This window comes from Lonchura striata, chromosome Z (assembly GCF_046129695.1).
Source record: "Lonchura striata isolate bLonStr1 chromosome Z, bLonStr1.mat, whole genome shotgun sequence".
Lineage (NCBI taxonomy): Eukaryota > Metazoa > Chordata > Aves > Passeriformes > Estrildidae > Lonchura > Lonchura striata.
This window is the reverse complement of record NC_134642.1, coordinates 32,309,580-32,440,784: the sequence shown is the minus strand read 5'-3', so window position 1 is coordinate 32,440,784 and position 131,205 is coordinate 32,309,580. Positions and strand designations below refer to the sequence as shown.

General features: G+C 39.4%; 2 protein-coding genes and 1 long non-coding RNA gene across 4 annotated transcripts; 2 read left to right on the top strand and 1 right to left on the bottom strand.

Annotated features, from left to right (window-relative positions):
* Nucleotides 1-17,477: 17,477 nt before the first annotated feature.
* HSPB3 (heat shock protein family B (small) member 3) lies at nucleotides 17,478-17,992 on the top strand. The gene has a single exon (XM_021553896.3). The coding sequence runs from the start codon at nucleotides 17,543-17,545 to the stop codon at nucleotides 17,990-17,992; it is 450 nt and encodes a 149-aa protein (XP_021409571.2). The 5' UTR covers nucleotides 17,478-17,542.
* A 4,830-nt stretch (nucleotides 17,993-22,822) lies between these two features.
* On the bottom strand, nucleotides 22,823-28,118 carry LOC144248178 (uncharacterized). The gene is made up of 3 exons (XR_013341557.1): nucleotides 28,050-28,118; nucleotides 26,714-26,890; nucleotides 22,823-23,154 (listed from the first exon to the last, which is right to left on the bottom strand). It is a non-coding gene; the product is annotated as an uncharacterized LOC144248178 (long non-coding RNA).
* Nucleotides 28,119-30,389: 2,271 nt separating this feature from the next.
* On the top strand, nucleotides 30,390-96,269 carry SNX18 (sorting nexin 18). 2 transcript variants are annotated; one of them, XM_021553908.2, is made up of 2 exons: nucleotides 30,390-31,932; nucleotides 93,821-96,269. In XM_021553908.2, exons 1-2 carry the CDS (start codon nucleotides 30,390-30,392, stop codon nucleotides 93,874-93,876), a joined length of 1,599 nt encoding a protein of 532 aa, XP_021409583.1. In that variant the 3' UTR covers nucleotides 93,877-96,269. The 2 variants fall into 2 exon arrangements, with proteins under 2 accessions (XP_021409583.1, XP_021409582.1); XM_021553907.3 differs by lacking the exon at nucleotides 93,821-96,269 and adding an exon at nucleotides 48,886-51,865.
* The last annotated feature ends 34,936 nt before the right edge of the window (nucleotides 96,270-131,205 follow it).

The window sequence follows — 131,205 nt, the reverse complement described above, 5'->3', positions numbered from 1 at the left end:
TATTTGGGCCCAGAAAATTCTTCTTATATTCATAAGTTTTCACATCATAGTCTTCCTAAGGTATGGAAAAAAAGGCCATTGCTTTACTAAAAGAAAATGTATCTTATGAGCTACATAATGCATCTGTTGTGTTTGAAGACTTACAGTGCCCATCCCACAGGTCTGCCTGTTCAAAGGAGAGGAAGGACATTACACAGATAAAGCTCTGCAGGAAGCTGGAACATGTGTGACTGTGTCTGCATCAGTCTTTCTCTTCACTCCAAAGGAGGAAGATTCAATAATGGCACATTATTCATTGGTGAGAGGAATTATAAACTCTAAATGCAAGCAAAGGTATAGATAATTCTGAAACAAAAGAAAGTGCATTTTCCATACGAGCTTGTGTTTCATATTTATACTGAATGTGTTGTCCCATTTTATATAGTTACACAGTATCTTCTTAACAGTAACTTCTTCCCAAGAAGTCAGTGTGACTACAAACTCATAAAACTAAACTTTGCTTGTAGTGTAATTATAGGATATATTAGGAATATGCTTAGCAAAGCATTGCAGCAATATATGTAGATGACCGTTTAATCTCTTGCTGGATATAATGAACATTATGGAGTAAGGGTTATTGCCATTTAACAAAGGACTAAGTGCTTCTGTGCCCTGGAGAACAGAAGATGGTCAGGGACAGGGAAGGATTCTGTCCAGAAACAGGTTATGCGCTCAGCTATAATGAACATTATATCCATCAAGAGATACAAAGGATACAAAGTGTCTGTGGTTCAAGGATTTTCTACACTTTAACTTACTTTGTTTCTGAGTACCAAATGAAAATAAATATGCTCTCCAGCAAAAATAATAAGATAAATGCTAAAAATTAATAAAAAATAATGTCTTGGTATGGACATACCTTTGCGTCAGGTTTTAGTCTCATCTAGGTAATACATTAAGAAGAGAAAAAGCAAAGTAGTAACACATGCCTTAGAGTCTGAATGCCACTTACCAGTTCACACAAATGTAATTCTTTTATTCATATTAGGCAATTTAAACTATGCAGGCATGTGAAAACAAATTATAATTAAACCTGCATTTTACTATGCAACATATCCTTAGGAGCTCTTTTTTTCTTTAAAGCACATCCTAAAGGCCTATTGATAATGTTTATAGAAGCAGATATTAAATAGATCTTTCTAATTTTTTTCTTATCTCAGCTTTGCCTTAGAAATCCACAGATCAAGTTTTCACTATTTGTTTTGTATCACAGATTTTTAAGAAACTGTTCTATTAGTATGAGTGGAAATAAGAAAGGAACCCTCTGCAAAATGGATGATCTTCATAATGAGAATGGTTGCTTATTCTGAAGTCACATGCAGAAATCTACTTTTAAAAACATAAATAATATTTGCATCTTCAGCATAACATTTAGGATTATAGCAATAGTGAGAACATTATCTCTCTGGAAGATGGGACCCTTTGTCTCAGAAGAAGTAGAAAACCCTATACTCATCTTTACAAAGATGCTATACTTGATTTGAAGACCTAATTCATGCTTCTACTAAAATCACTCTTTTCAACAGAAGCAAGACACCAGCTGCCTGACTTTCATGTAATCACTATTTTGTTCAGAAATTTTCTTGGTAATTGAACTGGATTTTCATAGGTCTTACACACTTACTTCTACAGCTAGGCAGACTTGAAAGGAAAATATAGTTCATGAATTCTGGTTACCCAGCATACCTCATCCATGCCCAAGAGGGAAATGTAAAGCAAACAAGTAAAGTAGCTTAGATGTGTTTATCCAATCAAAACTAAACTCTAAAAGGAAATTTTGTTATATAATTACTTGTCTCATAACTAGCACATTGATCAAAATATGTATTTTGCACTTTGACTATGTAGCCTATGTGTTTTTTGAGTACATATTTTGTCTTTGAACTTAGGATAAATCAGCATGACAAGATCTGACACTGTTACTTTCTGCATGGAAGATTTTTTTAATGAGAGATAACAAGATGCCATCTGTTTGGACATGGGCAGCTGACCCTGAAACGCCATTGCTCTCATAGCTCTCTCCACTGTATCTTGCTCCCAGCCCAGAAGATACTTCTAGTAATACTGTTCTTGAATGACTGGAAGCTACCATCCAATATTATAACAGCACACTGTGTGACTTTTGAATCCTTTAAGCACAGGGAAGTGGCAACAAGAATTAAGATAAAGTGATATAATAGTGGGATTCTGTTTGTTTAAATCCTTTGCTTTACAAAGTTCCATAGGAGGCATAGAAATAAAATCTGGCCCCTGAGAGTCATAATAGAGACCTGGAAGGAGTCAGAGAGAGGATTTTATGACATCTCAGAAGTCAAGATTTATTTGCAATAAATGGGAAAAAATCAGTATTGATTTCTGCTGTGGTGGAGAAGTGGCAATGCTCAACAAGTTTATTTGAGAGTTTCACTCCTTAGAACTGATCGAAAGCAGAGAAAGAAGAACTGGAACTGGATTTAGGATGTTTCAGTGGGAAGGATGACTGGAAAAAGTCAAGTTTGTGGAAAGGGGTGGAATTATAGAAAAATGAACCCCCAGCACATCTTGCAAAAAAGGTCCCAAACTATTGTTCACTTTGGTGGTGCCTGAAAGTTGAACTTGCCCATTGCTGTTGGTATTGATGAGAAAAGCCTCCACAGATTTCAGCTGATTTCCATGAAAAAAACGTGAATGATTTTTTAGCAAGCCCTGTTTTCTCTTGGGTATTTGGAGGACAGTCTCTAATACCCATTGCTACCTTTTATAGAGCTTTTTGGATGCTGGTAGTAGTTGTACAGTTGTACCTTTAAGATGACTCAGTTGCTAGAACTCTACAACAATACATAAATTGTTTATGTTTTTGTTTCTTCCTCCTTGCAGAAGAAAACTTCTGAGAAATGTTTCTTTCCCTCCCAAGCAAACATATGAAAAATAATAAAGTAAAATGCATAGAATCCTTTTGAGAAAAATACAGGTTGGCAAGAATAAAAGACATCTACTGAACTAGCTGGACAGAAATAAGCTATTTGAACAATTTAATTCTGCTCACTGGGCTGTATAAAATTAGGTGTAGAAAAGAGCTAAAGGCAAAGTCTGTTGTAACTTCCAAGTATATTAACTAAGAAATTTAATCTTTTTAAGGGCGTGAAAATTATCTAACCATTTGTCCACAAAAAGCATGGAGTAAGGGTTATTGCCATTTAACAAAGGACTAAGTGCTTCTGTGCCCTGGAGAACAGAAGATGGTCAGGGACAGGGAAGGATTCTGTCCAGAAAGAGATTATGTGCTCATCTGTCTTGCTTTTTTTCATGGGAAGAGGTACCAAATGAATAGAAATGTTAATGACAATTACAGTATATGTGAACTTGCTCTTACTACAGGCAAGATTACCTGATCTGCCTGCATTAACTGCTTTTTTCTGAGATAACCACGATTAGTTACCATATTTAAAACCACAGAACTAGTGCATTATAAAACTCACTTAGTATTTTCTAAATAATGGAATTAAATGGAGATGCCAAATATTTTATTTTAAATATTAATAAGGAACTCTGAAAGAGCTATCCTGTTCACAAGCAGAAGCAAGTTGCTGTGAATCAGGGTATCTCTCAGTATTCCTTATCAATGCCACTCACTTTTCAGGCTCTACTAACCTGCTTTGGGATTCAGGATACAGAAATGTGTGACTAGATTTCTGTCAGAATAAGGCTCCCTGCTGACAGACTTTGTGCAAAGGTCTGTATCATTAAATATGCATTAAGTTTTGGAGAGACTCAGCAATGAAACTAATTCCATATACCTTATAGTAAAATGTAATTGCAGACTAAGAATAGGCAGAATGCTCATTTTATAGTCTCCTAATTTTATACAAATTCTAAGTGACTTACTAAAATTCCATGTTATTATTTACAGGAAATTGAAAGTATATATTTGTAGGGTTCTAGCAACTATGCTAATGGCAATTTATTCTTTGTTGCACATTTTACACATATGCAGTTTTACACTTTAGCATATACAGTCACTTCTCTCTCTTATCTTTCTCTTCAACACTTTTTCCTAATAATGTCCAGCTAGTGTCTGAGGTTTATTTTTTTTACTCTTTCTACACTATAGGCATTATAAAAATAAATATTTGATTCTTGTGTCCCTTTGCTCCTTTTCAGTCCAAAGGAATGCAAAATTCAATTTCAATATGAACTTTGCCCAAGAGAGGGCTGAAAGTTGAGTGTACAGTTGTTAATTTTAAATTGAATTGAAAGAATTTTATCCTAAAAAAGCTTTCCTTGTAGACAAAATCCATTAATAATACTATAGTATTATAAGTCTATGAATATGCACTTTTTGTGTTTCCTTTGCAACCTAATGTTCTATGGGTGAGTAAAACAAAGACATTAGCCTTGCAGAGGACAATACAGTTATATTTACTTTACCAACAGAAGCAAATGGTAAATCTGCTGAAAAGTCTTAATTTCTATTCAAATTGAACCCTTTGACAAACTTTAATTACAATGTGTTTTCTTATTTTCTGAATACCCACTCTCCACTTGGAATCCTGTAAGATTCCACTTACAGGATATTCCTGTAATATCAGATGCACTATAATATCTGATATTCCTGTAATATCAGATGCACTATAATGATGCCCAAGCACACACCCACTAGCAAGTGACATACTTGATGCCATAGTAGGGCAGCTGGGAAGAATTTCCCCTTCTACTGCCTCTGATACCTGAGTCAGCAAGCTGTTTTTGGTTTCATCAAGAATGTTAAAGGTATGTTCATATTGAACTAAATTTCTTCTTTGTCACTAGTGGCACATCTTCATACTTAAAATTTTCATGATCCTCCTTGTTTGCTCTTTTTCTTCTAAAAGTTTCATATGATATTTTGTGTAAGTTCTTGCATATGTGTATTAGAAGATACTGTTTCTCCTAAAAATAATAATAATCTAAACAGGGCTATGATGCTGATACTCTCTGAAAGTGGAATAAAGAGACTGATTTTCCAGAATCCAAAGAGAAAAAACAGCAGTCAGGCAAAGTCCAACCATCCTTTCTTGCTAAAATCTTGGCAGCTGGATTATAAACCTATCTTGTCAGTAACAAAACCAGTTAGTGATAATCATCTAAGCAGCACAAACAATGCTGCAGACATTTTTTCCTTAGACTGCTAAGGAACAGTTTGTGTATCCAAGAATCTTAGCTGCATTAAAAAACAAGAGTATAGGAAAAAATAAAACAAGAGCATATGCTCTTGGAAGTGCTTTTCCACTCAGGCAATTTACTGTGTGAGTGGGAACTTTACAGTAATACTGCCCATTTTTCTCACTGTTCTTATGTGTTTTCAGAATGAGGGTCAAAATATAGCATGTGAATTCAGCCACTTCAGTGCAATTCTTTTGTCTATCCTTTATGCAATTACAACTCCAAAGGAGAGGGAAAATAAGACAAGGATATGAATAGTCTGAGTCTATCTTTAAGAATTCTTCCTTAGGAATAAACTTGGTTTGTCTTTTGAACATCCACCACAAAATCTTGAGGATGGAAAAAAACTGCCCAGAAGCTGTACCATGAAGTACAAGTAACAGCCCTGAGATTGGGTTAGTTGTCTAGAGCATGGTGCTATTTACAACAGGGTTGTAGGTTCAATCCCTGTTACAGACTGCTTAATTAAGAGTTGGACTTGGTTCTTTTTGGTCATTTCCCATGCAGAAAAGTTCTATGAATCACAGTGTCAAAGATGCTGATGTTGCTCTCAGCCAAACTGTATCTCAAATCAGGAAAACAGACGGAAATATGGTAAGGTTGTGTAAAAGTTCTTTAAAGGCCAACTATTTTATGTGATAACTATAGATTTCATATCTTAAAGCAAGTCCAAAGCATGCTTTACAGGGCTGGTTTATTCTCATTAATCCATTTTAGATTTTTCCATTGAGGGAGAGGCCAGCAGCCAAACTATATGTTCCTTGCCTTTAACCCGTCTGAAGAATATGTGAGAAGGAATATCTGTTGTGTTTTATTTCTGGTTTACTTCAGCATGAAGAGTATGGATAGATCTGGATAATATACTATTTTTACAGTCCTGGTAAAACAACAAATTACTTTTCTGTGTAACTAAAGTGAACTTTGATCTCTTGCTTCTATGTGGAGGCTTTAACAATAAAATGGAGATGAATTTGTTAATTCATTAACATGTAATTCTGTTAATACTTATTTAGAGAATTAAAGCTAAATATTGTTGTTATTCTGAACATAAAAACACATAAAAATGGTACTAAATTGTCCAGATACTAGGAGATTCTTGCAAATACAGTTGTTTATGTTGTGAGCAAAAAGCACTGTACATTTATGCTTAGAGCAAATTATTCTTGTTAGTGTTGATCACTAATCCTTCATTTTCACCCTGCTCAGCAGTTCAGCATGCATATTAATGCATTGTCTTAAAACTGAGCCATAGGTGAAAGTCATGTTTTTCACACACTCACTGTTTGAATGGCTACCTTTCAGAAGACTAAGACATAGTACTCCATACAAACAGGTATTGGTAAAAGTCACAAAAAATTCTGTGGTATATAGACTTCTAATCTAAACATTTTAACCTGGGTCCTACCAAATTCTGCCTACATTTCCTAATATCATTCTGCTGCAGGTGGGGAAGTACTGGTGTATCTCTGCTGGAACAGTGTGTAGAAAACACCTAAAAAATTCAGTCTCTAGACAGTGAAGTGCCAAGAGTTTTCATTTTACCACATCAGCTGACTTGTAATTCTCAAGAGAGAGGAGCAGACAGAAGTCACAGTGTACTCAGATCTAACTTCACTTTTGAAAACTGTACATTACTATCTGAATTAATTCCCAAATGTGATTCTGCCTTTCTGCATATCTCACAGCCTTATAGCAAATTGTGTTTTGTGAGAAACAAATAAGAGGAACAGAAACCTAACAATTGTGGCTGTAGTGCAGTAAATTTTAAAAACACTTAGGAAGTGTTAAATTTCAGATTTCCTGTGCACATTTATTTCAGCCTGCATGTGCCTGTATATTATAATGTGCTGTCCAATTATATAACTCTACTGTGTATTTTCCACTTGACTATTATATCAGCCAGAATTAAATTTTCCTTCTTCTTTACTTTTTAGTAAAGAATTATTGATGTTTGTGGCCTCATGTTTTTCTTATGTTTTTTACTCACCACTTGACAAATTCTGTCTGAGGTTAGAAATCCTTTTTTTTTTGGTCTCATAATCTGACACTAACTCCTTCACAGATACTATGTTTCTAAGATTCTATGATTCTATGATACTAGTCAGTTCATTTGCACTACAATCCACTAAGAGGAGAGATTATTATTATTAACTTTCTTTCAGAAGCAGGAATGAGGCATGGAAAGTTAAAGGTCAAAGTATTTATTGATTTTGGGCACCTAATATAAGCCAGGAAGGATTCTGTAATATTTAATACCAAGTAGCTATTTGCCAGACCACTTTTAATATTTCCTGGAAGTACAGCTCTCAGTGCCTAGCACTGCTGTAGGTCTTGACATTCCAGCTCAGACCTGCTGTAGTGGAACAAACCATGGGCTTACAGCTTTTTCTCTAGCCTTTCTCCCCACATCTGGAGGTAATAACTGCAGGGGTTTGTATCACGTAACAGAAGGTATAAGTCCAGTTGTTTCAAACATGCAGCCAATAAACTCCATATTAGTTGGTACAAAAGGCAGAGCTGGCATGTGTCAACCTCGTATGCCATCCAGCTTGGAGCTGCAATGATAACTCCTAATGAACTCACCCACACAGGAGATGGGAACATGAAGGGTAACAAGATGTTGGAGGCAAGTGCAGCAACTACATTTTGGAAGGCCCTAATGGCTTTTTGTCTTCTCAAATGGGACTGAATTTTGCAAGTAGTTGTGCACTTGACATGTAATTGGTATGTAGCAAGCATGTCCTGTAACCAGTTGTCAAAATGCTTGCTTTACACTTGGACATGGATTAAAAAAAATACATACATGAAATCAATGTGTGACATTTGAAACCAGGAAATAAAAATTATTATCAGAGTATGTAAAGTGGCTTTAAAGACTAAAGAAATTGAACTACTGAGAAAAAATCATGATGTTAACATCATGATTCTACATAATCAGAGTGTAGAACTGCAACAGTAGAATAACTAAAACACACTTTTCCAGATTGCAGAATGGTATCTTTTTATGGTATCAACAGGATGCATTTTTTACTCTGGGAACAATAAGAACGGGAAACTGTATTTGATTTCTCAAAATAGAAGAGGCCTCTTGCACTATTTAAGTACCTAAACTTAGGATGCTGGTTTCCCATGGTTCTAGACTAGACCTTAGATTACAGAATTACTAGTTGTTTGTATATTGGTCCCAAATCTCTATTGTGCTGCAGTCTGTGCATGTTAGCCCTCCCACAATTATAGTTAGTAGAAGAACTCATTACTATTGTTTGCTCACTGATGGCTGCTTTCTATGGCCTGCTATAGTAAAGGAAGAATGGAGCATGATTTGGCATCTTATTTGGCCCTGACTCTTGTTCCTGAGCAGAAAAGGGGCCTGTCTCCAAACTACACAGATAGAGGTTGGAGAACTAAATGAAAAACAACATAAAACTATATCAAGGTAGGGGGGAACTAGAAAGCATCCCTTCTTCCTCTAGGTCATGTTCTTAACTCTAAAATGTTGTGCATTAAAAAAATAGAAAATCCATCCCCAAAAGAAATCTAACATTGTACCAGTGGAAAAAAATGCCATAGGCTGTGAACCACTGGTATGTGATTTAATAGTCTGTCATTGTTCTTAATCCTGTTATTGTTTTCTTTGCTGTTTGTTTCCACAGCAAAATTCCAGCAGTGGTAGAAAATGAATAGTGGTGAGACAGTTTGGAGTCTATCTGAAACTGTCTGGTGGTTCTTTCTGTCCTGTATTTTTGCTAGAATAAGATTTAATCCTGTAGCCTTTACTTTGCTGATATCCTCAGTGAATGTTCTGGGAATAGCAATGAGAGTAGGGAGTTGACAAATCAGACAGATAACCACGAATTATTCAACATCTAGCTACCTTTAGCCACTATCACTCTGTACAGTTTGCTGAATAACAGCTTGCTTTTATGGTAATAACCAAATTTCCTTGTGTTTAGAACATTTTGTCTTTCATTCTGCTTCAATCTTCTTTATCCACCCATCAGTCATTCTCTTTGTAAAACTGAGTATGTTCTGAATTGATAACAAAATATCAACAATGCTAAGTCCTTTGACTGCATGTCAAAATCCCCTCTGTGGTTTTGCTCATGATTAACTCTTCTGAATTATTTTCCTGTGACTTTGTTCATCCCTTCACAAAGAAGCCCCTCTTCACTTTATCAACAAAGGAGTCCATAGTTTTCTATCTGTAAATAGCTTTAACTGGCCCCAAAGAAAGCTACAAGCTGTATGGAATAGGTAAGTAAACACTTATGCCCAGTAAAGATATGAATTATTTTTAAAAACTTCCCTCTAAGAATAAGTAATCACATTCAAGTTCAGTTGTACTAATTACTAATCTTTGACTATAGAACTACCCCATTAGCCTGCACAGACTCCTTGGTAGAGTAAAGATTAATATGGAAGAAAGAGCAGCGTCTACTGTGAAAATAAAATTGTTTCTATATCATGTGAGTTAAATCTGCCTTTATAAATATTATTTTTCTCCCATGATCTCACTACAAACACTTTACTTCTTACAGAGCATTCTATGTAAACATAAGCCTTAGCAAAGTAAAGTTTAATTAAAGAGCTTTTGACCTTCAGTAGAACAACATACAAGCAACAGATTTTCACAGCAGTTCTGATCTGTGTTATAAAAACAGCTGTATTGACAAATATGTGTTGGGTGGAAAGTATTGTAGTAATGAAAATAAAGTGCTACCTTACCTACTAACTAGGTTTCTGGTCATGTTAATAAATGTTTACATGTACAGAGATCTTTGTTTAAAGGGTATGGCAAAGATTGAGTTAGATTCTGCCAGTATTTTATATGATACAAAGGCTTTTTAATAAAGAAAAACAAATCTCAATTTTTTCCAACATATGTGGCATGAGGTCTTTGCAAATAAGCAAGTGTACAAAGCAGGCCAGAAAACATTTTTAGATTTTTCAGATTCTAACATGTATAAACAGAAGGTTGAATAAGAGAGAGGAGAAAAAAATTTCAAAATTTCAGACCTAACACTCTTAAAGTATTCACGACTCATGTATGTGGAATAACCTACTTACCACATCCCGTAAATTAAGGTTCACAGTAAATTAATTGGTAATCATAAAAAAAAGTCTGGTCAAGTTCTGTCTTCTGAGCTGAACACATACCATGAAAGAAAATGTCATTTTAGAAGTTGTAAGGATCATAGTGTTAACATTAAGGACATAAATTCTGCACTGATACACACTTAAGTGCAAGTCCAGTAAAGATAAAGGATTATGTAGTTTATATATCAGAATTTGTTCCTCATACTTAACTGAAAACTTTCAAGGATTTCTAGTAGCAGATTTTACCACCTCTACAGCCTTTCTGGCACTGCCAAAGTCAGGAATTTAGGGCAATAGAGACTATTGTTTAATTCCAACAATAAAGGAAATAACAGGTCTGACACAGGAGCCAGATTTTGATTGGCTTTCACCATGTGGAGGGGCAAGGTGAGACAGTATTTTTGCCAATGAATTTCCTTCGAATACTGGAATTTCATATTATCCACTAAGGCACCATATGAAGACAATAGCATTGAGATACCATCAATTTCCTAACAATCACTCTAAATTTGAGATTTTGGGGTAAGCCTTCCACTCTCATTACTTAGCCAGTCAGTCTCCAGCTGCTCGTCAGCTAAAGATGTTTGACCCAGTAGTTAATTCCCAAGGTACATTGATATTAAACAGCATATTTATGTCATTCCAGAGAGGAATTGTTCAGTAACCACAACAAACTCTTCCTGTAAATCCTTCACAAATCCCAGCAGTTTCTTTTTAAAGACTTTCTGGGTGAAGTACTTCTACCCTAGGATTAGTGGCTGATCACCTTCCAAACCAACACATTGACACGCAGCCCCAATGAGTTCTCGGTTGAGTTTTCAGGGATTCTTTGAACACAGAACTTCTTAAATCTCAAACTTCATTTAGTAAGTTCAATTATTTTTTGGTATGCACTTACTTTGACAAATATATCCAGGGGATCAGTACACCACATATCTTCACTTTGTTACTAGGAAAAATAAAGAAACAAACATCAAAAACCAAAAGGAGATACTGGGTGTTTTGTCCTAATTACATACTGTGTAACATAGGACCTACACAGTACATAATTTTAAAGAGCATAAATTTTGCTACTTCCAGAACTTCATAGGTGAGATTTTCAGAACTTGTATTATTTTTACTAAAATGGTCCACATGAAAACATGCACAGCTGAAGATGTCCCCATGGATAGGGGTTTCATGTCTTAAATGTACATGCCAGCACTAGCTATGAAATTTTAACAGGCCCAAAATAAATACACAAGTCTTACTGCACTTCATTGCCTTGAGCTATTCCTACGAAGTCTCAAGTGAAACCTTCAGTGAGGCAGAGGAGGAGGAAACCTGAAAATTGACATTCTTTTTGGAACACTAGTTGATTTTTAACTGGTGAAAAGTAAGACTGTTTCCACAGCAAGACTGCTTTGGATCCTGATTTTCAATAGCAAAACAGAGCTTTTGACCCCCTAAGGCACATTATTCTCTTTTAATTGTTCGTTTCCTCTCTACTGTTTTGTCTGCAAGAATTGAAAAGATTATCATCACTCTTTAGAGTTTGCTTTCTATAGGAATCCCTCAAGAATTTGTGAGGCACAGATGCATTTTCCTCTAGCATACATACCAATATTTAAAAACAAGCTATGTGAATAACAAAGTAGATTTGTGTAAAGAGTTGCATGACATCACTTTAACTTTTATAGTAATGTGAAATTTAAAATTGTTATATATGTTGTATTTCATTCCTTCACTGTTCTGTAAAGTTGTTGTTCCAACAGCAGCTGCTATGGTTCTGTCAACCTTTATCTGCTCTTCTATTATCTCAACATGTCAAGAAAAATCAGTCTTGTAATAGTGGTTGCAATGTGTCAAAATGATAGTCCATTCCATGATCACTTATATTTCTTACAATACTTCCTAACAAATGAGCAAACACTTGATTCTAAGTGCAAAAGCTAGGATTAATTTTCCACTTCTTAAGAGGCCCATAAGTTACAAGAGAGAATCAGTGCCCTGGAGAGATTTTCCAAGAGTTTGAGCACATCCAGCCTTTTCCAGGTTTTGAAGGACATGACCCACAAAAAGAAGTCTCCCTTCAGTAAAGCTGCCTATGTAACAACACAGTCTTTACTACTTGTAAGAGTTTTTATAACACAGCGTGAAGTCTTGCTGCAGAAAGAGTTTTGTTGTGATTCACTGACCAATATAAACACCATGTGATTGGAATGAGACATTACTTAAAAAAATCCCTCAATATTTATTGAAAACAGAACACTTAGTATCTGCTGATTAGGCACTTGCAGGACTTGGGGTTACGTTGCTTATTTCTTCACAGCTTACACAGATCCAGATCTAAAAATCCAGCTAAAAAGACAGGTCATAGCTTTAAGGGCCAATGGATTCAAAGTGGTGGAAGTGAGATGGTAATTTTCTCACTCTAAACAAATACATTAAATGCCACGTGAAAAATAACTCTTTAGCATGGAGTCTTCATATGTATCATCCCATTAACATTATCACATACATCTTATTTTACTATCTAGCTCTTTGGTACCAACCACAAACTTTATATCGCCCAGTTGAGCATAACAGAGCACAAGCACGAGTAAAACAAAAGGAACTAACTACTTTTTCTTTCATTTCATATGTATTGCAAAGTCTTAAGTGACAATATCTCTTTTGAATGACATGTGAAGTAGATACTGAGTGGCATCCCTGGGTGCTTTCATAAAAGTAACTGCAGTTTCATCTAGATTCATTTGGATAATTACATGGCCCAGATGTGAATTTAGCCTGTTAGCTTCTTCTGTAAGAGTTCTTGTTCAATTCTGCCTGCCAACCTTTTCACATTTTCCCCCTTTCAGCAGTTACTGAATTTCAATGGTAGTTGAAATACAAATTTATCTTTGGGGAATCAAGCACACAGAAGATTGTGACAGGGTAAGCTACTATTTGAAAGTTGTATCTAGCAAGATGAACCTGTATTTATTTAAGAAATGCATTAAAAATGTGCTTCTCTCATGACTTTTTGCACTTAAGATTTTTGCAGTTTAAAATCCAGCTTTACTAGAATGCTTACTTTATATATTTAATAACATCACAGAAACATAGAAAGGTTTGGGTTGAAAGAAACATTAATAATCATAAAGTTCTAAGCTCCCTGCCATGGGCAGGGATGTCACCCACTAGATCAGATTGCTCAAAGCCCCATTCCATCTGCCTTGAACACTTCAAGGGATCCACAACTTCTGCAGACAACCTGTTCCGGTGTTGCATGTTTTCCTTCCGAATATCTAATAATTAATTCCTTTCAAATATCAAATCTAAGCCTACTCTTCTTCAGCTTAAAGCCACTCTCTGTTGTCCTACCACTGCATGCCCTCAAAAATCCCTCACCAGCTCTCTTGTATGCACTCTTTACATACTGGAAGGCCACAATAAGGTGTCTGTTGAGGCTTCTCTTCCTCAGGACGAAAAACCTCAACTCCCCAACTCTTTCACCCCGTCTCTTCAGGAGAGGTTCTCCAGCCCTGTGATGATCTTGCTGACCCTCATCTGGACCCACTCCAACAGCTCTATACCCTTTTCGTGCTGAGGACCTCAGAGCCAGATGCAGCCCTGCAGGCAGAGGGGCAGAATCCCCTCCCTCGACCCGTAGGCCACGTTGCTTTGGATGTGGCCCAGGACATGAATGTAATATTTTTTCCGCCACCCGCCTCCAAAATACTGAGGAAGTAGTTTATATCCGCGTGAAAGAGTGCAGAGCTTTTATCCGGCCTGGCCGAGCGGGCAGGGGGGGCCGGGTCCCCGCTGCCCAGCCTCGCCAGGAGGTGGCGCTATGCCCCGCGGAGCCGGCGCCGACCCGGGGCGCGCGGGGCAGGAGAACAGCGGGGGACAGCGGGGACAGGGGGGACAGAGGGGACAGCGGGGACAGCGGGGGACAGCGGGGGACAGCGGGGACAGCGGGGAACAGCGGGGACAGCGGGGACAGCGGGGACAGCGGGGACAGCGGGGGACAGCGGGGACAGCGGGGGACAGCGGGGGACAGCGGGGGACAGCGGGGAACAGCGGGGACAGGGGGGACAGAGGGGACAGCGGGGACAGCGGGGACAGCGGGGACAGCGGGGGACAGGGGGGACAGCGGGGACAGCGGGGACAGGGGGGACATGGGGGGACAGCGGGGACAGCGGGGACAGCGGGGGACAGGGGGGACAGCGGGGAGAGCGGGGGACAGGGGGGACAGCGGGGGACAGCGGGGGACAGCGGGGACAGCGGGGACAGCGGGGACAGGGGGGACAGGGGGGACAGGGGGGACAGGGGGGGACAGCGGGGAGGGACGGGGGGGACAGCGGGGGACAGCGGGGAGGGACCGGGTGGGACAGCGGGGACAGGGGGGACAGCGGAGAGGGACGGGGGGGACAGGGGGGGACAGCGGGGAGGGACGGGTGGGACAGCGCGGGGACGGCGGGGACGGCGCGGGTGGCCGAGCCGCCCGCTGCTGCTTCGGAAGAGCAGCTCTGCTGCGCTTTCCCCGGGCGGTCTCCTACCCGCTGGGCAGCACGGAGAGAGGCCTTCGCAGGCACGGTAAAATCGGGAAACAAAACGTGAGGCACCGAACTGGTGATTTAGGTCATCGATCCTGCTCCTGTTGGATCTGCTCTGAAGGTTTAAAAAGACCACAGTAATCAACTGTTATTAAAACGTCTTGCTGGACCGAATCCTGGTGTAGGTATTGGAAGAGTACGGCGCCATAAGGCATCAGAAGTGCCTCAGAAGTTTAAATTTGAACGCCGAAAATCAAGGGTGCTCGCGTGTTCCACTTGGCGTTAGTAACAAAGAGATAAAAAGCATTGCGCTAATTCATAAGCCCACAGGTGACAAACTGAGAGAAGGGACTGAACAGAGGAGAGGGCAGGATGGGAAAGCAGAAACAGGTTCCACAGGATATTCAAAGCATCTTGCTGGCTAATTAGACCAGATAGCTTCAAGTATGCTTAGCACAGACATTTGAAAGACTAACACAGCTGTTTCTGGGAATAGATACAGCTGTCCCACAGTGACTTGCAGTGAGATGGTGACTTTGTTTTAATTTGAAGTGTAGCTATGGGCAAGTGTATCTTTTTCCAGAGATAATGGAAATAAATAAAATAAAATTTAGAAGTGATATTCCTGTACAGTACATTTATTAATGAAATGCAAAATTGAAGTAAAATAAGTCAGGCTATCATCACAGAATTAATTAGGGACACCAATAGCTTTCAGGAATCTGTAGAAGCATAATATCACAACCAGCCAGGCATACTGCTTCACTTCAGGGTTAAAGTTTCCTCGTCAAGTGAATCATTTGCTAGCAAAAGAGAAAACAGCTGAACAGGTAACAGGCAATGCTCCAGCCTGGTTTTATAACTATTTTAGTCAGCCATACATTCAGAATTGCATTTTTAAATTATTTCTGGAGGACTCTTTAACAGGAAAAGAGCCAACAGTTAAATAAAGTAGCCTAACTCTCCTTACTCACAATACTCTCTCTCACAATACTCAATTAAACAGTTTGTCATTAATGTAAATCATCTTGAACTTTTGAAAATTTCCTTACCTTCCAATGCAGCCTTTTTAAGTTTAAAATAAAATGGCAGTTTTAAAGCTTTAATTACACATACATCTGGTAATCCTGCCCTGCTATTAATGCAATAAAGAAGTTAATATCTGATAAAATATCAAAGTTTAGTTGTCTCTTTCTTCATTACTCCATTAGCAACCAAAGATCCTATAATAACTACGGTAACAGAACGTGTAAGGACAAAGGAGAGACAGAACTCTGAACAATGATAGCCAAACAAGAAGGAATAAAAGTATCTTATTTTATTATTTCTAGCTCTAGGGCAACTCTTACTACATCTAACAAATCAAATTTAAAAATCTTCACCGTCAATTGCCATAACACATTCCTCTTCACATTACCAAGCTCAGCTAGAGTGATATCTAGCAAACATACTAAAATTTAGAAATTACTTTCCTTCTTTATTGTACTTTTCTCTTAGCTTTTGTTAAACAAACTATTGACCTTTGTAGGCATTATCTGCCCTACAATCACAGAATAACAAGAACATTACAAGCCAGAGGTTGTAGAAGCTCCTTCTCAGGAGATACTCGAATCCCACCTGGATGTGATCCTGTGCAACCTGTTCTAGGTGAATCTGATTTAGCTGGGGGATTGGTATAAATGATCTCCAGAGGTCACTTGCATTCCCAAACATTTTGTGATTCCATAATTACACCTCAGAGGGCTCTGGAGGTCATCAGTCCTGCTTTGCAGACACCTGCAGTAGGTGAGATCACAGGTTCAAGTTGTTAAGCAACAGAAGATGATGGTTACTGGGACAATGTGATAGCATTAAGGATTTAGAATAGTCTTGACTATGCTCTTGAGGGAAAATATCTCTACCCTCTTCTGGGAGCTCTGAAGCATGAGCTTTAATTGTAGTTTGTCTGCACTCTTGTGTCTAAATTCCTGACATGCTGGAGACGTCTCTGCTGTGTTTGTAAGTCCCTAAAATTTCAGATTCAGCCCTTCAGGCTCCCCCTTTTTGGGCTGAGATGGTTTCCTCCTCCCACCAGTAACATGATGTCCTGGGGTGACCATGCCCAAATTTCACCTATGCACAGCTTCTGCAAAAATGACCAATGCACTTGCTAATTTTAAGTTTAGCTAACCAGAAATCTGCTGCATTCCTGCTGACAAGGTAATTAAACCTCTTCCCTCACTAGCTACACGTTTCAATTAGAATATGCAATTCAATTAGAAATCAATTAAAAATTAGATTTTGTACTTATTGCCATGTATCCCTTGGAAAAACAAAAGTATTCAACTTCAATTTAAATTAAAAAATCTTTCACATTATTTGTGTAATCATTATTCATAATTATAAACAGCACAAAATTGCAATAAGAAGACATGCCTTAAAATTTTTCTTTTACTAGTCCTGCGTGAAAGACATGCATGTGTTTAAGCCACTCAAGACTGCATCACTATAAATAGTGCTCTATTGTTAGTGGATACAAGATGAAACAAGTCTCATAGCACTGGAGCACAGGACACTGTACTAAATGTTGAGCTCTGCCTGTTCTAAAAGTGAAAGGCAACATCAACTGATAGACGGGTCTGCGGGTACGACACACGTCTGGGAAAAGCTCAGTCTGACTCTGCAGTTTCCGACACAGGAGTAGCAGCTGATTTTCTGCCTCAGCAATGGCAGAAGCTGTCATAAGACATTGGGTGGAAACTCCTGTACGCTACCAGGAGCAGTTTGTTGACCAAGAGCTGGAAGCACACAAACTGAACCACCTTTTATATGCTTTGCCAGGCCCTGCCACCACTGCACTGAGCGACCGAAGGTGCACCACAGAAAGCACGGCTGGGGCCAGGAAGAGCAGCCAGGAGGAGGAAAACACACATTTTCGGGTCTTGCTGGATGTTGTGCAGTTCCGCCCCGAAGATATCATTATCCAGACTTTCGAAGGCTGGCTCCTGATTAAAGCTCAGCATGGGCCCAGGATGGATGAACATGGTTTCATATCCAGAAGCTTCACCAGACAATACAAATTACCTGACGGAGTGGAGAACAAAGACTTGTCTGCACTTTTCTGCCATGATGGCATTTTGGTTGTTGAAATGAAGAACTCAGTGGAAACGAATTAGAACCATGTCTATAGTTATCGGTGAGATAAAATAATTCTTAATTTAACAAAATTATAATCATGCAATTCTGTAGGGTGTAGTAAGCATGTAGCATGTATTTATTGAAGGAAATTATTTGTATATATTTTTCTGTATGCTGAGTTTACTGTTTGATGTGAACTGTTATACTGCTTGCCTCCAGCTACACATAGGTTGAAAACACAGGCTGTTCAAACAATAGCAAACTCAGGTTAGTCTCAGCAGCAGAAAAGAAAAAAATCTATTTGGTAACATATTGAAAATGGAGTTTTGAGTGAAGTAGCAGGAATTATATTTCTAAGGAATAAGTATTTGTCATACATAGTCATAAATATTAAAGAAGGAATGGACAAGTTGTCAATCTTATGGAAACTTATGTACCAAAAAAATTGTTTTCTAATTTTTGAGATTAAATTCTTCTCTCTGGAAAAGCATATGAACTGAAAGAGACCATCAAGAAAAAAATCCCTATTTCTACAGTTCAAGCTTCTATACAAAAAAACTCTCAAGAGTTTACTTTTTAGAAGTGTGTTGCATGTTTCAAACTATAAGAAAAAAGAATTTGTTTGCTTGATGTTATTTGCTTGAAAATACAATAAACAGAAATTATACTTTCTGTCAAATTAATTTCAAAGGAAACCTTTAAAGACATTTTAGAAAATTGGTTTTGTTTAACATAACAAATGAAGAAAAAAAGTATTTGCTTACAAAAGCACCAAATTCTTCTTTGTAAAACGTCAGTAATAAAAAGACATTGCTCTTGAACAAATGCCTTTTTTCTTACACATTTTAGGTAATCTTGTTATTTAATCAGATGAGTATTTAATTGTCCATGTTCCTTGACAATTTAGGCTGAAATCCCACAACTTTGTCTTCAAGAGCAAATTTCTCTGCCAATGATAATCCCCCTCTGCCCATAGGAACACAGACTACATGAATCTAATTTTAAATACAGGGGTTCTTTGCTGCAGACACAGCTTTAGTTTCTGTTCCAGTGTCTCACATTTCATGAAAGTGGCAGAGATGCAAAAATATCCACTTCTATATCTAGTATGTGGTCCTCTCAATATTAAAAAGAAATAATGCTATGGGTTTGTAAATACTCACATATTTGAGGGTAACTGCATCTGCAAGTTGAACTGCCTTCTTTTATGTGTACTGGAGACTACTATGACTGGTGTGCTATGAATAGTAGAGGAATGTGGAATGGAAAGTTCTAAGTTAAAAACAGACTCTTTATCACAGCCATCTGCTGTTTGGACAAATCAAAAACATATTCAAATGAAACTGAATACAAATACAATTTTAGGAATACAAGAAAACTATGATGAACAAAACCCGGGCTCTCTCTGGCTGAAGCTAAAGTGTTGCTTTTGTTTCAAGTTAAAATCCTAAGTTGTGTCCACACATGTCCATTTATGAAAAAGATTTACATTTTTGTTGTTTAGACTTAAAGATATTTGAAGCCACTGGTTTTAGAAAAGTGGGTAGTACAATTTTTGTATTTTACCTATTAATTGTGCTAAAACTCACAAGAAATTAGTACAAAAAAGGCAGAACAAAGTCTGAATTGTGAATTTCCATCACATGCAATTATATTTTTAATGTACCAGAAGTCAAGAGTGTAATGTGCTCTACCAAACTAAATCAAATATAAAACATATGTCCCTGCATTTCTACTCAACCCCACACTTTTCCCTCATATTGCCTGTGTTCAATCTGCATATTGGTTTAAGATCAAACAGCAAATCAGATCTAGATTTCTCTGTCTAGGAGCTTAATCAAACAGCAATCTGGTAGAAGATGTAACATGGACTTAAGAAACTGAATTCTAGATACAGGTCTGGATTTAACTTTTACAGGCCAGCTTTATAAAAGCTGTACAAGCTTAAAACCATGGTTTCTACACCACCTATGACAACTATCACAATAGTGTTCAGGATCACAAGTTAGCAATCTGCTTTAGTGATTTTTGTTTGCAGAGAGTTTTGTAAATTTTATGACTTGAACTTATAATATTCTAGCTATGATTGCAGTGATGATATTCATAGCCCTATAGATGAGAAAGACGTTCTAAAAAAAAATAACTGATTTAATTATTTCAAATTAGATCATGGTTAAGCTACTGGAAACTTGGCAAGGAATTAGACCATACAGCCAAAATCATATCATCTGCTCTCTATATGTTAATACCACAGTTACACACACGCCTGCCTCACAAATCTGGGTGGAGAATGTAACACTGATTTTTCTGTATTGCAGGTCTCTCTGCATCACACTGTGCCCAAGTCTGTACTTGCGCACAATGTCATCAGTCAGAAATCACTGGCACACCTTGACCCAGACATAGCACTGCTAAACTTTACCTTCTCTTGTAGACAGATCTTTACAAAAGCCTATATCCATGCTCCTTGGTAAATGGAAACTTCCCCTGACCTGCCACCTGAGTGTTGACGTAACAGGGACCACACTGGAGTATGGACCTGCCACTGAATTCCTGCATTTTAGCACCAAGAAGAGCATAGGAAAATGTTTCCCTCCTTTTTTTAAGTGGTGATTTATCAAAAAGATCTTGGATGGATGATTTTAGGTGTTTACCAGAACAATCTCAAAGTACTTGGCAGACAGTTTCGGAATAATCTGGAAAGATCTGTTCTCACATATTTTACATGATATTTTACTTTTATAATCTGATTAGAACTGAATGTGAATGTCACATAGAAAGCTGCTAATATTGTTCACGGGCAGGAGGCCAAGATATTAATCAACAGCAAAGGATTTCAGAACAGCTACAGCTTAGGACAGGTTTAAGACATGCTGATGTGGTTAAATTAGGAACTGTGAAATTGGATGTCTATAAAATTCTGGCCCAGAATAAGTGATAAGCCTGTGCAAGCTTTTGCAGGCCAAGTATTACTGAGCTTCCTCAGTTCCCAACAGTGAGGGATCAATTACCTTTGTAATTGATCAAACTGCTCCTCCAAATGGATAAAGATTATTTAATGCATGAATGTAAGTACTGTAAAAAATGCCTTCATACAGAAGAAAATTTATCAATATAGCACTAGTCTCCAAATAGAAGGTAAAAAAAATAAAATTCTGTAAGATTCTTGTGGGCCGAAAGCCCAAAAAATGCCTTACTGTCTTTTTACAGTTTCTGCTACAGCCAGGGCATTTGAGATCTCTCTACAGAGTCCAATACTGGTAATACAGTTAACCAAGGCTGACATGATACCTACCAGTCACTCAATAACAACTTAGCTGCAGCACTGGAAAACAGAAAAGGAAATCTCTCGTATATCATAGTGGTGACTCTCCCACTCAGAGGGGAACGTTTCACTTTGTATCAGGAAAGGTCTCACTTCTTAGTTCATATCCAGGAATCAAAACATCCCTTTTAAATCTCAGTAACAGTACAAGACTGGTTTTTAAAGCAAGTACAAATATTTCTGAAAATATTAGGTACGCCTCCTGTTGTTTGAAAGAGACGCAGACCTCTGTCTTGCCAACTATCAGAGACAGTAGCTGGCCCCTCTCACCCAGAGGACAGCAGCTCAATAGCCCTACATTGTGAACACAGAAATTAAGTCTAAAGAATTACATCTGTACACGACATTGCAGTAGTGAGCTGGCCCAATTGTGTTAACTCTGTGCCAGCTCAGGTCCAGAAACATCAGACTCTACTGCTGTGCTCAGACTGAAAAGTCATCCCTTATTAAATAAAACCACTTGGACATTAAGAGAGATATGAGAAACATGGCACTCCAGCTCAGGACTCCCCATTCAGGTTAGTGCTAGAGTGGAGATTTCTGCTGTCTGTGCCATGGTGGGCTGCATTTTCACCAGAAATCCCATCAGTTTACTTTAAAAGTAGCCCACTTTAGTCACATGGTAATATTGCTGATGCCAGCCTTTTCAATGGGAAGCATGTCTAGCAGTAGCTTGCACAAATAGAACTGGTGCAAACAGAGAATAACTTACAGTTCCTCTCATGCTCCTTGGTGTGTTTACTGTGCTTTGGGTTGACCCTGACCCCAGTAAGCACTGGTGATGAAGCTCTGCTACATGGCACAGAAGCTGCAGCAGGCAGGTCTGTGCATGAAGAAACAGAAAACTGTAGAACCAGGGTAGTTAAGTCTTGGCACACAGCTCTCTCAGGGAGACCTAAAACATCCCTGTGTTACCAACACTGTTTCCAACAAATCCAAACCACAGCCCCATAGCAGCTACTGTCAGGAAAATACACTCAATCCGAAGGCAAAACCAGTAGATATATATACATATATACATATATATATATATATATATATATATAAAGAGATTTGAAGACACAATATTTAAACCTTCTACAAGAAATACTTGACTTTTTTGTAAAATGAGCATTTTTAGGGGCTGTGAAATACATTTTAAAATTACTTCCAAAATTTTTGATTTTTAATAGAAAAGGAACAACGTACATGGACTGAACCCTTGGTATCCTAGGCTGAAAGAGTATCTTCAGCTACTATTTTCAGATATGTTTCTTTCCAAGGGCACATCTCTTCAATTATCTTATCTATCAATTATACATTTCATCATGTTAGCAGACATCGCATGTCAGAATTTCCAAAAGTTTCATTTGTTCTTAGTAGATTTGGATGACATGGGGATAAAAGTAGAAGTGCCCTACCTAAACTAGACACCCCAGAATTCTTAGTTAAGCCTTCATCAGCTCAAACTGGTTTACTGAATCAGTATAAAGTAGTTAACTTGTGCAGCTGTCCCTCTCACTGGCTCTGCATGGAGCTAGTCTGATCCAGCAAGACCTCCTCACTCAGGTGCCAACATGCAGCATCCAGGGCTGGCTGGAACATTTCCCTCTACCACCACTGTACCAAGAGTAGAAGCTGGCTGGTCCTGCAGCTGATTCAGACATCCAGAGGGACCACATGAGTAGTTATTTTTAGTTCCTCATTTTCCAGGATATGCCATTCTCTTCTCAGACTGGGCATAGGAGTCATCTGTTCCACAGACATCACAGTAGCACACTGGAGTAAGCATGAAGGGCAGGCATGGCTTCTGTCTGTGAATAAGTTGCTTTGGAATTTGGATGGTGGGTTTAAATAAGTCCAGCTCTTAACTAAAAATTGTTCCATTGATCATAGCTGTAATGAAAAATTAATGAAGGGGAATTATTTTCAGAGCAGAGTGTGACTAATAAAAACATAATTCTTGTACTCTGTTTTACGAGGCAGACAAGCTCATAAGCTACCTGCTCTGGTGACAGCAGACATTTTAATAGCAGTTCAATTATTGCAACTTTACCACAATTACCCAAGCACTGGTGGCATGATTAGTATGTACTGTACAAGACACATCATAAATATAGTCTCTGCATTAATGTATATATGGAGCCTCAGGACTTCATCCTGGTATGAAACTGAGAGACTCAATACAGATTAGGAGACTATGTGACAACTAAGTGAAAAAATATGAACTCTAGACCCAAAATAATAACTATAGCAATATTTAACTTAAACCTTCTAGAAACCTCAGTCTGAAATTACTACAGTGTCAAGACAGATAAGGTTTCCATATTTTTTTATTCCAGATTTAAAGGTCAGAAGGATCAGTGATGATCCCTAGCATGACACCTGAGCAGAATGCACATTATCTCACTTGATAATTTACTCATTAAGCCAACCCATAATATGTTTGAAAAAGAACACGTATTTAAGTAAGAGATCAAATCTTTATGTCAAGACTTCAGTTGATGGGAAACTCATCACACCTTTCCATCAGTTATTCAAGTGTTAATAATCATCATGGCCTACAAGAGCAGGTTTTCCCTAGTGCCCTGAGATTTGTTGAGTGATAATTTTATCCTAAAATTAAAAATAATACTATGGACAGCTCTTGGCACAGTCTTTCTACTATCCTGTTTTTATGAGTTACAAAGATATAAAAGCATAATGCTTTCTATTAAACAGTCTAATAATTAAACAGCTACTAATAGAATACAAAGGAATTTACCAACATGAAAAACTGCAAATATAATTTTTCCACATAGAGCAGAAATACTTATTGAATAACTTCGCATGTATTTAATATATTTGTACCTTATGGATACCTGTATCATCATTGGCAATTTTGCCATCTTCATGTCCTACTCTTTAAACTATTTCTAGGATTCTGTTGCTTGTTGAAGAAGTCCTGACCTCCCACTGATCATATAATTTTTACTATACTCTGAGCTTTCTCCTGTATCAATTGATATTGCTTGCTACCAACTCCTTATTTTTCCATTTCTACTTTCACTTGCCATTATATAACATTTTATTTTAAAATTAGGTAATTCTGCTTAGATGAGCACAGTTCGTATTTATGGGTAACAATAAACACTCTAAATGCATACAGAACAACCAGAGCCAGGTTCTGACACTGTTTCTCTTAGGAAATTATAATCTCTTTAAGATTTTACTAATGGTATGGATGCCCAATACATCTCTGCATTGAACTCTGTCCTAAAACAAATGTTCAAAACAAGGAAGCACCAGGCTATACCACCTGTGATAGGGAATTAATGTAATTCACTTTCTCACAAATACATGGCCCTAAGCAAGCACAGCAAGAACCTTTTTCACCACCTCAATATTTGCAAGCCTCTGTGTTCTCCAAAAGACAAGCAAAACACAGAAGCTAAAATAGAGTAATATAGTGTCATTTCCAGACACTTAGCTTCTCAGAACTCTCCCTGTCTTGAGCTGTCACAGGCAAATGAGTAATTCCTTGGCCATCCTTTGATAGTCCATGTCCACAAGCAACAACTTGAACAAAATTATTCTCCTTGAAGATAAAACAATGTCACCCAAATATTAATTAACCTTAATAAAAATGCCACTGTCTCCTCATACAGAATGCACTGTATTAGCTTAAACACAAGCTCTGAGAAAGTAAAAGATACTTTGATGGTCAAAATTCCACCAAAACTGGTCTGTTGCCTAAGTTAGTGAGCACTTGTCCTGGTTTCCAGGCTGAGACTGAGAAGTCACTCATAAAATGCAACAATGGACAGTAAATACTCATAAAGTAGTGTCCAGGCTCATCCATCTTGATCCAATGACATTATAACTCAGGACCTGCTAGTGACTAGTCCTTCACTCTGCAACCAGCCTCTGACAGGCACCTTTCTGCAATGACCAGAACAACTTCAGCCCAAGTCCTGTGGATTTTTAGAACCTATTTTATTTTATATAACTTATTAATGGTTATTATATTTTATATAATGTTATTAATGTTTATTATAGTTTATATAACTTTACTAATGGTTATTTTAAATAACCATTTATTTTCCCATAGTAAACCTCAGCGATAACACAAGCACAGACCCTTCTAAGGAGGTCTTCTCTGCAATTTCTCTGTCCTGGGTGAAGACAGGGAAATATGTATGAAAGAAATTAATGAATTCTCAATTCTTTATTCTCACTATCCTATGACTTATTCATCCTATACAATGGGTTCATTGCCACAGTTACATGGTACATGGATATAACGCTGGCCTCAACACAGCTACCCACTTAGCTCTCAGTTTTGCTTTTTATCAAGTATTTGTTATTACTAAACGTAATGGACTGATAAACATAAGGTTGAGATTATTACTCAAGGACTTAGGTAGCTCAGGACAAAGTAGTGCAGGCTCATTCATCCTCTTTTGCTGTCTCAGTCTTTATTCAGGTGGCAAATTCTGCCTGTGCATATGCCCAGGGATCAGCAGTTGGCATGGGTCCATTTGTCCATAACCATGAGAAACTCAGCACCGTCAGGATGTCAGCCTAGCACATACCACCCCTGCCACAGCATGGAAGAGCTGCATACATAAAGGATTTATCCTGACAGCATCCTAAGATGGTTTGAAACATTATCCCTTTAGACAGGAAATGGAGACAGACATGCATTCCAAGTAATATTAAATGGAGAGTGGAGAATAACTGAGTAACAGCCACTTATTACACAGACTGGGGCTGAGATAGCCAATACATATTGCAAAGACCAAGCAAAAACTCAGTGTTTCTGATAAATTATCTGTAGCTTAACACAGCCTAGTTTGAAAAAAGCAATGCAACTTTTACTTAATTCATACTTGTTACTGAAAAATATTTTGTTTTCTTCTACATCTCACGGAATTTTTTCCTAAATTTCTGTTTTTAAAATATTATAAGGTGTCTAAATTTCTCTTTGGATTATGTTTTCAAGTAAGATTTTACAAAACATTTCAAATAAAATTACATTCCATCTTTCAGAAACTTAAAAAAATAACACTATAATAACATGTTTATAAAATTTATTGCATTTTCTTTACTGATTTGATAGTTCAAAGTCTTTATTTGCCTTTTGCGTCTTAGTTTTATCAAGTGAAATGTTTAAACAATTTTGTGTTTAAAATCATTTTGTGCCCTCTAGTGGCAGCCCCGCCAGGCACCTGAACTGTGCCTTGCCTGTCAGACATTACATAAAAATGGAAACAAAACAGTTTATTCCCCTACTAAGTGAAATTTATTATTAATCTGTATGCTTTCAAAAAAATTACACTCAGCTCTAGTTATGATGAGTTAGTAATACTAGCTACAGATTTACCACAAATAGCAAAACCCCCCAAAAAATCACATATATTGTGTAAGCATTTCATCAAATTTGCTCTTAGAAATTATATTGATGAAAACCAACCTATTTGTAGCCATTTCCTTGCACAAAGCACTATTCGGTGTATTTCCTATTAGAGCATTGTTCAATGTCCAGACACATGGTTTTCCCGGGGTCCACAGAGGAGCATCATCATAAAGAAAAGATGTAGTGCCACAAAAGTCTCATCTTCTCTCATGAAAATTCATTTTGCTTTTCTTACTAAAACAGCAAAGTAATAGCATAAAGGACCAGTAACAAAATAAAGATGGAAAGATTTGACACTTTCAATGAAAAGGGGAAATATAAGCTTCCATTACATTTGAGTTCAGAGCTTCTCTTCATTCACTTTTTCTTATTCAAGACAGATTAAAACCATACATGAAAAAAAAAAAGTTTAAATGTTTCCAAATTTTTACTCTAATTTTCTGGACCTGATCAGCAAAAAACCATGCTGCTTTCAAACATCTCCTTTAGCACATATTAATGGTGTCTTGAGACAACTAACTCACATACAATGAGATATTTCATATATAGTCTTTTGTTTTAGTCTGGCTTCCAGCTTTACTCCCTCAAATTACAGGTCCTAGGAACACAGTAAATAATAGACATTTTCACTGAATTACATGTTATTGGTCTTTATAATAACATTCACTTTGCCTCTGAAAATTCAATTCCCGACCAAGCAAAGCCTTGAGATACACACTTTGTGCAGCTAACATGCTCCAAGTCACTATGTACCATTCTTACTTTGAAACTATTGTCTCTCCTAGCCCAAACAGCAAGAAACAAAGCTCGATAAATCCAGCTCTTCTGCTTGGCACTGCAGATGGTTATTGAGGACTTTGGAAGCTGGTTTTTTTCCCAAACATTTAAAAAATGTTTGTTAGAATTGCTTCTAATTTTGCAGGTTAGTTTTCTTGAAAATAATTATTTATGGTTTTAAGACATTATTTATAATATCCACAACAGAGTGCCTCAGCATTGTGGAAATCAGAGCTGGCTCACGGGTGTGAAAGGATGGAAAACGTCATTTGCAACCTTTTTATTGTTCCAAATTCTCTTTGCAGTTTGATCAGTAGGAAAATAACATAGCACACATTTTCCTTTCATATTTTTGCCTTATTGAAAGCATTAGTGCTGGAAAAATCATGACTCAATGTCACGTAACTCATTTTTTTGTTAAAGTCTTCAGATAAAACTGAAAGATATTAGAGAATAACTACTTTAAAAATTACACCTATGTAATTAAGAAATACTATTTTCATTAGCTTTGTAGATCTTACACCTTCAAATTCTCCTGGTAGCAGTTTTTGTCCCTGTTGGACTTGACACCTTTGCTTCTGTTCATTTGAGATGCAAAACTCAAGCCAACACTTACCAGAGAAAAATCAGGCCAAAAGCACTGAGGGGAGCAGGAGGAATAGGGCAGCTGCCACCTCCACCAGACCTAAGGAATTAAGAGAGATGCCCACCTTGAAGTTGTCCCTTTGTCCTGCCCTGGCTGTGACAGTCATAGCCAGGCACTGTCAGCATGACCACTTGGAGCAGGAAAATACCATTCCTGAACCAACTTTGCACCCGTGCAAGGCATCTGTTTGTCACTCCAGGCTGTCCAATGAGAGCAAATCTTAAATATCTATTTAAAACAAATCAAGTTGGTCAGCATCATGTCTAGTACCATTCACTTCAAGTGACAAAAAAGAATTTAGTCTACTCAGAGAAAACAACATTAATCATTAAGAACATTGAAAATTAGATTAATAGGAGTGAAAAGCTTAGGAAAGGAGTTAGATCATGGGCAGTCAAATATATATAGTGCAATAAGTAGTATAGAGAAGGCAGATCAAGGACTATTCTTCTGTAGTTTAACCTATGAGGATTTACATGAATGCACAAGATTTCCCAGATCAATGGGAAATCTTTGGAAGGACTTTGGAAGGAATACGAAGTCCCAATCACTTACCTTGATCTGCAGCAGTCAGAATTTGGGATGAAATCTAAAACCAAGATCAAACTGATCCACATCTACCTCATGGTGGGGTTTTAGTCCTTACTCTAGGTTGACCACATGGGTGGACAGCAGCATGGTGGGCTGTGGGCCAGCTGCCAAGGCTATCTCTTGTGTTTTGCAGAAGAGAACCAGACCTGTGTGAAAGGCAGACACTGATGGTGCATCAGCTGAAGGGGCAGAACACTGACTGATGGAAAGAAAGCTTTGGTGGTTTAAGAACACTAACAGGTGCTGATGCAGGGTTTGAGGATCCCCTCGGGGCCTGCAGGTCAGCAGTAAGTGACCACGCCAGGTCAGGGTGTTTCTACCAGCTGCCAGCTCTCTCTCAGGAGACAGCCAATGCTCCTCAGCTTAGCACTGCTGTAGACACTCAGAATTGATCTCTGTAAACCTGCAGCACCACAAATGTGTTCCACAAGGCTTGCCACTGAGGAATTGGTTGTGTGGTGTATGATGTGGTTTTTTGGTCACTTTACTCACTAATTAAAACAGATTTCCAATTTTAAGCATTAAAGGAAACTGGGGGCTAACATGCTGGACTGGGGTGAGCTGACATATTAAAAAAAAATTGAGTAGACAAGCTACTATTGAGCAAAAATAACAGAAAAGTACTGTGATAACATGTGAACGAATTGTGGAGAAAATGAAGGTCCAAAGAAGAAATGTAAAAAGTAAACCCCGGGTATCAAACACTAAAACCAGCAATAAAAGGAAACAGTGGGTCTTGTAGCATTCCAGTGAATTGCTTCCAGGCGAAGACAAATTATTTGACACAAATCTATGAAGAAACATACTCTCTAAACTATGGCAGAGAAATAAGCAAGATATCCAGATGTTTATAAGAACACATGAAGAACTGGGGACCAGAAACTTTGAACATCTCCTCTGAAACACTTCCTTCTAATTGCTCGTGAGCAGGCAGAAATTTTGAGAGAAACTTGTACCTAGGGATGCAAAGAGAGGTAAAAGATGATTAACGGGACGGGATCCATATGACTAGCCAACACAGGACCAGGAGAAACAAGTGGCTAAATAACCAGGCAGGGAAAAAAGCACCTCGATCGGACTGAGGCTGTTCCACAGAAAACCAACACCAGTGCCGCGAAGGCTAAAACGAGATTTATCCCCCAGCAAAACATTTTCTCTGGACGCCGCAGGCAGCGGAGGAGCGCCGGCAGGACCAGCGCGGCCGCCCAGCACCCGCCCGGCGCGGCTCCCGCGGCGGCTGCCCCGGAGCGCGGGGAAAGACCCGAGGGCTCGGGAGCCTTCCCGGCCGGACGGAGGGAAGCCTGACGCGCCCCCGGGCGCTCGGGAGGCGGCGGCGGCGGCGGCGGCAATGGAGCGGCGGCGGCAATGGAGCGGCGGGGCCCGGCGGGCCCGAGGGACAGCGGGCCCGGGAGCGGCCCCCGGCCGGCAGGGGGCGTGGGGGGGCGGGGGCTATCGATGGGGGCGGCCGCTCTGCGCTCGGCTGCTCCGCCCTGCCGCTCGGCTCTGGATTAGCGCAACTGGCGACGTGGGACGGCCCGGCCCGGCCCCGCGCCTGCCGCCGGCACCGGGAGCGGCACCGGGAGCGGCACCGGGAGCGGCACCGGGCAGGCCGCCGACGGGACAAGGAGCCCGAGGGCGGCGGCACTCTGGTGCGGCAGCCCCGCCAGCGCGACGCAGTGAGGGGCGGTGGCGCAGGGAGCGCCCCGGGGGGGGGCGGCGATGGCGCTGCGAGCGCGGGCTCTGTACGACTTCAGGTCGGAGAACCCGGGTGAGATCTCGCTGCGGGAGCACGAGGTGCTGAGCCTGTGCAGCGAGCAGGACATCGAGGGGTGGCTGGAGGGCGTCAACAGCCGCGGGGACCGCGGGCTCTTCCCGGCTTCTTACGTGCAGGTGATCCGCGCCCCCGCCGCCGAGCCGCCGCCCGCCCGCTACGCAAACGTCCCCGTCGGCGGATTCGAGCCGCTGCCGCCCCCCGCCGCCTTCAAGCCGGCGGCGCAGCAGCCCCCGCCCGAGCCCTTCCCGCCGCCCCCCGCCGGGTATCCCTTTCCGCCCTACGGCGGCTCCTACCAGCCCAGCCAGGGCAGCGATGACGACTGGGACGACGACTGGGACGACAGCTCCACGGTGGCTGACGAGCCGGGCGCCCTGGGCAGCTCCTACCCCGACTACGAGGCGGCGGGCGGCGGCGCCTCGGGCCGGTACCGACTGTCCACCCGCTCCGAGCCGTCCCTGGGCCCCCGCGGTGCGGGGCACCCACCGGGGCACCCGCACCCGCCCGGCGGCGGCGGCGCCGCTAAGAGCTCGGCCACGGTGAGCCGCAATCTCAATCGATTCTCCACCTTCGTCAAGTCCGGCGGAGAGGCCTTCGTGCTGGGCGAGGCGTCGGGTTTTGTGAAGGACGGGGACAAGCTGTGCGTGGTGCTGGGCCCCCGGGGCCCTGAGTGGCAGGAGAACCCCTACCCCTTCCAGTGCTCTATCGAGGACCCCACCAAACAGACCAAATTCAAGGGCATGAAGAGCTACATCGCCTACAAGCTGGTGCCCAGCCACACCGGGCAGCAGGTGCACCGCCGCTACAAGCACTTTGACTGGCTCTACGGGCGGCTAGCTGAGAAGTTCCCTGTCATCTCCGTGCCCCACTTGCCAGAGAAGCAGGCCACTGGCCGCTTTGAGGAGGACTTCATCTCTAAACGTCGCAAAGGCTTAGCATGGTGGATGGACCATATGTGCAGCCACCCTGTGCTCGCTCAGTGTGATGCCTTCCAGCACTTCCTCACCTGTCCCAGCACAGATGAGAAGGCCTGGAAGCAAGGCAAGCGCAAGGCTGAAAAAGACGAGATGGTGGGTGCCAACTTTTTTCTGACCATCAGTGTCCCCACAGGCTCTGGGGCCAGCCTAGACTTGCAGGAGGTGGAAAGCCAGGTGGATGGCTTCAAAGCCTTCACCAAGAAGATGGATGAGAGTGCCCTGCAACTTAATCACACAGCCAACGAGTTTGCCCGTAAACAAGTCACTGGTTTCAAGAAGGAATACCAGAAGGTGGGGCACTCCTTCAAGTGCCTCAGTCAGGCATTTGAGCTGGACCAGCAGGCCTTTTCAGCTGGCCTCAACCAGGCCATAGCCTTCACTGCAGAAGCCTATGATGCCATCGGGGACCTCTTTGCAGATCAGCCCCGGCAGGACCTAGATCCTGTGATGGATTTGTTAGCGTTATATCAGGGGCATTTGGCCAACTTTCCAGACATCATCCATGTGCAGAAAGGTAAGACCCGTATGTGTTTTCTGAAAAAATTTAACTTTTATTTGTCAGTGGTATGCAACTGATATAGGAACCAGTGCCTAAATTTGCCTTGTGTCTGGCTTGCTGGCCTTGTTTTCAATCTTCTCGTGTTTACTCAGGAAAACTCTCAATATAAATACAAAAAAACACATCAGTGACAGTTTGTTTTGTGCCAAAGGCTTAAACATAGTTGGGAGTTTTGCTGATCAGAGGTTGCTGTGTTTGGCTGAGTATCTCTGAAAGCAGCCACATCTAACTAAACTGCCTATCCATTAAAGATTATTGGGCTTGTTTACAAACCCTGGAAATCAAGTGGTATGCAAACATCTATTACTCTGAGGTATGTGAGGTATCTTGAATCTTTTGTCTATTAGGTAATAAATATGAAGTAATATGTTGATGCCGTTGCTCCTCTGATTTACCACTCTCTTCAAGGTGCATGTGGAAGTGTGTGTTTTGCAGCATCAGTCTGATGAGATGTTTAAGTCTGCTGGGACATCTTTGTTCAGCCAAGTGTCCTGTGGCATCTGTGAAAGAGTAATGTTCAGCCACAGTGTTCTTACTTGTTCAACCTTCGCCCTTATTGTCGTGAACAGATGCTCACCTGTTATCCTTTCAGCATCTTTCTAGCTGAAATATGCTATCCAGGTTCAGATTGCTAGTTGTAAGGTACTTTGTGACCTGTCAGAAAGAATCTCAGAAATGAAAAAAAAAATCTACTGTATAACTAATGACACTTGTTCAGAAAAACAGAAGTTTGTAGTATTGTATATGAGGAGATGCTGCTGTTAAATTATTGATAGTCATACATTCTTTACCATTGCACATAGGTAAGTCCGTAATTTTTTTATTATCTTCCTTACCTGTAGTTTTCAACTCAAACTGCAGGAGAGTGTGGCATTTGAGCTGTAAAACAGACCAAGAAAACATGACATACATTCTGCAGAAATGGGTATCCATGAGTTATCCAAGAAAATGCATGAGCTTTGTAGAAAGTTATTTTGGAGATTAAATCCCAAGTGAATTGTCACCCAGAGAAAATCAGCCTTTTTGTCCTTATAGGACATTTCCAGGGGTTTTGCATCTGGAACAGTACACTAAATTTGGTAAAAAGAGTTGAAAAAGTTTTTTCAACAGAGCAGAAAGACAGGTGTCCAGAGGTATGCATTGCTGGCAACAGCTGAGGAAAGAGAGTTGCTACAAAGTGCACAATTTGTTGTTATTTAAGAAAATAAGCTTTTCATAAAAATTGTATGCATCAAAGTCAGATTTCCATTCCCCTGTCAAATATCAAAAATTGTGAGTGGAAATTTAAACAATCTAAATTTTATTTTGAAGAAGAAAGGGAGGTGTGAAGATTAGCAATTGAGGAGTTTCTTTGCTAGCTTCTGTGGCCTTGTGTTTTGATAACAGCTTTCAAGTATTTTAGATTTGGGGAGATGAGTGGCCTTGGCAATGCCTCATGTTTGGGAGCAGAGCATGGTAAAGTGAGTTGTCATCCAGTAGGATTATCTGTAAGCTTCTGGGAAAAAATAAAAGGACATACACTTGCATTAGATGGAAAAATCCAGCAGACTGTATATACTATTTAAATAATACGTCCTCAAGCTTTAAAATTATATGGTGGTCTTCATTGAAATATTTTTGGAAACAAGCCTTTGAAGAGAGGATTTGGAAATAATAACATGTATGCTGAAATCATCCTTATTTCTTTTGTGGTTCTATTTGAATTTACACTTACTGGTAAAGTGTACCTTGCTGAATTGCTGAAGGTTTGTTTAAATAACTAGAGCAGCGCATGAGCATCAAGTATGTAGAGTTGATTTTTGGGCTAGAGCACTATCCTTGAGCAGACTGGAGCATGCAGCTATTAATGCAGCTCCAGCACCTCTGAACTAGCAGTGTGTTCTCAGTATCATCTATGGTACACACTAGGAATATGGCAGGGGCTTGGGAGGGTGGTCTCTTGAGTGTACATGGCCATGACAGGAACTGACTTATGTGGGTTGTTTGTTGCTTCTGTTACAAGACAGCAAACTAGATGAAAACTAGAGAGTCGTGTTTTGCATTCTATATTGCTGGCTTGTTACTCTTAAGGGGTACTTTTAAGAAGGTACAGCTTTTTAATGCCAATCTGTAAACTTCACATGAAAATATGAACTGTTTGATGTTCTTGCAACATAAAGGCTTTGTTTTACATTTACTGTCTGGGATAGTTGCCAGTTCTGAGAAATAATATTTCACTATAGACTATACAAATATCCGTATATTCAACAGTTATGAAACTGTGTTTGTGATAAGAAATAATCTGAAAAATAGAGTTGCTATGTCTTTCTTCAAGGGTTTTATTTTCTACTGTACAATCTCATTAAGCAGTAAAATGACACCAAAGTACCCTTTTAAGTGGCAGAAGCAGCAGCCTGACTGATGCATTATTTAAATGGCCATGCCTTTAAAATTATGAACTGTGAAATTAGGAGTAGTGCTCTTTTTTTTTTGCTACATAATGCAAGTATATTGATTACTTCTGATAAAACCCTTTGGACCTGAGAAGGATGGACGAGCACAGGCAGCTGCACCAAAACATGTCTGTGTCTCTGCATACAACTGGAAGACCACGAATGTGAGAATGGTTAAATCCCAGCTCAAGCTGGATCCTTGCAAATCTATGGGGCCTGATAGGATTCATTCAAGAATCCTCAAAGAGTGGGGTGAGATCGTTACAAAGCTCATCTCATTGATTTTTGAGCAGTCTTGGAAATTCTAAGAGGTCCTAGCTGACTGGAAGCTGGGGCAAACATTGTCCCAGTTCTCAAGAAGGGCAAGAAGGAGGGCCCCTTCCACAGGCCTGTCAGTCTCACATCAGTGCCTGGTAAAGTTATGAAGAAGCTTATTCTGGGAGGTGTTGAAAAACACCTTAAAGACAATGCAGTCCTTGGTCACATCTAGCACAGCTTCATGAGAGGAAAGTCCTGCTTATTGAGTCTTCCTTTTGTGACAAGGTAATCCAAGGGAAACCAATTGATGTGATCTCTTTGGATTTCAGTAAAGCTTCCATTTCTCTCTCTCTCTGTATCCTTCTGGACAAAATGTCCACAACTGGAGAAACACATCATGGCATGGGTGAGAACTGGCTCATGGGCTCGGCACAAAGGGTTAAAGTGAAAGGGGTGACATTAGACTGGAGACCTGTCACTATGGGGCATTCCACAGGGCTCCATCATCAGGCCTGTGCTTTCTGATATCTTCATACATGACTTGGACGCAAGACTAGAAGGGACACTAAGCATGTTCCCAGGTGATACAAATCTAAGAGGAACTCTTGACTCCCTCAAAGGGAGGGAGGCCCTGCAGAGAGACCCTGACAGATTAGACAGATGGTCAATTCACCAACCATATGAACTTCAAGAAGGGCTGATGCCAGATTCTGCACCTGGGATGGGGCAGCCCTGGATGTACAGACAGACAGTGCAATGAGAGGCTGGACAGCAGTGCCATGGGGCCCTGGGGTTCAGGTCCATGGCAAGTTAAACATGGTCCAGCAGTGCCCTGGCAGCCAGGAGGGCCAAGGGTGACCTGGGAGCATCAGGGACAGCACTGACAGCTGGGCAAGGGAGGGGATTGATTGTCCTGCTCTGCTCTGCACTGGGGCAGCCTCACGTTGAGTGCTGAGGCACTTTTTGGTGTCACAATAGAAGACATTAAAGTACTGGAGAAGATCCAGAGGAGGGCCATGAGAATGTTGAAGGTTCTGGAGAGGAAGCCTGATGAGGAACAGCTGAGCGCACTTGGTTTGTGAGGAGACCAAGAGGAGACCTCATTGCAGCCTGCAACTTCCTTGTGTGGGGAAGAGGAGGGGCAGGCACTGATCTCTGTGTGACTGGTGACATGACCCAAGGAAATCACCTGAAGTTGTGTCAGGTGAGGTTGAAGATGAATATTAGGAAGAGGTTCTTCACCCAGATGGTTTTTAGGCTCTAGAACAGGCTCCCCAAGGAAATGGTCCAAGCACTAAGTCAGATAGATTTCAAGGAGCTTTTGGACAATACCTTCTGGCACCTGATGTGATTCTTGGTATGGCCCTTGTAGGGCTAAGAGTTGAACTCAGTCATACCTGTGGATCTCTTCCTACTTGGCATATTCCGTGATTCTGTAATTTTAACTGTCTTGTCCTGTTATGCTTTTGCTATACTGCAGCTAGCTGAAGAGCTGCTTTCTAAGTGCAGTTTGTGCTGTGGACTGAGAAGTCTGCATGTCTGAGGTTTTGTTTAAAAACTTTCTGCAACTTATGCAAAAAAAGCCACAGAAATAAAAGTTCCCCTCCATGTGGGCTTTTTCTTTTTCTCTAGAATTATGAACCAAAGCCATGTAAGCCTTCCTGTTGCTTTGTCTGCATCTTACCAGTAAAATGTGTTAACTGTTATCCTTTTAATTGTTTTGGGATTCAGGTCTTTCTGGCTTCTATGCTGAGGAGATCATATGTGATCTGGTTTGTGCAATTTGTGTAGGACACATGTACCAACAGACTGTGGAAATATTTTCAAACTGTTCATTATCTTATTAATATTGTTGATATTTTATTAAGTGGCCGTAGCTTCAATAGGAGATTTTACAAGATGCCTTTTCTTTCATCTTGAGTTCCTAGTGTGTAAGGAGTTTTCCAGAGGAAGAGTTAAAGTTCCTGCTGCAGAAGAGACAAAGTACTTGAACATTTCTGTACCACATTCCAGTCGAGGACCAACAGGTCAACGCTTTGAGATCTTTCTTGGTTTCATATGCACCCTGGTCCAGGTCTGACGATTCATTCAATTGAGCCCTACAGCAAAGAATGTGCCCAGTTGGAAACCCCACATTTCCATGTGGAAATACTTGGTTTGACAGTCCAACTGAGGCTGGCATAGGACATATCAGTACCAAGGCATACATCCCTTACAATGACTTGTTGTTTTATAGGTCTTGTTTGGAAAACTAAGTAATTAGGGAGAACCAGTGCCTGAACAGGGTAGACAATGGCAGAGTGGTGTCTCAAGCTTCTAAACATCCCAATTCTCTCATGCATCTAGTCCTCAACTCCTTGTAGGTAAATGCTTCTGATGTGCATGCGTGAAAGTATTCTTGGGCATATATGTGGATTATTTGAATGGAAGGTATGTATTAGACAGATACAATTGTACACAGTTTTCTTTAGCCTCTGGCAAAACATTTGCAGAAGAGGGATGTTAAGTTACAGAGGCTCAAAACACTAAGCTGCATTTTATCGTTTTCTGTTGCAGAGCTGGTGTATCGTTCAAGAAATACTGGTTCAGATCTTTAATTTTGAGAAGCAAAGCAGCTTCCCATTTGTAATGGATAATGTTTTCTCTTTTATGCATTTAAGTCTACTTGGGGAAATTCCCTAGGCATTCTTGGTGAAATAATTCTTATTTATTAATTGCTAAAGCTTTGCTCAACTTGATGCGATCTTCCTGCTTCTGTAATCTTCAACACAAATGCTCACTGCCAGCCCATGCAAATTGAGAAAATTCATGCGCTTGTGGGAATTGGAGATAGTATATGCTAGTATCCTAGCTCATTCTTGTTTGGCTCTCTTCTCTTCTTATTTGCTTAGAGTAGAAAAGTTGGGGGAGTTTTGGATATTCTTCTTTCAAGTTTTGTTTTAGGAATTACAGTAATTGGCCTCTTGTGATTCATGAAAGTGAAGGAAGTACTGACTAACATGCTATTTCATCTCTGCTTTCCAGATTTCTTCTCTCTTAACATTATGATGGTAATGTCTGAGAAACTTCTGGTTATGGTTTTTACAAAAGAGACCTGGAAAAGGGGTCTAAATATTTCCTGTGATACAGGCAATTACATTTCCTTTGCATGCCAGGATTTAAGAGAATTATTTTTAAAAATGCTTGAATGACTTGAATGACTTTTTAAAAATACTTGAATGTTTTTGGTCACTGTGAAAAGTAAAGTATTATTTACCCGAGGCAAACTTAAATCTAGACATAGGCTTCAAAGAATACACTTGCTGTGTTTTTAGAATATTTACAAATATTACAAATATATTTTTCTATTGTTTACAAAACTGTAGATGAAAAATCTACCCAGATGAAAATGCATCAGAATTTAAAGCACCAGAAAACCCAAACAGCATTGAAACCTAGAACTCTCTAACATTTTCAGTTTCCTTCTCCTTCCTCCCCCCAGGGAGAAGTGATATTTGAATTAATGAATAAATCAGCCTAGTTAACACTATATAAAGGCAGTTAAAACTATATAAAGGCAGTGTTTTTCTCTCTTGCTTACTTCCTTCTTAAATTTGTTGTGTAAATGGGGTTTTTCTCATAATTGTTTTTCCTATTAACCACCTTGTAGGAGTTTTTTTCTCCTCTGTGCCTCAGGTGCATAAACTTTGCATGGGCTTCAATTCAGGTAGCTGCTGGGTAAGAGCTAGGCATGCAATCCTAGCCAGATGACCCTTGCAGCAGTAAAAAGAGATGAGCACTTCATCTGTGTAAAAGCTTTGGTGAGAAAGGATGTACTGCTCCAGGATGTCTTCTATTTTTTGCCATGTCAGCCTCCCCATAGCTGTCACAGGGATGATGTAATGCAGTCTACTTCCTAGCGCATTACCCAATATAGTCTCACAATATTTGAAGGTAACCTTAAGGAAATGGAGCTAAAATGTGAAAGAATCTTCACATTTAGAAACTGTATAAAATTACAGCTGCCTTAGTTTGTGTGAAGTCAGAGGACAGGAGTAAATGACTTAAAAGTGATCAATGGCTTTGCTTGAAGAAAGTTAAACAGTAAGAGAAAAAAAAAAATATTTCTGTGCTCTATGTGAAAAATACATGGGTCTTCTGAATGTATGATTCTTTTTTCTTTTCCATTTCCCCACAATCTCTGTGGCTTTCTAAGGGAACAAGATTCATGCTGTTGTGATGAGTCTTTTTTCCTATTACCTCTTGAAACTAGTCTAGTATCATACACTGGTATCATACAATTTCATGGCTAATACACAGCAGACAAGTGCGTTTTTTTTTTTTTTTTTCAAAAGCTGCTGGTATCAGAGGAAGACTATAGCTGTTTCTTCTGTGGGAGAGACTGCATGCATTACTGCACACCTGAAAGTCTGTCCAATCTACCCTCTTAGTCCTAACAGAAGTTTTGGTTGGAGCTCACACTTCTAGGTTTGACTACAGGCAGTGCATATTTAAATAAATACAAATCTTCATCAGATTTGTAGTCAGATCATAAAAAATGCCCTAATACTATTCACCACAAGCAGTAAGGCCTTACCTAATGGGAAGGCTCTGTGAGCAGCTAGGAAGTAGTAGAACAGTGTAGACATTAAATAAAAATTATAATGTAGAAGGAGGAAGTAATTCTATTTCAAAAACAAGGTAATGCCTTTTGAGAGACATATGAAGAATCTATATAGGGGGATGGTTCTATTGAAGCTCTGGGTACTTTTAGTCTGGCTGGTATGGCTTCTATCCAAACATGGAAGACAATTGGTATACTGAAAGTGGAAAGAAGATCCCAGAGCTCTTCCAGTTCTTTGTTAGCACATTATCAAAAACAAGCTGACTAACTTTTTTAGTTTGTAAGTCACCTTTAGAACAAGGACATGTTTCAGCTTTTCCAGCATCTTTCCATGACTTCATTGTTAGACTTTGTTTGAATAGTTAAAATGCCAAGTCAGTAAGTGTAGACTGTGTAAACTTATCCAGTTGGCACCTTATGTATTTTAAATTTCCTGGTTCAAATAACACAGAATTTGAAAATTTTAATTGAAAAAATAGGAAATTACATTTGGCTGAGTCCCCAGACATGAGCCTTATCGGCAGACTAGAGCAAACAAACAGCACATGCTTTCTTATGCAATCTTGTTTGTATCTTTCATAAAAGCCATGAGGACTTAAATAAAATGGAAAAAAGCCAAACAACCCACCAACATTTAAACAGTCTGTTCAGTTATTGCCAGTGGCTTTGATTTGTTACTGTAGCAGAACAGGAAGAAGTGTGATGTTTTCAGTAAGTACACATCATGGGTGGACAACATCTGTAATCATAAAGAACTGAGCCATGCTTTCTGTGCCTACATGGAGTTCATTCATTAAAAATGTGAAAAGCAGGTTCATCCTGTGATTCGGAGTTTATGATACTTTGTTGTCCCATGGTAAAAGCAACTTACTATTCTGATTTTTTTTAGAATGGTTATGAATTTGAATCTTTATATGTATGAATAGCTATGCTGTCTAGTTAGCAGTATACTAAAGAAGCTTTTCTTTTAAATAATGTAAATACAGCATTATATTATAATTTTCAAACATTCTGCTTTTGTATTATATAGCATGTTTTAATTGGTTGAATTAATGATGCCTTACCTTGAACATTTTTTTCCTGCAACAGTCATTCTAACTATTTTTGTTCTTACAGAGAAATTGAAAAGTTCAGAAATCTAGGAGAGGGCAATTAAAGGGGACTAGGATAACATAAACCAGTATCTGCATTTCATTTGCATTTTGACTCTTTTATATGAATTTATGTTTAACTGCCCATACATGTTTTATATGCTCATCTTAGGACAGTAGTGGAGCTAAACAGGTGATAATGGACAGGCAAACACTCGTTGTATTTGTTGTTCTTTACTTCTCTTTTAGCCTTAACAGAAAACAACATCCAAAAGCAGTTTCATTGCACCCCAATAAATCAGTGATATAAGCATCAGTGGAAATTTTATTTATACTCACTTCTCTCAGTAATAGTTGGATGTTGATACACAGTGTTACCTGTGTTCCCCTGTCCCTCCACATCCCTTGAATCTTATAAAAACTTTGAAAGAAGTCAGCATTTAATGTAATAGTGCTTACATCCATTTTGGAGAGGAGGAGGAATAATTTCTGCTCATTTGTTAACCATTTCTACTGAAAGTTAATTTATTTTAGTCACAGACAGCATAATTTCTGATGCTTCTTGTCTTGAAGTCAGCAGTATGAACAGGACGTTTTCAAAAGCTGTTAAAAGTCTGGAGTATCTTTCTAACATACAGTGCTTGTTCCTAGCATCCTAATTAGGAAAAATTAGTGTTCAAATCCTGTGACAACTGAACTGTAATAAACCAAGTCCAATTCTGGAAAAGCAGAGTTCTGTATTAGGAAGCTTGTTCGATGCCCCAGTTAGATGTAAACTAATGAGAAGTACTAATCATGACAGAAAAGTTTCATCTTGTTACTTCTAATTCCAATTACCTAAATTTTCAAGTGTGGTCATGAAAAACATGACTAACTTTCTGATGGGCAAATGTAATATGTTTCTGGTGACCAGCCTAGTTTATATTTGACTCTTTTGGTCCCCCTAGTCTGCACTGCCAGCTGAAACCACACCAAAAAAAGACTCTTTTAAATGGTACATGTGAGTGCCAAAAAGTTCAGAGTGCCTTAGAACTGGGCAAACCCAGCATTAGTTAGCATTTGCCCCTCAGGCTGTGGTGCAAAATGTTATGTTTGTGGTAACAGACAGCTGTACACATACTTTAATTGGATTTTACAGTCAAATGATTCCTGATGGGCCTCCTTTCAGACATCACTGTAGGTGCTTGTAAAGACAAAACTATTCACAAACACATTAAGCATGCCTAAGTGCCTAAAATAAGGTCATTGGTTTGTTTAGAAGACAGGTAGTGTAAAATGCGTCAAAAGGTAGCAGTTTTAACATTTCTGCATTCAAAATTTGAATGGAAAAATACTAATCTCATTTTTTCTATGCGGCTACCTAGCATTATGTTTTGTTGGGGTTTTAAAAAATTTGTTAATGGCATTATGTGGGGTGGTAGGTGCATTAAAATGATAATTCTGTGATGTTACTTTCATTTACTCGACCATGTTGCTCATGTTTTCTATTATCAACTCCTCCAAAGGCAGCCTCTGGTATCTGCTCACATAAGCAGTGTGGTTGTAGCATGGCCCAGCAAAACATTTTTACTGGAGGTGCTACACACCAAGGCTCATAGATTCCTCTGGGGTACTCTGGACTGAAATGCACATTGACAGTGTGGAGATTTAAATATCTTTTCAGTAGTGTGATAATTTTATACTCTTTGAACATGCACAGGTATGATTATAGTCCTTGTAGATTTGGATAAAGGAATCAGGTCTGTATGCTCTTCCTCTGTGTACACTAACTGACAGATGTATGCTCAATGAGTCTGATCAGATGTTAATAATAATGTTATTTAAAATTTAAAAAATATTAGTTAGACATTAGTTAAACTACCAGTAACCCTGGTAGTTTTGAAAAATTGACTTTTTACGCTGTGCATTCTGGCATCATTATTAATTTGGTTTATGTTAATTAAATAAATTTATAAGTTAATACCATCAGATGAGGTTCTGAAATATCTAGCTAATTAATGTTCTGAAATATCTAGCAAAGACTGTTTGTGTGTGAGCTCTTGAGTTGTGTAGATTAAAAAGTGACTTCATTTTGAACTGAAGAATGTGTTTTTTAGTGTCAGCTTTCAATAAGTTTTGCAATGGGGTAAGTGAAAGAGCAAATAATTATGTCTGATTTTAATAACAGTATAATCAGTGTTGATCTAGTTGTTAGCAGAGTGCTGTAATTTATAAACCTAAATTTACAGAATAGTACTATGTTATTCTGGGGTAACAAAACAACTAAAAACAAAGCTCACTTTAACTATTGTTAGGCTGCAGTTCTAAAAGCATTATAGCCATTGTCATATATCTACAAAAACCATAATAATACTAAAGTAATTGCAGTTTCATGTATTTGAATTTTATATTTCTGACATTTCAGAATATGGAAAAGTGAAGGTTGTTAGAGTGGTTTTGTGCCCTAAAGGAGAAGAATGTCATCTTTTCAATACCAAGACTGAATTTTAAAACTATTGTGTTGGCACTTACCTAAAGCAAGTAGCAGAATTTTGTCTTTGGTTTTGAAAATCACTTGGTTTTTTTTGGTGTAAAACTGTAAAACTAGATTTTTAAAAAGCAACTTATTCCAATATTAATAACTGTAACTGTAACTTTCCCCTGTGACATTTCTTTTAGTTCAGTGTCTACTGAAAAAGTCTTCTTGTTTTAATTTCAGGCAAATTCCTATTATGCTGCTTTCCATTATAAATTTCGGCAAGAAAATGTAAAGAATTTGCAGAATCTGTAGCATGTAGGCTTCTTTTGTTAATCAGTGCTCAGAGCATTCTTAAGAAAATAATCTGTCAGTGTAGCAAAATCTCTGTTCTGTTACAAACTATTTCACTTTCAGTTGAGAAGTTTTGGATTTTTTCAAGAGTCAGCTTACATGCTTTGTGTTATGTCATTGTGATGGTTTGAGCACAGCTGGAAATTAGGCACCATGCAATCACTTCCTCAGCCCTTTCCTCTCTTTCCCCACACCCCAACCCCAGTGGAATGGGGAGGAGACTTGAAGTAAAATTTGTATGTTGAGATAAGAACAGTTTAATAATTTATGCTAAAGTAAAGTGCAATAATAATGGTAAATAGTAATAATGATAATAAACAAGCAGGTGATGCACAATGCAATTGCTCACCACCCACTGACTGATGCCAGACCCCCCCCACTTCCAAACCCAGATCTGCCATGCTTCTGCATAACTCCCCCCAGTTTATATCCTGGGCATGGCTTCTGTGGTGTAAAATGTTCCTATGGTCAGTTCCAATCATCTGTCCAGCTATCTCCAGTTTTCTTTTGTGCACCTCCTCACTGGTGGAACACGTGACTAGGAGTGAGAAAAAGAAGTCCTTGACTTGGAATAAACATGCCATAGCAAAAACCCAAAAACCCCAGTGTGTTATCAACACCATTCTCATTGTGAATCTAAAACACAGCACTGTAACAGTACTGAGAAGAAATTAACTCTACCCTAGCTGAAAACAGGACAGTCATGAAATACTTCTGCAATTTCCCTTGTGTTGGAATGATTGTGTAACCCAGGGCTGATCTGATCACATAGCTAAGCCAATGATAAAGCTAAGACATCATCTGTCTCCCCAGGCCACTTACATTATTTTATTGGATTAGTCATTTAGACATCTTGTAACAACATCTTTGCTAGATCAAGAGTAAGAGAGATAACCGTGTAGACCAACTTGCTCTGGCAGTACTCTGCTGGATTAGAAATAATGTTGTTTCCATGCATGTGAGCTACCTAGGGTTTGCTTTTTCAAATCTTTAAGCAAAGATCTCTGGTTAAATAATCTTATCATTAAGTAAGGAAAAAGAAAATATTTCTAGTTACATTATCTGCTTCTACATCTTTTTATGAAAGCAGCATATTAATATGTTTTTTTCCTTTTCCATTAGAGATGGTTTCTTATATTTCTTGTAAGAAAAGGAAAGCAAAGGAAGTTGTTTGACAAGTTCAAAGTTCTCTCTTCATTAAGGTCCTTTAAAGGACACATCATGCATCCTATTAGAGTATTTAATATGCTGGACAGATGAATGGTGTGGAAATGGGTGTTGTTTTAACTTCTAGTAAGTAGTGCACTAAATGCTATTTTGTGGCTTGCTGGTAATAGAAAGATGAAGTATTTATTGCAGAGATAATTTTATTTGCACAAGCTTTCTGATGTGATTTACACCTGCTGATCAATTGCAAAAAAATGTGTTTGCTCTGTTTTAGTATAATTTATCACTGAAGTGAAAGGCATTACAATCATAGGATATAAAAAAATTAACCTGCTGGCTCTTACAAGCTGGGTGAGTTTTGAAGTTGAATATTTTGATGTGAGATACTGAAGACTTCAATATATTGGTGACTTAATGGATTCTTGAGACTGACTGTGAATTTCAGACCCTAGTGATTTCAGCTGGTGCTTACCAGTGCTTCAGGTGCTGTATTCAGCTGTGTTGAACTGATTTTTCTTTGTGTTTCATCCATATGCATTACTGTACACAGTTAAATTGTTGCTGCTACAGCAATGTACTGTTTGTGTTTTTTAAGAGTGGAGAAAGCCCTGCCATGAAACAGATGTCATTGTAGTAAACACTGTGCAAATGGAGAGCAAAAAAAGGGCCCCTGCCCTGAAGAATTCTTTGTGTGGATTAGTAGCTTTGGACACAGCTGATGTTTCACTCTACCTGTTGCAAGCAGCACTTGAGAGCTGATGTTTGGGTGTATTGAGAAGAGATGGAAAGGGAGAGACGGTACATCCATAGCAGGTATCACTGCTCTGTGGCTTCTGATTGCATGTGCTGGTAGGCACAGAGCAAGCCTCCCTTCCTAGGGAGACTTAAGGAGTTCAGTGAGAAGCAGTCTGGATTGCAGTCTGCAAGAGAGGAACCCCTAAACTTCTGCCTTCTGGCCACACTGCAGGCTGCAGATTGGACTTGGAAACACATATACATCAGCATGGGTTCAAAGGAGTACGCATGTACTTCATGTGGAGGAAGATTGAGTGTATGGATCCAAACACATCCTTATTTGACACTTCACACAATCTCAAAACATTTGTTACTGGAAAAAAATACAGATGGTGTAAAAATATATTGTTTGACCCAAATCAGGACTTGTTTTTTTTTTTTTACTGAATGTATATAACTCTTCCTACCTCATAGCAATCTGATGCTTGCATGAGTAGCTTACTGTCTCAATACACTTATTTTTTTCCTCATAACTCCTCAGCACTCATTTAAGTTGCTGTTAGTGCACTGTTTTATGGCTTGAAATGATGTATTTCTAATGAGAACTCTGCATTGTCCCTGTTTTCTTGGGTTCTAGCATGATACACTAGCACAAATTTTGCTAGCATGAATGTCCCTTGTTGAATGTGTTTTTATCATGTTGTATTGTCTAATTTCATATTTCAAAACAAGAACTGAAATCTGAGTCTCTTTTAAACCCTTAGCTGCAATGAGCGCAGGAGTCTGTTTACTGTAAGGATTTGGGCAATGACAAACAGCGTTCCTATAAGCTTTTCCCTGCCTTTAAGAACAGAAATAGATGTGGCACAGTTTTTTGCATCATTTTTAATCCAAGCCCTCTTCACTTGTTAAAAGCTAGTCTGATCATTGGGAAGTGACTCCTACAGAAAGTCTTTAAATGCATGAGCAAGATTGAACAGAATTTGTACATCTGGATCTAAAAAAATGTCCAAGAATTTATTTTTATGTATTCTATCCTTCTGGGAACTGTGCACTGGTGTATATTTATCCCAGGCATGTACTCTGCAGGAGGATTCCTTGAGCTAGTATGCATTGGGAGGTAGCTCCATCTGTTTCTTTTTCCTAAAACATGTTTTAGCCTTTTTTTGGACTGTTGTGATTCAGCCTTCTTTTCTTTTAAATATATCTTCCTTTTTTTTATTGTCCAAACCAATACTAGGTATTCACCTAATTTAAATCAGAAACCAGAAGAAATTTCTGCAGGTGTACTTCTAGACCGGTGGGCTTTGCTCACACCAGCATCCCATCCAAGGGTGGCAGCAGGAGCTGTGAGGTGGCAGATCAGGCGTTGAGTGTGATGGATCAATTAGTGAGGGTGGTGCTGGCGGAGTTCATGGTGTACAGCCTGGGGTGCAGCAGGTCCAGAGTTGTGAGCTGGAGTCATCAAAGGTTACCATCACCCACTGAGGCATCTCTGTTACCTCTGGTGGTAACAAGACCTTTGTCTTCATGAAGGATATGCACAACAGGCTGCTCTCCAGTCCCCAATTTTCTGTCTTCTCCTGTTCACTGTAGGTTGAATCACTGAACCTTCCATATCAGTAAATCTCTGTTCCAGCTCAGGGTTTTGCTCACATAGATTAAAGTACTAGAAGTGTAGATTATGGAAAGGTGTTTGGAAAAAAGTTGGGAGTTTTTTGTTACTTAAGCTGCTTTCAAAGCCATGAAAGCTAAGTCTTGCAATCTCCAGTAGATGCTGAATAGCTTAAAAATGACATTTTGGTACAAATAATTAATGTCTTCTTAGAGAAAAGCACATGGCTTTGGAGGATTTTTCTCTGTTTAGGGAGAATTCTTTGCTTGTCCTAAAATAAGATAAAATTATCCATCTATGGTGTTATTTTAAGATTAATTATATTACTAATAATTAAAAGCTTTGTTTAAAAGTATTAAAAAAACCAAAAAACCAAAAACTCAAGCAATAAAGAAGTTTTATTTATGTTTAAGCATATGTATGAGTTTTGTCAGTTATTGCTCACATCTGGTTATAGTCTATCCAGGTTTTAAGGGAAATTCCACTAAGGACCAGTATGATCTATGTGCATTAATAGAGCAATGTTAACGGTTGTACCGTACTTTTCCCACTAGACTCCTTCACTAATTATAAATCTTTGGGTTTTTTTGTTTTTTTTTTGTTTTTTTTTTTTTTTTTTTAAAAGCAAAAAATTGCATAATATATCTAATCTGGAGGGCAGTCTTGTTTGGTAATGTGTGTTTTTTATTGATGTAAAATAATCTGAAGATTATACATGCTCCAGAGCTTACTTATGCTTTCAGCTGCTGATGTTGTGAATTTCAGGATTTCTTTTCCAGTTTGGTCATCTTAGAAATAAACAGTCTAAAGCTGTTTCCCACATCACAACTGAAGAGTTGTCATGTTTATTTAACCAGCTACATCTGGCTTCCAGTAAGTCACAAACTTCAGTTTTTTACAACTGTGCATCAGTTCCTGTCATGCCCACAGAAAGCAGAAACATTTTTACTAAGCCTAAATTTGTTGAAAGAATTGTTCTTTTTGTAGGAGAAGGGATTAAGTGTTTTTCAGATCATATCCCACCTCACAGATTCCTTACTCCTTGGAGGGCAACATACAGATCTTCTGGCACAGTGTCACTGCTGGTAGTACTGCATGTGGAAAAGGTTTTTCAGTGATGTTTTTGGAGCCAGGCTGGAGATGATGAGGTTAATCAGCAGAAGCAGACAGTGCCAAGCTCTTAGCCATGCCACTGTCATGCCATGGGAGCCAGGAAGGTCTGGAATGCTGCCTCTGCCTTAAAGTCCCCAGAGACAGACACTGCCCTTGGCCTTCAGGCAGAACACTGTAGTCACATATAAGAAGTCTAATCTGAGAGTTACGACATTACAAATATTTAAAGGAACAAAAATCTAGTGAGATGATAAAAGTTGTACTAGTCTGATTTGGTTTAGTTATATGGATAAAATAAGTTGGGCAAAGAAGTTGCTCTGTGGGAAATTGAGTTCAGTATGAATGTCTTAAGATGGCTCTACTTTGGGTCGTCTGTTGTGGATGATACTTTGCTTTTGTACGATGTGTGTGCTTCAGTTAGCTGCTTTAGGAGAGGGAGGATTGTCAGTTCTGTAACTGCATTTCTGCTATGTTTTACAATAGTCTCTAAGTGTAGGGTCTGCTTGGGCATCTGACTTTGAGATAAACTTTTAGATTCTTTGGTAAGCAATAATTAGTTTTGGAGTATCTATAGTGTAAAAGTAAAAGCATGTATTGACAAGATTTTGTGTATTAAGATAAACTTTTGACATTTCACAAGGATTGGGAAAAGGGGTATTTCACATAGTCCAGTTCTTAAAAAGTTATTTTTTGGGTATTTATGTAGGCTTAAATTGATCTGACTAGTTGTCTTGTGCTTTTACATACTACTCTACTGGTATAATGATAACATTTTTATTCTCTGAAGGACGCCATCTGATTTTTAAGTTTGTAAAATAGGATGTTCTAGTAACTTTAGCATGCTTAAGCCTCAAAAAGTGTTGAGTTTATTTTTTACATAGGATCCACTGGTCCGTGATTTTTCTTACATTAAAAAATTTTGGTTTTGTTGTCTTTTGTTCAGACATTTGTATGTACACACCTATAAATACACTGAGAATAAGTCTTGTACAAATCCTTGTTGTTATTAAATCGTTTGTTAAAGTTCAGTAGTCAAGTCTACATGGTCCTCACAGTTCAACTGTTTCATTTTGTTCTTTACACAGGAGCCCTTACCAAAGTAAAGGAGAGTAAGCGGCACGTGGAAGAGGGGAAGATGGAGCTCCAAAAAGCTGAGGGCATTCAAGAACGTTGTAACATTATTTCCTTTGCAACCCTTGCAGAAATTAATCATTTCCACAAAATTCGTGTGAGGGACTTTAAATCACAGATGCAGCATTTCTTGCAACAGCAAATACTCTTTTTTCAAAAAGTGACACAAAAGCTAGAAGAAGCTCTTCACAAGTATGACAGTGTTTAGTCTCTGATTTGTGGACTTTGCTCAGCATGAATGTGACCCAGGCAGCAGAGCAAATGCTGCTGAAGAGCTGTTGCCAGTGGTAGATGGCGGTACAAGGATGGGTTTGTGCTCACCTGGAAACCAGGTTTAATCTCAGATTATGTAGAAAGGAAACAGTTATAGATAGGGCTGTGTAGTAGAAACAGTACCACACATTGTAACTAAGTTATACTGTGTATGCCTACACCATTGTAACTTTTTTGAAATAATGAGCATACTATTTGCCTTATTGCTTTTTGAAATATGGTATTTAGTGCATACTTCATAGACCTCAAAGCCCTTTGGGTATTTAAGGAAGATGGCTAGATAAATGCCTGCTTCGATGCCTTTTTACTTTCCTAGATTTGGATTTCCTAAATTCAAACAATTCTCTGTTTACAGACTCCTACTAGAGCAGCTATGTGATTCTGTGCCTTTAGACTCTATTTTTCCTTTTCTAGTAAGTCACATTTTTATGATTAAATAAATGAAGGGTTGGTGCCTATGATGGGAACTGATGATGAGACCTCATATTGACTGGAAAAAAAATCAGCTGCCATCCAGTTTGCATGGCAAGTAGTTTCTTATGAAAAATGTTGGCTCAAAAGGGAAAAGTTAAATTTATTCACACTTTACCTGGAAATCAAGACTACTTGTTAAATGTACTAGGATGTTAAGCACATGTACAAAAATACACCACTTAATTCCCTTTCTGAAATAAATAATACAGTGAGGGGTGGGTTTTGGTTTGGTTTTTTTGGTGGTTTTTTTTTTTTTTTTTGTATACAGCATTACTGTAAGTAGAAATTTGAAGAGCTAGCATAATAAAGTTGCATCTATCAAGGGGATATTAATGCAAGCTATGCTGCAACATTTTTTTAAGTTTCAAATTATTTGCTCTTTGTTCAGTTGCTGATTGAGTTTAACTTCAGACTTGCATCTGCACTGCCAGTTGTCTGAGTATAACTCCACTGTGATTCATTAGTTTACTAAGTTAAAAGTTTTTGGGGATTATCAGTAAATAAATGATTTGAAGGCTTGGCTGAACTGACTTGGAAAACAGGTGGCATTTTTATGTTTGTAACACTCAAGAATTAACAATTGTCTTAATTTTTGTATAAATATTTTTGACAAGCAGGGTGCATTTATAGATATGTAAACACTATCTTTTAAAGAGGTTTATGGCTTATTTCTCTTGAATTAGTCTGTATTTCTTACCTATTGATTTCCTTCTCATAGGTCAGTATGAAAGAGGGTTTTTGTTTATCCTACCTTTTTTGTTCTGAACAAAAATAACAAACCTTTGCAAGGAAGCAAAATGTTTATTTTTTTTGTTTAATTGAATTAATTAAAAATAGCTTAAACAAATGAAAGCCTGGAAAAGAAAGTTGATCAACAGTTAGAGTTAAGTACAAATCATTCCTCTCCTATGCAGCAGAAATGTGTAGTTCTTTCACATAATCATGAGTTTTTGTGGGCTAACCCCACACCTCTGCTTCAGAGGAATAACATGTTAAGAATGTAGTTTTGGTTCTAAGATTCATCCCCAAATGTTTGGAGATAGCTGTTTTGCACAAGCTGTGTTTGGCAGTGCTTCTAATACACACATAAAGCAGTAAAATACAGAATAATGAAGAGGGGAAAGCAAGTATTTGTAAAAGAAAGGACAATCAGTAAGGAAAAATTCCATTTCCGGCCTGTTGAAACAGTTCTGCAAACCAGATTGACTATAAAATAAGGACCACAGTTGCCGGATTGGTCTGTGTCTCACAAAATGGGATGAGACCCTGACTGGTTGCAGACTTAGGGTTTATTATCTGTCTGTATAATACAAGCACAAAACAAGAGACACAGAAAATAAGAACATCCATGCAAATCCAGATCAGAGACAAGATGGCAGCTTATGCAAAGCCTTTTTCTACATATTCTTTAAACCAGTAGCATAAAAGGAAAGGTGCAAATTCATTATACTCTAACCAATAAGAAAAGGACCCATGTGGGTTTAACATTAACTAAAGGACTTCTGTGAACCTCAACAACACACAACAATTCATTATATAAGATGGAAACTTTTTCTATCTTTGCAAAGCATATATCTAGGCCTTTTCACATCTCAAACTATCAGTAAGTTCTTGTTCTTTCTTATTCCTTATGACAAATATAAGTGTATTCACTTGGTTCTTAACTTTCTAGCTTCCCAGGATAAGGTTTTGAAATTTCCCAGCCTTTTTCAGCTTTATGTCTACTTTCTGGGGCTCTTTTGCACTTTCTAAAATCTTTTACCTTTTTATATTCCTACATACAGTCATAGGGCTGACTCGTTCTTTATCTTCCTCATGGTGTCTCATTCTACATTCAAAACTTCCCCTAACAGCTCTTCGCAGCAGTATTCCTGCTTTCCCATATGTCATTTAATTATGTGACAGGGTGATGAGCTAGATTTGAGCTGAATTCCATGGCTAATGTTTGCTTAAGCCAGATACTGTTTTAGTAAATGTCTTTACAGTAATTAGATCAGACTATAATCAAGCTGATTCTACATGGAAGTATTAAGACCTGTTCAGAAATTGATCTTGGTTCAGTAGAAGTGTTTTAGGAGGTTAGTATTAATGACATGTTCATGTCCAGGAGGAAATTAAGCTGTGATATGTATTCATACAATGTTACCAGACAGGTACAGTTTTCCTAATAAACTGTCATGACCTTCACCTTACTTTAGCATTCGTGAATTTATTTGGGCGCAGGAAGAGTGAATGTAACAATTGGTTAAATTTGATGTACCAGAAAATCATGGCTGTAATCCTGGTTTAAATTGTTGCAGAGTACAGTAAGGTTCAAGTCTACATCTATATTAGCATTTCCTTCTTTTCCTCAGGCAGTATAGAGTTGAAGTTGAACTGGCTGATGAGTGGAGCACAAGGAGTTACAGTAAAGGGTGTTGCATCAGGCTGGTGACTTGTCACCAGTGGGGTTCCACAGAGCTCGCTCTTATGCCCTCATGCCACTGTCTTCATCAATCACTTGGACACAGAACTTAAAGGGGTACTAAGTTTGATGATGAGGCTAAGTTGGGAGTGACTGTGGATGTCCTTAAAGGCAGAGAGGCCCCACAGAGAGACAGACAAATCAGAGGGCCAGGCAATCACCAACCATATGAACTTCAAGAAGGGCTGATGCCAGATTCTGCACCTGGGATGGGGCAGCCCTGGATGTACAGACAGACAGTGCAATGAGAGGCTGGACAGCAGTGCCATGGAAAGGGCCCTGGGGTTCAGGTCTATGGCAAGTTAAACATGGGCCAGCAGTGCCCTGGCAGCCAGGAGGGCCAAGGGTGACCTGGGGGCATCAGGGACAGCACTGACAGCTGGGCAAGGGCGGGGATTGATTGTCCTGCTCTGCTCTGCACTGGGGCAGCCTCACGTTGAGTGCTGGGGGCACTTATGGGTGTCACAATAGAAGACATTAAAGTACTGGAGAAGATCTAGAGGAGGGCCATGAGAATGTTGAAGGTTCTGGAGAGGAAGCCTGATGAGGAACAGCTGAGCGCACTTGGTCTGTTCAGCCTAGGGGAGACTTTGCTATGCTCTTCAACATCCTCATGAGGGGAAGAGGAGGGGCAGGCACTGGTCTCATCTCTGTGGTGACCAGTGACAGGACTCAAGGAAATCGCCTGAAGTTGTGTCAAGTAAGGTTTGGGTTGGGTACCAGGAAAGAGTTATTCTCCCAGAGGGCGGTTGGGCACAGGAACAGACTCCCCAGGGAGTAGTCCAAGCACCAAGACTGACAGAGTTCAAGAAGTTTTTGGACAATGCTCCAGCATATGGTGTGTCTTGAAGGATTGCTGTCTGGAGTCAGTTTCCTCAGGGTCAGGAGTTGGACTTAATGATCCTGACGAGTGTCTTCCAGCTCAGCATATTCTATGAGTTTATGATGTAGGGTGACTGAACATCACTAATGCTTGCTGCACTATATAAGAACTACAGTATTAATTGGATTTGGACCAAGTATTTGATCACTTATGTCTGACTGAATTCTGAGTGGTGTGATCTGGGATCCAAGTGTACTCTACAGTAATGTGAATGTATATTGTGTGGGACTATGGAAGCACCAAAGGAAATCTAACAATTTAAATAAATAAATGTGAAAGAAAACAAATTTGCTCTGTATCATAAACACTTTTGTTTCATGTGAATTGTACAATTTGTTTTCAGTGCATCACAATTTTTGTGTTGATAAGTAGTAAGAATCTAGTATGCTTGTTGGGGTTTGATATTTGCAAGAAGATCCAATGAAGTACTGATTTTTGTTAAAAGTGCTGAGGCCTATGAACACTGGAATGAGCCCATCAGGGTAATATATCTATGTAAAATCACCAGCAAGTGAAGTGTGAATAATATTTCCGTTCAAATTGTAGGGTTTATAGTTGGAAATTAGCAGCATACTAAAAATATTAGATGTTTGATTCCTATCCCTTTTGTGATATTTGCAGAAGAGAGTTAACCCTATGATTTGTGCATGTTCTCTACATTCTTGTTGCAAATAAAATTAGCTTGGTTTTAGAAAACTTTAATTAGCTGCTGGCACTGGAAATACCTACATTACTGGTGGCACAGTTATCTTTTTGGTGAATTCGAAGATCTGATTGGCAGTACCTGATTATTTTGCCAGACCTTCACCATTCCAGCTAGCATCTTCCATGCTGCTTGTCTGCTGCAGCCAAATTCTTCTGGGAGGCTTAAGCGAGAATTGCTCAGCTATTTCTCAAAACAAGTTTATAAAAAAACTTTAAAGAGTCTTTTCTTTTTAAATTCTGTAAACAATTTGGCTGGAAATCTTTAATTCTTTCATACTTTGGAGAAAGGACTGGATATTTGGCAGACTCATTATCTTTTACAACTTTAGATGTGCTTTCTGCAGAGCCTGTGAAAATTTGTCCATCTATTTCTAAGTTATACTAAAGTTTCTCTTGGCCCTGCTGTGCTCAATTTTGACAGATATATTTTTCTGTAACTCCCCTTTGCTCCAGGCAGTCTTGATTCTAACCTTAATCATCAGCAGCTAAGTGAGGCGTTGACTGTAATTCTTTTTCCTCTCCATTCAGAGGAGGTTGCATTCAGACCTCAGGCTGAGCAAAAAAAGCTATCAATAGGTGCTGCCAGCTTTTTAGGCCTGGCTATGGGAGAAGAGGAGCAGCAGCCTGGAATACAAGTTTGATGTGCCTGGTAGCTACAAGAAGTTGGATGTCAGAAATAGCTGAAGAGGAACACGAAGATAAGAAAATTGTGAGGAGAGAAAGCCCTGTGACTACAAGAGCGTGTTCCTCTACTGCCTAATTAATACCTTGGGCTTCCAAAGCATCCAAGGCCTTTTGCTGTTTCTAAATAGCCATCATGAGCAGTCAGAAAATGGGCACTTTAGTTCTGCTTGTGGTGAGGACAGCAATGTTTGGTTTCCATCATTAGACGTTACTTTCTTTGCTCAGTGGTCTCTTGGGCAGATGAAAACTGTTGAGGAACAGGGCTGTTTTAGGGCTGAATGAGATGCCATAATTCAGGCCCAGTCTCAGGCCCAGTCAGACAGCACAGTGGGTGTTGTTGTGGCCCCGTGTGTTCTGTCATACGCCTTTTTTCTTGGGAAGAGCAGATCAGCTTAGGAAATTGTGCACATAAAAACTCCTGTATTAAGGGATACTAAGATTAATTTTTCAGTTAAAAAAAAAAAAAAGAAAAAAAATATTTCAGAATTAAAGTTTCCTGTGGTAACTAGTATATCATGACACCTTATGAGACATGGTCAAAGAACTTTTTGCACTGTTTCCCTGCCTGATTAAGTGCAAATGATATAAAGCATTGTCCTAATCAGCTTAAGGTCTTTCAGAGAGGTTGTTGTCTGGCTAATCCTTACTTCTTTTGCAGCATCAGTTGTACTCTGTGTAGTGAGAAAGACCGAGGCAGAGTGAAGATCAGGTATGGGTGGCTGTCAGCCTGCAGAATGGTGTTCAGAGAACTCGACTTCCTGTCTCTACCCAGGCTCTATGCAATATAAGCCATGTGAGATAAATCATTGATATGCTCTCCATTTTTTGTAGGCTTGAGTTTAAACCCAGGAGTTACGCTGAATAAGGTGCTGGGAATTGACAATTTTCACTGAAGGTTATGCACATTCTGCTTTGGATAAAGGAAATACTTCAAATGCAAAGTTGTCTGGAAAAAAAAAAAAAAATCAGGTATTCATTTCTTTAGGTAGACCAGCACAAGTTGGAGAGCATTTGTAATCCATTAGCAGCAAAAGAGGTATAGTAAACTCAGATCATATTGTTGGAATATTGCAAATGTAAGTATAAACTCCTTGAAATTAGTTTTTAGATATTGATTTATTTTTAAAAATCCCTCCTGAGAAAATTAATATTTAACCTTCAGAATGAAGTGTGAGTATTATTTAGGAATAAGGGATGAAGCCACATGTTGAGTAGCAAGGATTCTCACTCAGGTACTGTTCATTCCATGAATGGAATGATAAAGGCCTTCTGAGATGAATCATAGAATGATCATATCACTGGAGCACATCTTGGATATATATTCACAGTAAAGCAGAACTAGCCACATGGGCTAACTTACTTCTGGCATTTCCTAAGGCTTGAGATGCTGCTTTGTAATTCAGTAATTTCTCAATGTAACACAGTGCAGTATAGTACATGTTGCACATAGAAAAGTAAATTTTGTAGTATATGTAAGTAATGTAATTTCAATACACTTCAGACTCATACAGTTGGCAGCAAAGCTCAGGCATGCCTGAGTTAATTTAAATACAAATTAGTAATAGATACAGTAAAACTCTTCATTTTTTAAAGTTAAAAGGTATCTCCTGTATTGACTGACTGATAGACTTACCACTTAATTTGGCCTCACTTTGAAATCAATGGGATTTTTTTTTTTGCTTTACTCCACTGGGAAGAGTATCAGGCTTAGTGAATTGAAATTACATTCCTCCATCAAATCAGAAGTGTTCAGCCCAGAGTATTCCCCTCCTGTGCTCATTTACAACTGAATCTAACATACAGAATCATGAAGTTGCCTGTCAAAAAGATCTATCCTGCAATTTTAATCAAAGACATCCTATTTTGGGCAATATGACATTATTATTTGAAATGAAGAATGTTACTGCTTTTGGTTTTAAGAGACATTTCTAAGGAGCACAAAAACCTTCTGTGAGAAGATAAAATAAGGAATTTTGAATTTCATCTTTGCTGTCTTGAATGTTTTAACTGGCATTAACAACTCTTTTTTATGCAGAAAATAATACTGCACAAGAGGAACCTCATATAAATACACAAAAAAACTTTAGAGCTAGGTGAGGCAGTACAAAGTTTTATTTGCAATGAGTTAAAGTGACTGCATTTCTGTTGGTACACTCCATGCTATTTTTTAAGATCTTCTCTTTGGAAAAAAAACTAGTCAGTTCTTTAATTGAAAGTGCAGATGGTGAAATAAGGTTGTAAGAGTATCCTCTCTTCTATTTCTAGTCACTAGCCCTCAGGTAAGAGTTGCAGGAGACATTTAGTTCCTTCGCTGTCCTTGAGGGGCACTTAGCTAGCTCCCTGTCCCTCAGGAGGCTGCCATACCCATCACCTTCACCCCAGTGCTTCCTTCCGAAGGTGACTGGGAAAGAGTTACAAACAGCAGTTCAGTTTCTCAGGCAATATCTGGTTGCAAACACATGAACAATGTTGCAAAACAGCACTTGCAAAATTGTAATTGTCAGAGTCCCCCAGTGCCATCCTGTCAGGGTGCTGCCACATACAGTATTTTTCATTTTGCTTTGCTTAGAGAAATGTTGCAGGCAAGATGACTACCCCAATTTTTATATCAAAGGAATTTAGGACCATGCTGCTGATTTGATTGCTGTGTCAAATCTGTGCCAGTGCTTATCTATCAAGGGTAGATTTCATTTAATATAATTGTAAGAAATACAGAAAGTTTTCCAGAACTTTAGTAAGCATTGGGGAAAACTTACTTGCTTGCATCATTGTTCACGATGTGAAGCAAGCTTATCAGAGGTAAGGTCACTACTGTCAGAGTGTGGTACCAGGTTTGCTTTGTGCCCATGGGTCGTTGCTGTGTAGAAACAGTCTGTCCAAGAGCTTAATGCAAACCTAACTGAATGTGCTAATGAAGAATTGCTAGTTGGTAAGAAAAGTATGCCTTCTAGAGCTCAATTACTTTCTCTGGCAGAGTCTTTAATTTCAAACATGTAGTGTATTGTCTATTTTCTTTTCCTTGCCACTGTCTCTGTGGGAGTCACTTGTGATTGCATGGGCAGTTGCTGTCAGACAGCTCGGACTGTTCCAAGAGCAGCATCCATTCAAGAAGCTGTAGCTGAAAGGCAGCTGCATCTCTGCTTTAGGGTAAATAGAGTGGCAAGGTGCCTTTAAGCTCTGTTTTGAGTGACATGAAAGTCAGATGTAAAAATGAAATTGTGATGATACATGTTAAACCCTCCATAAGGATGTGGCCAATGCATCAGTGGTGCAGTGGTGAGCAGCTCAGTGATGAGGTTGTCCTATAGATGGTGTATTCCCCCAGGTGGCTGTCAGCAGCAACACTTCAGTCTCTCAGTGTCTCAAATAGCTAAGTTTCTGGGCTCTGCTGTCCATACCCCCACAGAACATGCAGTGACAAGGAAGTGTGTCTCAGTTCAAGAACTGGTTGCTCACACTTTGAACCGCAGTCAAGGAGTGTGTTTGGTTGAAGAAGTTCAGCAATATGAATGCCTGTGCCTGGGAGTGAGATGGAAAGAATTTTAACTCTCGTAGTAGTAACCAGATAAAGGGCAAACTCTGCACCTTTCAACATTGTTCAGTGTATCACTGTGGTGAGGAAAGCCTGTCTGGAACTTGTTAGGGCAGGAAGATGAGAAGGAAGGGGGAAGTAGTTGTCTGTTTCCTCATGGCCCAAGTGCAGACTGTGGAGCTGTTTGTTGATAACCAAAGAGAGAAACTGAAAGATGCTGTAGGTTTCCCTTCGGATCATTCTGAATCGTGAATGCCCAATGGGTGAAGTATCCTGCAGAAGGCAGTTGTGGCTATTTTCTCTTTAGAATCATTATTGCTTGGTCTAAAATACAGGAGCAGCCCTGCCAGGAGGAACCTCTGGCAGTAAATGCTCAAATGGCTTCAATGTCGTCTCACAACCTCCCTTGCATTCTTCTGCACTTGGAGACATCAAGGAAACGATAAGCCTTAGCTCACACTTATCACAGAGACTGTTCCTGAGACATATGTTGCTGGATTTCTGAGGCTAAGGGAGCTGGGATTCCCTTACGCATGGGTGAAATTATTTCACTGCTATCCAGGACATTATGCAGGTGGCAGTGACATTCACACTGGTATCAGTCAGGGATCAGCATTACCTTAGGACACAATGTAGATGCCCACTTCCCAAAGAGTAGTCTGGCATGTTAATCCCCATGCTATAAAAGCTTTCATCTAAAGCTGCACAGGAAGGACATAACCTCTCAAGAGGCTGTGTGCTCATGATCCAAGTGCTCATTCCATCTACTGATTACTTCTATATGTTATTTTGCTTCTCCCCCCAGGAAATGTGCATGCAAATTGTTCAGGGAGTCAAGTCACCCAGTGCAGAGATCCTCTCCATAAGCAGGCACCTTAAGCTAGGTTTACAGCATCTGCATTCCTTATGGACTTTAAACAATTACCTGATTGGATAATGAGGAAATTTCATTTGAAATAGACCTAGAGTAGATGAGCTAAACCACATTAAAACCTTATGTCCCTGTTCTCATTCAGGATTCATGCTATTCCCATATAGCCTTATTTGCTCACATATGAAAATAAAGTAAATCAAATTAAGCTTAATACTGAACAAGAATGTCCAGTGTTTGCATAGGGAGTTATGCAGCTCTAATACCTAAATTCCCATATGTAGCTGACACATGCAAATGAGTCTGAAAATTTTTGCACAGAAAAGATGCCAAATAATTTCCTGTATATTCTAGAATTTATATGAAATCTGAGCAACTTTTCTCACTCCTAGCATCTTTTCTAAACTGGGATTAGAGGCTAACACTGCTCTAGTACAGGTCAGATTACCAGCAGGAGCTACAGCTGCCTATCCACAGGCAGAAAAGGCAGGGTGAGAAAAGGCTTTTCGAGCCTACATGGTTCTCAAGCATTGCTGCAATACACCACCACATGTGCAAGGCATGATATGCCTTCTGCCCTTCACACCAGACTATGCCATCCTTCTTTTTTACAACCCTCTGCTGAACTGTATTCCCACAGACCAGTCACTGTTCTCTCTGCCGGAGGGAGGAGCAAGCAAAACAAAGGAAAACAGGCAAAAACAGCTTGATAAAATTAAACTGTCAAGCAGGTCCGTGATCTGTAACAATTGGCAATGTTATCTACATATTTATGAATAGGGGTAACTCGGCATTTTTCTTATTATTGGTACATCAGGCATGTTCTGTCTGAAACAACTCTATTTTTGTATAAACTTATTATACATGTATCCTTTCTACATTGAGTACATTACTTCATTTGGGCTGGCTGCATTCTTAGAACTTATATTAAAAATTCATTAAAACTTTTGTCAAGATTTTACTTGTCAGATACTTCTTTTCTCTTGTGAATAGCTGTCACTGAAATACTGTTTCAGTGGTTAATTTGAACTCTTTCTGGTTCATTTTTAATTCCTGCTCAAATATTTGTAATTTCATAGTCTGACAGTGAGCAGAACCTAATCTTTATCAGCAGGGAGATAATATAAGTGGACTTTTCTTATCTCAGAGTCCTGATGAACAATACTAAGGAGCCCAAAGCAAAAGTGTGTCCCAAAGTGTAGTGAAGCCAACATATGAGCTGCTGCCATGAGCTGCAAAACAAGAATGTTTGAAAACCTGAAACCTTAAGCTGTGTTCAGTTTCTTCTGGTTGATCCTGCAAGCTTTTCTCTGGTAGGAGAATTCATGGTTCCAGAGGGTTGAGTCCCAACACTTACATGCCAAGGGTGAGACCCAACACTTACCAGCTAGGCTGAGAGCCTCTGATGTGGCCTCACAGGCCCAAGTAGAGGGGCAGGATGACCTCCCTTGACCTACTGGCCACACACATCCTGATGCACCCCAGGATCCCACTGGGCCTCCTGACCACCAGGACACACTGCTGGCTCATTGTCAGCTTGTCACCAACCAAGACTCCCAGGTCCTTCTCACCAGAGCTGCTCTTTAGTGGGGTAGCCCCAGCCTGAGCTAATATTTGGGGTTACTCCTCCCCAGATGCATTATCCTGCACTTGCCCTTGTTGAGCCTCATTAGGATTCTCTCCACCCAACTCTCCAGCCTATCCAGATCCCACTGAATAGTCCTGTATGATAAAACAGCCAATATTTCATGTATGAATTGTGGTCCTGCATGGTGCCAGCTCAGGCTGTAAACACTTCTGAAACCAGTGACTAGGTTTCGACTGTCACAGTTACTAGGAAACAAGGCTGAATTAGGGTAAACCACAAACTGCAACACAGTCTTTCTCACTTTCTTCAAGGTATGTATTTTTAACATAATAGAAGGTTAATTATCACCGTGTTTTGAAGTGGACTCTGTACCTGTATCAGGGCTTGCTGATACAGGTGTCACTGAGTAACAGTAGCAGGTATCTACTTTCAGATTGGAAGAATACAAATTATAACAAACACATTTGCTCATTTCTTGCACATTTATTTATCAACATATATAAGGAAACTGGCATCCTTCAATGAAATGAAAATATTAAAATCCTGTCGGCAGCAGTATCTTCCAGCTATGATTTGTTGGATATTTTTTGCCCACACTGATGGTAGGCAGCAGATGCCTGCTTTTTCATTACTAGCACCTCCCTTAAAAAAGAAAAATAAGAAGAAGCCAAACAGACAAAAAACACAAAACACACAAAGAGACAAACAGATCTTTAAATGAGTCTGTAACACACTGATGCATCTTTTCATTCAGGTTGTAAATTCTTCTATAACTAGAATTATAAACATAATGTCAGTATACCCATACCCTCTGTTCAGTGCTGAGTATTTATGTCATTTTGTCATTCTCTTCTGCTAAGTATTTTGTGACTTGCAGACTTCGAAGTAGTGTATTTTCTCTCTTATCATACACGCTGGAAGAGTGCCCAAAGCATATTAGCTCATCAGCCAGCCATTTCTACCTGCTGCTCGCTGTCTGCTATTGCTAAATATATGCTAATGATGCTATCTAGGCCCTGAGATGAATTTATAAATTGTGCTCATGGCAGGGAAATGAATGCTACTTACAAAGGTGACAAAGAAATCAGCGGCTTTTAGATTATATGAATCACCACATTATATATTACTCTAGGGTAATAAATTATATTTTCAGTCTTGAATTCATTTTTTGGAAGTGTGATTATAGGGCAACCGTAGCATGTGAGAAACCTTTTAAAGTCTCCTGAGGTAGAATAAAGAGATTATAATAGATTTTTTAAAAATGATCTGATATTTAAATACATAAAAATCTGTTACAAAGTAAGTTTTTTAGAGAACCTTTCATATATTGTGTTGCAATATAAAAACTTTAAAAACTGCAGCCTTTGAATACTTTATAAGGCTTTTTTTCCTTTCTTCATGGTACTTTTCAACAACACTGTGCAATGTTCAGCATGTCTGAATTACTTATGTATAAGCTATATCAAAAGCAATGAAATAATATGAGAGCAAATCAAGCTAATTTGAAATTCCAATGTGCTGTAAAATAATGCAGCTTCTGTTGAATATGTTTGGTATGAAAGAAAAATTTAAGCCAACTGTAAGTACAGCTGGAGTTGGAATTGTTTAAACATTTTCAAAATATTATTGAGACATTTAAAAGACTGTCTGAAAAGTTGGGTTTTGCATTTCACAGAGATGCAGAGGAATAGAGGTGGGTCTGCAAATGAACCATATTGTTGTGCAGGCCCAGAACTTGCTACTCACTGGGAGCTGGGCTGACCTTAGGTGTAGGACTGTCATCCCATGGGAAGGCCAGCTCTAGTTCTTAAACTCTGTTCATATGTAGTGTCCTAAACATGCTGGATCAGTCAAGCTGATCAGACAATCTGGGAAAAAACAAAGTCTTAATAATTTCTGAATAAGTAATAGAATTTTCTTTCATATGCTAAACTACTGGAAATTGAAACTTCTGAATTTGTCCTTGCTAAGGATGAAACAACATGAGTGAACTTTTGAAAATATTTATATTTAGACACAATAAAATACTTATCAAAAAGTAATGACCAAAAATATGTGCAGGTAGTGTGACTGAGAAATACAAAAAACATCTAAAGAAGTAAACTTAGGACACCAGGTATTTCAGCCACACAAACATCCCAGACTACAAGAGCACCACAGTGGCAGGAATTATCTGGAGCTGTGCTTAGCCTCTTATAGATAATACCAAAATTCACCACATGGGTTTTCACAGAATCACAGAATGTCTTGAATTGGGTGGAACCCGCAAGGATCATCAAGTCCAACTCCTGGCCCTGCACAGCACCATCCCCAAGAATCACACCCTGTGCCTGAGAGCATTGTCCAAGTGAGCTTTGTCAGGCTGGTACTGTGACCACTTCTCTGGGGAGCTGCTCCAGTGCCCAAACACCCTCTAGGGAAAGAACCTTTTCCTAATATCCATCCTCAACCTCCCCTGACACAAGTCCAGGCCATTGCCTTGGGTTCTGTCACTGGGCACTCAGAGAAGAGATCAGTGCCTGCCCTTCCTCCTCCCATCCCAAGAAAATTGTACCTGCAGTGAGGTCTCCCCTCAGTCTCCTCTTCTCCAGCTGAACAAACCAAGTGACTTCAGCTGCTCCTACAATGTAGCAGCTTTAAAAGAAAACCCCAGCTTTCTCAGTTCCTGCACATACATTGTGGAAAATGACTATGAAATGTTTTGAGTTCTTTGTGAATGTGTTGTTATTAGAGAGATATTATGGAAACCTAAATATCTCCAGAAGCAACACCTCTCTGCTGTGTAACCCTGTAGCCCTGCAATGCAGTATTGCCTTCCAGCAAGAACCCATGAGCTCTGCAGGGGCTTTTCAAGGCCTCAGGACTGAGACACCTCAGGTTTGCTCTGTCTGAATACCTCTTGACTTGCCTGCAGCTCTGTTTTGCTTTTTTTAACCTCCAGTTAATCAAGTGCTTATGGTTAATCCCCTCTACTTGTGTTTATCCTTGTGTGGTACAATCATGGTTTTATATAGCTGGTAGTAGCAAGTGGTGGTGCTGTGTTAAATTAGATGTTTAAGACTTTGACCCACAATATTGGGCAAAGAAATAGAGGTGTGGTATATCAGCCGAGGACTTGAGAAATGGAGATACAGAATGTCTCAAAGAGGCTTAAGAGGATGGAACAGTAAGAGATGGGCTACAGGCTTGGCACTTGAAACTCACCAGTTGTCCATTTTAGAAATCTGGATCACAATCTGGACTAATCTAATTTGACAGCTAACAAAGGGAACAAGGAAATAATATCTAACATATATAAATAGTACTATATGTAGTAAATACATTTGTAAAATGAACCCGTGGACCAGGAAAGCAAAAGAAAGGTAAAAAACTGCTTTGGAAAACATAAAAAAAACCAAACCCTTATCCCAAGGAAGGAAGAAGAATACCATGCCATGATCATCACATTCCTCATGGTGTGTGACTCCAGGGGTATGGTCGATGCTGTTGTCCTCTCCAGTTGGTCCAAAGTTCCTGAAGGTCCAGAGGAATGTGGAAGGATGAAGACATGCCCAAGGAGAGGGGTAGAAAATATTAAATATATGCATGACAATTTTATTATTGCTATGATTGAGACTTCTACTGTATAGAAGTGCTGTAACTGCAGTCCTTCACCTGTAATAATATCTACATTCCTGAATTTTAAATTAATTAATGATTCTTTAAGTAGACCATTAAGATTTTTGTTGCAGTAACAATATATTCTTGGCTTTATTTATGTATGTGTCATGCTTTCTCTTAGTTCACAAAGAAGATTTTGAGCATAATGGTGTATTATTTCCCATACAGAAGGCAAAGAAATGTTTATTATCAGCTTGGGGGTTCCTAAAACAAGGTAGGCCAGCACTTTGAGCTCCTTGCCCAGTACTAACACTGACTGCATGGCTGCACTGGAGCTAGCACCCTTTAAAAATTATTTGCCAGGTCATCTTTTCAATTTGTAAATTCTTTTGCAGGCACTGTTTCCTGAAGAAAAAAGATGTTTCCAGTCAAAAGCCTCTCTGGAAAGCAGAGGAAAGCAGCATGGCTGTTGCTAGGTTTGGGTGAGCCTCTCCCTCTTGCCTGTCCCCTTTCTGGCCCAGGTCTGTGTCTCTGGTCTGTCTGGGTCATCCCTAATGCTGACCATCCACCTGGCCTATATCAGAGTAAAAGTCACAGGAGAAAAGGACAAATTTAACTTAAATCTGGGAGGAAAGCAGGCATGATAACCATGTCAGTCCCTGTCTGTGCAGATGAGAAGGCAGAGATTTAACAGCCATGGGAGACACCTGGCCTTGATCTCAGAGGGCAATGTGTTTTGTCATTTCCCTAGCTCTGTCTCAAGAGCTGTGATGCACAACAATATCTCAAGGTACAAATCCTAATTTCTTACCATTAAAGGTGCCATGCTGAAGTCATGTTAGGGTCTCCAAAAGGAAGTTTTGACCATGTCTGAAAGATTTGAACCTCCATTTCTGGAAATGATATGTTTTTATACTAAACTGAGATTAACTGTGAAAAACACTACTGTGCAGCAATAACCATCAGAGGACCAGGGAACAGCTTGAAATGTCAGGGAACAGTATAAAAATCCATACAGTTTTGGCAAAAGGAGATGGATGTGGGAAGAGAGGTTCTTATTACAGATACCATCTGATGGTAGTTTTACCAGGAAGCAACTGTATCTTTATATATTTAGAGGAATGTTTCCAGCCTAATAACACTACTATTGCTGTCTGCTGAAAGTTGCTGTGCCTGTGAGACTCCCATACACTGAGCAACTTGCCATAAAGGAGGAACTGTGCTACTGTGCAGAAGTGAGGGCTTTACTCAAATGGGTAAGCTTGGGTTGCTGAAGGTACATGGAAATGATCACACACAGATCTTAGCAAGCACAGAACAAGACAATGGAATAAGCCTCTATTTTATATTGCTTTTTGTGTTGTCTGAAATATCAGGACCATAATTTCAAGTTATGAATGCCTGTTTTGTTACACATGCATCCATACATTCACATCATTCTCTGTATTTGAAAATAGCTATTCATGCAAAATTGTTGTGCATAATAATTCTCACCAGAGGATGGGCACTATTCAGATTACTGACTGCTCACAATGAAATGTCCTGCAGCATACTCACTGTACGAATTTTCTATTTGTTTCCCTTCAAGTACACAGAGTTTAAATCTTGTACTGATTTACAGTTTCCTAGATTCAAAAGTTAATTACACCAACCTATATGTTGCTATATCTTGTATGCACAGTGCTTGGAGAAAGTACCAGAATTAACAGCAGTATCTTCAGAATTTGCTGTTAGTGTAGTAGGCTTTGATGTATTTCTCAAAAAAAAATCCACGGGATTTGATGCAAAGGGCTAGAATACACACCATCTAGCTTGAAGCTTGTAGTCTCCATCCATATTGACTTTAGAAAGGTTTTCTCTCTGAATTTCAGGTGCCTCTTGAACATTTCCAGAGATGGTGACCCCACCTGGATTGGAGGGCAGCTCTACTTGTTCAGAGACACACAACAACAGACCCCCTTCCGGGTCTCCACTGTCAAGTGTGTTACCTGCTGCCAGCAACTGCTGGAGCCTGTGAAGGACTCCTGCTTACAGTTTACAGAATACATTCCTTGTTAATACAATTGAAAATTGTGACATGTTAAAGTTCAAAGATTGATGGTGATAGTATTTGGCTGCAAAAATATATTCAAAGCAATACACAGACAAGTTCTAATCACCAGTAAAAGTTAGGTCCAGATAATAATTCAGCATGCATGAAGTGCAATTATTATCCAATAGTTATCCCTATGGGAAAGAAAACATGTTCACCCTGTTGACTGATCTCAAAAATTATGATGGAGGTTTCTTTTACTTCTCCCCATTTTTAACTTACTTTTGTACTGGTTTTGCATTTAAGGAGAGCTTGAGTGACTCATCATGCATCATGTTCACTCTGAAGTGGTTGCACTTGGGATGTGGGTAATCCCATCCAGGGAGTATCATCTGCATTTCACCCTATAATTTCTTTACTGCTATTACTTCTACTAGAATGTGATTATGACTTCCATGTTTTCTCTGATTTTACCCCAGTCATTTTCCTGTGATGTAATTTAAAGACACTTACTCTCATCTTTTCAGTTGAGACGTGGGAGAGGAGACTGACCCCCACCTGGTTATAACCTCCTTTAAGGGAGGTGTAGAGAGTTATAAGGTCTCCCCTGAGCCTCCTTTTCTCCACACTAAAGAATCCAAAATACCTCTGCAGCTCCTTAAAAGACTTACTTTCTATACCCTTCCCCAGCTCCATTGCCCTTCTTGTCTCTTCTCCTCACTCCATCACCTCAATATCCTTTCTAAACTGAGGGGCCCCAAACTGGACACAGCACTCGAGGTGTGGCCTCACCAGTGCCCAGCACAGGGGGACAATCCCTGCCCTGGTCCTGCTGCCACACCATTGCTGATCCAGGCCAGGATGCCATTGGCCTTCTTGGCCACCTGGGCACACCCTGGCTCATGTCCAGCTGCTGTCACCAGCACCCCCAGGTCCTTTCCAGCCACTCTGCCCCAGCCTGTGGCACTGCCTGGGGCTGTTGTGACCCAAGGGCAGGACCTGGCACTTGGCCTTGTTGAACCTCACAGCACTGGCCTCAGCCCATCGATGCAGCCTGTCCAGATCCTCTGCAGAGGATGTGCAGCACATCAACACTCTCAGCCAATTGGGTGTCATCTGCAAACTGATTGAGGGTACACTCAATCCCCTTGTCTTGATCATCAATGGCAGTAATCAACAGAACTGGTCCCAGTACTGAACCCCTGGGCAACACCTCTAATGCCTGGCTTCCAACTGGATTTATTTGCATTGGCCACCATAAAATTTCTTTTGTTAAGACTGATGTGAATGTATTTTTTATTCCTTATTGAAACAACAACCCTTCAAACTGACCTTTAGTTAGGGCCTATTAGTGATTTCTTTGTCTGGGCAGGTAAGTAATCACTGAATTTAAATTTGTGCTTTAACCAAGAGACACATAAATGAGATAAAAATGTCTTCTGTTGTTTTTGCAAATCTGATTCAAGGCAGCTGAGACAAATGGCTTCCATGTATTTCCACTAGATTTGAAAGACCCAACTCATGTCCTAAATTTGAGGCCCTAATGCTGTTATTGTCATGGTATCTAAAATGATAAGAGAGTCAGTGCTCATAAATGTAGCAAGTAAGATTTGGAAGAAAGGAAATTGAACAACAACTCATAAGGTTTGGGACATGAAAAATCTTTCTCAGCTGCTTCTTCAGGACATAATGGGGTCAGATGCATACCCAGAAGTGCACGTTTTTCTCCAGTTGCATTACTTTGATGAAAGTTTTCTCCTCTTCCTTCCTTCCAAAGTAGTTTTATAACTTGTTAATTTTTTTGAAAGATTATTACCCAAAAGGTATCTATCAGTAAGAAAATTTTTTGTTTCTATTAGGTGTAAAAGTATATGAATCTCAGCTAGAACAGAACAGAATTTGCACAGAATTTGTTCTGAAGCAAAAGACAGGGAGCTGCCACCACATGATAATACAAAGTAAATCACAGTATCAAAGAATAGCCTGAGCTGGAAGTCCAAGTCTTATGTGGGATAGAGTGCTGGACTGAAAAGTTGATATGCCATTCCATAAAGATACAGCTGAGATGTATGGGAGTATGAAGAATGTTATGTTGAATACAGATTATGCCTTACCATTCCACTTCATTGCATTGCTGAGCTAACCTGTCTTTAAATCCATAAAGGTTTGTACTAGCTGGGTGTCTCAGTGGGTACCAAGGAGATGAAGGTTCAACAGTGACCTGTTACACATATGCACAAGCAGGGTCTCCTTAAAAATTGTGGCTTTCCAGGGCCAAATACACATATGAAGTGTGTTTTCTTGGGCCAAAGGCAGTCCCAAATATTGGGATGCTTCTTCAACAATGCAGAAATCTCAGGGTCTGCTCAAGGAGCCTTCTTTTACTCTCCTGTGAGTCACTATGAGAAGGGGGCAAATCTGTTCCTGCAAAGGGAATTAAGCTTCAGGTCAGGTTTATATGAGTTGACTCCAGTTCCAGCAGAGTAGCTGTGAATGAGCATTATAACTGAATGACAATTTGCAGCTGTAATGGATGATCCCATGTGCCTTGTACTGCCCAGACCCCATTACTCACATAATTGTTAAAACTGTAATAGGCTTCTTGATGTACGAAATGGAGGTTGGTGTCTGGAACAAGAGTGGGAGGTCACTGATGCAGGCTGAACCCCAGTGCTCTCTCCCTCTTTACCAGTGTAAGAAAACTTCCAAACACATTTAATTGCTGATTTACTAAGTGAAATGTGTTATTTTTGATACTTCCACCAAGAATACATACTTGCAATATTTTTCCTCACAATATAAGTGTTTCTAAGAAATATCTGTGGTTGCTGTAAATAGAACAAATGCACCAGATATAGCAGACTAAGGCAGAGTTGAAGTACGTGATGCTTTTACTGTAAACTTTGCTGAAAACTAAAATGTGTAATCTTTTGTGATTAAATAAAAAAAAGGAAAATGTGAGGTCATCATTAGGATTGCAGTCAAAGTACTGGAAATGTTTTAGCGGAAATTGAATCTTACAGGGATTAGAAAATATTCTATACAAGCTGTTCCATACAAATATTCCAGACAAGTTTCCTGCATTGATTGACTGGCTGCTGTCCAAACTGAGGCTCCTCTGTAACACTGTTTTAAGGAGATTATTTAGCAAATTCTTAATTTTTAATAATTCTATTCTAATAATTAAATAAACAGTGTAGTCAAGAAATATCCTCCCAAATCTTCACAATGTTCATGTTACAATAGCAGACAAGAGTGTATGAGGGAAAATGACATTCACAGACACCAGCAATAACTAAACCAGCTTCCTTAATGTATAGTTCTATCAGCATTTATATAATGTATAGTTATATCAGAATTTATGTTTTGTGTGTTGGCTACTGAGAGGGCTCTAACTTTTTCCCTGATAAAGGAAAAATCTGGAAGAGTTGTGTTGTTTATGAAACAGAGATTTGACTTTGTATCCTAGACTGAGAATTTATTGCATGATTTGGAAAGGGACAGCACAGAGGTGGAGGAGGAAAGCAAGAAAAGAAAAAGGACAAAAAGAGATTCAGAGGCAGACATTATTCAAAACCACAGTCAAGGAAACAGCAATAGTAAGTTAGATATTAATAGGCTGCTGGATAACTTCATTGCTCCAAAATGCCTGTTAAGAAATCACATTTTATTCTTTCCAGAAGTTACTTACTTCCCACAAAGAATGTTTTCCTGAAACTTTTTCCTTACTTTATAATCACTGAAATAAGAAGAAATGAAAATAAAGAAGCAGAAGCCTTCTCTTGTTGAGGTATCTGGCAAGCTCTCCAAACCCAAAAAGTTAAATTCTCAGGAACCTGAACTTTTCATATTAAAGTTCCCTAATGTGTTAAAGAATCACTTCAAACTGAATGTGCAGAAAGATCATAGTACTCAGCTATATTGTGAGTTTGAAAAAGTGCTAGAGGGAATAATTTTCTATAAAGATAGATTAATTTCTGTACATCTTATATTAGACAATTGCTTCTTTTCTCCCTCATTAGCAAAGCCCTGTTTTGATATATAGATCAAATTATCGCCTGTCCACCTTTAATTAAATCCTCCTCTTAAAGATAAAAAGTGAACTAATTGCAAACACATTCATGATAGATTTTAAAACCTGGTATTTGTTCTGAAAGCCATATTGCCAGGGCTAAAGTTATTACTAGAAAACTAGATACTTTGGCTTGTATTTGCAAGAGACATTACTAAATCAAAACAGGTCTGGCCAAACTTGGACACTGCATCAAATGACTTCTTGATGTACTCAAGTTGGTATAAGGAAGAATTCTTTTGGCTGGTTCCAGCATTAGCTGAGGGAAATGAAAACTATATACAAAAGGCAAAAATATCTGCCCTTGCAGTCAGAAATGCTCTCTTAACTCTTCTTTCCCTGCTCCTTTCCCCAGGCAAAGCTGCCAAATCTCAGAGGGAGCACTTTGAGTTACAGTGATCTTTCCACAAAGGGAATGAGCTGATAAGTGTTAGGAACTGGATGTGTTGTTGTGGGATAAGGCGTGTTACCATGCGGATTGAAAGGAAGCTGTGAGGTGCCAGGGCATGCAGCAGTGGAAAAAGCAGCCAAGCTGGGCCACAGACAGAAAAGTAGGTCAGTGACAATCTGGTTCCAAAGCAGGCTAGTTGGAGTCAAGCAGATCTGCAGGTCAGAATGGAGTTTGCCCAGTTTATGGGAACTGCTGGTCAAAATGGTGCCAGACAGGCAATTTTTCCCTGCTGACATCAGCATTCTTCTCCCCATGAGGAGCAGCAGCTGGAATGGGACACAGGATGGGACAGCCAGGTTTGGGGGCAGCACAAGTCCTACAGAGGTGGCTGGGGGGTGCCTTTCACACATTTGCTCACATAACCCAGCTGCCAGGAGTGCTTCCAAATCATTCTCAGAGTTGGTCTGAGTTGTTAAAAGAGAAACAGGATGAGACTGGATGTCCTGAATAAACTTTGCTGGCACAGTTGCTTGTTGCTTTAGCATAAAAGTATAAATAGGAAGAAAAAAATAGTTTATTTCCTCAGTTTCTTAGTTTTAGCAATCAATAAGGGAAATGAACCTGCAGTATAAGACAAGCCACAGTTTTCTATCTCCAAAACACACTCCAACAAGCCATAAAAGGGATGGATTTTGATCCCAGGTTATGTCCCAAAGAAATAAAAGCTAAATGCAATTTTTTTGTACATCTCTATCTTAAGCCCAATGCCTTGCACAATAGAAAACTATGAAATGCTAAGTGCCAAACTTGGTCAATCAATGTTTACTCCAAGTGACATCAATATAAATGAGGTACAGACAGGTCTATCGTACCTGTCTGCCAAGAACAACATATCCTTGCCTAAATGGGGCATATGTAGAATTCCTTTTAAAAAATAGAATAACCCAGTGATTCAGAAACATTCAGTTCCTTGAAAATATTGATGTAGAACAGAGAATATACTAGAAGTCAATACTCTTACAAATGTATATTGGAAGAACATAACTGTAAGTCCAGGGACATGGTTTACTGATGCACTTGGCAGTTCTACATTAGTGGTTGGACTCAGTGATCTTAAACATGCTTCCCAAAGTAAATTATTCTATGCTATTCTAATTATTTTCACCACAACTGTTTCAAAACAGCTCTAATGTGCTGAGAACATCTGCAGCCAGAGACATGGAAAAGTCAATGGAATCTTGACACTAACACTTCTGCCAAAGATGAGTGATGGAAGAAGTGAGGAAGCCCAGTAAACTGGAGGGAGTTTATTTATTTCCAGGCTTGGAATAAACTGGAGCTTTTCACCTTTATGAGTAACTGGCTGTTGGCAACAAGTTTAAAGCTGATGGGTCAAGAATGCCCTAGGATCAAATCTCACATTCAAGTGCAATCTCATTAAAGCAGCTCAGCAGACGCAATGTGTATCAGGTTGCTCCTATAGAGCAAGAATAAAGGTATTAATTCCTTGGCTCTTCTTTATTGTCTTCAACCCAATTAAATCTTGACTGTGGTAGACATACCAACTCAGCTGAGCAAAGAGCTATCACAATCCCTCTGAAACTACTAAAATGTTTCTGGCTGGCAAGCCTAACTAGCATAACATCTGGTATGAGAAAGAATACATCACATAAGCAAAGATGAGGCATGTCACTGCTCAGAGACAGATGGAATCCATTTCCCCACAGACTGTGAAAGCCCTTTTTCAACAATATTTTATTGAGATCACTTAACTGACAGTGCATCAGACAAGATAAATGGTGACCTAGCAGAAGTCTCCCACTCCATCCCTGCTGCAAGCTCATCAGGTGAAGTTGCAGCAGGACCACTCTAAGGAGGAAGGGCAGGTCCAGCTTGCAGAGATGTGGAGCAATGTGTCAGGAGACTGCAGTGCTGCTCTCTCCCCCTACATCCAGACACAGAGCAGGATGCTGCTGACTCAGGGATCTACAAGCAGCTTTGCGTGGCTTAGCTGGTATTTGTATTCTAAATCTCTCTGTTTTAGATCTGTTTTGCCCACACAGCAAGGCAGCAGTAAATAACCATAGTAAAAATGATGAGCCATCAATCCATCCTGTTCCTGTGTTCCACAAGGTGGAACAGGAGAAAGAACATGATGGGAGAGCATGGTCACAGACATGCAATTGGCTTGGCAAGGGCACCAGGTGCAATGAGGTTATCCCAGGGATGGGCAGTCAGTGGGTAATGACAGTACTCCTACAGGATACCAAATTAGTCAAAGATCAAACAAAGCTCTGATGTTCCATCTAATTTATACTCATTTAAAGAATGTTTCTGTGTGGTTTTGGAAATTAATGCAATGAGCTGAATTTTGAGGAAAGATATTGTAAAATGACTCTTTTAAAGGACTTTATTGGTCAGGTTTTTATAATAGCACTTAGAAGAGTTATTAAATACAGAACTAAATACAGATTATTCAAAAAGAAGTTTGGCCAGTGATCAATGAAGTCTGTCAGTTAACATTAAACGAAAACTGATTTATGTAATTGTTAGCATGGCTTGTGCAATGCTCCAAACAAATTAATAGAAGTCAGATTACAGCTGCCTTTTAAATCTATGCCCCAGATAGGAGAAAGACACAGGGGATTTAGTGATTTGATCATGCAGAATAATAGTCAGCTTTTGGCAATTGTATGATATGTTGTTGATTATGTGTACTATTTGTTGAATGTTTGAGGTATCCTGGGAGCTAAGAGTTTCTGTATAATTTAGAGTATGTATTGAATTGGTATTGGAGAAAATACCGAACAGAAACAGGACCAGCAAAGAGCACAAACAGAAAATCAACCTGATGAGGAATCTGAGCTTTCCATTTCAGAGCAGATTAAAAGTGTTTGTGCTCTATCCACTGAGAGTGCTCTCTCAATTGAGAGAGAGATTTTAAAAGATGTGCAGCACGGATTTGTTTCCCTGGAGCCACCCTTATCATACAAAAGGTCTGCAAGCACATTTAGTGTGTAGCTTCAGAAAAAATACCCCATTCCATAAACCCAGATGTGCAGTGCAGTGGTACCTTTTCCAAGACAGCTGTTCATCTTGGATAATCCACTGCTACACACCTGAGTATCTCTGAAGATTTGATTGCTCTTTGCAGCTACTCCAAGGTACAGCAGCTGCCAAAAGCGCCCAGGAAGGCTGCTGTAGCAGAGGCCCCTGTAGAATCTACACACTCAGGCATCCTCCACTGTGGAGAGGGATGCTGTGTGAGGAGGGAGAGCAGGGCAGGGGAGAGTTCTTGTGTGTGTTACAACAGTGCCACTGCAGCATCTACATAGAAGCAGTGGGGTGGTGCATGGCTGCCTGAAACCAAAGTTGGAAACCAGGGCAGAAAAAGGTGAGACATTTGCTTAAGCACCAAATGAAAGACAGAAGGAATTAGGGCATCTCCAAGGGGTTTGTCTCAATTAATGTAAGGAATTAAGATGTTGCATATCTTCACTTAGAATTATGTGTTAATTGCAATGGCCAATGTCCATAGCAATAGGCTGCCAGGTGAGGTAACACAGATGCAAGAATGAGTGTGCTTTGAATCTTATCTTGTTAGTACAATCTCATAAGAGTCAGAGAAATCTTAATTGATTTTGGTTACTAGGATGGAGTTTGTTCTCTTCACATTAGTTTGTATGGGGCTGTGCTTTGGTTTTGTGCTGAAAAGAGTGATCATAACACAGAGATGTAGTTATCCCTGAGCAGTGCTCACACAGTGCCAAGGCCTTTTCTGCTCCTCTGTGTCCCACCAGCGAGAAGGCCGGGAGGGGTCACAAGGAGCTGGGAGGGGACACAGCCAGGACAGCTGTCCACGAATGACTGCAGGGATGTCCTGTTCCATAGCCTGGCATGCTCAGCATGTAAAGCTGGGAGAGGAAGGAGGAAAGGGGTGGGAAGTTCAGAGTGGTGGTGTTTGTTTATGTGTATGTTGGAGCCTTGCAGTCCTGGGGGTGACTGAACACATTCCTGCCTATGGGAAGCAGGGAATTAATTGTGCAGCTTTTGCTTTCCCTGTTAAATTGTCTGTGTCTTAACCCCTGAGTTAATTCAGTTTTACTCTTCCTGTCCTCCTACCTACCCCACTTGTGAGCAAGTGTCTAGGTAGGGCTGAGTTACCAGCTGGGGTTCAAACATGGCATCCTTCACAAGGACTGTTTCAGAAGGAGAGAACATAGGATAAGGCTTTATTAAACTTCCTTGCCTGTTGAAATGTTATTGAGATTGTATCACAAGGCTCAGATTCTACAGTGAATGAATCCAAAGGATTTCATGCAGAAGAAAGATAAGTCACACTGTGTTGAAGCCCCACATGGAAACTCTCATTATTTTGGAAGAATAGAGCTTTACACTCTTGTCTCCAATTGAGCAGCTGCTTCTGGAGAATTTTACTCCTTCCCTGCCACATGTGTAATACTGACAAGATACCTATGCTTTAATCTGGCATTGATTTCCCATTCTGACTTCCCTTCTTTCCATATTTAAGTGGATTTTCCCTTTCAACAGGAAAACAGCAGAAAACCTCTCACCAGCTAGAAAAAATAATAGAAGAAGAGTACTAGAAAATTTGAATGTATGAAAGAATACACTCTCCTTGTACCTGTTACCAAAAACTGACTTTACAATGGTCTTCACATGCCATTTCTGCAGCGTAAGTAGGGCATGTATAATACAACCACCCATACAAAGTATGGAAATTCCAGTTCAGAAAAGTGTTTCATATTTTGTAGCATGACTTTATTTTAAGCTAGATAAAAGCCAAAAAATTCAGTTTTCTTCCGAATAAAATTCCAAAACATTTTCCAGGCTGCTTGGTTTCAGTATAATATACTGTCTTGAAAGCCTTTCCAAAACATGACGAAATTACATTCTTTCCATTTTTTAACAGTTCCTGTTTCCTCTGTTCTCTTTATAAACCATTTTGTTGCAATTGTACATTTCAAAGTGATGTTATTCCATGAAGTCACTCCAGCAAGCTAGAAGCAGAAGCAGATCTTTTACCTCTTTTCTCATTTTTCCAGATTACCCCAAAATGTAATTCTCTGCTTTTTCTTTTTTTTTTTTTTTTTTTTTTTTTTGGGGGGGGAGGGGGAGGGGGAGGAGGGAGTATTAATTAATAGAATTATTTTAATATTTTTGTAGTAAATCTCAGTATAGGATATTTGAATATTCTGGATGGCTGAACTAGAAATTTGTATTTCTGCCACACAAAGAAGCTGCTGCCTTGACAGCCCTGGAGGCAGGAAGATAGAACAGCCATTGAATGCTGCCAGTTGGGCTCAGCACATTCAGTCTCCAAACAGAAATAAAGGAGCAAATCCCCACTGCAGCTACAAGAGCCCAATGTGGTGCAGACGATTTGGACCCTCTCCATGCTACAGCAGACAGCAGTTACATAGACACTGAGGTGTGATGCTGAGCAGTATACAGCTGGTAGGAATTGTTTAAGGACAATTTAGTAAATTAGACTAATGATTCACATGAATTCACTCACAGTGGTTGGTGTAGCTGGAGGGCCAGAACAGGGTTTTCCCCACTGGAGTGGGAATTCCAGGCCAGCAACCAGCTTAAATGGGATGGTGCTTTACAAAGGGGGTAAGCAGAGAGACTTGAACAGGCAGGTTTGACAGGACTGGCACCCATGATAATAATACCTGTTGCGAGTACAATATCGACAAATTTCCACTTGCCAGTGTAGTTAGACCTGTGGGTGTTTCATCATTCACACCTTTGAGATTTGGCTTGTATTGACGGAAGAATAGAAAATAAGTTCATCCCTAAAAGTATTTAAAAACAATAAAACAGCTGTCCATAAAACCAGAGTAGGTGTATCCCATTTCTAATCAAAATGTGTCTTGCCTTTAGATAGGGAATGCTCTAAATGACTAAAGAGCACAGGTCTATTACCACCTCCTGTTCCCAGCAGCGTTGGCCGAGGCAAGAGTGTCTGATTGCTGAATGCAAACGTTTTGTTATCACAGCGTCTCCCCACATTACAACAATAAGCATGTAATCTACTTAGAGATTTTGGTGATCTCATACAGGATTTTAGATGGGCTGGGCTGTAGGAAGACTGTGACCCAGCTAAGTGTTTACTTTAGCCTGTCTGACAGATTGCACGTTCCTGTGAGGTAATCTAGTTGGAGTAAAATCCAGCTGGCTCAAATCCTTCCCTGCTAATTAATTCAGTTAATATGTAAAACAAGTAAGGTGAGATGGAGTAATGCAAGGGAAAAAAAAAAAAAAGACGAAAAAATGGGGGTTTAATACCAGTGATAACATAACTAGCTAAATAACACTGGCTCACTGACAGGTTTTATTCTGTCTGTATAACTCACTTGCCTTTCCAAAACTGCCTAAGCAATAAATAAATATATTTCCTGAGAACTTGGACTTTGGCAGGAAAGGGCACCATCTTGTAAATGGAACAAAATTAGCCATTTTTTATTGTTTGCTCCCTGAGAGCAGCCAGGCTACACTGGCTGGCAGGAAGCCCAGGGGCCAGTCTCATTTTCACTCTGTGCAGTCAGGTTTGCCCACCCCTAGCAGGTCACATAGGTTTGTTGCACTGTGGCTGCAACACATCATGCTGTTGTTTGACCCTGAATGATTTTCTAGTTCCTCCATTATGCTCCAAATCAAAAATAAGAGTCATTTCACATCATCATTTGTCCTGAAGAAAGAGCTATGCTGAGAAGAAACTAATTTTGAAAAACAGAGTGTCAAGCTTTGGTTTGCAAGCCCATGCCTTTTCAAACCTAGGTTCTCTACCCCAAGCAATTCCATAATATGTCATGCTGATCTGGAAGCTGCCTGAAATTACTGCACTGAAATCACTGAGAACAACAATGTACCTGAAATTCCAGCACTCCCCAGGGCTTAGGTGTTTGGTCCAAGATTCATTTGTAATGCTGCAGCTGCTAAAGAAGAATGAACTCTTCAGAGGTATACTGTTTAATGCAGAACTAATTTTGTATGTGGAGAGATTTGCTCTGAGGCAGCATATGTGTTGACAACCAGACCTTGCCTTAGAAAAGTTTGCCCCTCCAAAAAATAATTCAGTAGGAGACAAAAGAAATTGTTCTGGCATTCTTATTCTTGAGCTTATTCAATATTTTTCCTTTGAAGATAAGCTATTTTAAAAATCAAATGAAATATATACCAATATGATATACATTTGACACAGGACTCAAAGGAATTTTAAGTTTGACAGTGACACAAAATTAGTGGGCAAAGAGGTCCTGCAGAGAGATCTCAACTATTAGAGGAAATGGCCATTACCAACCAAATGAAGTTCAATAGGGAAAAATGCCAGATTCTGCACCTGGGATGGGGCAGCCCTGGATGTACAGACAGACAGTGCAATGAGAGGCTGGACAGCAGTGCCATGGAAAGGGCCCTGGGGTTCAGGTCCATGGCAAGATAAACATGGGCCAGCAGTGCCCTGGCAGCCAGGAGGGCCAAGGGTGACCTGGGAGCATCAGGGACAGCACTGACAGCTGGGCAAGGGCGGGGATTGATTGTCCTGTTCTGCTCTCATCTTGAGTGCTGGGAGGACTTTTGGGTGCCACAATGTAAAAAAAGATATTTTAACTACTGGAAAGAGCCCAAAGGAGAGCAATAAAGATGGAGAAGGGCCTTGAGGGGAAGCCATAGGAGGAGCAGGTGAGGTCATTTGGTATGTTCAGCCTGGAGAAGAGGAGACTGAGAAAAAAAAACCTCATTGCAGCCTGCAACTTCCTTGTATGGGGAAGAGGAGGGGCAGGCACTGATCTCTGTGTGACTGGTGACATGACCCAAGGGAATGTCCTGAAGCTGAGGTGGGGGAGGTTTATGTTGGATATCAGGAAAATGTTCTTCACTCACTAGGTTTTTGGGCACTCGGACAGCTCCCCAGGGAAGTGGTCACAGCACCAAGCCAGAGAGAGTTCAAGAAGTATTTGGACAATTCTCTCAGGCACAAGTGTGACTCTTAGGATGCTCTGTATAGGGCTAGGATGCAATGATCTCTGAGGGTTCCTTCCAACTCAGCATACTCTACAATTTTAGGACATTTCAGTTGATGAGAAATAAGGACAGCACAGTTCATTGCTACACTTAGTTGAGAACTGATGCATGTCTTCAACCAAATAGCCACAGTCGTACTCAGTCTCCTCTCCTGCTGACTTCCAAAACCAGAATCCTACAGACCCTCTCCTGCTGACACTGTCATCAGAAACAAAATATAAGCATGTGAGCCTGATACTGTTATGCAGGTCTCCATTTGGACGTGCTGACACTTCATGCACCCTTTATCAGGGAAACCTGGCTGAATTGGCTGGGGGAAAGGAGAAACAGATGGTCATCTGGGAGTAGTAGACCTACCCCTGCTGTTACTGGTTCAGCCCCTCTGAAACCACATTCCCTCCATCACAGCTCCTGGCACAGACCTATGGCTCTGTGCAGAGCAAATTACACAACTGCAGCACCACTGCCAGCTCAACACCCTAGATTTAATCTGCCAAACACACCTAGCAGTGGAGAGAAAACAGCTGTGATTAAAAGCAAGCAATTGCTCTCCTCATCCTGCCTTCCTTTCCTCCTTAAATTGTCTCTGCACCAAAGATGACAAAATACTGGCCAGTATTAGACAGTTGGTATGCATAATCCATCCAATTTATTTTGCAGTCTGATTCTGTATGTCTACAGGACCAAAACCATGATATATGCTAAACCTACACTGTCTCCACCTAGCCACAACAGTGTCACAGTGACATGTGCTTTAGCTCCTGTCAGCAGCATGTGCACCTGGGGCTGAAGGGGTGGGTTTCCTCTGGACGTGTGTCAAAGCATGCACCTCCACTGCCTTGGTTACCCACAAAAATGGGCTCAAACTTGAACAGGCCGTAATCATATCTATTGCCTACTCTGCTTTGTGCCCTTTCAACTTTTGGGCCTATTAACATAATTTCAGAGGAGGAAAAAAGACTTTCAGCTCTTTATTATGGGCTTGTATGGAGCCATGTACTGAGCATCTCAGTACTGCTGCACTATGAAAAAAGAGGGATTGATAATAGGCTCAGAATATGGCCATGAACAAAACAGCAGTGTGATTTTGGAAACACTGTCAACAAGGAAAAAACACAAATAATCAAGATAAACATTTCCCTGCTGCGAGGCATTTATTCGCATCTCAAAAATACCAGGATTTTGAATTCATAATACAAAATGCTTCCCCTTGACAGGCAAGCTGAGAAGGCTGTCCTTTCAACTTAACCATGTGGGAGTGAGGGAGGCAGAGGTCTTCAGTGGTCCCATCACTCACCTTTATAGTCTTGTTGTAAGGAGAGATGGAGGGAGAACCAAATACAGATGAGAGAATTGTTCCAAGATCCATAGTCTCCAGAAGTTAGTTGAGAAAAACTGTAACAGCACAACCAGCATAACTAGACTTTACATTAACCACATATTTTCTTCTTTTCTGAATTCCCATGTTCTTCAATAAGTTCTCCACTAAGAATTCTAGTAAGGGAATACAGGATGTACTAATGGTAAATATATAAGCTGTGAATCCAATCCAAAATAAACATCGTATTTTACTACAATACATATAAAATGAGTTTGACATTCAAATTTTACAGCCCTCAAGCATAGTTTTTTATACAAGCAGCAATCAAATAGGTACCTATAAAGACTCTGAACTGGAAACTTCCCTTGTAATTATTCCTTTTAATTGGGAATAGGTTTGCTAGAAATAGTATTAAATACCAAAAAGAATGAAAAGCAGGGACCCAAGAAGCCTGAAATTAATAAATTTCTGCTATATAGCAACTAAATCCATACAGTAGCTTTGCCAAGATATAGTCTACAGTAAGATATTACTGCTTTATCCAGTAATATATTTCTAATGCCCACAGAGTGAGAATTGTGCTATTTACTCACAAAGTTATTTATTACTCACCATAAAAATAGTGTTACGGAAAATATTTGTGTGCACCTGACAAGGCTTTCATTTATTACAATACTTGATAAAACTTTTCAAGATTCAACACAACTGAGTTACTTCAATATGAATATAACAAAAAGTTACTTATAGAGCTTCACATATTTAAAATATTTCAATATTACAAGAAGCAAGAAAGAAAAGAAAAAAGGTTAAAATTTAAATATATTATTAACTATAAGAATTTTATCATTTATAAAAACGACCTTACAAAAAAAATTAAAAGATGAATCTAAAATGCAACATATCAAAGTCATATTACTAGTTCATAATTAAGGAAAGAACTGGCATAATACTCAGTAGGTTCACATTCAGCCAGGCAATACCAGCATGCTATGTCACTTCCCTTTAGTAACAGCCTCATTACTCTCTGCACCAGTTAATTACATTAACTCCCATCTACCATAATGTTTTTATAGAAGAAGCCAAGTTTAAAGACAGACTTGGCTATTTTTATATATCTAAAGATAGGCATTTTTTTGTAAAAACAATTTTTATTTTCTGTTCTAGTTCTGGGTAAGGTTTGACCTGTCACACAAATTACATTACCTTTTCATTATTGGAGGAACTATTAACCCCTTGTTTGCCTCTTCAATCATATTTACTAAACCTTAATGAATAATAGATTTTAAGCAAAAAATAAGAGTTCATGTGTGACTAACTTGGCTGAAAACATCCATATAGTAATCTCACTAAAAATACTAAAAGGTTTAGGTAATTGCAAAGTTGGCTTGAGATCCAGAACTAAAATTTAATCATAGATTTATGAAAATACTCCACCACCCCTAGGGAAAACAGAGAAAAAACACATGATTTTTATTTAAAATATTTTCTATCCCTGCCCTTTTCCTACACAAGTCTGCAATGTTTTTAGCATCAGGACAAGTCTTCCTAGGTCCTACAGCTTGTATTTTTTCCTGACTATCATTTATGATTTCCCTTGTGACCATCTCTCTGGACCTGGTATCTCCTGTCCTTTTGTGTCAATCATTCCAATGTCAAACATTGTAACCACTGCAGTTCTTCAGTTTATGACCTTCAGTTATGACCTGAGGGGCAGCCTCAAGTCAGCTTCAGTCCCCCAGCTATTAATGTCTTAAAATATGTACTCACATGTTAAAGCCTTCAAAATCTTCTGGATATTTTACTGGAGAAAATTTCGCTAACTGTAGTAAAACTAGCTGCTGTTTCATGATACAAGGGCTGCCCATTTCAAAAGTTGCCCCTTTCACTTTTGGAGACGACCTTTTGCTGCTGACCATGGAAGCACAGCTCGAGCTGCAGCAGGGAAGCCCCATAGGGTGGTTGGCACCACCTGTGACAGCAGGAGAGATGTGGCTTCTTCTACACTGAGGGTGGACATGGTAGTCACAGTGAGAAATTCTGTCACAGGGACAGAGAGGGAGAGAAAGAAAGCCCATCAGAATTTATGGCTAACACTGATTTTAAAGAATAAAAAACATACAGTGTTTGTGTTTTGTACATATGTAATTTTCATAAGAGCAACTAAATTGGATGTTTTTCCACTTAGTCCTCTACCAGGTTAGATTTACTTTGTTGATAATGTGTTCTGCAAGCAACATCTGAAACTGGAAGGCATCTCTGGCAATTGTCTTGTCAACCCCTTGCTCTAGACAAGGTCACAGGTTGTCCAGGACCCTGTTCCAACAGGCTTTGAGTACCTCCAAAGGCAGAGACTCCACCACATTTTCAGTAACTTGTTATAGGGTTTGACCACCTTCAGGTTAAAAGAGTTATTTTCTTGTATTTAAATTGAAATTCTTGCATTTTAGTTCCAGCCTGTTGCTTCTTGTCTTTCATTGAGCTTCACTGAGAAGAGCTAAGAATACAGCTCCTTGATTCCCCCATCAGTTTTTTTATCCACATTCATGAAATCCCTCTTGAGTATTCTCTTCTCCAAGCTGAACAGCCCTAGCTCTGTCAGCCTTGCCTTGTTCAACAGATGTTCTAGTTCTTTAATCACCTTCATGGCCTTTTTCTGGACTCCCTCCTGCAGGTAGGTTCATGCATGTCTCATACTCAGGAGCTCTAGGGTGTACACAGCACTCCAGACATAACCTCTTACCAAACAGCAAGAACTGTATTCTTCAAATACAGCTCCAGTTCTTTTGAAGAGGTCAGTCTGAATGGAAGGATTTTGTGTTATTAAACTGATTTTAAATATCAGAGCTGCAAAAACAAACCACATAAGCCCTTGGATGTTGTTACAAGATGAGTCAAAGGCTATGCCTATCTGCCAAATGCAGGAGGGCCAGGCGTCAGTTGGAGGCTGTGGTGTGATTGTGCTGATTAGCCGCTGGCTCACAGCGCTGCGCAGGCTCCTCCTGCCAGATCCCTGCACAGCAGGGCTTGGACATGAGCAGGGATGTTGACCACAAGGACCACTGCCAAAAGACAAGTAAAGCGGGGCTTGAGAGACACCAAACAACTGTGTTAGCTCTTCAGCAGGGAATTCTATTGTTCAAGAACCACTGGCATTACAATTCATAGCACTGCTAGAATATTTGTTCACATCCAGTCTTTGCCAGTTTCAATCTGGAAGTAGAGGGGAAGGTTAAAAACAGCCAAAGTGATGTTACAAAATCTGATATGAGCTATCAAACACACCTGAGAGGGAAAGAGTAAAGAAGATTATGCTTCTTAGTCCAGACTTGGTTAGGATAACTCACATCTAGGATCTTACCATCTACTCAAGGAGATTAAATTTCAATTAATTGCTAATTTCTAGTGCCTGGTTTATAACAGATAATATTTATTCTCAAAGGAAAATTAAAATTAAATTTGTCACTATTCCTTTTAGTATGCACATGCACTCACATGTTTAGGATAAAATCACCTAGACCTGTGATATTTTTAGAACAACGTGTCTTAAGAATGTCTGACAGGCATGGCATATAGCTTCTAAAAGATCCTTCAGCCAGCTCTTGGTTTTTCAAGATGTTAATTTATATTGAAAGGCTGAAATCAAAATAATGCAGTTGTAACTCCATCCACAAGACACAATATTTTCAAATTCCATTTTCTGACTATGCTTTCAGATAGTAGCTGAGTTCTGGTCCATCATATCCCATGCCCCAAAGAAAACCATTGTTTTCTACCATTGCATTTAGAAAGGTTGGAAGAAATGTTAACAGCATCAGGACTCAGAAAAAAACAGCAGGTATGAAGTGAATTAAATAGGGAACATTCTGGTGAATGTGAATGTTGGTGAGGAAGGGAAGTGAGAAACTTTCTTCCTGATCCCTGCTGGGAGGGAGGGGATATTTTTGTAACTAAAACCCACGGTTTACAGAACTGCCATTTCTTTTAAGCCAACTGCTGTATGTATGAGTCAACAATTTGAAGGCTGAAGTTTCAAAGAGTACCACTGTTAGAAAGCTCCTTATCCAAAGGAGCTGTGATTTTGAATATTCAAAGATTCAGAACACAGATTCAACACAACAAAACTTTTTAGTGGCATTTCAAAGAAAGTTTAGGACCTCACTATGTTGTAAATGCATGTAGAAAAAAACACAAAGGACAGTGCTTCCTAGCTTGGCAGTTTTCAAGATAAAAAGTACATTTTAAGTAGAGATTGCCATGAATAAACATATTTTCTACATCTAGAGAAGAAACTGCTTACAGCTTGGCCCAGTCCACCGGCCAGTAGATTGATTGAATCAATCTTTCTTTCTGTATTGTACCTCTACACTTCCAGAGGAGACAATGGGGCACCAGTCAGGCTGGCAGTATTTCCCTTCTGTTTTTCACTTGTTTGCATTCCAGAACACAACTGCAAGCTCCTGCTTTAAATATATTCCATCCAAGGAGAAATCACTACGAACATATCCATATCATCTTGTGGATAGCCAGCCAAAACAATTCACACATCAAACAGTCCTCTGAAAATCATCTCCAATTCAAGGGCCATGAAGAGGAGGAGGTATGGGCATCTCATTGTGTGAGACTGTGCCTGTTGCACCACTTGTCCAGCAAGGTCCAAAAATGTGAGTGGGTCTAGCTATCAGAAGTTCAGTTTAATTAAGAAGGAAAGTTCCCTGAATTGTTTGTATTCATAAGCAACATTACAGAATCATAGAATCACAGAATAATGAGGTTGGAAGAGACCTCTAAGATCATCAAGTCCAACCTATGCCCTAATACCTCAACTAGACTATAGCACCAATTGCCATGTCCAGTCCTTTTTTAAACATATCCAGAGATAGTGATTCTACCACCTCCCTGGGGAGACAGTTCTAGTACTTTATTATTCTTTCAGTGAAAAACATTATTTTAGAAAACAGACTCATAGAATATTAGGAGTTGGAAGGGACTTTAAATATCATCTAACTCCAACTCCTTCTGTCATGGGGGACCCATGCTTCCCATTAGACCACATTGTTCAACTCCTCATCCAACCTGGCCTTGTCACTGCAAGGGATGGGGCATCCACAACTTCTCTGGGTAACCCATTCTAGTGTCTCACTACCCTCACAGGAAAAAACTTATTCCTGTATTTAGCTTAAATTTTCCCACTTTCAGTTTGTGTTCTTTTCTCCATGTTCTATCCTCAAATGACCTAAATCCCAAGACAAGGCTCACCACATGGTGTTAAAAATGAACAGTCAGCTGGCTCATGGAGCTGAGCAAATACATACATTTGCAGTGAAACTTTGCATTAGATGCACCCAGCCAGTAAAGAGGCTCTGATGCTTTAATTTAAAACAGGACACAGACACCCACAACAAGCACATACACAAAATTTATAACTGGAGCATCTGAAGAGCAACAAATGCCAAAGAAATAGAGAATTTGAGACAAATTTCTATAAACCAGTAATGAAGGAGGTTTAGGAAATAACAATAGGAAATGAAAAATAAAGATAAGGGATACAGTGAAAATGAAGAGAATTTGCAGGAATGAGAGCTGAAATCCTGCTTTTCCTACAGGCCAGAGGACTTAGGTCATTGACTCCATCTGAGCCAAGGAGTTCATTGAAGGAGCACTGTTAAGGAGCCAGGCAAGGCTTGATGTAAAACTGAGACTTAGTATGTTAAAAGCCCCAAGGAGAGAAGAAGTATTTTAAGACAGAGCAAAGCTCAGCTGTGCTGAGGTTTTTAGGACTAAGAACATAAAAAACTATTACTGACTTCATCTCTATAATCCGTGGACACACTAGAAGGAGCTGAGAAAAAAGATCCCTGGAGCCTTTTGTTTTTCTGGGAACAACACCCAACCATTGTGTGTTAACCTTTAATGAAAGGAAAGGCTGTGATTTGTATATTTCTGAAGAGCAAGTTGTAGTTACAAAGGGGTGAACTGGGGGATTAGACCAAAGGTAAAACTGATGTGTATCACTGGGCGTAACACCACTGGCACTAGTGAAGGGCTGGAGTGTCATGAACAGCTGTGGCTAATGCACTTGATTTATGGATGATGAAGAGCACTGGCACATTTTTGTGCAGCCACCAATCTGCAGAGGAAGGAGAGAAATTTCAGATGGATTTTATAGTGAGTAATAAATGTATTTCACAGATTTATGAACAACAAAAATCAAACAAAATCACTGGAAAGCCTGGGTAACATGGCAAACTTGAAAAGCTTCTCATATGAGTATTTTATATATTTTCTTTCAGTGTGATGATTTTACTGAATCTTTGACCTTTATTTTGCTATTTCTCAGAAAAAAATATGAGGATTTTTCACTAATTTGCAAATCAGCCATAAAGGATTTTGAAAACATTTTGAAAGTTCCCTTTCCCTTTCCCTTTCCCTTTCCCTTTCCCTTTCCCTTTCCCGTTAGGGAGAATAAAAGAAAAATCTTATCTGTGGGTGTCTAATCAACTTGAACTGTGTGCAGTAAGATAACATCAGAAGGAAGTTAATTATTCATCATATTCCTACACTCCTCAAAAGAGTCAAAACAAGTAAAAAGGTCAATGACTTGCAACAAGATGCAAGTGAGAAACATGTTTGAGCAACAGGAAGATCTGATCAGAAAAAAATAGTATGGAAGTATTACACTGATATAATAAGAATATAAAAATAAGAATGACAACTACAGCAAAAAAAACCTTCTCTATAATAAAATAAATTATTTACCAGCCATACACATTGTGGCTTTTGTTAGATTCACATATTGTTTGTGGTGTACTTTTTTACTTCAAAAATTTTATGACACATAACAAATATTGTGCTACTTATCAGACAGATCACACATACTCTGATTCTTTTTGTAATTCTCCTGTCAGAATTTTACAACAAATTATTTTCTGCTCTACTGATCACAGTATCTCTGATGCATTATGGAAAATTTTTAAGTTACTGTGGTTTGGCTTAAAGTAAAAAATTGGGGGGCTTATGACATCCATAAAACATTTTCCTTTCTGTTTAACATAAAGTTCTACTGGAAGTTGCACTGAAGGAAAAGTTTGCCAAGCTAAGATAGGTGGCTGGCATATGATCTATGCATAAATTGAGGAAGAAAGATTGTTCCTTCTGTGAAAGGTGTAGCTCAAAGAAGATATTTTAAGAGTTTCATGAAATCTCAGAACTTTATAAAGAACCTTCTATAAACATTTTGACATCTGACATGACTAAAAATAGTATTTTCCCATTTCTGCCTGTACTCTACCTTTTGTTCCTCGAGCCTCCTCTGTGCAGACTTTGTCAGAGCAGCCCACTAGACATGTCTTGGTAGGCAGCAGTGGGGTAACCCAAAAGCGACAGCCAGGCTAGGACTTGGGAAGACTTAACTGGAACTGAGTTTGGAAGAAGGCTTGCAGGGAAAGAGAGGTAAGTGATGCACCCTTCCTTCTGGGGTGGGAGGGGCTGCAGAATGACAGACTGTGTGATCCAGGAACTAAAGGTCTGGATTAAGTGAAAGTTAAACAAAATGTCTGAAAAATGCACACAGGACCCAGTTTGGGACAGGGATAGGCACTTCGGAGCATTGATTGTCTCTCGTCACAATCTTCTTTCTAGCTCTTAGAAGTACAGCAACCTCAAAAAGAGGTTTTTCTCATAATTCCAAGTATTACAAGTTAATGTAAATGCATTAGAATATTCAGAATGTTACACTGTAATTGTAAACCCAATGTGCAAGTATAATTACAGTAACACCACCAATATAGAGAGAGCTGGTCTTGAAAATCACAAATAATTGTATATTAAAATAAGAGACTTTTAAATCCAGCATGAGCAGTTGAAAACAAGTACCCCTACCGCTCTCTTCCCATGCATGGTGGCAGTGCAATGTGCATCCTTTTTCTTCCTGCTCTTGCTCTAATGACCTCCAGCAGTTTGCTGGCTTTCTAATAAAAGAGCCTCTCCTGGGTCTTGAGGGTCTTGCTCCATGGATATCTCTCAGGCTTGGCACTGCCTTCCTGTGACCCAAAAAGGCCTTTACCATTGCTGAGGTGGATCCTGGGTTACCTCAGCTGAGCATGCCCATGTCTCAAAGCATGCTTTGCTTCATCGTCATAATTTTATTTGAATCTATGAAGTAGAGCTAAAACTGGGCAAAGAGAGCAGCCAGATGCCCTGCTGTTCATCTGCACCCTCTTAATGAAAGTTACCACATGTTAGACACACATAAAACCAGTTATGATATTTCATTTATTCTGTTTATTCTGAAGTGTGGTGTATTTCCACTATGCTAAGTCCCAAAGAAAATGATATGGCTGGAACCAAGCAACCCTGACAGCAAGCTCAAACCAAGAAAAAATAAAATTAACAACAGTAACAACAATAAACAAAACAAAACAAAACAAAACAGCCTCCCATTACTACTCTGAGAATATTTCTGAAAGAAATGGTCACGTCATACTGAGTACATGGTCATAATTTTCAAAAAAGGATATTTACACAAGCATCCTGAGAACAAAATAATTTTGGAAAAAATAAGGACTTAATAAAGACATTAGACCCATTGTGACTTCTCTGATGTTCTGTCCCTGCTGTACAAGGTCCCTCTCTGTACTCCGCAGGGTGCAACTGCATATTTATCTACACAATCTAATTAAACACATGTAAGAGCAGTGTTGCAGAGCCTGCATTTAGTCTGTAATTACATACAGCTCAAAAGCCTTTCCTTGTGCCTCCTGGCTGTTTGAGGCTACGGACCTATGAGCAGCAGGACTAGTGTTGCAGGTTGATGGTTAGGGACAGGCTTGTTGCATCCTCCCTGATCCTAACCCAGGCTCTGGCACTCTTTGGACCTTTACATAGGCTGATTAAACCATCCAAAGGGGTTTTGTTTCTTTCTTAAAGTGGCAAACTATCTAAAACTATGTTTCAGACATAAGTTGCTGTACTAGTGCTGGTTTTTATTCTCCATCTTAAAAATGTTACTGTAAAGCTTTTTAGTTTAGATATTGCATCAACAGTGGGTAAATAGAGCAGCTCTTTGGAACTGGCAGGGGACCAGGATGAGGTCAGATTTGTACAGTAACAAAAACTGACAGAATGTAGAAGATGATTTAACAGTGGCAACTGTATAACCACTGATGAGGATTGACTGCATGCAAGGGCAGCTGTTCCATAAGAGTCAGGACTTTCATTTTCTTGCTCTTTGGCATACCCATGCTTCAGCTCTTTATGTCCCACCATTTCTACAGGAGATTATTTCAGAACTAGTGCATTGACTGGAACTAACCATGTGACTGATCCTGCCCCATTCAGGACTTAACTGAAAAATAACTTTCTACTGTAAGGGGTGATGTGAAATCTGACTTAAAATTGTCCTCTACCCAGATACACACTATGAAAAGAATTCTACAGTACAGGTCTTGTCTTTGTTTTTCTCTGGGTGGTACAGCTTTGGCTACGTTTTAGGGTCCAGCTCTAACTATACCATTCACAGTTCCAATAAAAACTCCCACTGTGGCTCAGAGTCATTTTGCATCCCCACCTCTGCTGGCCCAACAGGCAAGCACAGTGCTGACATTGCACTTTGCACTTCCTAGCAGCCTTGTGATTTCAGTTTTATTTTTTCCTTTTTCAGGAACTTTTTTTTTAATGGTTTGAGATACTCCAATCCATCCCAACCCCCAGGGTCTCCAGGAGCCAAGGTGGGCACACAGTCAGTAGGTATGTATGGGCCTCCAGACATTTTTAACCAAAGTCCAAGCAGTGGATTGAGCCTTGAAGCTGGTAACAGGCAAAACAGTGTGACTCACTGTGAAAGGGCAGGAGCACGAGGGCAGTTTAAAATAGTTTGTTTCTCTCAAGACTCTTTCTTTCCCGAGGCCAGCTGTGGTTTCAACCTGAAAAAGACATGTGAACAGATCTTGTTCAGTTTGGACTCTGTGTTTGCATACTGCATGTTTATTTGCTACTTCTCTCTCTCCCAGGCTATATGTTTTCCTATCATTTTCCTGGATCTTTCCTTTTCCTCCATCTTCTGTTTCCTTTTAGGCCTATGCTGGGACAATGAGAGTGTCTATATTTCTGGAGATATGACCCAGCTGCATCCCAAGACTGTACCCAGGCAAGATGAAGGAGTGCTCTCCCTCTTACCCCAGAAGGGAATTATGCTGTGGTCTCTCAGGTGTACCCATGGGGACTCCAGCAAGGATAAGGACTGCAGGGCATGCTGTACGGACCTAAGTTTCTGCTGGCCAAAATGTTCTCTGATTATAGAAGGAAGTGGCTTCTGTATGTATCACTGTGTCTGTTCTGAAATCTTTTCCCATAGAGCCCATGCCTCCTCCTCTTCATGGCTGTTTAATTGGTAGTTCAGCTTGAGTTAAATATTAGATTTTATGTTTAATGCATTGGATATAACTAAAACAAGGATCCACTGTAAACAAGATTGAGAAACAGTGCCTTAAAGTTTGCTACTGTATTTATAGAGGTCAGTCAAGCACACACTGGTAAAATAATAACTGTTTGGTCTGTACATAATCTTCTTGTTCTGGATTGCATCAGTGCTCGCCCACATACAATTAGAGTACCTGTCACACCACAGATAAAATTCTGCCAAAGGCCTCTCCCAACTTTATTTTACCTGGTGTTTCACACTGATCTAACTACAAAATGTTCAAACTGCAGCACAATCAGTATGAGTGCTTCCCATGCTGGTTGCTGGCTAGGGTAAAACCAGTTCAGTCTGCAACATACTTGGCTGAAACCCAGAAAGGTTTTTAGGCAATTGCACTGTAAACCATGGCATAGAGGTTAGCTTTCAGTGAAGAGCAGGGCTACAGCAAGGTGAAGGACTTTGGAGAAGCAAGGGATGTTAATCTGTAGGTAGCTACTCTCCACTGGAAGCAGACAGTGACTGGTGACTGGCTAAAACCTGGACAGAGGCTCCAGATGGTGAGAGGAAATAGTGCCTGGAGTTTTCAGTCAGGATTACAGAGCACACCAAACACAAAGCACTGTGGATCTGGTGAGGTGAAACATCCACCTCCCTACATTGTCGTCCTGTGGCCAAGCATGTGAGGGCTGGACATGCTCCCTCCTCAATAAAGCACCTCACTGCCTCAAGCATGGTCCTTTAAGCCTTCAGTCATCAGAGCCTTGGATACTTCAGTTTTCCTGAAGATTAAGAATGCTAATAGGAGGATAAAAGAACATGTCTTTTCCCCTGTCCAATCTGTTTCATGGCAAAAGGCACCCCTCTAATTATTTGTCAATCAAGCAAGTGGGTTTATGACTCCTGATGATGTGTTGGTGTGTAGCAGTGCTGTGCTCATCCTTCCCTGGATTGGTCTTAATTTCTGGCACCCTAGTAACTTCTGGCTCCTACCTGTCTGGGCCTCTAGTGGGACTTGATTAAGGGTTTATAGTTGAATTTCTGAACAGGAAGAGGATCTCCTGTGTAATGGAAGTTAAGTGTTGTAGAGTTTGGCTGAGTCAGGCCTAGCTCCAGAGGAAGTCAGTGAGATCAGTTCTTCCAGGGTCAGTAAAAAAGTGAGAAGGGAGAGAAGAACCAGGCCCACACTTTTTATGGATCTTTTCCTTTCGGCTAGATCTGTTAATGCCAGCAAAATTTGGGGTACTTAAAAAAAAAAAAAACAAAGTCACTACTGTCAACATAATTTAAGGGATAGCAGAAACCAGGACAGGAGATTACCATTAAGTAATACCCTATCTTGAAAGACACTGCATAAGAAGGCAGTCATGATATTGATCCTGGCTTTCTTTCAAAACTTTAAAAATGTTACCGATTCTGACATTATAAGTGTTGTTCTATGATGTGATGGAAAGAAGAATTAGAACTGACCTTTACAATCTTGTACTTTGCAAATAATGCTGTTGATCACATAAGCATCCAAAGATTTGTTTTATTTATAAATAAGCCAAGCCTTTTCCAACTCACTTCCTGGTAAAAAGGCAGCATTCAAACAACAGAAATCCTTTGTGCCATGTGTACTGCTCATTATTCTGGGAACTCTGAGAAATGCCTATTGTATACTGAATTCTTTGTTTCAAGCTTCAAGCAAGAGGTCCTTCTGGGATGCTTCCCCACAAAGTTACTGTGGCTGTGTTTAACAAGCACTTGAAACCCAGAGCATGTACTTGTAGGAAAATAAGAATATGAAGCAGCATGTTAAGTACTATGGAAAATTGCAGCCTGGCTCAATGCTGGGGGAAGGGAATTTCTGTCATTGCCAGCAGGAAACTTCTGGAGGTCTCAAATAATAAGAGGAATAAAAGAAGTCTTAGGAATGTACATGCTTTTCCCTTTCAGTATTGAGTACCTGTACATAGTTTCATTTCAGAGATTCTAGATGCTTTGGAGTTCTAGAAATACAGATCTATTTGAGAATTGCTGGTAAATAGTAGTCAAATACTGCTTGCTTTGGTGTGATACAAAATTCTAGCTGTTAAATTGAAAACTTATTTTTGTAAACACCAAACCAGCCAGCTTCAGAAAATACCATTTAACATCCATTGTAACATTAAATTTGTGCCCCTTAAGAACAAGAGGAAATACTGTGGTGTTTTCTAGAGGCTGAGTTTTATAGAGAGACCCACTTTGTGAAACACCCAGAGCAGCACAGCCTGTGAAAAATTCCGACCTTCATTTTAACATTCATTTAGCAGTTAACCTGGAAATCACTGAGTCCTTCATGTATCTTTTTGTTCTGTCTTCAGACAATATGCTCACAATAAGCAAAAGCGTCTGTATCTCTTCCACAGGTGTCCAGAAATCTCACTGTACAATTTGCTGCATAGCCTCTTACCAGGTTCAGAAACAAACATCAGTGACAGCATATGATAATTGCTTTGCCCGCAGCCTTTTATTGACTCATTTTAACAGCAGGCACTGCATCATTTGTAAAGACCAGTTACTTTTCCCTCCATTAAAAATTCTCATTAAAAGTTCAATGACTTAGAGTCCATCACTTTCACAATTCTTACAAATGCATTAACACTGTATTTATATGTGTTACATGGGGAAATTATAAGACTGTTTCTAGATTAGCAATGGAAAAAATTGTCACAGTATAGCAGTGTGATTTGGGGATCAGTCTGGAACATCAGCTCCAGCAAACCAACTACCTCAACATCTTGTCAACAGATCCAAGCTATCTGAGACTGATTTAATTCTGTCTTCCACTACTTCATTGCCATGACTTTTGCTTTTCCACCAAGGTTCATGCACTGATTGTTCCTTTCTGCGGTACAACAGCAGATGCTCATATTTTTCTCCTCTTGATGATGTTTCTATGTGAAGCAAAAAACACCTAATGTTTTCAAGTACATTTCTTTGGAATTTAATTTCCACCACTGCAGAAATTAATATAGGACATCGTCATAAAATCTTGTGTTTTCCAAAAGTCATTTGCCAAGGATGGAGAGTTGAGTAACAAGCTGCAATAAACTTATGTGGTGAGTGTTTAGTTTCCTCCTCAGTGATCTTTACAGTTGCTGTATATTTTGGAGCATTACCAAAATGTACATTATAAAGAGGGAATTATGATTATAGTTTAACTTATTGTATTTAGCTGTACATCTCTTTTGCCTCTAGAAAAAGAGATTTCTGTTACTCAGTAAAAAGAGATGTACACTCACACTTCATATGATGGTACATTGACAATCTTTCTGCTGAAACTTTTTAGTTTTGCTGACTGACACACTTTTCACAGCATAAGAATGAAGTGATGATTTAATTTAAGTGTGTCAGCTATTATCAGAATAAAATCAATGGTGCAGAAATAGTGATTACTAAACTAATGTATAGCTGATGTTTGCATCCTAACTTTTAATGGCATTCAAGAATATGGCTTCAAATTTGGATGCACTTCAGTTACAGAATTAATATTCTTATTCTCTCTGAAGAACTGCAGGCTTGTCTCTTCAAGAAAATGCTTATGATCTCAGAGGAAAAGCTTTAAGATTATAACAGCGAGAAGGACTGACTTCAAAAGGATTTTGTACAGAGGTAAGAGATAACCGTTACCCTTCCTTTCTAAAATTCTGTGTATGTTTAGTGCTAACTGTGAAATTGTTTTCCTGCAGTTAAAAGCTCAATAAAATTCCAAGTGAAATAAGCCATAAGAACCAGAGTATCAAATCCAAAGAAGTAAAAGTAAATATTATTTCTTCCTGTCCACGACAGAGCATTTTCCTTCTAAGATAAGCTGCCTAGAATCCTCATTCTTATTCATAAAATTCCCCAAGGAAAACCCTTTTAAGTACACTTTCAGCTATTTGATTCAGAGGGAAACATCATGCATAGCTTAGAGCTGATGCACATTTCCCTTGCTGGTTTCCTGCAAGTCTCTTAGTTCCTTTGGGAATCATTCAAGACACAGCATATTTTATCCCTGCATCATTAATCACACAGATAAGAAGGAAGAATATTCTATGTGAATATACCTACCTTTATCTGAATGTGAATCTGTCTAAAATGTACTTTATCACAAATTCCAAACACTCATTGAAGTGTTTGCTACCCAGCAAGGCACTCAAGTAAACATGCAGGGGAAAGATTTTGTTATATTGTGTTTAACTGTGGCTGACTAAGACCTGAATTTTTTTCTCTGCAAAGGTTGTGGTACCAGTGAGTTCAGATGTCAGATCTGCCCCTAAACTTGTGTCTGTCATCCTTTCCAGTTTTTCTGGCTTTTAAACCACATTCTTAGAGTTCTGCCGGTACACTACAGTAGGTTGTGATTGGAAAGGGCTGGCAGCAATTTAGCTTTAAGCCTAACAAAAGCAGGAATCAGGGATCTAGACACCATATATTCCTAGGCCTGACAAAGTATTCTTCCAGAGATTTGCTGCTGAACAGCAGGGGACCGTGGCCAAACACTTTGATAAGTGACCTCTATAAGGAAAATTGATGTTACTTGCAACAGGAGATAACTCCTTTTTATTTTTAAATACAGACCATTACCATGAATTTAGCAAGTTACTTTTGTAGATATGTTTCCAGGCAGCACTTGTGTTTAGCATCCCAGCACTGAATTATTCCCTCTTTGCCTTCCTGGCATGTTAATGGAATCCGTTTCACTGCTTTTGCTGATTAGATAACAAAACAGACTCTAATGAACACAATGAAGCAAAAAGCTATTTGTCAGAGCTGGTTGAAATCTTTCCAATTAATATTTCAACAGGGTTTAATCTAAGATCCCCTTTCATAAAATATTCACAAATGTAATTCTTTCATATTCTTACATATTCACAAATGTAATTCTTCAAAAGGATATATTTTGTAAGTATCCTAGCAAAAAGAATTTCTTAAGGATTTGAAAAAAAGTATAATATCTTGGGTTTTCTTCTTAATCTTTTTTTTGTTTGCCTCATTCTCTATTTCCAGTTCAATTTCCTCCCTTCTCCTGCTAGAAAATGTTTAAAATATGCAGCATCCTAACTGCTTATTTTTGAAGGTAAAAAAGCATACAAAGCAGTCTCTAAATTGAAGCTGACAAAAAAGAATGAGAACTGTTCTGCCATGTAGTTTACCTTCTTTTTTTTACCATTTTGTGCCTCAAAGGAAAAAAAAACTATTTCAAATCAAAGCAGCTTTTTCTCCTCAAAAGACTAACACTAAGATACTGTTAAAATATAATTAATTTTATCATGAAGAATTACAATAGCTATAGAATTTTAAATAAAATAAGAAATAAGAAATTTACACATCAAAAAAGATATTCAGTCTAACTCACAAGTTCCTGGCAGCAGAGGAGGCTTTGCATGATGGCAAACCCTACTCTTCAAAGACAGAGATCCAGTAAACATAGGGTTATACCCAAGCTTCTGCCTGCATCCTTGCCTCCATCTTTTGGGTTATGCTGGGTAACCTAAGAAGTCACATTTAGGTCTAAAAAAGTAAAAATGTGCTAGCTAGTCTAATGCAGGTGCAAGGAAATCTCTGAAAGTATAAGGTGTTATCAGCTGAGCTTTAATAATGTCCAAGGAGAGAAATTTCATGGCTCTTCTGGGAATGTGTTCCAATGCTTAATTGCTTTCATGACAAGGATTTCTTGTTCCTTTAAATCCAACCACCATTTGGATATTTGCTTTTTGCCCATTGTGCTCTGGCAGTGCACTTCTGAGAAGGTCCTAACTCTGCTTTTTCTATAACTTCACTTTCTGTAAGATTATATTAGAGCTTTGTTTTCTTCAGGATGAGCACTAAAAATAATTCTCTCCAATATGTACATTTTTATACACTAGTATTCTTCAAACATCAAAGAATAAAAATTGTCTGTTTCATTAATAACCCCATTTTTTAAATTCATTGAAAAGTTTCTTGTATAAAGATTCCTTGAGTATTCTTTACAAAACAAAATACTATTGGAATATTGTTTTTATTTCACTTGTTTTTCCCTCTGCCTCTCACATTTATCTGAAACACTTACAATGAGTTGAAATGCTCTTGTAATACTGAAAATTGCTCATCACCAGTTAAAGTTTTTAAAAGCCTTGCTTTTTTATTTTGATAGCTAGAGACAATTTTTCTTCTTTGTCATCTTGGCTCATACTTTTTTGCCAAGAGATGTGGGCTTTTTTTAGGGCCTGTTCTACATTCAGTATTTGAAGTAGGCAAGAAGTGGCATGGCTTAATCACTAAACATAGACTGTTGTCCACACCCTGTCTGTACCTTTGACACCAATTAGGAAGCCACCTGAATGATGACAAATCTGTCCTGGGCTGCTAGTGCAGAAGTGGAGGAGTCACCACTTCTGGAAGTGTTTCAAGAGGCCTCTGGATATGGCACATGGGTTTAGGGTGATTATGGTAGGATAGGTGATCTTGAGGGTCTTTTCCAGCACTGATGATTCTGTGATTATATGGGGAAAAAAAACGTATCTATGTTAGCATAAGTTAGTCATGCAGACCAAGTTTTAGTTTCAGGACTCCCTAACAAACTTTCTGTGTGTCATGCTAACTGTTTGATAGAGTCTTGGAGCCTTCTTTATCCTCTACATAGAAACCAAAAATTTACACACTTCCCTACCACACATTGCCAGAGCTTGGAAGCAGTCATGATGTTTCTGGGAAACTCAGGTATTGCAGTAATGTTGGAAAGGAGCAAAACAAGAAAGGAAAGGACATGACTCTTCCATTTCTATGCCAGAAATAGCAGGACTAATTCTACTTCATTGTAAAGTAGCTGAGCCTCCAAAAACTGATTTTATCCAAGGTTATTTCTGAACTAGAGTGTTCTGAGCTAGGGCACAAATTCAGATCCAGCACCAACCAGGCTTTAAATGCATGCCTAACCTGGTCTTCAAAATAGAAAAGCCTAAGCTTGTGTTTGAACAATCATATATATGCAACACAAGTGAAAAAATCATATATATGCAACACAAGAGGAAATCTGATAAACACATGAACAATTTGGAGGAAAAACAGCACATGATAAACAGAGAAACAAAATCTCCTCCTCAAACAAATTGTTAATACATACACCAGCTGAAAGATGTGTGAACACATTAGGTACTACTGTCTTTTCCCTGATGAGTTTTATGAGCAAATGATTTCCTTGGAAACTGCTACAGTTACATTTCTAAAAGGAAAACTCTGCAACTTTCAATACTCCAGCCAGAAATACACATTTGCCAGGAACCAAATATGTAAGAGATTGATATGTTTTAGTTAAAAACTTAGAGAAACCCAAATGAAAGAGGTCTTGGAGCATGATAGATCCAGTCCTGCCTTCCTGGGTCACAGAGTCTGGTACGGTGGCATTCTTGTGAACATAAAACATGGAATTAAACCAACGTCTTAGTGAACAAATCTTTGGGCCAACTTAAATAAAACCAACTTATGTCACAAGCCCTTGTAAGTGTAGAAGGAAACAAGGAGAGATTATTTTACTCTCCACTGTTGTTTGTATTTTGGGCAATACAGAATTAACTGCAGTTTTTGAAATAATTGCTAACACATGTGAAAAATAGTAACCCTGTTTTTGTGAGTAGAAAAACCAACCATCCATTGACCAACCAACACCATCTACCTGGACTTAGTTAAGGTTTTTTGATGTGGTCCCAAAGAATACCCTAATCTCTAAATTGGAGACACATGGGTTTGAGAGGTGAACTAGGAAAGGTGGACAAGGAACTGGCTGTATGGACACAGTCAGAGAACTGTGGTCTATGGCTGTGTGTCCAGGTGGGGGCTTGTGATGAGTGGTGCCCCTCAGGGCTCCATCTTGAGACTGGTACCTTTTAGTGTCTTTATCAGCAACACGGGCAGTGGGATCAACTGCACCCTCAGTAGGTTTGCAGATGACACCAAACTGACATGTGCAGCTGTCGTGGTTTGACACGGAAAGAGAATTTTTTCCGTAAGGAAGAGGTCAATTTAGATATTGACCAATTGAAGGTGGACACGCCTCTGAGAACACAGAGGGGTTAAAAGCAGAATTCCCAGGGGAACTCACTCTCTTTGGTTCCGGTCAGCTGCAGTGCAAACCTCCCCTGCCCAGCAACGAGCTGGGTGTGGGAGGGGAAGCCCCATGGCCTGAGAAAGGTAGTCCCAAGTGTGGTGGAAGGACTGGAACCGGGCTGGCCCCTGCAGATGGAAGGGTGGAAGAAATCTGGGATGTCTCCATCTCCCCCCAGAGTTTCTCTCCCGAGAGGGAGAGAGAAAGAGACAGTGGCAATCCTGTCAGCAATTCCACCGCGAGGAAGGAGGAGCGGGGGGAGCTGCAAGGTACCCAGTGCGTGGGAGTTGCCGGAGTCTGGGCATTGAGCCATCCTGGGAGTTCGGACCTTTAACCCTTCCTTGAGAAATGAAAGCTTTGTGAATTTTTTCCTTCCCCTCCTTGGTTTGAAAGAGAGGAAGAGGGACACCTTGGACCCTGGGATGTTAGAAGGAGGAATTCTAGATGGGAGGGGGACAAGGAGTGGCTTTTGGCTGGACTTTTTCGTGTTAGCCACAACCTGAACCAATCTTCTCCTCCAAGAAGGACTGTGTTTTGGGAGGATGCCAGTGAGTCAAGAGACCTGCTTCAGCTGGGAAAAAGACAAAAGTGGAGTGAACAGAGAAAAGGTTAGGGCGTTTGTGGTGGCGCCCCCTTGTCCTGGAAAGGAAAGAGAAGAGAAGAAGATCTCTGTTCTTGAGCCCTCGGCCCCAGGGGAAAATGGGGGGGACTGTGGTCCCAAACAATGAAAAACTGAACTGTTGTTTTCTCCCCTCTTGGCAGGGCATCCTTGAAAGGAAAAATCCTAAAAGCAGTCTGTCCATCCATGCATTTAGTGGTGAGAGCACTATGCATGGAAAGGAGAAGGGTCACCATGGCAAACTTTTCTCCAGGCAGTGCCATGTGTGACATGGAAACACAGGATGGGGGGGTCTGTGGCACAGGAGAGACTCTGTTCCCTCGATGGACTGAGTATCGATTGTCTGGAGGGTGGAAACTTGATTGGGGTCCAGATTGTGTCTCACTGTGGTTTGTTGGAGCTGGGTGGTGGGGGGAGGAATGCTTTGCAAGGTTTTAATTTGATCTTTGTGTGTTTTTTTTTCCCTTCTTTAGTTTTCTCTTTTCTTTTGTAGTAGTAGCTTAATAAAGTTTTTTTCTGTTATTAAGCTTGGGCCTGCTTTGCTCTGTTCTAGATTCCACTTCACAGCATTCAAGGGAGGGATCACATTTTCATGGGGGACTGGCATTGTGCCAGTGTCAAACCATGACAGCAGCTGACAATAGAAGAACAGGACACAGTCCAGAAGGACCTGGACAAGCTTAAGAAATGGGCTAATGAGAATCGCATTAAGTTTTACCAGGCCATGTGCAAAGTGCTGCACCTGGGTTGGGGCAATCCCAGACATGGGCACAGACTGGAGAAGTTACTGAAAGCAGCCCTGCTCATGAGGACTTGGAGGTGCTGGTGGGTGAGAAAGGCTGGACATGATCCATCCATGGGCCCTCACAGTCTAGAAAGCCAAACATGTCCTGGGCTGTCTCCAAAGCACCAGCATCCATGCACTGCATGCATGAGCAGCAGGTCAAGGGAGGGGATTCTGCCCTCTGTCCTGCCCCTGTGAGACTGCACCCAGAGTGCTGTATCCAGCTTTGGGGCTGCCAATACAAGAAGGGCATAGACAAGGCCACCAAGATGATCAGAGGGCTAGAACAGGCCTCTGAAGACTGGCTGAGAGAGTTGAGGTTGTTCAGCCTGAAAGAGAGAAGGCTCTGGGGCCAACTTGTTGAGGTTTTTTAGTACTTAAAGGGGGCTTATGAAAAAAAGGAAGAGGAACTTTTTACGTGGGCAGATAGTGATAAAAAAAAACCAAAAGAGAGCTATTTTAAATCAAAAAAAGAGAGATTTGGATTAGATATCAGGAAGAAATTATTTACTTGAAAGATGGTGAGGCAATGGAACATGTTTCCCAGAGACATTGTGGATGACCCATCCCTGGAAATATTCAAGGCCAGGCTGGATGGGGCCCTGGGCAACCTGACCTAGTGTGTGACATCCCTGCCTGTGGTGGCAAAACAGAAAATGGGTGATATTTAAGTCCCTTCCAGCTGAAACCATTCTATGATTCTCTGATCTCTCATGGAAGTTTTGCAGACACACTTAGCCAAGTATCCCCAATGTGTTAGCTTTCATAAAATCTAAGATTAACCCAGCACCTTAGAGACATTACTGTGAAGATGACAAGAAATCAGTGCGTTCAGATGCAGGGACAAATTAACTGTAAAGGAGAGAATGCTGCTTATTGCCAGCTGGTGAACTGCCAGGTTTGAGACATCTCATTCTTGCGAGGCTTCCATGCTGTGCTGTAAACTGCTGCTAACTGTGTGAAACACTCCAATACCAACTGCATCACAAGGTAAGAGTTTTCCAAGAGCATTGGATGATATCCATTCCTGTACCTAGGATTATCTTTGCTATTACATTGTAAATGTATTCTGGCTATGATTAGCATGAACCTCTCTTGATGTGGCTTCTTGTTATGAGCACGATGTTTCTCTGTGCATTCTCTAAAGCACAGAATATAAGCCAAGTGTTTCATAAGCATAGTCATTGTTTCACACTGGGAATTGCCACAGTAAAATATTAAATACAGTCAGGCTGAAATAATAGCTACTCTAAAGGGCCCCATTGTGTTACCAATCAAATACAGATGGACCAATTAATATTATGCAAATTCAATATCTAGCCAGAAAAATTTCTAGTAGCTAGGGTCACAACAGAAAATGCCTTCCAGAAAATAAAGTTTAACTAGGTTTAAAAGGCTTTTTTCCCTAGGAAAAATTGTAGATGTCAAATTAAAATACAGTTTCATTACAAACTCTAATTTATTTTTAACAAAAATATTTGGGACTCCTAATGAGCCTAGTAAAGACATATGTTTGTTGGACATTGTAAAGAAATTCTATGATATGCAAAAAAAGAAAAAAAAAAAAACAAAAAAAGAAAAAAACAAGAAAAAAATAAAGAAAGGAGGTCAAACATATTCATACAGCTATACAGTTTAGAAAATCTAGTATAATTCAGGATTGATATACTTTTTTCAGATCTTAATAAAACCAAGAAATCTGACTTCCATTATGATATCTTCCATGGCTGTTATCAAATTCTGTATGTGCTACCTCTTAAGATTCACTAAAGACATGGCATGAAATGTAAATTTCTTCCTCCAAGGGAAGTTGAATGAGTAGATCTTCAGATGAACAAAGAATCCTGGGCTTCTTTATAGCACTAGTGAAGAGAAATATATTTTAGACATAATCTACCTTGGCCACATTAGGAAGTGAAATACATCCAAAACTTGTCTCTTTCTACTCTGTCATTTATTGCTGAAACCATGCATTAGCTCAAACCATGCAAAAATGAGATCATTTCCATCAACTACACTGGGATTAGTTTAGTAAATTAGAGGATGGGTGCTAATAGTGCCAAAGTTGTGGGTCTGATTTCTGTATTCACACTCCCAACTCATTTGCCTTTGAGTTGGACTTGATGATCCTTCCAGCTCAGACTGTTCTGTGATTCTGTGTCACCAGAGGTTCGAAAAAATTACATCAAGCCTCGAAAAAAACACATCTTAAAATAAAATGCATTCACTTATGGATTAACCTTCTCTTCCTATTATCTAGAAAATATTCCTTAGGTCTCTTCACCTGATTTCAGCAGGTGCTTTTTTTTCTCTGCTAGTTTTGACACTTAGGAATAACAGCCACTGGATCATAGAATGATAGAATTGTTTGAATTGTAAAGGATTGTGAAAATCTTCTAATTTCAACTCCCCTTCCATGGGCAGGGACACTTCCTTCCTACTAAACCATGTTGCTCAAAGCCCCACTCAATGGGGCCTTGAACACTTCCAGGAGTGAGACATACAAAACTTCTCTGGGCAACCTGTTGCAGTGTCTCACCACACTCACAGTAAAGAATTTCTTCCTAAAACTAATCCAAATTTTTCTTCTTTCAGTTTAAAGCTGTTGTCCCTTTTCTATGAATTTCCTGTTAACCATATATCAAAAATCTCTGCATGGAACAAAAATTAGAAATAAACCACTTTAATAAGTACAGCATTATAAATACAAGCTATATCTGGTAATATCAGATGAAAGTCTTAGCACCTGTTCCAGTAACAAGAAGGAGAAACTTGCCCCAGAGTGGCCCCCAGTCCATTTAATCTACTCACCAGCAGGTCCCACCTGACACCTTCTAGTGATCCCAAACTCACTTGCACACACTCATTTGCCCCAGTTGCTGGCCCCATGGACACACAAGCCCAGGGGTCTGACTCCAGCTGCTCATTCCCCATTCACACACCCACACACAGAGTAAATCAAAATGGCACCATGTGCCTCTGATGGTGCTAAAGCACTCACAAATAGTAAAACTTTGCATGGACTGTTCAAATCTAAACACTAAAATATCTAAATGCACTGTATTAGTAAAACACTACAAGTGATGAACAGGTGGCTGGAATTGCCTTTTTTATGTGTTTAACTGCCAAGCAGATGGAGTTGGATAAAAAGGTGAGTTATTTAAAATGAATGATGATTTGGCTACACTTAATCACAGCATACTGAATTCAACATAGGTTATTATTATCTTTATAACTAAGTAATACTGTGGCTGCTCTACCAAAAGAATAAGGTTTTCAAGACTGCCACAAGAGCTGTAAGAAAGTGGCCCTTGATATCAGTCAGCATCAGCACCACTGGTAGGCTGACTGCCCTTTCCCTGCCTTCCCTGCAAATCCACATTTCTCTTCTGCTGCTCAGCACAATAAAAACAATCTATTTACAAAGAGTAACAACTCCTTTTTTGATATGCATGCAGAGAGCTGATAAAACTACTTGAGAAAGAAGAGTAAGACAAGCTCAGTAATCTGCTTGCCTTATTTTTTTAAGTAGCGCCTGTTTCTCTACGGTGCTTGGGGGAAACAGAAATGTTATTCCCTATGAAAATATTTCAATAAAACAGCCTATTTGTTTTGTGTATGTCTCACCCTGAAACACAGGAAAGGAAAAATTTATGGATGCGTAGACCTCAGTATTGCAATCAGACAAAGAGCCTCTCAAAATGATGTGACCTTGCCCTTCACTTCCCTACACCGCAGCAAGCATTCCCATAGCAACACGGCACAGCTGCTCTAAGGTGTTCTCAGCTGCTTGACCAAGTGTCACTCTACAAATGGTGACTAAAACAGCCAATAATGCATGCTGCAAGCACTAAACTCAGGAAGGTTACAGCCAAACAGTCCTGCCAATGCCAGTGTACTGGGCTGAGCTGTGTCTTTCCTTTGGGAATCTGTCAGTTACATTCCACAGTCTTAGGAGAAGAAAGAGATTCTAATAAAACTCTTCAGTCTCTTTCTCAATCAGTTTTATAAACTACCTCCTTTAAGCATTTTGAGATAGATACACTCCTCTTGGCAAATTGCCAAGTGGGTGTATTCCCAGCTAGACTCTTCAGGATTATAGTGATTCAAGCTATTCCAAATAACCATAATGCTGCCATAGAATTTTCATCTATTGTCATGAATACTTTTTTCTTTGCACAAGTTTGTAGAACTCTAATATCCTTCTTAATGCTTTGTTCTTCTAAGTAGAATTATCCTCTCCCATTGTCCCTTTTAACACTTTTTTCTGGCATTAGCAGTATGCAAATATTGGGCTGAAGAATACTGTACTCTGTTTTTGCTGGCTATTTTCCTTAGAAAAGTATTCTATTTATGGCATATGTTGACACAGCTGATTCCAATTTTCCTTCCAGGCGAAGCCTGCCATACTGCTGCATGTAAAAGCAATCATGCCAGGGCTTTGTTTCAGAGAGCACCCCAGACTATGGGCCCTCTCTGTTGTCTGGGGAGGCAATCCTTGTTTCATTTGCCAGTTTGTCCTCAGCTTCCTCAGCAGATGTCCCCAGAACCATCACTGGGGTCATGGCCAAGGATAATACTGAGAGGGATACAATGCTTCTCCAGCTTAAGGACTTCCACCCACTATTTTGGAATGGGAGTGTCCACACATGGAGTTAATCATGGGTAAGTCCTTATACAGACACTTACACTTAATGCACCACTCTGGAGGATGCTGAGCTTCTAACCACATCCTGGGTACTAGATGTTGATCACAGAACCCCTCAGCACTGTGCCTTTGCACTGCAATCTATACCTGAGCCTTCAGTCTTTGCAAAGATCAAAGAGTGCATACGTTCCGTTCTGCTATTAACTTCTTAATTAAGACTTTTTACAATGATTACAAATATGATGGCTGTCATAATTCACCTACACACTTAAAAATCCTTTGAAAATAACTATTTCTTCTCCACAATACTACTGTACAGCAAGTTATCAAAATGTCTCATACTGCAAATGTTTCACACCTATGTTCATGTGTACATCAGGAAAATCTGCATTATTTTTCTCTTGACAGCTGAGCTGACACAACACTGAGCAACTGAACTACTGCTGTTTTTGTTATTTTTGTTGTTGTTGTGGGTTTGTTTTTTGTTTGTTTTGTGGGAAGTCATGGGGAACAATTGGAAAAATTATTCAATGTGATGACCCTCTGAATTCCTGTGGGACTCCCTGTCAAAAGCATACATTTTTCTATTTTCCCATTTTTGAACAAAATTAAAGGTAAATATCTAGATTCACTTCCCAGTTACTGCTATGTAAAACTGGAGTAGCTCCACCAAACCATGGGTATTAAACTAGATTTATGCTACTCTGAGAGAAGACTTTGGATGGCAGACTTTGTGGTCAGCACTTGACTATAAAGCTTTTTGGCTAGAGGCTTTTGTAATCACATTTTCCAGAATCCTTTACAAATGAACTTCAGAAGTCACTTTGTCAGTGCTGCATTTTCCTTTTAAAATCTTTATTTTGATTAGTAAATAAAGTAAAATGTACTTGTAATCTTATAAGTACAAAGTAGAATAAATCTAGAGTAAGGAACCAGTAAATCCAAGTTACTTTGATTTACTCCCTTGTATTTCCCTAGGATTGAAATCAGATGGCTCCAGTTTCTTTGGTGAGGCAAAGGATGGCACAAAAGGCTGAGTGTAAGACAGGATATAATGGGTTGTCCTGTACAGGCTGGGTATCTTTCATTCATTTGACTGACCAGAATCAAGAACACCATGTACATCATCATTAACTATGTATGCAGCCATGGTACCAGCTATAGGAAAAGCAATAATTAATGTTGTTTTGGGGTGATAAATCATCCAGCTGTACCAGTGTGAATTAATCACCTACCCATAGTCACAGGGCTGCAGATGCAATGTCTGCTTGTCTGTTCTTATGCCTTTGCACCAGCAAGAGCTGTATTCAGTAGCATCCTGCTCCTCTCCCAGGTGCTGGCTTAGGCAATGTCATGCTGCCTAATGATGAAAGCATCCCAAGGACTGTAGCCCAGCTGCTGCTGCTGTGTGCACAGAGTCATCACAAAGTGCTGTGATGTATGTACTGCTGGAGCATTGAAAGCATTGAACAGCAACTGTCACAGTGGAAGGAGATGGATGTGTTACTGTTTTATTTTTTGTGGTCTTCAGATAGAATAGGGTAGGAAAATTATTAATTCCATTTGGGTTTTTAAACCTCACAAGTAGGAACCCAACTGCAGGTTTAATTTCTACTGCTGTGACAGTCAGCATTCTTCAAATTTTTGAGCTGTCAAAAGCACTCCAGAGTTTATTTATACATTCCTTTCACTCTTGCCCCCTCTCTCACACATGAGTTCTCCCAGATTCTGTGAGGCTATCTTTAAACTTGCAGGCATTTTGGATAGTTACTGGGAATCACCAGCTACTTTAATTTAATCTCAAATCTAAAAAAACCAACAAAACACTGTGAACCAAACTTTAGCATATCATAAGCTATGGAAAATCTGTGAATGTCTGTACAGTCTGGAGACTTGTGAATTTTCCTAAAAGCTTGAGCTGCTTAACATAAACATTTTCTGAAAGTTTCATTATTACCCCAGAGAGTATCCTGCTATGCAGTAACACTCTGCCAGTGGAAATGACAGAAGATTAACAAATTATGGGAAAGATTGGAGAATATCTCTAATGTGGAAAATGCAATAGTTTTATTGAATGTGCACCACAATGTCAACAGAAACTCAGTTTAGGAGTTTAGGAGTGGAGGAACAGGGCAGTAATACCTGTTGTGAAATATCTCATCTTCAGTCAGCAATCACCTCTATTCTTGGGTAATAAACATATTATCAAAAGGTGCAGAGCAAACCAGATACTGAGCTGTGCAAAGAGACAGAGCTGAGTCAACTTCTGCATGTTGATATAATGTAAATTAATTAGAGTAAGTCTTTTATTCTCCATATTTTCTAGCATAGGTACTATACTTAAGCCCTGATGTGGGCTTTTCTAACTAACATTCAAAAATTGACATGTACAGGGTGTATTTTTAGGACAATGTACAACTATGTGATTACATGAAGTGTCTGTGCTGAAAATTTACTTTTCAAAGAGCATTGAGCATATCATCATGAGGATGGTATGCACAACCAAGATTCTTTGGAGCCTATTCTATATTAAGGACATTGTCTTAGATTCTTGCTTCATTGCCAGGCTCCATCCAACTCACATCTTCCCTATGGGAACAGCTACTTTCTACATGTATTTTAATCTAAAGTGTTGATGTACCACCTCATGATTTTAATTTCTTTGCTGTGAACTCAGTTTATTTCACCCTTTCTATTTCCTCCCTGGGGAAATGACATTCACATGCAACATCTGTCACCTATTGACTTCTTGGGAAAAAAGGCTGATGTCATTACAGTTTCCACCCATGTGTCAAGCTGCCAGCCTGCATGTGCCTGTCTCTTACCCACAGGTCATTTTCCTTTGGCCTGAAACCTCCAGCCTTTATGCTTCATTATGAAGTGGTTTTGTTGCTCAAATTATGTTGCAGTCTGAGAGATGATGATCCTGTCAAAAGCTGATTATAATTCTCTGAAGTTCACAAAGGAAACAGAATTTTAAAAAATGATCGTATGTAGATACTACTGGTAGAACAGTATCCATTTCCCTCCATTGTGAATATATGGAAACAAAAGAAATCAGTTTGTCACACATCAACCATTACTTTATTACATGCTTCTACCACTATCTCCAAATAGCATGTTTTTGTGGTTTTGCTTACAGACACTCAACAGTGACCTTTTTCTATTACTTTTTTAGTGCTTGCCATTTTTTCTCTGGTATTATTCTTCCTGTTTTCTCTTGAGGCATTAGGTTATCTACACACAACTTCATATTATTTCCTCCTTATTCATTCCATGCTTATTTTAGCTATTCTTTCCTTCCTCTTACTTTTTCTACCAACTTCCTATGTACATCTATATATTCCTTGCTTTTTTCCCACACTTCAGGGAGTTGCCTCCTCAGAAACCTCTTATATTTGAACATTGTGATGTGAATGTGATTCATTGAAAACATTCATAAAAAAGAAAAATTTCAGCTTCATAACCAGTGTTCTTATTTGATTATGACAACCACAACATTTGCCCCAACTTCAACCATATAGTTTACATAAAACAGAAAATTAGTTCCCTGACTTGTTGCAGCACATGGGAAGAAGTGGGGCAAGAGGAAAGCAAAGCTACCAGGAGTGGTGGCAGTGCCTCTCTGACCAAGTCTAAGCCAGCAGAGACATCTGAGGTCAGCCTAAACTGATGATGAAACCAGCACTCTGCTCGAGGTGACCTTTTTGTGCCTTGTCATTGTCAGTAGATACATGACAAAACTGAGCTCAGGCTCAGGACTCTAACTTCCCAATTAAAAGCTTGAATATTAAATACTTTGTTTCCACTTTTGTCCCATTCAAAGCTGTACCTGCCTGGAGTTAGAGAAAGGAGCTTTCAAACCAAATCAAACCTACAGTGACTTTTCTGTAAGTAGACTCTTAATACAGTGCATGGATTACTTTCTCCACATCAATTCATTTTTTCTCCGCCTTTCTACATAATCTTGCACCTATTTTCCATATTTACCTGCTTCCACACTATAAACATCAAAACTTCAGATGGAACAGAGTGAAATAAACTAAAGAATGTGGAGTGCATGAAACAAATACATAAAGCAAATCACAACATTAGTAACCATTCTACCAAGGTGTCTTGTACTCTACACAGCAAGTTAAAGCAAACCACATGAAAAAGATCCACCTAAATTTAGGATAAATTTTTCTCTTTTCTGTAATTTGATTCTATATTTAAGAATTTCAATGTTTTATTCCTGCTGCCCCACTTCACTGGCCCTGCAAAAAATGAGAAAGCTGCACTAAGTCACACAGATTTTACAAAAATTTCTGTATAGGCTTACTGTTTGCCTTACGAGTGTGAAAACAATTTTTATAGTCTAGTGCCATTTTTTTTCCAAGGAAAACAGCCCACTAAAGTGTTGCAATATATCCACTCTTAGTTGTTCCTGCATGCAACAGCAGTGTTTTTAAATATATAACATTTAATTTTTTATAAACAAAAGTCATCCAAAAGACACCATTTCAAATATTTTTTAAGTGAAAAAACAATATTTTTTACCCTTTTCCTACCTTTCTTGAAAAAAAAGAAAAAAGAAAAATTGAGGGATTAAATTAAGTATCAGATTACAGAGACATTTTGAGTCACCAACTAGAAAGAATGTTAACCTTTTTAGGTTAAGATTTCTCCTTTTCACTTGAGACCTTCTTCACCTACTTTGCAGTGCCCAGTTATAAACTCAGGAGAATCCTCCTTCCCCTATCTTGCTGTTGTCTGATACATTTTTTGTATTTTGATATTCTTCTTTCAACTTGAATAATTCAAATATTTGACAACAAACAAAAAATAGAAATTTTATTTACATTATTTTATAAGGGTTTATGTATTCATGTTTGTTATTGGTGTCATTGGAAGTGAAGGCCAAATGCACAACAAGTAATATTAACAAAATACTTACCAAAAAAAAGCTGTGCAGAAAGTGTGTATAATACTATTACCTAAGCAAATTAAGACAGCAGAAGTCTCCATGTCAGGAATCTAGAACAAACAAATATGCATGATAAATGAGGAAATGTGGTGGTTTTTTTTTAGCATTCCGGATGGTAAATATCTGGAGGAAATTGTCAGGAACAGAGATACGATCAAATGAAATGATGTGTCCTGACAGTTGCGTGACTCAATTTCCTTGCAGTAAGACAGGAATACTCAACATCTACTTTCACATCCTATAGGACTAACTGGATCTTCCAAGCTCCTGAGTGGGACAGCACATGGGCAGCCTCTGCCTTGATGCCAGCACACAGCCATAAGGGCAGCCATTGATCCTTGTTCTGTAGGACAGGGCCACAAACTTTGCAAAGTTTGACCCTACCCATCTTAACCCTACAGAATTTATCACGTCAGTAAGAGACACAGAATCAGAGGTGCAAGATGGCAAGTGATTACTGAAGACATTACTGGGAGAACCTGGAGAGCTACTTAAAAGAAAAATGCAGGGTTTAGAGCTGTTCAGGTGACTGGATTGCAGCCAGTACATAGCCAGACTCTGTTGCATTGTCCAGGGTTTGGCACTGGACACACACCACATCCCCAGTCTCACCACATCTCCAGCCTCACAACATTCCCAGGCTCACTGCATCCTTGGGCTTGCTTCTTCCCAGTGCCGAGGAGATCAACATAGCCACACAAACAGGTATTAACTGAGTCCTGGGTGGGAATCCCAAGTGAACTGCTTGAGAGCTGCCAATAGCTTAGGTGACAGCTAAGTCTTTCTTGTTCCAACAAAAGGGCTTCCTATATTATCCACTCTGACCCAGAAATAGAGATAAATCTTTATTTAGGCATCAAAAAATACTGCATGCATTGGGTCATAAATAAGGCAAAATTCAGAAAGATGCACAGGTTAATGTGCCATGTGAACAAGATTTCCTTTCAGATTACATCTTCTTTGCATGGTCTGGGCTTTTAAGGTCTTTTCCATCTGGGATGCTGGATAATTGAGTTAGAAAATGCACTTCTACTCAAGAACTTTCAGAGGTCTTTCAGAGGTAGCAAAGTAAATGACAGCCCCATGAGCCACAGCACAAGACAGAGGCTCTGCCTTCCACCTTGCTCATTGATTAGACTGACAAAAGCACATCTGTCTCTGAGATCTGGAGTTGGTCTTTCTGCCCCTGGCAGCCTGGCTGTAGGAGTGTAAGCAAGAGCCAAGCAGCCGAAGCAGAAATAACACCAAGCGGGAAACAAGTAGTTACCATACCACTGGAAATGCATGTGCAGAGAGCAATCATGTGTAGTCTGTAATTGTATTTGAGAATAAACATTTCATCTTAATACAAGGTTATTGCTGGCAATGGCCTTGTGCTGAACAGTGGTGTCACTGGAACTCAGTTTAGTATTCAAGCTCAGCTGGAAAATGACAGCAAAGCATGTTTTCTGCCAATTTTAATGTGTGCTCAGCAATTAAGCAAAGCATTCTTTACAGATACTTCATCTGGGGAGCAGAGGGATCGTTTTGCAGAGCAAGTTAGATAATTTGGATTAGCCAGTAAGGCATCTCTATCAGCAAACACATTTTTTTACACTTGAATTTATATGTTTGTGATGTGTCTTCATTTTCTAGCCATGACTAGGATTACCTGCTTTGACGGTGGCACACCCTCTAAATGCATTCAATATGCATTTAGACAAACAGTGCTATCCTATAAATAAGATCCTGACTAGATTCAGATGACTGAAAATACAGAAGGACCATACAGACTGGGACTGGAAAGTAACAAATCAGAAGATATATTAAAGACATAGATATGCTTATTAATACCATGATGAAATTTAGGATAACACTTGTTTCTTTTTTAGTATCTCAACAAAGTGCTAGTTATTTAGTCATGCACCACAGGAACTTATGCAAAAAAAAAAAAAAACAAATCACATCTGTTTAGGAAGCAACTAAAAAAAATTCAGCAGAAAAAGCCACCATAGATATTAGGATCACATGAGGAAATTTGTGTATGCATCCTCTCTTGATTTACATTTTGGATAGGTATCCAATATTAGCCACTGGAGGACACAGGATAATGGACCTTTACACCAATATGGCACTTGTTACATATCTACCTTCTAAAATTGCTACTGGAATTATCCCAGTCTTCATAGGTTTGTAAATCATATATGGATTCAATGTGCACAGGATATATTGATAAACTGATGATAACATGGAAGAAACAGCATTATTTTTTAAACTATCTGTGGGAACTACACCTCCATACATCTTAAAATTTCTCAAGTGAGAAATTTTAAAACATATTATGTCCCTGTCACGTACAACATATTTTTCTATAAATGAAGCTGTTTACTTAGAAGGAAACACAAGGAAAGGCCTTGTGAATTTTAGAACTAACCTGACTTCCAAGGAATAATAATGTTCAAATGACACCTTCTGCTTTGTCCATTTGTGTAATGCTCGCAAGTCAATATGTCACTTTCCCTTGATAAATGTTAAGTGCAGGTAATGGACTAATTGGATTATTTGGTGTAATGAAAATAATCCCAGGAGAGCACAGATGTAAAGAAAAACGAGCAAGATTATGGGCTACCAGCAACAGCTGAAATTATTTTTATTTCAGACATGCAGACCATGACCTGACTTCTAAGTGTAGTGTTCCAGCATATGGTTTACAGTACAGTCTGGGAGGAATAATCACAATTGGTGGTTATTCTCTGGAATGTCAAGGCAGATATGTTACTCTCCCAGTATCATTCAGTGTGAATATTGCAATCTTCCTGAATTAGCACCACAGCTTTACTGGTGACAAGTATGTCACAGTGAGCACTCTTTCCCTCATTTTAACTCAGACATTATATCCTACTGATGAAATGACAGAAGTAATTTAAAAACATTTTACAATGCTCTCTCCTGGTTTACCATTTTTAGTTTATGATCTGTAGACTATTAATATGAGGTTCACAAGCAGCAACAGAAAGGCAAGCGAATTGTCAGCATGCTTAAATTTCCTCTAAATGATCTGTATTTTCCCATGCAATGGAAAAGACTATGACATCTGCAGATGAAAGAATAAAATAAAATCAAATTGTGCTATTTCAGATAGAACTTTTTAAACACCTTGTTTCTTCCAAAAGCACTCCCAGTTTTATAAAAGGCAACAAGGAACTGATTTATCAGTTAATTCAACACTGCCACACTTCTCTGCAGAGAAGCAGAAAAGTGTGCATTATGCTTTTGTTAAACATTGCTCAATATATGCAGCTGCACACAGAGATTGATGCCTTTCCTATGTTTTAACTGTTAATGCATAAACCAGCACAAACTCTCATGACCTAACGTCTGCATGAGGACACTTTTGTGTTCTCTCACTTCTTTCTTTCACATTGAGAATCACAGACGTTTTTTGGTTCATGCTACCTTAAAATATCTTGAAGAAGAAGAAGGAAGAAAAATCAATTTAGGCAGTAAATCTGATACAAAAGATGTTTTCTTTCACACTTTTTGAAATGCCCAATGTAGGTAGGGCCAAATTTTAAGCCTTTTTAAAAGTGAAGGCAGGATGAATAATAACATTAACATTAATAATAACTAACAATAACAATATTTTTTAATGTACAATTTCTATGCAGAAAAATTTCCATGTTGGACAGCTTAATTATTCATTATTAATAATTCATCCATCTCCATTGAATAACTTTAAATCATTTAATCAGGCTGTCCAGATACCTCTTCTAGGCTCCAAATCACACTAAAAGGATGTGATTATCTGCAATACTAGTTCTGAATATTTAAAACATACTTTTAAAATTATTTTGAAATTAAATCCCAATTAATGACAGAGTAGCCATTATGGAATCAGGAGCTGAATGTGTATAAATCAGGGTCCTTCCACTGAGATGAAATAATCTGAATTCCCTAGGAAGTGAAGGACTGTCCTCGGTACTTAATTTTTAAGTGTGGGTCCTCATTTGTATGAGCAGGATTGTGAGATCATAGTACAGATGTACTTACTCATTAAGTTCAGTTTTCTGCAACGAAAAGATCAACCTTTCCTTGTTTCTTCCAGCAGTTACCCTGTCTATTCTCTTCCAGCTGAACAAAATTACTGTTAAAAAAAACAGTTTTAAGGACTCAGTTGGCCAGGTGAAAGTGCACCTTGCTAAAAAACTGAGTTTAGGGTAGGTAGCCTCAACAGCACTTGGGATGGGAGGTAATGGTAGGATCAGACCTTTCTTTCAGGAGACAAACCCCAAGAATTTTGACATTTCTTTAAAAAATATATCAGAGCTAAGCCAGTAGATTAGTTAACAGTTCCTGTTTGCTGGCAAAGAAATCTTTTCACTTACTCAGCACTTTGTGTCAGATGCTGAATGTCTGCGGTCATAGTCTTAAATTCTGTTTGTTTTCAGTCAGCTGTTTTTTCCATAAAAATGAGTAATTTCACAGGACTCAGTTTCCCCAGATGTCATACTTTTCAAAAACAGGGTGCAAGCCAGTTCTTGTCTTCCTCAATGCTGATGTCATGAAAGTCACTCTGATCACTCATTTCTCTCCTGTTTCCTTCACACACAACATCCTCTAGCTCAGATCTGTCTATTAATGGCTTGTTTCATAAACACAGCCACTACTAAAGCCATTCCCTTCATGTTCTGCAGAATAATTCAGTGCAAAGAGAATCAGGAAATGAAACTATACATATGAACACATATATTTTTTAAAGATTGGCCAACACAACTCATTGATGGAAGCTATATATGACAGTGAAGCCACTGGGATTCTATAATCTCTTATCATCCACTATCAGTTTAAGCATTTAGTCACTGTATTTTTCTGGTGTAAACAGTTGAATTGTGTCCCATATTGATTTTATATGTGGAAATCTTTCTGGGGACTTTGCAGTCTCACAGGAGATGGGGCTATTTTTTCATACAACAGTGCCAGAACAGTGGAATGTACAGCTGCAAGCTACAGGGCACTGCTGTAACTTTGCTGTTATCTTCTCCAGTGGAGCCTTCCAGTGTTCAGGAGAAGAATCTCTCTTTGCAAGAGGCTTAACATTTTGGGGCTTATACACTCCTTTTAACATAAGGTCCAGGAACTGAAACATTGCCCAGAAAAGTGATATAACATGGTACTGCCACAAGCTGCACCACTGTGCACTGGGGTTAGCACTGCACTGAAGCTCAGGGAAGACAGTCATGCTAAGTAGGCCAGTGCTAAGGAATTGAACAGCGTTGTAGGATTTGCCTAGGCAGTGACACTCAGTGGTGTTAGATCATTACGATCACCCTCAGTGTGGTTTTGGTCTTACAAAACAAGCAGACTCCCAAGACCTCCTAGATAAGGTTACTTCCAGTTTTGGCCATCATGTTTAGAAATATAAGTGGGGTTAACAAGCCATGAGCTCAGAATTCTAAGAGCATTGGCCTCTGTGCCATTAAAAATCTGTTATGATTGATATACAAGCATAGATGCAATCAGCAAATGGAACTGTTACTTAAATTATTCACTAATAGTGATATTTGGATTTTATAATTACAATAGCTTGTATCTACAGATCATACCATGGCCCCTAAACCTGCCCCAGATCATAACCAGCACAGCACAGTAAAACCCATAAGAGAACGCCTCACAGTCTGCAAGACTCCTGACGTGACCTTGTGTTAAATCAAGCTTTTCCATCTTCCTTCTGATGCTGACACAGATGACATGAGACCTTGTTCCATGAGTACCTTTCAGTGGAACTGATAATTGTACAGGCAGGACTTGGTGGCCCCAGTACACATCCTTCTGGACAGCTAACACAGGAAAATGGAACTTGTCTTTGGAAAAAATAAAAAAAAGAAAAAAAAAGAAAGAAGCACCAACAAGTTCTTGTGCTTTTGGAATGAAATTTAAAAGTAATTTTTCCTGGATGGGAAGAGAGAACAAATACCAGCAATAGGAGTTCAGTCCAAAGAAGCCAATAAAAGATTTATTTTTGTTGGCATTTTTATGAACAAACTACATATGAAATTACCACTCATAAAATCTGGCTGCTTTCTTCCTCAGTTTTGGTCTTCAGATAGAGTTGCAGCAGCAGATCTGCAAACTGTCCATGTTATCAACTTGAAATGTTAGAATAAAGCAAAAGAGTACAAGTTTCAGGAAAAGTGAATATCATGCAGACAGTCATCTTTAATCAGTGTAAAATCCCTCTTAAGTCAGCAAGAGTCCTACAGAAATAAATAACCTTAAAATAATAATAGATAAGAACTACCTTATTCTTTGTGCACTTTGAGGGGTCCTTATTATTTAAGGACTGGGACAATTACTTTTCCCACTATATTTTTTCCCCTGTATTTCTCTTTCATTTTTTGTTTCTTCATCAGACGAGTGAAAAATAAAATTGGAAAGCATAAGTGCCCATGGAACAAAGGGAAAACCAAGCCCTTTGGGAATGGAGGACAGAGAGGGTCTGCAATAGCGTATTTAATGTAATTTGTAGCATCATCTTTCCAGCTGTCTGGAAGAGCAAGAGGCCAATTGCTCAACCTGTCTTGTTTCAGTGAAAGAGAAACCATGACTAATGCAACCAGGAAATGTTGACATAATGGAGTTACTAAAAAAACCTGAATCTTAGTAATTCTCCATCTTAGGCATATTGCAAGCAAGGTCACACAAGTTTTATGCACACTAGTACCACCACAATTTTTTCTCTTGCCTTGAAAGGCCTTATGATAGTCAGACAAAATGTTTCTGTTGTCATCACATAAAATAAAATAGCATTTTCCAAAAACACATGAAAAAGAAAATGTTGAGCATGTAACATGGTTATATTCTGTGAACAGATTCATTGCAAGGAAGGGGAACTGTCAGGAACTGCCACTAGGACAGACTCAGACACATGTGGGTATCTCTGGCCACAGATGCTCTCTTATTGCACTTTTAATGCCCTTGAGGAGACCTTACTCTTGTATTCAGGAATTCTCTTGGTATTCAAAATTCTGGACAATGAGCAGCCTATCAGACTGCAGCACTACTCCACCACACATTGAAAGAGTCACTAGTGGAACTAGCCACAGCTGGATATACAGATCAAGACAGTTAAATTCAACTAAAGCAAGTCAAAATTGTAGGCAAGGACTCTGTGGCATTAAGCAAGCAGGAGAAAGGCAGTTAGGTGTGAGATTTGAGCAGGATGACTAAGGCAAGGAGAAGGATGGACCACCATGAGCAGGTGTGGAATATAACCTCTTGTTATATTACAGGTGGGTTATTCCCACTGTTGTGGAAAAGGAGGGGATGGATCCCACTGCACACCACTGGCTGTCTGCTTACTGCCCCCTGGGGCCATTTGCATAAGAGGAAGTGAGAATATGAGTTGAAAAACATGAGTTGAGCCTGTGCCCCTGTCCTGGCACCCATCCGGGGTGTTGCTAAGTCCTCACAGGGACCTTTGCTTTCAGACCACTTTCTCCTATGTTCTTCTAATAGCAGCACTTCACTTTCCATGCTCTCCTACTTTTCTGATACTGTAATATGGCTGAATTGCACAGATTTAATAAAAATAAGCATCAAAAAATTTTTCTAAAATCATTAATATGTAAATCTTTATGTCAAGTCGGCAAAGATGAGGATCATCATTCACAGTCAAGAAATGTTTTTGGGGAGAAACAAAAGATAAGGTGTAGGTGTTTACTTAGCCATTGTTCTCTGATGATCTTCATATTTAGGCACTGAAGACATGCCTAAAAGTCTCCATACGAATAAACTTCAGCTAAAGACATTGACTAAATCAGTGTGAATTACCATGAGAAGCTAGATTTCTAAAATCTTGATAGGTATATTTAGCTACCTCTTATTCTACTTCCTCCTGTTCAGAGCAAGTGATCACAGATAAATCACAGATCTACACATTCTGTACACGATGTAAAAACTGTGGAAATAATTCAACTGAAATAAGAGGAGCATATAGACAAAATTTAAATTGCTTGTCTTAATGTTCCTGACTGATGCCAAGTTTGAATCCTTGAATTCTCTTCAATTCTTGAATCTTTGAATGCGCTTCTAATCAACACAGGAATACAAAATATGCCTTTTGTTTAGTAAGTCATTAGTATATCAACTTCAACTGAAGTTAGCAGAAATGAAGCAAGCTTATATTTTCCTGCAAAATTTCCAGCACTAAATTCTGGGGAATGAAAGGAGTTTGTTTCATGACAGAGAGATCTCAGGCAGAATCAACCACAAATATGACTCATTCTCTATTTATTGTGAAGTTGAGAGGGGAAAGCTAGTCTACCTTTAACATTTGAAAGCTAAAAGTCACACTCAAAATATTTTCAAGTTATTAGTATAATTAAGGTCCTTACACTTGCTATAATTCCTCAAATATATAAATACTTTGTATATGTACCTAAAATACATGGTTCTTGCCAATACTAATGTAACCCAAATAATTGGATGCATTCTAATACAACCCATTAGGAGTCTTTCTAATTGATTGGCAAACAGGTTTCTCCTGGAATGGTATTATCATCTAATGGCCTTAAAAAGCATAAAATGACTGAATAATTGAGTCTAATTTAAATTCCACGCTGAGGCAGAAAACTCACAACAAATCTGTTCTTGCTCAAAATATTTTTGTTAAGTTGCGATTTAAATGTTTAATGAAATTTCTGAAACCTGATTTTACTTATTTTGATGATATATCATGCTTATAAGATACTGCATATTTTTATAATGGGAAAGGGTCAAGTAACTTGATTCTTAAGTTGCAATTATTGGTATACCTATAATTTTTTTGTATTGCAATAATTTTGATTGTTTTCACCGTAACAGTTTAGCTATTATAATTCAAAATAGTAGTGTCAAAATACAAATAAGAAAAATGAGCTTTCTAAAACTAAATAATTTGTTTTATTTGTATTTTCCATCATTTAATTTAATACAAACATTTACTTCCTGATTAAAATGCTCAGGATGGGCATACAGGACTCACCATGTGGGCTCTGAGCAGCTTGGTCTAGTGAAAGTTGTCCCAGCCCATGGTAGAGGCAGTGGAATTAGGAAACTTTAAGGCCCATCCCAGCCTAAACCATTCTATGATTAGAAATACAGCAATACCAAAAACAGCATCAGGATGTTTCACAACATTTTTGTCCAAGAAAAAACAAAGCCAAAAAACCACAACCTCAACCAAAAACCTTAGACAGTTTAACAGTCTAAAATAGTTAATTAAGGAAAGGCTTATTACCCTGCATATCCCCAGAGATTCTGGCCACTTTATCAATTATTTTGGTAATTTCCACTGATACGGATACCTTTTCTTTGGATACTGTCCTTGTTTCATTGAGGAGACTAAACAGCAGCTAGGTGTTATACAATAAAAATGCCTTTTAGGAATTTGAAATCAGAGTTGAGAAACATATTTTCTTCATTTTTCCAAGAATGTGAACTGTATACATACTGGGAAAATGCAGGACAAAGCACGTAGAATAATTTTCTTCAGTATCATAGGCACTTCTCTGCCTTGCTCACTGAGCTAGATAGGTTCATTTTCATGCTAATGTAATTTCCTTTTGAAAAGGAATAGTGATTTCTTCTGTTTAAACATGGGGAATGACCTAAAAGTCATTGGTCAGTAGGAGAGCTGCTGTTCTCAGGGAGCACAGCACTGTGAGGTCTGTCTTTGCTGGGCTTTGCACAGGCACCCAGCTGCAGTCAGATGGAACTTGACTCTTCCAAAAAAGAGCATTAGTTAACAAAGCCTAAGGAAGTATAGGGCAACCTTTCCAGATTTGCTCTTTCCTTCCAAGCCTTTAACTTCCTTCCCAAACCAAAACTTCACTAGTCTTTGAAAAAAACATCTGCTATGACAGAGACTAAATGCACGGGGACCAACATTAAAATTTAAGGTGGCTGTGATTAGACTCCAAAATGCCTGTCAGAACACTTACACCATAGACTGATTCCAAGAGGTAGAGTATACAATGGCTCTATTATTTTAGGAGAACCTTTGCCACCAGCCTGTTTGTCAGAGCAAAGTGTGAAATAGTGAAGGCCCAAATGATCACCCCACTACTGCATCAGTCCACGTGTTCCAGCAGGCAGTACCTACCTTCACTGGACCCAGAAACAGGAGACAGTTGGAATGGGAGAAAGTAGAGGCGAGGAAGAGGAGAATTCGTGTGTTGTGCCCATGAGGATGTACTCAGGCATCAGGATAGGCCAGCCATTCATTTCCCCCTTCCTCAAGGAGATGAGGTAAGTAGATCCCTTTGCTTGGCTGCTGGCATTTGTTTTTACTTCATTCTTTCAGCACAGCACTTCAGCTTGACAACACTTTACTCTGTCCTTGAGTTCACAATTTTTCAGACTTTAAGTCTGGTTAAGCCTTAAAATGTCTTCAGGTAAGCAAGGTTTAATCTAAAGGCTTAATTTGAAGACTTCCAAATAAACAACTGCAAAATTATGTTCCCATGTATTTTTTTTCAATACTTAAGCTGTGCACCAGAAATATTTTCTATTCACTCTGCTTTTTTTGTTACCTTGGTTACTTGTTAACCTACCACAGGCCATCATCAAGACAGATTTTGGTCATTTTCTCAAAATGCAATGTATTTGTGACTTATTAATCTTCTTCACAGGAGGGAGAAATTTGATTTCCTCAAATATCTTTCCTCACTATAACACTCTAGTTTAGGTTCCTTTACTATTTCAACTACCTCTACAAACATGGACATCAGCATCAAAAAATCAATATCGTTTTGCTCCCATTAATGCTGCATTGAGATAATACTTCTTTCTTAAGCCACTAGAGCCTAGGATTACCCTCTTTGGTCTAAAACACTGGGCTGCAGATCAGGTTAAACTGATCAGGTTGTCTACTGTCATCTGCATTCATGTGCAGGTCCTGTTCAGTGTCACTGATTTCTAGGAAGAGTAAAAACTCCATTTTGTCTTTTTTTTGTCTTTTTCCTCAGATATAGTTATGTGTGAATGCAGTTGGACATTTTTCCAAAGTCCACTCTCCTCTTGCGACCAAAATATAGAAAAGAAAAAATGGAGTCAGAAGAGGGAGGGAAAAAAAAAACAACTAAGAGTGCCACAGGAAGAAGAAAGGGAGGGAGCACTGTAGCAGTGTGTTAATAACATCTATCTTTGACAATCACAGACTGCATCTTAAAATACAATTCCTCAACCTTCAATTATAAAAAAAATACCATGATACAATGTATAGGTACCTTCAGTGTAGCTGTTTTACATTTCAGTCTTTCAATATATAAAACACCATAAAATTACTGAACTCTGAATTGTGTTTCTTCCTTTCTAGCTTGTTTTCCATAGTAACCACCGCTGTACAACCATGCCATCTGCCTGTCTGCTTCCCAGCTCTAGCTTCAGTGTAACATCCACCTTGGGCCAAGTTTGAGAGAGGTGCAACATTCTCAAAGATGGTAAGTTATTACAAGTTCATTGGAAAATTAGCAGCCTAAAAGTGGAAAGAAGCCAAATTTAGTATTTCATGGTGAGTCAAAAGACAGATCCAAACCAATGTCTCTATTGGAAGAGGCTGCAGCCATCTGGCCAGCGTGTAGGCACATTTTGGCTGGTTTGTCAAGACACAGAATCACAGAAGCACAAAATAACAGAACTATTAAGGCTAAAAAAAAATCTCCAAGTGTACCTTTGACTGATCACACCTTGGCAATTAGACAGTGGTACTAAGTGCCATATCCAGTCACTTGTTGAAGACATCCAAGGACAGTGATTCCACCACGATCCTGGACAGCCCATTCCAATGTTTAACAACCATTTTCATGAAGAAATTTTTTGAGTGATAAGGTCTCTCCTGAGCCTCCTTTTCTCCAGAATAAACACCCCCAGCTCCCTCAGATGTTCCTCACAGAACTTGTGCTCCAGACCCTTCCCCAGCTCCATTGCCCTTCTCTGGGCTCACTCCAGCTCCTCAGTGTCTTTCCTGCAGTGAGGGCCAGAGCTGGGCACAGCACTCGAGGTGTGGCCTCACCAGTGCCCAGCACAGGGGGACAATCCCTGCCCTGGTCCTGCTGCCACACCATTGCTGATCCAGGCCAGGATGCCATTGGCCTTCTTGGCCACCTGGGCACACCCTGGCTCATGTCCAGCTGCTGTCACCAGCACCCCCAGGTCCTTTCCAGCCACTCTGTCCCAGCCTGTGACACTGCCTGGGGCTGTTGTGACCCAAGGGCAGGACCTGGCTCTTGGCCTTGTTGAACCTCACAGCACTGGCCTCAGCCCATCAATGCAGCCTGTCCAGATCCTCTGCAGAGCCTACACATGTAGCTCTAGATCAGCAACAGGAAACACTGAACGTTTTCTATGTAATATTGGGGGGAAGGAGCTGAAGGTGAACCTGAACAAGGGCAGAACCAGGGCCTATAATAACACAACCACAGGAAGCTGTTCATCTTGCTGCTCTTCATCTTCCACCAATTAATATTAAAGAAATGACCACCTTGTTAATGAGAACAAGGAAAGAAGAATCACTGATAAATTCTGGACTCAGTACCCAATGATCAGTGGCTTTAGTTAGTTATTTCACTATAATAAGGAGCACCAGCACAGACAAGACACTGGGAAATTCCATTAAATCCAGAAAACTCAATGAAGAGATGACAGCATTACACAAACATACCTGTTATGCCACCTTTTCCCAATGCATAGTCATCACCTCAGACCATCCTTACTATTTGTGAAGGATCACTGTGCCCAATGAAATATTTGAGTTTATTAAATTTTATATCAGTTTCCAATAAAAATAATTTTTATTTACACTTGATGAGGGCCCTTTCTTTGTGCAAATATTGACCCTAACCTTTGTGTAGCTTAGATGTGTGTACCTTTTCATATTGCTTTCAGATAAGTACGGAACCAGGTTTTGAAGTGCACTGACCTGAGAAACCAGGTAAGATGTCACAAGGGATTCTGCACCCTTATGTTATTATTCCCATTCTCAAAAAGCAGCATTTAGGAAAAGTTCATTCAGCAGCAAGATTGGGGAGTGTTCTGTGAAGGTTCCTGCATTTTTAAAAGCAAGTCAAGTAACCTCTTGCAAAGTGGTTCCAAAGCAGGGGTTTATGAGTGTAGTTTTGTGTTGTACTCATCTGAGAAAGAGACTCTACTGTACCATGATGAAATCACATTTGCTGCCAGCTGGCCCCATTTATTGGATGTTAGTGAAAACAGTAGAAGGCGGAGCAGCAATTGGAAAACAATCTGTCAAGACAAAGACATAGTTGAATATAACCCATCAAAACTTGAAAACCAAGTAAGCATTGTTGCAAAAGCAATGCAAAAATGTGTCTGTTGGGTAACTGCTGTGTGGCAGTAAAATGTCAGAAAATTTGCTTTTCCTGGGGCTGCAGGAAAGTGTGATTACATGATTTCTGTGGGACCATTTGTGTGAGAACTGAAAATAACAAAAAATAAGTTAGTAAAACAATTGGAAAACAAAAATCCTTGGTATTAACATCTACTGGTGGTTGTCTGGAGAAGAAAATGTATGCAATGCTGTTTTTGCAGAATACCTGAATACTTAGACAAAAACATGCTGGGAATCAGTGGCTTTACATAAAAAAACAACAACTACAAAAAAACCCAAAAAACCAAAAAACAAAACAAAAAACCCACCAAAACAAAAACAAAAACAAAAACAAAAACAAACAAAACCAAAAACAACCAAACAAAAAAACCCCCACAAATAAAAACACCAAGGTAGTGTGTTAGATACAGAGCATTAGGTATTGGGAAAAACTTTTCATAGTAGCTACTGATACAGACCTGGAGCTGCCTGTGGCAAACAAAAGGAACAAAGCCTGTGCCATGAAAGAGAGGTTAGTTTCCATCTGTGGGCTGCAGGACAGGGCCAGTCTCCATTCACCATGGACTGCCAGCACTCACCAGTCAGTGACTCAGGTAACAACTAACCCAGCTCAGCAGCTCTCCCCAGAAGGCCCTAGAGGATCCTCCACAGGAAAACATATTTTCCCTTGTTTTTTACACATAGTAATGGAAAAAGAACACTCACCTGCCTTACGAAAGTCTTGACCCTGCTTCTCTGGATGGTGCTCCCTGCATGATTTAGTGTCCTCTTGTTCCTTCAGTATTTTTGCAAGGAGCCTGTATGGCTCATAGGTTTGGACACTCTTCTGGGAGTGGAAGGGGACATTTTCTCAGTCAGAGACAGAAGGTTTAAATCTGGATTTCCCCAATATTACATAAATGCCCCAATCACAATCCTTACCTAACCTACCAAGACTTTCCCAGAGTATATGGGTTTTGCAAACCTAGTGGCAAGGTGTAGGCTAGAGCTGGATCACTTGAGACCCTGAACTGCCAGCCTGGGCTCTCTACTCCATCAATCAGCAGAGTGTAAATCCAAGGCAAGCCCAAAGAAAGGCCATTCTGATTTCAGTGTCTTCCAGTGAAACCAGGCACGGTCAGGCTCCTGCTGGGATATTGAAGGTTTAGTGAAGTCTGGTGTATGTAACCAATATGCAAGTATGGTGATTCCACATCCTTGCCCTTTAACCTTAGAGTGAAAGAGCTCACTTGATGTTCTTCATTTTTATCAGTGGCTATGGCCAACCCAGGAGATTTCACAGGCTGAGCAACACCCTAATGCCAACAGTTCTTGCTCCCATTACATCCCCATGTGAGATCCTTCTCAGTCAGGTTTGATGGAGCAAATTGACACAGAGGAGTCACTTCCAATGAAAGAGGCTACAGATTTGCTGTGTAATTATCCAAGTTTCCAGCATCCATTTTATTTTCAAAGAATGTAGGAGTCCTGTTTGTCTGCCCTAAAAGCAAGAGTGGCCATGCTATTTCCTGTGTCTGTGGAATCTTCAAAGGCAGTTTGCAGAGACTTTGAATCAGACATCTCCCTCTTTCCATGTCACATGCTTGTGCAGAAGCTATTAGTCATTTGTGTCATCTATTCTAGCATGGGACAAAAAGGTGAGATCAGTCAAATACTTTGTAAATATTAGTACCTCCTAAGAGGAAAACCACAGCTTCCATTCATCTATGGAAATTGTAAACAAGAAAATAAAACACCTTTTTGAGATACTTGCTGGATGCTTGCTTTGGTATTTCTTAAGCATATGCTGTCAGTATAACTAGTTGGATGATTTACCCACATAGCATCCAACCACATTTCCAGTTACAGCTGCTCTGCACTTGCTAAAGAAAAGCAATCAGTCTCAGTGGACTCTGCATTGGCTGTACAAACAACTGGCTTAATAATTTTTGCTTTATTTTGTTTATTTTATCAATAACTAATAAATAAGCAGGACCATGTCTTGCATACCAGAAAAGAGTGTAAAGACAAAATAAATTTTGCTATTTATTTCAAATTATTCTACAGTTACCCACATGTAACAGGGTTGGTGTGGTTTTTTCCAAAGTAGTAAAAGTTTGACAAGTTGTCAACGGTAGCCATGTTATTCCTTGAAATACACTTATCAGCTCCAAGAGGTCTGGAGTTACAAAGACTTTCAAATATTTGAAGTACTAGAAACTTTCTGTTCCAGAATCTATGCACAGGAACATCTTCTCATTGAACTTCCTTATAAAATAAACACGTATTGGTGACTTAGGGCCAATGACCAATTAAACCACATAACAGTTACTTAACAAAGACAAGTGAATTCCTAGGCAGTCAGACTTGTTAAAGAAAATGACAGCATCCACAAAGGAGAATGACTTAAACTATCACTGAGGTAATGGGTAAAACTGCATTCAGTATCCATCCTATAATAGACTGTAGCACCAGCACTCTGCCTGGGAGGAGATGCACTGCTTACAACTATTCCAATATCTGACAGAGGGTCTGATTTAGATATGTATTTATTTCTTTTTATATATCTGTGTTTATATATTCTTCTTCTGTGTTAGTGTTTCTCAGAAAAGAGACAGATTTGTTGCTTGGGTTTTTTTTAAGGAAGATGAAACTCTAAAGCAGAACATGTACTTAGGTGTTTCCTAGTAAAGAACTGCCCACTGCTTACAGCTGTCAGTCTGAGAACTCCCCAGCAGTGTGGCATTAGGACATCTGTGAAACTAGATCAGGTCTCCACTGCCTGACAGCCTCTGTGAGCAACTCCTTCCTCTGCAGCTGCACTGAAGATGCAGGAGAGGGGCTCTCCCTGACAGCAGGAGGAGTGCAGAGAGGCCAGGCAGTGAAGGCTCTCACCCTCTGTCTGTGCATCAGCCTAATGGGACATGAAATAGGCTGCTAAATGTCCAAGGTCTGCCAAGCTCAGCACAAGCTGAGCTTGGTGTTGAGGAAATAAGCTGCTGCTTCCTGAGCTGTGGAGTCACACAGAGGTACCATGAACCCACCATTTTACAACTTTTCCAGCTTTCTGGGGAAACGAATAAAATGGAAATGGGTATAAAGTGCCTTTAAATTTATAAGTGCCATTAGAGAGATCAGTGGTGACAAACCATTACCTCCCTCCTTGCTCCTGAATGGCACACACAGAAGTACTTGTCTTCTGAGGGCAGATTCCATGCTGAGAACCAAGGAGATGTCTCTGAATCCCAGAAATCAACATCATGGAGAAGACTAAATGAACGTAAGTGCTGCAACCAGGAACAAGCTGACTTCAGAAAGGAAAACAGGCACTCACTGATGATTACATTGCAGCATTCCTAGAACAGTACAGGACTTTAAATGGCTAATACAGATTGAGTGAGACACTCAATGTCTCACTCAGACAGTTAATGAAGAAGGCAGTTGTTCTAGTTGATTCATCCCACTTCTGCTAACTTCTCCACCTGATGTAATCTTATCCTAGCGCTGTTTTTCAACAGTATTTTCTGCAACTATGTGTAAATGAGATCAGCTCTCCAGATACATTCATTTCTTCAAGGATTAAGCTCAGGTCCATTTTCGTCTATGTAGTTAGCTCAAAATCAAGACCACTGTTGCCTTACTTATAAATACCTTTCATATCTGCAGATTGCCAGATTTATCATTAATAATTAATTGCTTACAATTAATACAATCAGTCAAAATCCGAAGCAAGTTCATCCTATTCCTTGCTGCACTTTGACCAAGACACTAGGAACACTGCAACTCTATTTTTAAGGTAACATTCATGCCAACAGACTTAACATCTGAATTACACCCTAGGCAACTTAACTTGGCCACTCTGTGTGGTGGTTATATAAAGAACAATTTTAGTGATCTAATCTGATGAAGTCCACAACTGAACTTCTTGAAAGAACCTTCTTAAGTCAAAATTCAAAATGTTCATGCCATAGATTATTTCTTTCTAATAGAAATAATATCTCTTGCCAACTGCAGAGGCAAACAAAAGAAAAGGCAAACTGGGCTTCTAAGATTTGACATCTGTCTATAAGCAGGACTCTCCCTTCTAGTAGGAGCAAAACTCTCCTTGACACTTTGTCTTCAAAGGCAGTGTGGTGGATCATAGCCTGCTTGCCTAAGGCACAGCCCAGCACAACTCTGCCTTTCAAACAAACCCATGGGTGTGCTTCCAAATGACCTTCCCGTTTTTAGAAACTCCATCTAATCCCAGAAAGCTTGTGTCCATAATCCTCCTGTCTCTTCCTGCCTCTCTAACCAACTTCTTCCATAGCACTCACTGCCAGCAAAGCAGCTTCCTAGGTGCTTTGCATGTCTCAAAACAACTTCCTACATGCCTCTCCCTAAGAGATTCAACTTTATTTGTATGTACTTGAATGTCCATACTTGTATAGGAAAAGCAAGATCTTAATTATTTATTTTTTATTCTCTTGAGAATGTGTTTTCATGCAACACATCTTATACCTATGCAAGATGAAATGTATGAGCTGGAGCACTGTGATCAGTCACACATTTTAAATTGCATAATTTTTTTTTTATCTACTGCCTGTGTTCTTGCAAGGAGTTCTGACACTCCCATCCCAATACTCAATCTGTTCCTCCTGTGTTTTTCCCCAACAAATTTATGTGAAGTAATGCCCCTCTCACTGTGAAGCCATGTAAATGTTTTGCACCTAAAACTTCAAACTGCAAATAACTTCATGTCTAGCAGTGCCTACCAGCTTGTATAAAGTATTTTCACAGAAACAACCAAGCAGCAAGACTGGAAATGAGGAAATGATCATGTAAAGCAAGCACTTCACCATGCAGAATTTCTCTACAAACAGATGGGAAAATATAGATTTCACCAGTTGCAATGAAAGAACATTTTGTTCTGGGAGTGCATTTGGGATATGCAAGCTCTGGCAGGAATTACTTAGCTTGAAATGAGTGAAGATAAATTAATACAGTTTCCATTGAATATGCCAGGACAATTATTTTCAGCCCATTTAAAAATATTCACAGAATGTACTTCAACATAGCATCAGAAAGACTGACTTGAAAATAGTAGTGCAAAGCATACTAGAGGCTACTTAAGTAGACTCTCTGCTGAATTTGGAATTGTAGAAGGTAGCAAAGGCTACTGCAGCAAAGGTTGTAGCTGGCCCTCATCTATACTTAAATTAAAGGAGAATGTAAAGGGTTTATTACCATTTCTGTCCTATCTTCCTTCTTTCCAAACCAGTATTTTCTGAGGTGTAGGAGGGGGACACAACTCATTACTGCTGAAAGATTTCTGTGCACAGGGCACTGATTCATGGTGTACAGGAAGCTGCTCCCCAGGGCTACCAGCATTTCTGATGTCTCAAGAGGAAGTTCCTTACCTCAGTTTACAGGAACAACTGCAAACCAGCTAAGTTCTGATTGAGAAAAACAATCAGGTTGAACAGTGCATTTGGTGTGAGGCTGGAGTGAGGGGGTACTTTCAATCAAGATGAAAATCAAAGAAGAAACAGAACTAATGTATTAACATGAATGTATTTAAGAACTTGATATTTTAACATCAGATGCAGTTAAAGTGCAGTCCTGTTTGAGCAAGTTCAAATCAGTGCATTTGTTTTGATGTTACACTCCTGCAAGTGCTGGACATGGCCAGGTTATGTGCACAGTGAGAAGTCTCTCCTTTTCCAACCACACATACTGAGTGGCACTGGGAACAGCACAGCATCCACCCCAGCACATGTGCAATTTGAAAAATACAACATTAGAAAACTCAGAAGAATGCTGTTACAGGCAATGGGATTTTCTTGTCTCTGCACTTCACAGGTTTTTAAAGAAAGCAAAAAACATTAAGTTCATGGATTATAAACAAAAAGTTTATTTATTTAATATATGTGTTCAAGGCACTTTCATGTTGCAATTTATAATTCCACTTTGTAAAAAGGGGAATCCTTCAGAAACCCCACCTTCACTAAATAAAACACACAATTTCAAGGCCAAGAGAAACAACCAAAATATTCAAGCCAGATTCTGACCATAAAATATGTGTGTTCCTAAAATCTCAAAAGAATCCATAACCACAAAATGGAGTAGGTTTTTTTTTCATTTTCTAGACTGATTATAATTTAGGAAACCCAGTATGAGATTCATCCCAGCTAGTTTTTATCATCTCAAACCTGGACTAGCTAAGCCAGAGCAGATTTATCTATATTAAATATCTATGTATGTATGAACAAGATAAACTGTCCTCTGCCAAAGGCTATTCTCCACTGTCCACAGGGAAAGTTTAACATAATCAGAGTTTTTAATTTTGGGGTTTTTACTAGGGATGCAGGATGGGATTTTAAAGCTAAATTCTTATGTAGTTATCAGTTACAATATTGCCTCTGCATTTTGCATTAAACCAAGTAATCACTGATTAGCAATAAACTTACATTCATACAAAGTTTTCATCAAAATAATATGGTAGGCACTTTAGCACAGTTGTCTCACAGCAGCCAAAACTGAGGAAGAAAACTGAACGCTGGCACTTCCCTGATTAATTAGGTGTTAAGGCTGATTTTCACTATAAAAACAAAAACAAAAGTGAAAAAACCCATTCAGTGCTTTAAAAATTGAGCAAAATGCACAAGATATAATCTCGTAATGGTTAATCTACTGGAAATTAACATCTCTTGTCAACCAAAACCATTTCAGAAACAGAACAATATTTCAGCCCCTTATGCTAAAGCTAAAAGAGCCAGCACAAAATTCTACTACCTCTTTTGATATTCTTATGTAGTGCTTTTTTCTCCTACCATGCAAATGCTGAAACTCAAGAATGCACATTCAATTGTGGAGTTATAACTGAATGGCAGGTTTTTTGACTATTATGTCATGGTCTCAATTTTTACATCACCAGCACTACATCAGCCCTATGTTCCATCTCCACCACACACTTAACACCACAAATTTAGGCATGCCTGTCTTTACACTGATACACTCAGCAAAATCACATAAAGACTATATTTCATTGCTCACCCTGTCATAAGCTGATAGTGTAGATTTTGTCACCAGGCTCCAGGAGTTTTCAGCAGTGCACTATTTTGGTATCAAACTGTAGGTGCACTGCTTGGAAGAATTTGAAGCATGAGGTGTCTTTTGCTTTTGGCAGGAAGAAAAATGCAAAGCAGGCTTCTTCATGTGTCAGGAAAGTGCTGAGATTAAAATTCTTTACTCCTATTTGAAGTGTGGCCTGGAGAAGGCATAAAGGGATGAGGTTGCTGCTACTGTCTAGAAGGCATTGGAGGCAGGCTGTATCTGACAGCTGGGATCTGGAGGAAGCTGATGTCTGCTTGGTGTTGGTTGAAGGGGTCACAGGAAATGACAAGAGACATATAGCTACACCTCCACAAAGGGTGCAGAGGTGTCCCTGTGGTGCCTGGCAACACTAGCTCTGGCTGAGAGTCACTCAGAACAGTCCCAGAGACCTCCTCTGGGAAAGCAGAAAAGGTCCACCACACAGATCTACAGTGAGATCCACCTGAGACACCTGAACACCCAGAGCCCTTTGAACTCATGTACTGGCATCAGGGAATGACAAATGTAAAAACTGTGTGACAAGGTTCTAATACATTTTAGTCTGAGTGTATGAAAGGTTCATATCAATCTCTAGTGCTCTAATAACTTGACCATCTGAAGATGTGGCTTGTATATTTTCCACTGACATGGACTACTCTTGTTGAAGTGGCCTCTAAAAAATGCACCACAATCATGTCTGCCCATGGTAGAGGTGGTAAAGATGAGGACTGTCCCTACTGCTCCTGTATTCAGCTCCCAGAACATAGAAGTAAGCACAGTTTATATCTGGCCCTCCTTGTGGGTGAAAATTTCCCATAACTACAATATATAAATGATAGAAACACACTTAACCATCAAAAATTTTAAAAATCATCCAAAACAAAGTAATGTGAAATGAACCTCACCAAGGATCTTGAGGTCAGAAAATCCATTCTATAAAAGCAAAAATGGCAGTACCTAAATAAAATTAGGCCTAAATAGAAATGGTATTTCAGAGTTTACTGGGTGGGTGCCAAGCTGATAATGCTGAGAACAGAGTTTTTACAAAGAGGCTAGACGGAAGCTGTAGCAATTTAAAGGCAAAAAATAGAGATGAGAAGTTTACTGTCAATAAGAGACTGGTTACGATCACAGCATCATTTCCTTGAAGTCAGTTCATTCTTTGTAGTCAACAGTAATTATATTATTTGTTCTCAGTGGAAATAAAATTGGGCCTTAACTGGAGACTGCACATCACTACTGAGCTTTGATTTCCAAAAATAGTGAAATATTCCCTTTGCACAGAAATTATTGCACACTTCATCACCAGAGCAAAGCTGGAGTACATAGTACTTGGCAACAGTGCATAAGGTATATTTGTTCAGTGTTCTGGAAGATGAAAGGTCAGTGT

Coding starts and splice junctions, on each gene's coding strand:
- SNX18 (XM_021553907.3), top strand. CDS start 30,390: ATGGCGCTGCGAGCGCGGGCTCTGTACGACTTCAGGTCGGAGAACCCG. Junction 31,933..48,885: donor CATCATCCATGTGCAGAAAG/GTAAGACCCGTA, acceptor TTCTTTACACAG/GAGCCCTTACCAAAGTAAAG.
- HSPB3 (XM_021553896.3), top strand. CDS start 17,543: ATGGCAGAAGCTGTCATAAGACATTGGGTGGAAACTCCTGTACGCTAC.